A 144,179-nucleotide genomic window follows, 5' to 3' on the forward strand; every position below is an offset into this window, starting at 1 on the left:
GAATTAATTTCGTTATTGGTATGAGCTGATACAGTATACTTTTTTATTTTTACTATCTCACAAATTGCAAATGTTGTTCCCTGTCCCTAGGCTTAAAAGGGTGCAAAGTTCAATGATGTTTAGCTCATTAAATAAAAAGGCACAAAAACAATAAAAGAATTTTGTTTACAATTAAACAAACATTGTTTTTGCTATTAACTTTTTCCAAAAGAAATTAGATAATGTTTGAAAAAATTCTAGCCCTTTGGAATTAATGTATTTTTCAACACACAAGTATTTCACACTTAAGAATAAATATATTATTACTTGGATCAGACACCATACTATCATCTACTCTAATAAACTGAATCTTGTAGCTTGCTAAAATAACAATCAACATCCACCCACTTTATCCCACACCTCCCTTACAATAATGATGGTCAGTTCACCAATAAAGATGTAAATTTTAGCAACCCAAATTGCCTACAAATTTGTCCCCTGTCATAATATACACCTATATTCTATATCCATCCAAATTATCTAGCCATTGAGAAGCACACGTAAAAATAAATTAACACAGAAAGATATAATTATACATAGCAATCCCTAAGCCTAACTTTAATTGTACCGTATTTTAGTTTATCATTCTATTTGGTAGAACTATTTGTCTTATCCAATTTAAAACGAAGGAAATGTTGCTTCAATTTAAAAAGAAACATGCTTCAGCAAATTAAAACATTTTGTAAAATCTGAAGTAAAAAAAAACATTAAAAACTAAAAAAATTCTGTTATATATCTATTCAGAAGACTTACTTTGTGGCAGAAAAAAATACATTTAAATTTAGCGGACATACTAGGTATGCCCTTTGCAAGTTAATGAGTTGAGACCGCGAATACTCTGTTTCTACGGACTAAGACTTTGTTCCACGGCCCCAACTGTAAATAAAAAAATAATACATGAATTTTAACATGTTAATAATACATACATAGTTTTACTAGTGGTTTAGAATTTTTTCACAAGGACATCGACTTAGGTTATGGAAAACAAATGTACACTTAACTGGAGATATTTTTTGTCCTCAGTTATTTATAACGCAAAGAGACACGACCGTTTAATGTAAAGTAGTAAGGATTTTGTTTGTTTGTCAAGATCTCGGTTACCATTGAACTGATTGAGTTCGCCTTTATAGAGAATATTAGTCCTAAGATGATTTCAGGCTGGTTTTTTATTTGAGTCAAGGGATGGTTTTACGCTATTTTCTGCAAGATAACAAACATAACATGCGAACCCATATCCCCTTACCTAGGCACCCAAATAATTTTTGTAAATTATATTTTACCCCAAAAAGTTTTGATTGACGAGAGTTTTATCCATCCGAATCCTTTAAAGCCCCACGTTAAATGCCCTATGTTTATAAATTTATAAAAATAAGGTAGGTAGATTTTTGACATTTTACTTCAAAAATGTGGGTTTTTCATAACCCCTTCATAGATTTTACTCTGGGGTAAAGAAGCATTGGGGGGGAAGGATACTTGAATAATCCCTCCCCCTTTTTGAGATTTAGTCTCCTCCTCCCGCCAAAAAAAGCTTGGGCGTCTTATCTATTTAATCATTTGGGTTAGATAAGGTTAAAAATTTAAGGACGACCAAAAACTATCATTTAAATCTAGTAAGTTAGGCCATATGCACTAAATTAATATCATCCTAATACATAAAACCCCATTAAAAACACTAAATCGTCCTTTGTGCTTTAACCGTTACTATATACATTATAAGTATTGTTTTCCTAAAGCTAAGTCCATGTCCCTGTATATACAAATAAAACATGTTAATACATATTTACAAAAAAATTACCAGTTATCACAACAGTCATACATATAAACAAAGTATAGGATCGCTACGACACTTTTCAAATATTTGTGAATCGTGTATCTTTTGATCAAAAAAGAAAATTATTAAAGGGGACTATGCACGAATTAGAGTATCTTATGCACCTTTTAGCAGTCAAGTCGAGCTTTTTTTGTTGAATAATAATATACGAATAAACCAAGTTATGAAGGCGTCCAAGGAGTGGGGGGTAAAAGGGTTAATACCCTCTTACAAATAAATGTTTGGAGAGAGTTTTACCGCTTATGATTTATTTTTTTTTTTTTTTTGAGGGGGGGTGGGGTTAATTGGTTTCTCGTTCATCCAACTAATCAGCAGAAATCTAGTTTATTCAATTAATCACTTGATCTTCTTTTCCGAGAATAGTCCCCATTTAGTTTTATAATGCAAATTGTACATTTGGAGGTAAGCTTTTTTTACAGAGTCAAAGATCTACAAATTTTGAAAAAGCATAACGATCATATACAACTAATATGGCAGTTTTAAAAATAAGAAATGGCAACTTTTTACGGCCATTTTTTACTGCCTTTTAAAGACTAAAATTCTGACATTTAAGGTTAATTTTAGGGCTAAGTTATAGTTATTAACACATTTATTAAATATTTGATTATAAAATATTTTTTTATATCAAAATTGACATTTTTGTGCCTTATTGTGAAAATGTTTTATTTGGAATGTAAAACGCTGTAAACAAATTTTGATTAATTAGAATATTTCAAAATTTTACAAAGATTTGTTCGTTTTCAACATTTATAAAACTGATAAAAAATATTTATACAACATCCATCAGACTATTCATTCTATTGTTTTTATTCCATTGATAAAGTTGTGCTTAGGAACAAAATATTTGCAAAATTTAGTTTTCCTGAAATACATTTTGGCTTTATTAACCTTTTAGCAAGCAGCTACTCAATTTTAAGGTTATGTATCTTTTCATCTACCAAGAATTTGATATCCCTAATTTTGTCTTATTTTAAAACTTAACAAGAACATAAATTTAAAAAATAAATAAGCAAGCGCCTATGTTAAAATTAAATAAACTTGCTAGTTAAAACTGAGCTACTTTTGGGCATAATTGTCCCTGTTTTATTTTTATATTTTTAATAATATAATTTTCAAATTTATTTGATTTAAGTAAATATCTGATATAAAAATGTTATTAACTTTCATTTGATTAATAAAAATTTAGAAATTTTCCAATGTAAATTCATCACACATAAAAAAGCTCTTAATTGTAGATAAACATTAAAGGACGCCTGCAAGAAATAACACGCTTTAACTGCTGAAAGACTGCCACAAGAAGACCTAATACCCCAAATTTAAAGCCTTCAGCTTCAATAACAAAAAAGTTCTAGGCATTTCAAAATAGCATTTTATGTACAATGGAATTTTTGAAAGATTTCCAATGCTCATAAAAGAAAAAACAATATTAAATTACGTCGCCTAGACACAAAATTATAACCTTATCTTTGTCAGAAACTTAGATTGCCTGTAACTGATTACATTTTTACAATAAAAACACCACATTTCATTGTCAAAATCTATGAAAAAAATTCGATTTAGATTGCATTTTAAAACGAAAATCATAGCGGAAACAAAGGGGTAAACTAATACAAGCTTAGCTGTGATTGGTTGTTAAGCTGATTCAGCCTTCTGATTGGCTACAGTACATTCGGTACAACGCAATTAAAACTTAATTTTTTTAATGATTTTGACTATAAAAATGGGTATTTTTATTGTAAAAATATAATTAGTTACTGGAAACCTAAATTTATGACAAAAATAAGCTTATAATTTTGTTTCTAGGCCACGTAGTTTAATTTCAAAGTTTTCAACATGAGCATTGCAATTCTTTCAAAATTTTTATGTACATAAAATGTCATTTTAAAATGCCTAAAACTTTTTTGTTATAGAAGCTGAAGGCTTCAAATTTGGGGTATTTGGTCTACTTGTGGCAGTCTTTCAGCAGTTAAAGCGTGGTATTTCTTGCAGGCTTCCTTTAAGTTTAAATACATCAAATAGTACAAGTTTTTTCACATCACATTTTCTTTAGGTAGTTATTATCGACTAAATTAAAGTAATTAAATCCAGGATTGAATGTTTTATCAACAGAAAACAAATTTGCCTCTAATTTTTCGTAGGGTCAAAATATAATGTATTGTGTAAATACTGTGCAATAAGCAAAAAGCAATAAGCCTGAGGAAAAAAAATTGAAAAAGAATCATTAATTCCATAGCCCCGGAAGTTGGAGACAAAATAGTTTAAATATATGAGATTGCTTTATCAAGAATATGTGTCAGCTATCGTAGATGTAAATTTCCTCAAAATTGTGTATTATAGTTTATAAATGTATCTTAATGAAAAAAGCTCACCTACCTAGTATATAAAAATATACAGAGTTATTTGTTAGTGTTAATTCAAAAAATATATATTTCAAATCCTAATTACCTTTACTGAAAAGTATAATATTCCCCTAAAAACTATGTTGGTACAAATTTGTTAAATCTAGCAGTATGAAATGTTAAATATTGGTAGCATACCTTCGTGTAATTATGAATATTATACAGGAAAATAGGGTAAAATAACAGAGAGAAAAAGGGATATATCACCAGACGAAAAAAACTATTTGCCTCTAACTTTTCCAGCAGTCCAATAAAATACCTACTGTAAACTGAATTTTCTTTGCTGGTAACAAACATATAAATATGATATTGTTTGTTGATATGCAGTAAAAAAAAAACTGAATGTATCTCATTATTTATGACTGGCAGAAAGTTGGCGAAAAAATACCTATTATTTTCACGTTAAAAATTCCCTCTGAGAAAAAACAGTAACAATCCATTTGAAAATTGCTTTGTGCTTTTAGTTTAATTAATGCTTTACAATGTTAAATATTGCGTCTATATATTTCTATGTATTAGTCAAATAATCTTCATACAAAATGTTGTGGTAATAATATTAGTAAAGCTTTTAAGTTGGGTTATGGTATTTTAAATAACTTATTTTTTAAGGCAAAAGTATTTAAAAGATTTTAGAGTACCTGTGTTCTTTTATTTTCAGAAAGTTTAATACTTTATGTTCAAAATACTTATATTAATAGCAGCAAATATGTTTTTTTTTTTAACTTCAGAAAGATTTGATTTACTTACAAATATTTAGCTACCTATCTAAAATAAATAGAAATAACGAAAATATTATTTCACTCCATCTAGAAAAACTGAACTAAAGCGTCCATATTAGCGTAGACCTCAAAAATTTTAACAGCAAAACTATACCTAGTTTATCCTATTCTAATAAAAAATTGCTGAAAACTAAGATATAGAGTATCTACGCTACTAAATAAAATAATAAACTTTTTTTACTAAAACATATTCTGACAAATTGATAATAACAGATTTAACTAGAAAAAAAAGCACAGGGATCCAACTAATTAAACTCTTCACTGTAAAGGAAAGAGATATTAATTCTGAAAAATAGATAAAAAAAGATTTCAGAATAAATATCCCCGCCTATTTTCACTTCTAGACGATAACATATAGGTAAAATATTATAATATATACTAGAATTAGTTATTTTGTGTGTTAATAAAGCGTTATTTTGTGACTGTGTAGAATAGAATAGAATTCAAATACGAGACTTTTGTTAGAAGCAAGTTTAACTTAATTTTGTATTGATTTGCCTTTATAGTTTTCCTAGAAAACTAGAGAAAAAATCGACAAATACTTTCCTCTATTAACAAGCCTATAATCTTTATTCCTATAATGGGTTTTTGATGGATCTTAAAATTTTCTGTAACATAGAATCACAGCAAGATTTTAACCATGCTAAATCTGCTGTAACACTACTGGGGGATTGATTGTCTCTGGGAACCAGATTAAATGAGATTACAACAGTTGAACTGATTTTGTTTCTTGTGCTTGCCAGCCAACTCTTTCTGAAAAATATATTACATTATAGTTAAAATCATTAATCATATCATGCTAAATTGTATAACCCAGTAAAAAATATGAAGTTTAATATAGTCCATAGCCAAAAAAGAATCATTTGTAAGTAAACCCAAGCCTCTTGAAAAGTATAACTTTAGAAGTGATAAAAATCAAGGATTTGACAGAGAAATATAAATCAATGTGTTTCCCAATATTGAAACTAATATGATACGAATCTTGAATTTCTTGGGGTAGATTGACTTATTATCTATTTTCTTTTCTTTCCCTGTATAAAACCCAAAGCAATATTTAAAAAGTGCTATCTTAAAAGTGGTGATGTAAAAAGCAAGTTTTATTTGAATATTGTTGAAACCAAAATTAGATGTTTAACAAGACATTGTTCATATTAATAATTTTGAGAAAAAAATTTAAAACTTTTAGTAGAACTAGAGACCTCTGATTAATAATAGATAATATTACAGTATTCTGTTAATGATAGTATTCTGTTAATGATGGTATTATAGTTAACAGCGTTGTGGAGCCGAAGCCGTCACATATTGCTGGAGCCGTAATTTTCGTTAAAAAACGGCTCCGGCTCCAGGTTAGCTAAATGAAGAGTTTTTTTAATAATTATAATTTTAAGTTTTTCAAGTCCATTTTTAATCAAAATTGGACTTTAAAACCTTTAAAAGTCAAAAATAGACGTGGGGGAAAAAATATATTGAGTTTTTCTTGATTTTAGGTCGGAGCCGGAGCCGGAGCTGGAGCCGCCATCTTCACAGACGGCTTCGCGGAGCCGGAGCCGCACCAAAATCAAACGGCTCCGCAACGCTGATAGTTAACTTTATTTTGGTTATATAATGTTAAATTAGTGCAGGCAGATTAATACTTTAAAATTCAAACATCATGCAAAAAGTTTTAAAAACTGATAAACTTGATAGTATAATATATGCCAATTAGATATTTGTATAAACTGTATACCTAAAATTTATTTATCGCATCGGATTATACACTAGTTTCCGCGGATAGAAAAATGAAAAATCATAAAATTAATTTCAGTTTTACAAGCCCCCAGGCGCCGAAGACCCAGGCGAACAAAACTAATGTTAATTTCATGATTTATAATATTATTCGAAAAAAGTTGTCTATAATACGATACGACACATGATTTTTCAGTATGGACCACAACCAGTTGTAATCCAGCGATAATTATATATTTCGAAGCCATACTGGAAACATCAATTATGATATTATTCCTGTAAGAAACGTAGCCCCAATCAAATGTTGCTGTTAAGTAAAATGAAAATAAAGTGCAGTGTTAAACGGAAAGCTTTGTTTACATTTTTCAGCGAAAAGTTTTCGCCATACTCCAAAGGTTAAACTCCAAGCAAAGATGTAGCAAATATTTTAAAATTGAGTTAAAGAAGCATTGAAAAATGCAAGAAGAATATTAGTACAGGGTGCGGCAAACCAAATAAAAACCTTTTTTTAATTTTCATTGTATGGCACATTTCTTTTTCTTCTTTGTAACCTTTTTTCCTTTTTCTCTCTGGAAATGAAATTAATATTTGAAATTAAACTAATTTAAAAGAAATCAGCGGATGTGCCACTTTTTGAGACCCAATATTAAAAACATAGGTAACATTTTTAAAAATTATAATGTACTAGGAATGCTTTAGTAGGGTAAACTCTGAACAAAAACGCCAAATTTAAATAAATATTTTATTTCAATTCCGCGTCGCTAATCATTCTATCAAAAATTCGTTTTTTTCCTACAGTAATAACTTGTATAAGAATCTTAGCGTTGTAATTTATTGTATAGCCGAGTATTTATTGGGTTTAAAAAGTGACAAATGGGCCTTCATATAATAAATACTTAAAAGTATGCATAACTGAATATTCAAAACAGTTTGTTTTCTTGATAAATAAAAAGTGAAAAGAATATTTTTAAAAATACTTACATATTTTCTTATTTCTCTGACTAATGAGTAAAAAGCATCATCAACTCCCATTCTCGTTTTAGCTGAGGTCTCAACTAAAGGTACTCCATAATTCCTGACAACAAAAATATTTTACAGGATTGACAAAGATTATTTGTGGAATATTATTTTAATACCTAATATGATTATACCCTAACAAAAGGTGAACTAATAAAGGAACAGAATATTAAAATTAATAATAGTTACAAAGGTAAGGAGGGGACAATTGGCGATTAATAAATCTTCTGCTAAATAATCCTCAGCAGCCGAAGATTGAAAAACATCTTTAAAGAATTGAGGAAAAGACATATCTTTAAACAGTTATAAATTTATCTCAACCATAACAAACAAATCATTAACTACTGCTGCTTCATAACGAAATATACTTCAATGATAAAAAAAAAATATTAATTATCAATCTTAATGAAGAGAATCAAGCAAATTAAGCTTGTCAGTTTACTTCTACTTATCCCCATAAATCCAGCTAATAAAGTTAATCTGATACCTCGCAACATCTTTAGCTTGCTGCATATCAATACTGCGTGTGGGAAGGTCACATTTGTTTCCAACTAAAACCATAGGAACTTCGTCCGCATCTTTTACTCGTTTGATTTGTTCTCTAAAATCATGGGTTAATTATTATTGGGTATTCGTTGAATAGGTAATTAACATGATCTTTTACGTCAGACTGGTATTATGCATATATTAAGGAGAGTAGCATTTCTTTTTCTAAAAAAAGACAAGTTGTCATAAAAAAATACTACTCATTTGGTTAATTTAGACGTGTTCTTTATAAGCATACATTATGATTTAAAATAAGCTACATATTTAAGATTCTTAAGATAAGAGTTGTACGAACTATTTAGCTAACATTCTGTCTGCCAAACAGCCATAATGAAAGATAACAAATACCCTAACCTGTAAGCATTAATTTCCTCGAATGAGGTGGCATTATTGACTGCAAACACAATTAGAAATCCTTCTCCCGTCCTCATATACTGGTCTCTCATAGCACAATACTCCTAAATAATAATAAAAATATCTTTAAAAACAATTAGACATTTGTTAAACTTAGGTACTATAGTTGGAAAGCTAACAAGTTGTAGAAGCCTTTAAAATGGTAATTACCATATAAAGATCGTTTTTTTCTTACAAAAAAGAAACATTGAAGGCTTTGAATACAAATTGCAAAAAAATACCGTGGATAAAAGTAAAAATGAGAATAGAGAAATGAAATATTATTTTAGATTTCTTAAGTAATTTATAACTGTCACCTCCTGTCCAGCAGTATCTAAAATATCTAACAAACACGTTTCTCCATCTATAACAACTTGCTTCCTAAAATGAAATACAATGAAGCACATTTAAAAGACAATTATTTATTTATTCTTTTCGTTAAAAATAAGAAAAAATGTAAACAGGGACATCAAAATCCTTTTCATTCTCCCAAACTTAAATCAATTCACTGTTTTCCTATTGTATGTCTGATTAATATTCAAAAGAACATTAAAAGTCATTCATCTTAGTTTTATTCTGTAAAAAAAATAAGGAAATGGTATTTAATAACTTTCAAGTAAAGATCCAAAGCCTGATCACTGTCTTAAAATGTTCAACTAACCTGTAACTGTCTTCTATAGTAGGGTCATATTCTGGTACAAAATGATTTTGGATAAGTTGAATTGTGAGTGCAGATTTTCCGACACCGCCAGCCCCCACAACCACTAACTTGTACTCGGTCATGATGACAGAAACACAAAACTATAAAAATTTAGAAATGGTTGTGGAATAAATTCATCTTAAACAGAAACGGAAAAATTTGTGGAATGTATTTGATCGAATAATACTATTAGTAAGTTTATTGAATGTACAAATATTTTATATAATAAATCTCGTAATCAGTGCACAAATGGTACTTGGAATCCGAATTATGTTATGAAACTTGGCATGAGTAATCCTTGGTAGGTCTATTTTCCCTAAATCGAACCAAAAGATGAAAAAGAGGTACCTGATATTTTATAATATTATATTTATTCTTAAAGCTCTCACAATTAATCAGTTGGTTTTTGCTAGATCTGGTAGACTAGGTAGACTATACACAGTATATCTTATTTATATTATCAAATTTAAATAAAACAGTGGTCTAAAAAAAAGCTATTTCATTTTAATTGTCATTTTGTGTTTATATTTACAAGTTCTGAAAAAAATATCTTATATTCGATTAAGTTTAGATGTATCAAAAAATGATAAATTATAAATCAACTTTAAAAAGCTGATTCATAATAGTTTTTAACCATAGATTTTATATTTTAACTAATTGTTAAGGCAGTTGTTTTCATATCATTTCTCTCTTTTTCATATGCACTTGCTCTTAAATAATTCTAGAATAAGGAGACAATGTAGCCATGGCAATTTTTTCTTGACATTTAAACATATTATATTAAACTTGAAATGCATTTACATAAAATAAATAGTATCAACGTATTACAATATAGGCTTTAAAATAATATTCTAGGCATTAAAAATGTTTTTGTACATGTAAATTAGAAGCAAGTTAATATAATTACAGGGAATATTGTGTGAAGAAGTATTTGCTACGCGATCTAAATAAAAATAAATTGGCGACCTTAAATATTTCCGCGGCATTTGCACAAAACTTCAGGGAATATATTATACAGACATTTTGGGAATTATGATAAGTGCATTTTTATAATGAAAATAAAAATAAAATGGGACTAAGATAAAGCTTTGGGGGAAATCTCAAGGAAATAGAAGAAGTTTACGCTGGATTTTTAATTTATCTCCCCGTTCGGACTTTTTCCAAAGGCTAAACTGATTGATTTTTCAATATTTTATTCTTCAATTTGTCTCTTTTAAAATAAATTTTATAAATAGGAAAACGAGAAGAAATCAACAACTCTTTATTAATTTTGTGCATTTGAAGGCAAAAACGAGTTCCATAAAAACTTTCATTTTTGACACCCTTTTCACATAAGACGACCTAGTAAAGAATTTCCATCACGGGGTGTTGATATTTTTTTCTGGTTTTGTAGATTTTAAACTTAAATTTATATTTTTTGTATCTTTATTAATAAAGGCAAATAACATGAAAAATTTATTCCTTATTTATAAAAAAAAATATTATAAAAACTTAACCACCCCGTTTTGAACATATGGAGACTTCCGTTGCGTGAAACTTTTGTGTTGTGTACACTAATCTTTCTTATATTTTCGGCAAATTCATTTTAATTATTAATTAAATCTAATTATTGAATAATTTAAGGTAATTTAGAATTATTTAGATTGGTATCATGAAAGTATGTTTTAATGTGTTTCAACCAAAACTTTTATTTGATCTCTGGTGATAACTTTTATATTGGTCATTGTTTAATTTTGCGCTTTTTGGCCATCTCGGTTGCCGGTAAATTTATATTTGTACTTTAAAATACGTACTATACATATAAATTAGTAAATTATCTACCTATGTTATTCAAGAAATTTTAATTATTTAATGACTGTATATTATAATTTAGTAATTTTAGGATCAATATTTAATTTGTTCTAGTTAATAGGTTAATGGTATTTCAATTAGTATGCTATTACATAAATTATTAGATAATAGCGATAGACTACGTTTCATTACCTAGTTGTTTTCTTGGGGACACTTTAATTTTACGAAGAATTAACTAAAATTAGAGTTGTTTTGGATTAAGGATTAAGGATGATAATAGGAGATTGCGTCTATTAGTAGTTATCAATTATTAGGTATCAGTAGGCGCTAGCTCTATAATCTAATAACTTTGTTTTTATTTCAGAGAATCCAACCAGGTCGCAATGTCTGAGCCCGAGGGAATACCTTACCTCGGCTCAAAGATTAGCTTGATCTCAAAGTCTGAAATTAGATATGAGGGAATTCTTTACACCATCGATACTCAAGAATCTACAGTAGCACTTGCTAAAGGTAATGCATAGTACAGTTTCTGTACTTCCAGTGTTATACTTAGGGTTGGTAATCTGTATCCGGAATCCGCCCATCTTTTGGCCAATTTTTGAATTCTGAATACGGAATCTGTTTTTTATAGTGGATTCGGATTCTTAATAGTTGGGCTAAAATTAGCGTCCTGAGTTTTTTTCTTTTAACTCCCCCTTATTGAAGGCAAAGATAACTACTCCCCCCCCCCCCCCATCTCTCCCCACCTTCACCAAGTGCAGCTAGATATCAGAAATAATGAAAAAAAGGCAGCTTTAGATTCTTTCCAGTACCCGTTATAATTTAATCCCTTAATTTATTTTTTAAATTAGCCTTTTAAAATATTGCTAGAATCCGGAATCCGCAGAGAACCTGTTTAATTTTTGGATAGATTCTTGTAACGTAAGAATCTGAATCTGGTCTTAAAATTAGACTGATTGCCAACCTTGATTATACTGTGACCTCTACTTTGTCTAAATAGGGGGGGGGGGGGGGGGGAGTTTTGACACATTTGCGTAAACCTGGAGTAAAGGCTTTATCTTTGGACTGAAAGGATAGTTTAAAGATAAAAGCATTTTTAGGTCTGGAACCTGGAGGCCTATCCAAAAAAAAAGTCTTAGAGTTGCGGTTATTTCATCATATAAGAATGATTTTATCTTTAATAACCTATCCTCAGTCCAAAGATAAAGCCTATACTCCAGGTTTAAGCAAATATGTAAAATTCCCCCCGGCCTCACCCCCCTTAAACTATGGTTACATACACAATAAAGCTTTTAAGTGTTAAAGTTAATCTTGTTGCATTTTTTCCCTGGCTTGTTTCTTTTAACTTTAATAGATGTTTCAAGGTAGTGTGTTTCCCTCAAGTGTGCATAACCCATTTTTTAATTAGTAGCTTATTGGTATATTTTAGTATATTATATAATTGCTCCTTATTAAATTAATAAGGTTAACTGATTTAATTTTTTTCAGTGAGATCGTTTGGTACAGAGAATCGTCCCACAGAAAGACCTGTCGCCCCTAGAGATGAGGTTTACGAATATATCATCTTCAAGGGTGCAGACATTAAGGTTAGTAATTTCTCTTGTAAGGTCGAAGAAGATTTTATTATAATTTAGTTTTGCAAAGTATCGCAATGAGTAAGGCTACATGTGAGATATTATTTAATCTTAGATTCCTATAAATAATTTCTCAGATTAATATGCTTAGGTAGGTACTCAAAAAATAAGTTCGAACATGTCCAGATTTGATAGATACACCAAAAGTTTTTAAGCAAAGGAAAGTGCTTAAATAACTTAACTTAGTGTCTGATTTATTTCTTATATTCTAACTATTAATATTTTAGGACATCAAAGTATGTGAACCTCCCAAGCCTATGCCAACTCTACAGGGTGGCCTTCCTAATGACCCCGCTATAATCCAGGTAATTTTTGGCTCCTAGCTATATTTTGGATAAAGTCACACTTTTACCTTTTCAATTGGTTAAAAAAAGTTACTACGCTCCGTCTTCATTTGTACCTACCAACTGTGAGCCTTTAAAAAACAATTTTTTCTAATTAATTTTTCTTATGTGTTTCAAATATTTTAGTCGTTCTTATGGCTTATGTCGTATAAAATGCCCTTTTTGTTAAAAGCATTGTTTCTTTAGACAAGGAAAATAAAGTTTAAATGTCTCTGTATTATTCAAGTAAAATCGTGCATTATCTGAATTCATATATAATCTTAATATTTTATTTTAAGCATTCCATGGCAAGTAATTCTCGTCCAGTTGGAAGCAAACCTAATCTTGGTCCTATTGGCAACAGAGGTTTCGGTTCAGGTAAGAGCCTTATTCATAGACTAGCCGCTCTACTTATTCTAATAATATAACTCAAGTTCATTAAACTTTTGTTTAATAAATTTAATTTATTGTCTTTATTCAATATTTTCTTTAATGCAATTCTGATTTTTTATTTACTTTAAAAATTTAGGGTCTCCAGTAGACCATCTAGAGGACAGATCACATTCTCAGAGGTCCACACCTATGGATCAACACAGAAGGATTTCACCAACTCATGACACTGGAGTACAAACTAGGGGTGGTAACAGGTATGTTTTATTGTCATTGAGATTCGAGATATGTATTTAAAATATATTTACATACTCTCAGGTATAAACTCAATTAACGTAGCTAGCACTAGATTTTGTTCCGGCTCCTATCTAAAATCAAGAAATATATTTTTTCTCAAGTCTATTTTTGCCTTTTTGAAGGTTTTAAAAGTTCAATTCGATAAAAATGGATAGAACACAACCGAGTTACCAAATTATATTTTATAAAAAATATATTTTTTCGGCTAACTCGGTGCTGGAGCCGTTTCTTAACGAAAACCACGGCACCGGCTCTAGCCAAATATGGCGGCTCCGCAACGCTGCTTAAAATCGATTGCGTGTATGGGGTTTGCTTGGGCAATATTTTGTCCGGTGTGTCTACCCCTTACTAAACATACTGAAAAGCTTTAACAAGCATTCTTTATTTGATTAATTTTAGAGCGGTAATTTTTGTTCACAATCTCCCCATCTCTCCCTCTTTTTGTAATTGCTAGGTTAACTGCAAATTATCCCTGTAATAAAACTCTATTTTTATAACCATAGATATGTTTGGTATTTCTTTAGAAATACTTTAATTACTTTATTATATAGATCCCGCCAAGACAGCCAATCCAACGTGCGGCCCGGTTCCGCAGGACGCGGTGGTAGCCACCACGGTGGCCAACACAACAACGGACCTCCCGCTGGACCCGTGGGCTTCCACAGAGGGGCTGGAAGGGGTGCATCATCTGGTGGTATGGGCCAGCAGAGAGGTGGTGGCAGAGGTAATATTTAAGTTTGTTTCCTGTTCTAATTAACCTCTTAATAATTTATTTTTATTCATGGTGGTTAGAGTTTACTTTATTTTGTCAGTGAAGCTTAATTAAAAGCATTTCAAACAGTGATACAAAATAAACTTTGTTTTAGATATCACTCTTCTGGCCTTAATTCATGTATGTTAATTTAAGTACGCTATTGTGAGAAGTTTCCTATTTCCACAAGTGAAAAATACAATTTATCATTTGAGAGAAAACTATTTAGTTAAATCTCGAGAGGATTTTCCTAATTAACAGAGTATTTGTACAGGAAGGGGAGGATTCCAACCTGGAAGATTCAACCAACCCAAGGAGAAATTGAAGTTTGATAGCGAGTATGACTTTGATAAGGCTAATGAAGAATTTAAAGAGGTAAGCGCCTTACTGAAACTTTATTTTTTTATGATAAATTAGTGGCTGCGCTCATAGTAATTAGGGGCTCTTTATTCAAAGTGTTATGGAAGGACAGAAAGATAGCCCAGGATCATCTCAGGAACTATAATAAGGTTAATGTTAAGAACAAAATCGGTTCTGCGGTCCGGTTAGCGAGATCCTTCGTCAAAGACAAATATAGCTTTCTTGTTATAGAATAGGATAATTTTGAAGGGGGCTGGGGGTTTTAAAATAATGTTTTATAGTGCGTTAGAAAATATATCGCACAGAACGTGTTAAAAATTAACTGTGGCATCTTACTGGTTTTTAATAAGTTTTTCTTACCTCTACAAAATTTTAATACTATTTAAAAGAGCTTAGATAAAACATTTATCTAATTGATACAAACTCTGTACACTCAAAGGCTAAAAGGTTGGGTCTATCAATCTTTCGATTGCACAGTCTCGTTAAAACCAAAGTAATTCGCTTTTATATATTTTTATATATTAGGTGTTAAATAAGCTGAACAAAACACGTCTGGATGATAGTAAAGTTGAGGTGACCAATGGTGAAGCTACTATCGAGGGAGAGGAGGAGACACAACCTGAGATTGAAGATGGAGAAATTGAGGTATTTGTTAGTTTATGCAAAACTCCCTTTGCAGCATAGTTCTGGTGTTTATATTCTCTGAATTTTACTTATCACCATTCGCAAGAGAAGATTTTCTTTCTGCAGAGGTTTTGTGTTAATTTTTCAGTTTTAAGGGGGGGGGGGGTTACTTACAAATCCTGTTTAAAGGTTTGTGTAGATATTTAAAACTCTTTGAAAGGTCAATATCAAATAGGCTAGAAATAGGAAGGTTAGTTGGATAAAAAAAAACTCACTTTTGGTCATATTTATAAATATCTATATAGTTTAAACTCAATATAATGTACTAACTTCTTTTTTTAACAAATGTGGTACAATTTACGAGATCTGTTACAACTCTTTATCTTAGGATGACGAGAAGCCCTTTTACAATAAGAAAACTTCATTCTTTGACAACATTTCCTGTGAAGCTCTGGAAAGGAGTAAAGGGTAAGTAAGGCTTACTAAGCATCTTTAGTATTGCTCTTCAATCCGAATTTGTTTACCTAATTTTCACATGAGAATTTTCTTGTTTTAAATGTTTAGTATCGCTGTGTCTTTCATTCATTAATACATCCTCAAATACTATGTTTTGAAACACTGAAATTTTGGTTTATTTATTAAGAGATATAAGTTTTCCGGAATTTTAATGTAGGGAGTAGATTTGAAATCTGCATCAAATGTTAAGGATTTTTTACAAAATTCGTTTTTTGTAAAATTCTTTATCTAAAAGCGGAAATACATTTTAAGTTAATTAATTTTTACCAATAGGATAGGTGGATTTTAAACTACCTGCGCTCTAATTGGTTGAATGATGTACGACATCCAATCAGAGCGCAGATTTTTTAAATCCACCAATCACGGATGCCAAAATTAATTAACTTAATTTGTATTTCCGCTTTTAGATAAAGAAGGGGGGGGGGGGGTTTTAATGCAACCATCTCGTAATCCGTGAGCAAATGGCACTTAGAATTCGAATTTCCATCTATAATTTTGCATGAGTAATAAGATATATAAGTTTTCCAGAATTTTAAAGTTAGGGGGAGATTTGAAATCTGCATCAAATTTTAAGGATTTTTTATAAAATTCGTTTTTTCTATAATTCTTTATCTAAAAGCGGAAATGCATTCTAAGTTAATTAATTTTGGCATCTGTGATTGGTGGATTTAAAAAATCTGCGCTCTGATTGGATGTCGTACATCATTCAACCAATTAGAGCGCAGGTAGTTTAAAATCCACCTATCCTATTGGTCAAAATTAATTAACTTAATTTGCATTTCCGCTCTTAGATAAAGAATTATAGAAAAAACGAATTTTATAAAAAAATCCTTAAAATTTGACGCAGATTTCAAATCTCCCCCTAACTTTAAAATTCCGGAAAACTTATATATCTTAATGAGTAATCCTTTGTAGATATATTTTCCCTAAATCGAACAAAAAGTTGGAAAAGTAACGGCTAACGGCTGGCGGCTCATCTGTTTTGCCATTTGTTTGATATCTATATTGCAAATTAGTCACGAAAACTCTCAACATAATACTCTTTTCTACTCCAAAACGCTATCAAACGGTTCTAGACGGTAGCTGTTGGTACTAGAAGTTTTAAAATTGGTTATTGCTATCATTTAACATGAATTAAACCAAAAATATGTTTTAAAAAGTTGATTCCTACGTAATTGATGATTGATTTACCCTGAAAATAGGCAAAAAAAACGGCTGAGCCGCTAGCCGTTACTTTTCCAACTTTTTGTTCGATTTAGTGAAAATAGACCTACCAAGGATTACTCATGCAAAAGTTCAGATCAAAATTCGAATTCTAAGTGTCATTTGCTCACTAATTACGAGATGGTTGCATTAAACCCCCCCCCCCCCCCCTTATACAAAAAACGAATTTTATAAAAAATCCTTAAAATTTGATTCAGATTTCAAATAGACTCCCTACATTACAATTCCGGAAAACTTATCTCTTATTATTTATACCTATATCTGTCGTCCATTCAATTTTTTTTCTTTTAAATATCTTTTATTTTTAGTAAAATGATCAAGAATGATTGGAGGGCGGAAAAGAAACTTAACAAGGAGACTTTCGGTGTGGCGGGCAATAGGCGGTATAACTATGCTGGCGGCAGAGGTTACTACCGCGGTGGACGTGGTGGTGGATACCGCGGGGGTTATGGCGGCGGCCAGGGTAACAGCGTCATGGATGGCGGTAATAGAGGATTCCGTGGCGCCGGAAATGGCGGCAACTTCGGCCGTGGAGGCGGAGGATACGGCGGTGGTGGCCATTTTGATGGCGGTAATCGCCATTTTGATGGCGGTAATCGTGGCGGGTATGGAGGAGGCCGTGGAGGGTATAACAACGGCGGTGGTTATAACAATGGCGGTGGCAGGGGAGGTTACAATAACGGCGGTGGCATGAGGGGCGGAAGTAGAGGCGGCTATGCTGGAGGAGTTAGAGGCGGAGGTCAGGGACAGCGCCGGCCGCAGTGGGTAGGTTGATCTGGTTCTTTAAGTTTGCCGGAACGAAGATAGGAAATATAAATATTTGTCAAGGTCAGAGGGCTTAAGTAGGTATTCACTGCCTACTTAATTTAATAGAATGTTATTGGACATTTATATAGTGTATTTTTTATTACACATTTTAAAGGTTTATTATGTTTAAGCATTCTTTAGATAAATTCAAATTTTAGTATCCATACTTTAATTCGGGTTTTACTATTGTTTTGTAACCGGACAACCTACTTACTACTTCTGGCTTGACATATATTTATTTTCTTAAAGCTACTCTATATTCTGTCTCTTTGAAAGATTATTTGCTGGTAACTTGCTTTAATGCAGCTGATTTTATATTACAAAGTTTACAGTATTTCCAATATCTAAAATGGAAAAATTTCAATTGAAATAAGTGTAAAAAACTTTGAAATAGATATTGTTTTTAATTTGGTTTTCTTAAGATTTTAATTGAATTAAATATTAATCCTTGCCTAGCTATGCTACATTTAAATAATTTTAAATCTAAGTAAATTAAATTTCTATAATTTCTTATATAAATTACAAAGCAGCCTTTGACCAAGGCTTTGGTCTAATAAAGTATTAATGTTTAAGGTGGGAGATAGAACCAACTAATCACTCTCCAGCTTACTGACAATTTATCCCCTCCTCACCACTACAAGCCACTACTACAACCACCATAAAGTACTTAAATCCATCGGCGAGCACCTCCAGTAATTGGACAAATTTCCCTGTGACTGAAATTTCCCCAATATTTCCAAACTTTCCCTGTTCCTATTTTCCCGCATAATTTTTTCGGATTGAAGGAAAGAAGTTTTACAGAATTGAAACCGTATGATAATGAGTATGATTGTATAATAATGCTAATATGAAGAAAAGTGAAAGAGGGACAATTATTAATTGTTAATATTTTTTTTTTAAATTGTACAAAAATTGCCTCTTTGTGGATTGAAGGAAAGATATTTGTAGACTTGTTTAACGGATTGATAAAGAAAGAAATTAATTTCTTGATTAAATGATAATAAAAGAAAAGCGCCGCGCGATGGTTCAAAATTTAATTTTAAACAAATGCCCGTGTTATAATAAACTAGTTGACTTAATGAAATTAATAAGACTTGTCTGCTAATTATTGCATTCAAATATAATAATAGATTAATTTTGTAAATATCTATTATTTTATCAAAAGCTGTCCCGATATGAACAAAAAAGATCTGCAATTTTAAATCTAATCCTAACCGTGCCGTTTTCATCTCCTCTCCATTTTATTGAAAAGTTCTTCCCGCATTTCTTAGAAAATTTGTTGCGGTTTTCTGAATTTTAAATATTGAAAAACTGGGACTAGCTGTAATTATTATTGTCGTGCTTATGTTATTGATAACCAGTGAAATGTGATCAGTCTCCTATGAGTTATTATATTATTGTATTTTCTTATTATATTTTAAATAAACGGCACGTATTTAATTTTGTGTTTAATTTAATCTCCTAGTATCAAAGCTACTCTATTTGACATTGTCTGTCCGTAACCGATTAGCCGTTTATAATACGATGCGAGAAATAACTATTAACCTACTTTTTAAAGGTATATCGAAATATACTCGGATACCTTTAGAATCGTAATGCAGAAATAGATTTCGCATTATATTATTTTGCTTTTTTTGAGAGGGGGAGAGAATTTTTCATTTGCTTTTTTTTTCTTTGGAGGATTGTGTTGCCCTCCGAAATAGTAACAAACAATCCTAAGACATGTGATAAGTTTCCATGTAAAGGAGAATATCTTCTGTTAGCGAGATCCTTCGGAATAGGCAGATTTACTGTTCACAATGATTTCGAAGGTGCTTTGACTTTAGTGTCAGAACCTAAATTAGGAAATAGTGCATTTCATTACCCTACGTTAGGTAACTTTATTTCACTTTTCAATAAAATTTAAAATGCAGCGGTTTTGGAGAAAATTAGATTTGAAAATTTTAAGTCAAATTTTCATCCCCTAGGAGTTATCGCATAATCATGACAAGAAAAGGAAAGATTATTTTTTTTTAATTTTTGAATATCTTTGCTTTTATAAAGTTCTTCGTAAAACCACTCCTGAAGGGAGTTAATTAATGGCCATTTTTATCAGTTGCTTTGCTAAGGTCACGGAAATTCAGCCTTAAATAAATCATGTATTAAGATGTTTTATGAAAAACTTTATAAAAGCAAAGTTGTTCAAAATTTTAAATCAATAATCTTTGATTTTCTTGTCATGATTATTCGATAACTCATAGGGGATGAAAATTTTAATTAACTTAAAATTTTCAAAACTAATTTTCTCTTAAACCGCTGCATTTTAGATTTTATTGAAAAGTGAAATGAAGTTACCTAACCTAGGGTAATAAAATGCACTATGTCCCAATTTAGGTTCTGACACAAAAATCAAAGCACCTTCAAAATCATTGTGTGTTACTTTATTAGAAGGAGTAGCGGATAGGTCATGGAATCTCTGAGGTCTGTATCCAAAGAAAAGTGGCCTTAAACCATCCAGAGACCTGTGTGAATTATAAAGCTTCACTAAAATGTATCAAAATCATTAGGTTCCGTAGATATTGAAATCTTAAGTCTCAGACCTAAACAAACTTGCTTCTTTATATAAGAGGATTTAAGGATTTCCTTAGAACACATATACAACTTAATTTTGATGGAAATCATTGGTAAATTGTTCTGGAACATAGTTTACTCGAGTGTTGAGTTACCCATATCTTGTTAAAGAAATATTTCCATTGAAAGTATAATTGGAGCAATTTATTTTCTTATCCCTTGAGATTCCCGAAAAAGTCAAATTATATATGGAACCAACAGATGTTGAATATACGTGGATATTATGACAGGACAAGAATTGCAAATTTAGGTTGCTATTTCCTCTATCATTTATTTGTCATTTCGTTCATCCAACAGGAGGGGATTCGGGAGATTGTTAATCTAGCTCACTATAAGTTTCACTTTTTTAGATCGAGTAAATGAAAATTTGGTGTATGATCCAAGTAATAATAAATCCAGGCGTTATCCTCTTAGAAATTTTTTTTTCAATTTTTTTCAATTTTGTACCCCCCCCCCCCGACTACCGACGAACAACTATTTTAGGTTAGGTTAGGTTTTAGGCTAGGGAGCCGAGCGCTGCGGCTAGGCAGGCAAGGGGGCCGAGCGCTGCGGCTAGGCAGGCTAGGGAGCCGAGCGCTGCGGCCAGAGTTCATAGTTCGCTGTCGGGGGGGGGGGGGGGGGGGTACTCAAATTTTCAATATTGAAAAAAATATTTCTAAGAGGATAATACCTAAATCCATTCTTGAGATCCCTAAAAATAAGGATGACAACATCCATGAAAGCGAATTTCTGAAATGGAAGGACAAACGAACATTGAGACTTAAAGTGTCAGAACTGAATAAGAAGGATATTAATCAGGGACAGATATTAATGCATGAGACTAAACAAAATTGTAAGTAAATTTGTTGCAAAACAACTTAAATATATGATACTTTTTTAGGACTTCGCTTATAAAACTGTACCTTGTTGTAATAGGAATCAGTATGTATACCAAAAAACAGACGAATCGGATAATTCTAAGATACAAAAAAAAATTTTGTCAAAAAAGTAAAACATCTTCATTTTAAATGGACGTGAGGACATTATGGTAACGATTATAGAGTTGCTACGCTTTCTAATCGTACTTAACTACTACAGGAATCACCATGCAAAGGTTAAATTCGATAAGACAATTCTAACATGCCTGAATTAACGGAAAGAGCTATACGTTACGTACAGACGGACCGACGCTATTTATAGAAAAGCTTAACTTTTAAAAACAAAATATTTATGTATGTTAACGCACAAAATGTAAAGCTTTAATGAGACTGCACCCATAAAACTTATGAGTTTAACGTCTTCATTTGACCTATTCTAAAAATGTCAAACATTTATAAGTTATGAACTTTAAATATTTTTACTAAAGGTAGCCACAGTTGTTTATTGCTTTGATTTAGAATACTTATAATAAAGCAACAGGATGTCTCTTTGTGTGTACCGAAGGATCTCGCTAAACCGATCGGGTACCACCATCCTCCAAAGAGAAATCACAAAAAAATCGAGAGAGAAAAATTTTGTCTAGAGACTTTAACGCAACATAAAGAGGTATCGTAAAGAATTGAACAAAATAAACATTTAAAATGCCACTAGGGGCATTTTGATTTGGGCGTTGATTTATCAAATCTATTTCAAATACGAAGTTTATTCAATATTTCTGCGGCTGTAGGCTGGCTCTTCATCTAAAACCGGTGTCGACCATTTTTAGGCACATTTGCAACCAAATAAAATGGGCAACTATCGAGCTATTATTAGAAGCGAAGCTTCTCTATAATTAGGGTCCATATGTACGTCCGTATCGGATACCTATTACCGTTAATTTAGGCATGTTAGAATTGTCCTATCGATTTCAAACCTGGCATGATTTCTGTAACGGGTAAGAAAGCGTTAATGCTGAACATGATTAGCTTTTTTGACAACATTTTTTACTCGAGCCTTTTTATTGAATTTTCAAAATATTGACTCCTAGTACAATAAGGCAAAATATTCGACGCAAAAAAATTCTATAAATAAGTATTTATATGTAGATATGTCTATATTGAGCATCCTATAAAAAGTAATTTTGGATATATATATACGGATAACAACCTCCCTCCCTTTTTCAATGACCTTTTCCGTCAAATACCAAACTGATTTCTGCCGCCACTTGGCTGTGTTAATTTAATCTGCATTATTTGTTGATTTTCAATGACCCAATTGAGAGTCGGCCCGATAGGGAGATACAGTTATTTAACCCTTTCTCCCTCTAATGTTTTAATCAAATGTTCAGATAACATTTCAATAAAAATTCTAATTATCATGTTGCCTTGAAATTCATTTTAAATTTCTTGAATAAATTTGTTGCTATTTATTTAAATTTCAAGAATGACAATCTATATCATATTAAAGCTATACAAAATCAATTTCAAACCTTATGATGACCTTATAATACTCTTACTGATTGTTTTAGTCACATGGAAGGTACCAAAGTACATGACCATGACCTGAGGTACAATCAAGACAAATCACAAAACTACAATCATAACAATCGTAATTCATAAGCTACTATTATAATAGGGTAAGAATATATGTTTTGTGGCGAAGCTACTCTACAATTTACCTTGTCTGTCCGTCTGTAACGATGTATGGGTAATGGATTTTTAGATATTTTTACACAAAGAAGCGTTTTACAGGTTTATTGACATTATAACAAAAGCGAAGATTCGCTATAAGCAAAACTTAAAACGTAAGTATGTATTTAAGCTAATTTTAAAAGAAGTTGGGTTTAGATTTTAAGATTATTATGTTTATTTGATTTTAAAAGCGCGTCTACTTTAAATTTGTGAATGTCTATCAGTCTGATATGTTTATCTCTGCTTTTTTAGATGCTTTTCTCCTTGTTATATACTATTTTATACCAATTTTTCAATAACATATTCATAAACAATAATAATAAAGACATGAATTAAAATTTTTAAATTTTTATTCTATTAGTTTTTAAAATAAATACATAAATAAATGTGGAAGGTGAATTTTTGGTTCTGTTTTGAGAAATCATTTAGGCGAGATAATATCTCCCAAATGATTGAAAATAATGCCGTTTCTATCTCTTGAATCTAAACACTAATCAGTAAAGATTAGCTGCTTAGGCGTGATAGGGGGCGGGGGCGTAGGCGGGTGCAGGGTGGTAAGGCTTAGCCTCGGGGTAGACAGGGACTCCCTCGTAAGACACATCGGCGATGTAACCATTGTAGTGATCGGCGGTGTACTTGACGTGCTGGGTCCTGCCGTCGGGGAGAGCAACAGAGTAACTGCCGGCAACGTTACCGGAGGCATCGGCGGTCTCGGCAGCGTTGAACTGGGCCTTGGAGTAGTCATCAGCAACACCGTACTCAAAGGCGTATGGGGCGGGCTCCTCCTTCTCAACGTAGGCGGCGGCGGGGTGGCCGTAGGCGGGAGCGTGGTGCACAACAGGGGCGGCGTGGGCAATCACGGGTGCGGCGTGCACGGCGTGAGCAACAACGGGGGCGTGGTAAGGGGCGGGGGCATGGTGGACAACGGGAGCAGCGTGGTAGGCGGCGGGAGCGTGGTGCACGACGGGAGCGGCGTGGTAGGCAGCAGGAGCGTGGTGCACAACGGGGGCGTGATAGGGAGCGGGGGCATGGTAGGCGGCGGGGGCGTGATAAGGAGCAGGGGCGTGGTAGGGAGCGGGGGCATAGCCGGGAACGGCAGCGGGAGCGTGGACAGCAGCAACGGGCTTCTCGTGGTATCCATAACCATGGACAGACTGAGGAGCGGCGTGGGGCTGGCTAGCTACGCTGGCGTGGGCAGCGCCATGGGGCTTGTGCACTGACACGGAGACGGAAGGAGCATTGCCGACCTTGATGATCTGGTGGTGAGATTGGTCAGCGGCGGCGAAAGCGGCCAAGAGAGTTGCGGCGCAGATGAAAGCCTAAAAATAAAGATAAGTTAAAGTATTTACAAAAGAATTAAAAATAACTATCTGTGACATTTATGCCAAAAAGGTATTGAAAATTATTTGGTAAAATAACAAATGAAAAGTTTCAATGAATTAAATTATAATTTCTTTGTGAAACAAATAAAAACAATATGTGCTTCAAATACTAATTAAATTTCAATATACAATAATGGTTAACAAACAAAAGGAAAATTTTTTTGAAAAAAACCAAGAATGATAATTTCCATTGTTGTCTGGCTTAATCACTGTGAATTTAAAGAGAAAATCACTGAATATTATTATTAATAATGTGAGTTATCACTGTAAAAATATAGAAATCACAACACTTGGATAATGTTATAGATTACTAAATAGATACACTGTATAAGACACTTTTTTGTGTGCTGTTTTAATAATTTAGTTTATTGTTGTATTGTGATAGTACCTTCATGTTGCTCTGTAAGTGGGGAATGATCGACTGATGCTCTACTCCTCTCAACAAAACTCTTTTATAGCAAAAATATTTTTTTCAAACCTCTCCCTTTTCCCGGGGTGACGGAAAAATGATCTTCCTCCCCTGCGCGACGCCCACGCCCCCTTTTTAGGGAAAAATTTGGTATTTGAAATGTGCCCCACCCCTTTTGTAGCTAGGCGCCGGCGTTTAACATATGATACACAGATAGATAGATAGGGTATAACTCTATACACATAATGTCCATTACAAAAAAGCTATAAACTTATATTTAATTATAGCAAACACACAGAACAGAAATAAAAAGGTCAAATTTATTGAAAATGGGTATTTTAAATATTTTTATTTTTCACAAGTCCTGAATGGATAAAACCTACTACAATATTTCCAAATTTTCTATGGTCAAAGTCATAAATCATGCTAAAATCCTAACCTATAGATTTTCAATTGGTAGATTTATTCTATAGTGGCAAATTTTTGATATATTTCTTGACTCAAACATTGATTATTAGCGAATTAGCGAAGCTACTTTATGGTTCATTTTGTCTGTCTGTCCCTTAGTTAATCCGTGATTTTCTCAGTTGCTATCTAAAGAGACGCCGTGTATAGTCCTTTCCACGGTATCCCTCCATAAGGAGCGATTCTTCGTATTTTTCACAGTAGTTTTTCTCCTATTTCTAGCCCCTGCGGGGGGCTCTAACCCTGCGGGGCCAATTACCTAACCCTGTGGGGCAATCACCTAACACAATATAACCTAACCTATAAAAAGCCATTTAAAAAATACGAAGAATCGCTCCTTATGGAGGGATGTCGTGGAAAGGACTATACCCAAAAATTGTTATAAATTATCAATAAATCTTCATATTTTTTAGTGAACGCTATTAATTTTCTATAGATTTTTTGTCAAATTTGATATAATGGTCGTTTTATTTATATTAAGATAATAGAAGCTTCACTGTTAAGCAGATTCAGCGGTTAGTGAGATCCATCAGTACACATAAGAGCAGACACACATCCTCTTACTTTTGTATAAGGACTTAAAATGATCATAGAAAAATTACGTATGTAGGCATAGAGAAATAAAATGAAACCTTTATTATTGGAGTAAAAAATGCGTCCATGATACATCTAAATCTAACCTAAAACCAATTCTCAGGACGCAATCCATAAAAGAAAAGCTCACTGATAATGTCCTATTCGTGTCATACACTATTGCTTTCAACATATGATTCTATTTTCCACAGGTTTATTATTATTTTAAAACATGCTATTTTTCTACAATTTATTTTGTCAGTTTTGCACTACATGCTATGTGGTAGCGTCACTCTAACACTATCTTTCTCTATCTTTTCTTAGTTAATATAATCACAAACAAAGGGATAACACTAAATATTAATCTTCCTCCCAATTCTGATAATAGTTAAGTTAAACCTTTATTTGCAGTTAATAATTGCAAGGGGAAAAAAGGGGAGTAGATTATTTTAAGTGAAAATTACCAGTCGCTCCCTGTAAAATAGTACGTACATATATATATTATTTCTCTTTCTTCTCTGAAATCTTAAAGGTTAAACTGGCTAAATAGGGTATATAGAAACAAGCACACAGCACATGCTATTATATAGGGGAGGCACAGTGCACTTTCCATGGCAATTTCAAATTGTATATTGAAAAGTTGTTTTGGCGTAATATGTTGAAATTTGGGATTTTTTTTTAACGGATGATTTAAAAGTAACAGAAGGTCTCTCTGTCTGGTGTGTTTCTCAAATATCCTGGGCGGGTTTTTAAACTAGTTTTGGGGAGTGTACCACCACCCGCTAGAGAGAAATCGCCAGAAGAAGAAATGACCCCCTCCCCCCAAAAATTATATCTTATTTTTTTCTTTTTTAAAACTAATATTGAAAGTGGGGAAGATTCGACTACCTTCTTCCTCCCAAGAGAACTCTAGGGTCATAGCATCTATTCTAATATATTTTGGAAGATTATTAAGTTTTTTTATGACTTTTACGATAAATACATTATATTTTAAAGATATAAAAATGAGCCAACAGTAACTTTTTAGAAAAAATTCAAATAAAAAAAGCTATAGTGAATAAAAATATAGGGATGGAAGTGAAAGCAATTCGGTCGCCTTGGTTTAAGATTTGACATTACAGTTTTAGAGAGAGAGAGAGAGATAAAGAGAGGGTGCGCTTATATTTCTACTACAAACTTTTTTTTAAAACAGCAAATATTTTCTACACTTGTGCATATAAGCTTTCCAGTATTGCTTCGAAAACCATCAAAATATATTAGAACTAGTATGAAAAATCATGTATCTTATCGTATTATGGACAATTTTTCACAAACAATAAAAAAATAATATCATAATTTAATAACTGTGTTTTTATATGTAATGTTCTTTTTTCCTTTGTATTCATTTGTTAAGTTCTGCATCAAGTTATGGAATATGGCATTCTTGTTTACTTTATAGACAATTTAATTTTTGTGATAAAATTATAATTTTTCTTTTCAGAAAATCATTTAGATGTTGATTTAAAACATAAATAAATGAGCTTTTAATTTAAGATAATTATAAGACAAAGAGAAAATCAAGCAAAGAACACAATATCCATAAGTAAATGAAACATTTTATAGAAATATTAATAAAATTCGAATAAAAAAGCACAATGTAGAATAGATGCTGAAAGTCAAAAAATATATTTCTCCACAGAAATGATGCCACTTTTACGTACATGTGAACAAAGCTTGTTATAGAGCCAAATCTCATAAGTTAGAATATTCGTTACAGGAAATATCAGCAATGATAATCAAATTTTCCCAACAATTATCAAAAGTGATATACAGTGTGCTCCTGAATCTCCTGCAATGGGCTAAAATAATCTTGAACAATAATAAACCGTAATATACCCATCCTAACATAACCTTAACTTTCTAATCACTATAAAGGCCCTTTTTTTATGGAAAGGTTGGATATACTGCATATGTGCAATTCTATATTTATCCGTATATAAGTATTTTTATATGGTACTTTTTTCACAATTAATCAGAGGGGTTGACCTATTCCCCACTAAATAGCCTAAAACTTGCCCTAGATCAGTTGTTTATGAGATCGTACTGAACATTCTACACCCATTCATCCACTTAGGTTTATTTGATTCTGAAACAAAAATGTGAAAATTTTACTTTTGCACAAAAATTGATTTGCTTAATCGCGGAAATGCCAGCAAATGTGTCATTCAACTATAAGAACTTTTTTGACCATGGAAAATGGGAGGCAGAGAAAAAACATGTTTGGTGGAAAAAATACATTTTTTCACTTTGTCATCGCAAATCAAGAACGCATTTTGTTGATAAATGTTTCAACCTAAAGGTCAAGTGGTATTAATTGATTGTTTTTATGCTTTAAAAGTCAAATTATTGATTTTATCTAATTTGAAAAACTAAACAATGTATTAAATTAAAAGTTAATTTATATTTAACCGTGTTATCCATTAAAAGTCATCCTATACTTCTAACATAAGTTGTAATTGACTACTGGCTTTGTCTTTAGCCTCCAGGGGATTTCTGACGGGGTAATATATATGCTTAAACAACCCATATATAAACCCTATTGTTTTAAAACCTTGCATGAGGATTAATATGACAATAAAGTATAATCCTAAAAGATCTGCCACACTGCAAACATTACCATAAAGTCACAAACCAATTTTGAACATGTTTATTTAAATTAAAATAAAATATCATATTTACTTCATTTTGGTAATTCGTGTTATGATTAATGCATTTACGAAGCATCTCTATAATTATACAGTGCAAATATGTAAAGCATACCCTTTTACCGAAAATTTAAATTTGATTTTTATAAAAGCTTTTATCAGATTTTTTAGGTAGGTATTCATGTTCTGTTTCCTAAATACCTACCTTTTTTATAATCTAATTTTCGACTGTTTTTGTGGATTTTGTTAGATTAATTTCTTGCCATTTCATTCTGAAATATGAAAATGAAACGTACTAACGTTACAAATACGAAAAAGAAGCAATGCTTTTGTCTTAATATAAAAAGTCACTGGATCATTAACGAACCCATTAAAGTGGTAGTCAGCAAGCCCCCAAAAATTAATTTCATAGTTTAAAAAAAGCTTATACTAAACAAATATGAAAAAATGCAATCAATTCTCTATAGCCAAGCCCACCGTTTTAATCTAAAATACTGTAATATTTTTTTTGATACAAAATATACATTTCCTTCTGAAATAAGATTAAAATGTTATTTTGGGATATTTTTAAGCTTAAAATAGTCCAATAGATAACCACTATGTTCAAAATGATATTATCAAGGTTATTTTCATGTTTTAATATTTGAAAATATAATAATGTTGCATGAAAATCCTAATGGGAGATAGAACGTATGAGAATTGATATGAAAATGATATTTTTGAAAGATAAAACAACATTTTATTTTATTTTATTTTTGTCTTGAACTCATGCCTTTTTTGTCCATATATTTGGAAGATATTCCAGCCAAATGAACATGAGATCTCTTTGATTGCATTTTTGTGACCGTATAAACCGTACCAAATGTGGATTTAAAAGATACATAAATTTAAAACCTTACAATGCAATAGTTTAAAAAATATTGCCCTTAAAGTATTTTTATTATGAATTTTTGTAAATTATGTCTTTGTAGCATTATTTTTATTAGACGATTGCAAATTGGAAAAAGATATAAATAATGACTTTATTGTCTTAAAAATAATGTGTTGAAATTTGGAAGATGAAAGAAAAATATTTTGATCACAAGGACGCCCAAGCATTTTTTTTTTTGGGGGGGGGGGGAGGCGAGGGTGGAAGGGATAGAGAATCTTAATAGCAATTACCAACCACAAATATTTTGGAGGGCCTGAGACTCCCCCAAAGTGAAGGTAAAGTTTTTTTTTTTTAAAGATAGGAGGGGGGTCAGTCATCTAATATATATAAAATTTTGGTTGTGCCTTAAGAAAACAATTGAAATAATTATCTCAACATTTTAATACATATGTATATCAGCTTGCTATTTTCACCCATTTTTTAAAGTTATGCTATCAATTTCATAGCAACCCCATTAGATACGTATATTTAAGCCAAATCAGCTTTATGATTGAGCTTTAAAAATGACCTATCAAAACTAATATCATATGAATACTTCATTAACCTAATCTAATTTTTAAAAGAACCATATAAGATTTTCTATGGCAATGCGTCAAAAGACTAGTATCTTCTTTTACCACTCCCCCTTTTTGAATCTCCAAATCTTGCGTCTAAATGCGTAAAGTAAATTTGTATGTTAGAATTCCTAATCCCCCTTGAATGAGGCTATATTGCATTTGAATGAACTTTTAAATTATTTATTGATATCTCTATCTATCATTTATCTTACAATGGGTGTCCAACAAAAGGTTATGGTATTAAAGTCTTTTCCTTAACTGAAAATAAATTTTAAGTTATATATTAAGTTTAAGTTATATATACATTAGTTTGTCACAAAAATAAAAAAATAAACGCGTTTAAAAACTATTTCATATACATCGATTGTAATTTTTGATGAAAAGAAAACGCTAAAATAATGATTTTTAGATAAAATTATTTTACAAGTCACCCTGTAAGTTTTCGTAATATCAACCAGTTTTAATTTATTGTGCTTTGTTATTTTTAAGGGGTTATGTATGTATATTAAAAACAATTTAAATTATTTTTGAACAATGACAAAAATACCAATTTTAAAAACCCCCTTTTTAATAGCAAAGCTACTCTCTAATTATTTTTGTCGGTTAGACCGTCAGTACATAACAAAATAAAGAGAATGCGATTTTTAGTGAAGATTACCTGTGCTAATAAGTATTCATATTTGATTTTCTTGGTCCTTTATTTATGCCATACTTCAAAAGACATAAATGCATATTTTTCTATATACCATGGATATTATCTCTCTTTCCTTTTATATGACAACTGAACATCTGCTCTATAGATAACTTTTCATGATTTTATTGTGAATTGTTATCATCTTTGTTTCTACCCTATTAATCTGAATCAACATCTGTGTATGTAAAATAAATAGATTATATGTATAATGTATATATGCATATAACACTTTACGGCAGTTATCTAAAGGGATAGGACAATGGCCGCTGAATTGATGTACATCCCTATTAATGATACACAGAATCAGAACCTCTGTAGATTATAATTTGTCGTCGAAACGTTTGGACACTTAACTATTTGAACCAACCAATAACAATTCAATAAAAGTCCCCAAAGTTGTTAAACCAACGAATAAGAAAGACTTTGGGGACTAAGGTTATTAACAGCCAAATATTCCACTTCTTCCCTGACTGTACGGTGTCGTCATGACATTAACCATGCACCCAAAGCCCCCCACGCTAACATGTCTTAGCCCCCCTCACTAAAAGAGATTTTTATGATGTAACCAAAATATATTAATATTTTCCACGATAAGTTAGCTCCTCACCTCATGTATTCTGCAGAGGATAGTGAATTCAAACATTTTTTTTATAGATTTTATAAAATATAATATAGCAATATTGAATAAATATAAGAAATGCTACAAGTTAGTTTTGAATTAAGTTTATTAGTCGATGATTGCAAAATTTCTAATTACTATACGCCTTAAAGATAATTATCATGAAAATTTGTTATTGCTTATTTGTGATTAAAAGTAAATTATTCTATAATTATTGCATTGATTGTGTGGATATATTTTTCTAGCTGAATTGTCTAAACACCAAGTTTTATACTGCGCCCATTCTTAAATTCATCCTAATAATTGAATAAATAAGTGGAGCCAAAAATAGATGATTTAACAAATATTTGATCATGTATAGTTTGGTTTTTTATCATATTTAAAAATTGGTAAAATTTTGAAATGATTTATGATTGATTGATTATCTAGGCATAACAGAGTTTGCAGTATGGAAACCGATTAATATGTGCTGGATTAGAACCAATTCTCAGTCACACAAAAAAATCATGTATAGCATTATATTTCAGACAATTTTCCACTCGGTCAATCGGGTTCAACAAAACTTTTTTTTATCTTATAATTTTTTTTTTAATATACATGCCAAAAAATATTCTTGAATACTTTAGTTTTTATCAAGAAATATTTATTTTAAAAGTACCAAACTTATTAAGCCATCTTCGGGGACCAGTATAATTTGAAGTCGAATGTTCCCTCCTTCCTTTACAAGATAGATTATATTCATGACTTTTGCTGTAAAGGGTAAAAATTAAAATAAAATCATTATTTTACTTATCACTTGATACCTACATATGGTAAACAAGTCTAATATGCTCTGGCTGTTTATGTGCCATTCAGTTAATCTCGCACAACAACCAGTTTTTGTTGAATAAACTTTTTTCAAAAGCCATCAGAAATGCATTACTTTGATGCCAAACAATTGAAAATAGCAACAAAAAAAGACGCAATATCCTTCCTATAATATAAAATCATAAGTTTTCTTTGCTTGAAGCTTAAGATCTCAATATCTCCTGGACTGATTAACTTTTCAGTTTTAGCGAAGCTTCACTTAGGTCCCAGGATGGTTTTAGGCTGTTTTATTTCTAGATTTTATTCTTTGGATGGTTTTAGGCTATTTTTCTGTCAACTCTATACCCCATTCAATACAAATACCCTAGGTAATAGGGACGCAGCCGCTGGTAAAGCATAAAGTATTAATAGAAAAGTAAAACACCTTTACACTTCTGATTTTTGTGCTCATGAAATATTATTTTTAATGCGATACTTGCAGAAGAAACTATTTACAATACTATTAACCTCTGCTATATTGTAGGCAAACTCTATCTGTTGTTGAAAGGTCATACACAAATAAATTATATTTTAAAACCATTTTTATATCTTACTCTTATCATTAACAGTTTTTGGGAGACGTGCAGCCACTCTATAATTAAAGATTTTTGGTCCACATGCAAAATTAATTAGTGTTTTCCTTGCCTATTGGCGGATATCATAAAACCAAAAAATGAATAGTGAAAACTCATTGACTTATATGACAATATTCAATGATTTGTTGATATTACCTGATAAAACTTTATTTTCAGTCAATATTTTCTAATCGATTATACATTATTTGATATGTAATGAGTAACTATTCTAGTAATGATAAAGTGATACTCGCAGCTGGATAAAATAATGATCCCCCTTACCATCCTACTAGATGAACGAACTGACCAATAAGAGAGGTCAATATTAGCAAGCAAAATTGATGACAAATTTTCCCTTGTCAATATATCCATGTATATCTTAAATCTTTTTTTTTATCAATGACGATTTTTCAATTCTCATTTTCCTTCCAATTTGACAGAGAGACATCTTTGATGACTGTACGTAAATATGTTATTTGTAGAGTAGCTACGCTTCTTTAAAAACGTGTGGAATGGATGAGCATATTTGAATACAATGGGTTGAGTCTGACAACAATTTTTGATTTGTTAGACCATTGTCCCAATGCTCTTAGTACACGAATAATACGTGAAAAGCAATGGAATGTCATTCTGTATGCATTTGCTGCGTTGAGGTCATTACCAAATTATCTTAAATTAACAGAAAAATCAGATTTATATTTCAATGGAACTAATATATCAAAGTTGGCTCAAACAGACGCAAGGGCAGATTTTATAGTAAAAAAGTAGCCACGATACTAACAATAAACAAAGAAAAAGTATTTGACAATCAAAATCTCTGAGCTAATTTAATCATCACTTTATGAACGGTGGGGAGGGGAGGCTGAAAAATAAATCCATTAATTGCACTGCCTGTATCAATTGTTTTCAATAGCTAAAAAGTTTTATTTTAATTTAACCCTCTTATCCATAAAGATATATTAATGATTAATTTCTGTTAAGAGTAAGTGGGTTAAACTAGACAATGATTTTTTATTAGAAAAGCTATTCTTTAAGTATTTGTGTATGTGCTTTCATTTTTCACTTTTATTTTTAACCATTTTAACAATATGTATCTTTTTTTCTTTCTCTAGCTCTCAATGGTTGACCGTAAATTTCAATTATAAAAATTATATTTTCTTTGCAGATAATTTAGTTCAACCTTTTACAACTATGGTTTTTATATGCAACTATCCAAATCAAATATTTGACTTAACTACAATCCCATAAGTGCCATAAATAAGATTTAAAATTGAGTGCTATATATAAAACCTTTTTCTTTTTGACTACAAATCCCCCCCCCCCCCCAATTAATTAATTAAACCAACAAAAATATTTTTGTCTCTATTGAAGGCTAAAATACTGCAAGGCCTTATCCATATTGTTTACCTTTTCTGCGGGGCTCTTCTAATCACCACTTTACTTAACCTAACCTAAAATAAGCATAACAATAAGTTTTTTTTTTAAATTTTATTTGTGGTCTATATGTGATATGAAGGAAACTGCCTAAAATTGTCTTTGAATAAAAAAGACTTAAATACGAGTAACACATGTGGAAAATGCATTTACTTAAAATGAGCACAAAACATGAATAGAAATACACCATAAGTAGCGCAGTAACAACAAAAAGTAATAAACTATAATTAAATGAAAATGTTTTGTCTTTATTTTCGTTTAAACGACAACATGTAAATGTGCAGTCCATAAAATATGCCGCAAGCTATGAGTGTGTACTGTGGTAGACTGCGTAGAAACTGTACCATAAACAATCATAATGACACTGAAACATACAAAATTAAGAGAATAATAAAGACAATAGTAGTTATTGATCGCATCGTATTACAGGCAGCTTTCCGAGATTATTAAAATGAAAAAACTATAAGCCTAAATTCAGCTTTGTTAACCCCGAGGGGCCGTAGGCTCGTCCCCACACAAATTGTCTGTAATTCGATGGTATAAATGATTTTTTTCAATATGGCTAAGAACCGGTTCTAATCCAGCGGATATTATCAGTTTCAAAGCCATACTGAAAATAAAGATTATTAATTCTATGAATATCTATTTCTGTTTCTAAAACGAGTAGGAGGAATTTTGGCTTTAAACCTAGATTTATCGACTATTAGTTTTATTAAAAACATAAAATCCAGGAATAAAGGATTTCTTACAAAACAATTGTGCTAAACAAAATTAACAATCTAAAGTTTGAAATAAATAATAATATATTGAATAAAAGATGCTCAAAATAGACTACTTACAATTTCAAGACTAGATTATAGAGATGCTTCGCCAGTAACATTATTACTAATCGCGCGGAATTACAACAAAATTAGAATAGGTTGATACATAATTATTTTGTGTAAAAATAGACATAAAAACTTCCCGATATTGATAGGGTTACTTTTCTATGAAAATCGTGTCTAAAAGTGTCTAAAAAAATCAGCCATGTGACGTCATAAAAATAATGGATTATCCATCTCTCTTTTTAAGGTTTTCTTTCCCACTTCTCCAACCATCCTACATTTTTATGACGTCACATGGCTAATTTTTGTAATTTGACATTTGTAAAGTCACAGTTTATTTTTACAGAAATTCTCTTGCAAGACTTTGAAATCGCGACAGGGTGAATCTAACATGCTTAAATTAATGACAGATCTATAAATTGTATATGGTATGGATGCACAGACCTTTAGTGTATAAATAATTAAATAGTATTAGCTATCCCTTTATCTAGAGAAAAATATATTTACATATGTATTGAATCTTAAAGCCTTTTTTAGAAGCGTACTATCCTATAGTTAAGCCATGACCTTCAGTTTGCCTGTAATCTAAATTTATTATAACTTTGTTGTTTGTTGAAATAATTATATTATTGTTTCTAAAGTTTAAAGAAAAATGTGTCAGTTTGATTCTGTTGACAATCGGGCCAAATCTGAATTTGTTTATTGGTAAAATACTTTATGAGATAACTAGTAGCTGCGCTCCTAGCATCTAGGGGCTCTATATTCGAAGGGATACGGAAGAAAAATTGCCTAAAACTAAACCTAGACGTATTTCTAAAATATTATAGGCTAACTTCATCTTAAGACCTATAAGAAGCTTCAATGTAAGGGAGAACCAGCTGTTAGCGAGATCCTTCGCAAAGAAAAAAATGTAATACATTATATAATAGGATTGTTATTGTTAAAAACTTATTATTCTACAACAAATAAAAAAAAATTTGAAGGTCTAAATAAAATATTGATTTAACATGCAGTGGTGTTCTAACTTACAATTTACATATATTGTAATCAAACAGGTTGTTTTTGAAATTATTTAAAAAATAAGCAGCTTCCTAGGTATTGTCATTCGATAGCCTCTAAATATAAAATAAATTTAGGAATTTAAGTTCAACTGACAGACTAAGGGAGCATTCAAGTTATAAAATAGTTTCGCTGAAAAATGTTAATAATTTTTAAGGGGAATACAGAAATGATATAAAGGCCTTAAGTTTTGACTTAACAAGTGAAGTGTTTGAAAATTATATTTACCTACTTACAGACAGACTAACAGAGTACTCTAATTATAGAACAGCTGCGCTGCAAAATGTTAATAATTTAAGGGGAATACAGAAATGATATAAAGGCCTTAAGTTTTGACTCAACAAGTGAAGTGCCATTGGTTTAGAAATTATATTTACCTTCTTACAGACAGACTAACAGAGTACTCTAATTATAGAACAGCTGCGCTGCAAAATGTTATTAATTTTTAAGGGGAATACAGAAATAATATAAAGGCCTTAAGTTTTGACCCAACAAGTGAAGTGCCATTGGTTTAGAAATTAGATTTACCTTCTTACAGACAGACTAACAGAGTACTCTAATTATAGAACAGCTGCGCTGCAAAATGTTAATAATTTTTAAGGGGAATACAGAAATGATATAAAGGCCTTAAGTTTTGACTCAACAAGTGAAGTGCTATTGGTTTGAAAATTATATTCCCCTAAAAATGTTCCCGAACATTTTTATATCCCTTCATATTGACTAAACTTACCCTGGGGTTTCCACACAAAGCTACAAATAACAAGAATGTAAGAAAATAGCGTTTAAAAGTAAATTTTTATTGTGCAAATTAAGATCTCGAGAGGGCTAAACAAATCTTTAAAAAGCTTTGTGCTTGTCAAAAATCCTGAATCAAGTCTCATAAATCTTATATAACTTTTAATAAGGAATTTAATCCATGTGAAACCATATCATTATCCATGTAGGGCTTTCTTAATCTTTGCTAAACCTTACCTATCCTAAAATATTTTGTGCGAATTCGATTGAAATGGAATTTTTAATTTGTATTTGACAAGATTTAGGCTGTTTTGAGAAAAGGAGTCAAACCATCCTCTACTGTGTAAAAGGCCTAATACATAATTGAAATTACTGATATTTTCTTAACTGTTATTAGTGAAAGGAAATTAAGTTTTGTGCTACTCTAAAAAAAATTTCTGTAAAGCGGGACCAACTTTTGTTTGATAGTAAGTATTAAGTATGTTAGTGTTATACTTCCTTTGGTTAATAATAAGTAAAAGTAAATTTAGTTTCCTAGATCATCTTTGACAAGCTGTTCAATAAACCTTTACATAAAACTATCTTGTTATACAAATTATGATTTTTTTGGATTATTTAATGTTTGTTTTATTGGATGATAGAGGCTACGCCCCTAGAGGTCTCTAGCTGCACTAATTTTTTGGGGGTATAAAATGTTGTATGCCAATAGCGGTCTCTAGTGTCTTCTTAAAAGGGGCGATTTGACCAACCCCAAATTGGTTAGATTTGCATGATATTTTTATAAATTGCTCCATATTTCTGTGCTTTATTGCTAATGGAGGTTGTCAACCTTGGTTTGTCAGCACTTCGGTGTTTAAACTAAGCTTAGTTATCAAATATATTTTTTTTCTTTTTTGGCTCTAACTCTCTCGTTATCCAAAACATGAGATAATTCGGACAAAATCTATTATTATTCAACATGTTTGTGGACAATATTATTCTGTAATTGTGATCAACATTTTAAAGTTTTTTTTTTTTACTATTTTTACTATTGAAAAAAGTGAGTGCAAAACTTCCTTGCTAACAGAATATCATCTAGAATGTTTTTAAGATAACAAGAACACTACAATGACAGAGGCAGAGAACAACGCAGCCACCGAGTTTTCACACGCAGAGTGGAATGCGGCCAACTTGGATAAGTTTAATAATGCGGATAAGTCAAGGTATACAATGTAATTATAAATGTGGTATTCGGCAACCGTGAGCCATGTCTATGGCACCCCTGATCTGGGGTTCGGTGGAGGGTCAATGGCCCTCCCCCGAGTCCTGGGGAAGGGGTCTAGTGACCCCCTCCCTACGCTTAGAATTAATGATTGAATCTGTCATGTTTATTATGGTTAACTGTATTCTTAATTCTCCCCCACCCTTTCCAGGGATGGGGGAATCATTATTGCCCAAACTGACCATTGTATATGTATTATTTATGCTTTTATGTTATGATTATTTATTCCTATCCATGTAATTATTGTTTGTTGTATATAGCTTCAGTATCTCTTAACCCTTCAATAAAGTGACAACTGAAAATAGATGTTGATCATTATCTAGTGAAAGCTAGAGAAGCGTAGCTTCTCTATAGTAAGGTGTCCACGTCTGTCTCACTGCCGTAATCTAATTGAACTCCGGTGTCTGCCATTTATCCTCGGCGGATACCACAACTTTGGTGACAGCTGTGTGAGATTACGGCGAACCACAAGTGTAGAGCAGACGCGCATCTGAGGCTAAGGTACTCCCAGCAGTGAATCTGGCAAAACTGACGCAAGCAACCTGAATTACCCACCCTGGACAGCAAAGTTTAACTCTGCATCCGGCAGTTGTGGAAGCGAGACAGCGAAATCTGACGAATAACCGCGAGCAGCGCTGATATCTAACGGAGAATTGAGCGCCAAAAGGGCTGAAACAGGCCTGCGGACCGGCTGAAACAAGCCAAATAAGTGTAAACGGCTGAAAATAGGCCAACTTTACTGCAAGAAATAGCAGGATCCGAACCAGTGGCGCTAGCAGGACGGGACATTCCCTGCCGCCATCAGCCGGATTTGGATCAGCGGCGCTAGCAGGACGGGACATTCCCTGCCGCCGATAGGCTGAAACATGCCACATAGCTGCAAGCTGCGAGCTAACATACGAGTGTAGTGCACCAGAACAGAGAAAAACTACGTCAACCCCGAATATCCTGAGAAGCTACAACGCAGCCACCCATCTAGAAAACAGATATTATATCACATTTGCAGGGATTACCACCCTAGTGTGATGGCCAAACAATAGATTTATGAGCAAAGCTTGGCAAACAAATTGTTGTGTTGTGATAAATCTAAGAATAGAACAGGCTTGGATTACTGTGTATTGTGATAACAGCTAAAAATAGAACAGAGTTGGTAAACAAATCTGTTATGCAATTGTGATAAGGACAAAAATAGAAGCTAGATGTAATATAAATCAAAACAATCTCAAGCCCACAGCACAACAACAATACACCCCTTATTCCAAGGGAAGGGGAGGGGCTCCTCTCCATTGAAGGCAAATACAATCAGGGTGATATAATAGATAAGCCTAAGATTAAGAAGAAAAGGCCCTATTACACCAGCACACAGTTACCCCCCTCCCTCACAGGGGGAACGGACGGAGTTACCCCCGTCCCCTCACGCGCTTCCCCCTTCCTACCCACACTAGACTAAGTCCGTCTGTAGTGTGGAGCTAGCGATCGGATACACAGAGCGCCATTCACAGGTAGCGCAACAGAGTGCGGAAAATATCATAAATCCAACGGACGAAGCGGACCAATGAGAGAGCGAGTTAAGGGGTGAGAGCGCGTTTTCCCCGTGTGCGCGGATTTGACGGCGCGAACGCGCGTTACAAGGACAGGAGATTCCACGCACACACACACACACTCACACCAGAGCGGAGCTACTCCATAGCATTTAACAGGGGTATTTTTAGCAAATAAAGAATTGCAAGTTTCTTTCCTTCTAGCTCTAGTGTGATAAGGGAAAACCCAATCAGTTCCTGACAGCAGTTCAGACCCTCAACATCTATCTACCTCTACCAGCCTACCCTACAACCTCAACACCTAACTAGTGATAAGTACAGCTAAGTTATATCTTTGTAACTAAACGCCCAACCTAGTGATACAAACAGTGTTGGCTGTTAGGCTAGGAAGCCTCAAGTGACAAACCATTCAATTTTAGTACTGTATAACTTTGTGCCCGCCGTTTCACCGTCGACCCAATGGACCAGCATCAAGCCCCAGGAGGTGACCAAGCCCCAGGATGGCTCCAGGATGACCCTCAGCCGGCCCCAGCCGAGTACCGCAAGCTGATGCTGAGCAATCTGCCGGAGTTTAGAGGGCCGCCCAAGCAATCCTGGTCGGCACATATCCGCAGACTTGAGATGTCATGGGCGGCTTACCGCGTACCACCTCATGATTCCCTCAACCGCCGCAACGCCCTACTACTGTCACTGGTAGGGCAAGCGGCGGAAATGGCGTCCCATCTGTTTGGCGAGGCAGGCCAAGCCTTGACCTACGAACAGGTCAAGACCGAGTGTGAGTTGCTATTTCGCCCTGCTTTTGAGTCCCAAACGCTTAAACAAGCGTTTAGGGATTACAAGCAACACTCGACAGAACCTATACAAGCGTACATATCAACTAAGTGCGCCTTGTATAGGGACGCCTACAACCATGAGGATCTTGAGTTGTTGGTGGACGAATTAAATCGTGGAATTCGTAACGCCAACGTAAAACGCCTCATGATGAACCATGAAATTACGAGTGTACCTGAGTACACTCGTAAGGCCATGTTCACCGTGACCATGGTTACTAAGCAGCTGAAGGAAGGTGTGTGCTTAGTGGACTCGACCGACGGGCTGACTGGATCTGCCTGCATCCAGTTGCCCCAATATGACGAGTCGGAGCCAATGGAGATTGGCTCCTTGGCTCCGGGTCTCCACCAGATGGGGAAGGTCGCTCCAGATGACAAGGTTCCAGGCCGCTGCTACCGCTGCCAGGGGAGAGGCCACCGAGCTCGAGACTGCCCAACGCCTGTGGAAGTTAGCCTAGAGGAGAGACGCACCCAGCCACGCCGTGACCGTTCTGCCAAGTGTGAGCGTTGCCACTATGACGGTCACACGGCGGCCGATTGTAGAGCCGACTGGGCCCAGGTAGCCAGCCGCAGGCGCACCGCCGACAAGGGTGCCCCTCCAGGGAAGCCCAGCAGAGTGGCCCATATGGAAGGGAGCGCGCCCCCAGCACCACCACAGCAAGCAGCCGCCCCCAGAGCTGCGGACCGAGCCGATGGGATGCCGCAGTTTGGGACTGTCCCAGCTAGGATCAACGTACTGGGCGGCGCGGCTGAACCCAACCGGGTTGGCCTAGGCTTCAGTCTTAACCATCTGGGGCCAGAGCTGATACAGCCCAACAACATAGCCGAGCCAGAGGTGCTGAGGCCCCAGCCTTTTAGCCTCAACATGATGGAACCTGCCCGACTGAGCCTACCCAGCAAGAGTGGAGGGGCGCTGCCCAGCGTCCCTGAGACGGTGTATGGGGAGGCCCTGGCAGCCGCTGAACGAGAGAGGCAGGAGGTGCTAGCCAGCACCTCTGCATCGATGTATGGGACGCCACCCGGCGTCGCCACCTGGGATGATGGGGGGGTGCTATCCAGCGCCTCCCACCTGGTGCCTGGGGCGACAACCGTCGCCGCCACCGAGATACCTGGATCCTGGAACGAGCCAGCCTCCAACCTGATGTCTGGGGCGACAACCGTCGCCGCCACCGAGAGACCTGAGTCCTGGAACGAGCCAGCGGTCCCAGAGGAAGGGGTGACACCCGTCACCCCCAGTCAGCCAGCGCCCCCAGCCTGCAGGGAGAGCCCAGCTACATGCCAGCCAGCGCCACCAGCCTGCAGGGAGAGTCCAGCTACATGCCATCCAGAGCCCCCTGCCAGCCAAGGGAACCCAGCTGCTCAACATCAGGATAAGTTGAATTTGTTAAATGTGTTGTATCCAAAATATTGTAAACACCCAGCCTTGCCTGTGCCCCCTGCACCTGAGGCTGGGGAGATTGAAATTTGGGAAAATAAGGACTTGCCTGTGCCACATGCACCTGAGTTCCTAGGGCAGGGGAGGGCAGTGAGTAAGGGCGAGCCTGTGCCACATGCACTTCAGCCCCATGCCACTGGGCATGCCTTGGACAAGGGAAGGGAGCACTTAGGGCTAGGGGAGCCGACACCCAGGCAAGTGCCAGTCGCTTGCCAGTCTGTCATTGGGGAGGGTATCGGGGTGCCTCGGCCGCATACAGATAACGCTCAATGGAAATTTGTATCTAGCCAGGAGCAGCCCAGCCGTGTCCAGCCCCAAGAAGTAGCCGTGACCAGAGCTGAAGATCCCCAGCCGCGTGTACGAGGAAGATGGTTACCTGGAAGCCTCTCCCATTGGTGGATGGTCCTGTGGGGCCTCCTGCTGGCAGCCGTGTGGCCTACAACCAGCTACGTCCTGGTGGGGTGGGACTGTGCCAACCCCACCCATGTCACGTCTTACAATAAAGAAAAGATGTGTGACACGGAGCCCCTACACCAGGAGGTGCCCCTGGGCCATGAAGTACACGTCCTGCAGCAAGTCAAGGTGAGGGAAACCACTGGGTTCAGCTGTCAGCTCACTGTGTCCCAGTGGACATTCAGGTGTGGGGTATGGGGTCACCTCAAGGTGACCTCGGTCCCCACCCTCATGAGGCCAACCAAGATAGACCCAGAAGCGTGCCGAGACCTGGCCAGGAACCGAGTATACACGTTGCCAGGCAAGACCCAGCCACTGACGTTCCAGCTGAACCACCCCCTGTTCTTCACCATCGACATGGTGGGCGCCCTCGTCAACAGCCCCGAGGGGGTGGGTTGCGAGGGGGAGGACGTCCACTTTGAGGGCCAGCTATATCGCAACGAATTAGTGCTCCAGGAGCGGCGGCTGCTGGTCAAGGAGGAGACCTATGTGGTGGAGGATGGACGGGTGGAGTCCCAGTCTGACCACCTGACCCTAGAGTGTCCCCATTCTGAGCTGTCCTGCATCACTGGGGAAGCAACCTACGTGTGGGACCACCTGGGAAGAGATTGCCCCTTGAGGCTGATCCGCAGCCTCCAGCCCAGCCTGGTGATGGATGCATATCTGGTTGACCATCAGGCCCAGTTTTTCATCAACATGACCAACCCCACCTCGATTGTGAACTGCGACTTCGAGGCCCATGCCACCAACCATCCAGCGTTGTTCGTGGCAGCTGACCCAGCCGCGGCTGCGCTGCCCAGAGTGTCGGCCAGGGATGTTGACATTCCCCTTCAAGCACAGATCAAAGCAGGTTATATTGGGTTTACCCTGGAAACGCGCATGAAAAGCACTGCAGCAGAAGAAGTAGCGGCCAACTGCTGGAAGCTCCAGCAACTAGATCCGGCCCACCCGGTGCGTGTCCAGGGGAGCACGTTCTCGGTACTGAGGGGAGACATCCTGCTGCAGCTGACCTGCCAAAGGCACAAGTATGTTGTCCGCGAACACAAGGAGTGTTGGGACAAAGTGCCAGTAGAGCCCACAGGTTTTGTAGACGCTGTGACACGGGTATACAGTGAGCACGCCACCAAGATTCCCTGCTCCTCCACCTACCCCCTGACTGTGCACGCGGAGGAAGGCTGGATAGAGTTAACCCCTGCTCCCAAGAAGAGGCCACCCCCGCTGGATACGCCTAAGCAGTTGTTGACAGAACCCTTAGATGACTTCAGTTCAGGTGGTTTGTATTCGCAGGCTGAGTTGAACGACTGGCAACAACTGCTGGCGTTCCCAGCATACAAGAGTGCCATGCTGACCGGCCTATCCTATGGCTCCTGCGTTCAGCAAGGCAGCTGTTCGGCCACAGGAGACCATGGGATAGTGTCCTACAACATTGACCGACTGGCGGAGGAAGGAGAGGCAGCCCTGGATGTCTGGGCAGGATTTAGACAAGCCATCCACGAGTGGGGAGATGGCGCAGCCATACTGTGCTTGCTGTTGTTGATCCTCAAACTGCTGGGGGACCTAACCATCATTTCTCTGGCAGCAGCACAGGGAGGAGTCCGGGCAGCCCTGAATGCGATATCACAAGTGTTCCTGTACCATCCAGCTTTATATAGGAAAGCGCTGGCTAGAGCCAGGCTCAACCATGCCAAGTCCCGGGACTTTTCAGTGGACTGGGATGCCATTCCCATCGGCAGGGAAGCAGCCGAGGAAATGGTGTCTATGAAATCAACTGACAGCGGGCATGACCGCCCAGGTAGGCCAGGACCGCCCTCTGGCAGACCCCGCGGCCCCTCAGGAGGACAGGCCGCTGTTCAGACAATCAACCTGGCAGCCAGTGCCCCAGCCGCTGCCAACAACAACCAGCAGGCCCCACTGCTGACCGTTCCAGCAACAACTGTGCCACCAGCAAACCTGATACCTGCCGGCGCTGACCAACGCATCCAACCCAAGTCAGCCTCTGCCTTCTATCCCACGTTGGGAGCCCATCAACCCTAAGAAGATACTCACCACTAGGATTCCATTGAATCATTATCGTTTGTATATATTTTAGCCCTAAGGAGCGGGCCGAAGGCCTCAACCACTGTCGGAAGTCTGGTAGGGAAACCACCTCCCAACCTTCCGAGGGGAGAGTTGTGGTATTCGGCAACCGTGAGCCATGTCTATGGCACCCCTGATCTGGGGTTCGGTGGAGGGTCAATGGCCCTCCCCCGAGTCCTGGGGAAGGGGTCTAGTGACCCCCTCCCTACGCTTAGAATTAATGATTGAATCTGTCATGTTTATTATGGTTAACTGTATTCTTAATTCTCCCCCACCCTTTCCAGGGATGGGGGAATCATTATTGCCCAAACTGACCATTGTATATGTATTATTTATGCTTTTATGTTATGATTATTTATTCCTATCCATGTAATTATTGTTTGTTGTATATAGCTTCAGTATCTCTTAACCCTTCAATAAAGTGACAACTGAAAATAGATGTTGATCATTATCTAGTGAAAGCTAGAGAAGCGTAGCTTCTCTATAGTAAGGTGTCCACGTCTGTCTCACTGCCGTAATCTAATTGAACTCCGGTGTCTGCCATTTATCCTCGGCGGATACCACATAAAATCAACATGTTAAGCAGTGTGCTAATGCATATAAACACGTTCTTCCATATGTATAAATCTTTGAGTGTCCAGGGTGATTTTGATTGGTTTGAACTTTTTATAAATAATAATCTTTTTTCTACATGGTGGGTAATATTGGATTGTAAATAGATTTTTCGTCCATTGCCTCATACCTTTTAGGTTTTCTGAAATAAATAGTAAATACTTTTAACAATTTTAATTCTTTGAAAGGTTTGGCGATTTTAACATCTTTGAATAAATCAAATCAGTCCTTTTAAAGGTCACTTTGAAATGTGATCATCTCTAAAATTGTTCCTATCTATCTCTTGTACTCTAATGCAAAATAATTCTCATTCAGTCATAATCTTTATGGGTAAAAGTTTTATTTGCTACTTTTTAAAGAACAATCGGTAGCCTGAAACCAACCCATAACCTATATGAAGCTTTCTTGAAAAGTAGAATATCTAGCCTTTAGTGCGACCTTTTGAAACATACAGATAGACATCTTATCAATTCAATATTAGGATTATTCAAAATCATCCATTTAACTTTTTCTTTTTTGTATCTTGAAGTTAGAGGTTCGAGATCAGCAAAATAACTAATTAATTATTATTTTTATTTATAAGAGGAGAGAGTGAAAGAGTGAGAAACAGAGCAATGCTTCTTATAAATGAAACAACTGGAAAGACTAACAGGTATAACAATTATTTAATAGCGTGGCTACTCTGTAACTATGATATATATGTCCAAACGTGTGAACGCCCTTTACTAATAATTATATATTCATCATATTATAAAGAAGGTGGTCTAACTTTTTTTTCTTAATAGCTAGTCGGTGTTTTTAGTAAGTAGTAGATTTAAAATGATCCATAGAATTTAGATATGCAATTATTTTTTTTGTACACCTCTTATTTTTGAAGTAATTTAAGCTTTTTTATTAAGTTTTTTTTTAGGTATTAAAACGAAACTTTTACTTTATTTTTTCATTGAGATAAAAATGTTTAATTCATTTCACTGAGCTACATTGTACTTATAAACAAGATTTTAAAAAAATTGATGCAAATTCAGCCTTTCATTTTCTAAAATTTAGATATTGTTTTTAACTTTATAATTTTTCTAGGAATCAAGATGATATAAACTTTATGCTGAGAGAACGACAAAGATTAGTTCAGGTATAAAATCTTTTAAATACTAGTTGCTTCGCCCTTAGCTTAGATATATATAAAACAACCAATTTGAACCAATTATTTTCAAGAACATAGAAGGGCCCTGAGAGGCCAAAAATTGAATTTTTCACCAGTTTTAAAGTTTTTATCTAAATATAGACATATTTATAATTTTAGCGGTTTAGACGTAAAACTTTAATCATCCGCTAGTTTTCCAAATCATGTATTTACATTGAGTCATAATGAAGATGTTAACAGTAGACTTAAAAGAATTATTAATGGAGCAAAGGGAAGGGATAAAAAACAAGAAATTTAATTCTTAAATAAGTACTAAATACATTCTGTTTTTGTTTAAGTTGTATATAACATTTAGTCCCCCCCACCCCCCCCCCCCCCCTCCAATAAAAAAGCTTTATTTTAGTCGTGGAGATGTGAACTTCAAGAGGAGCTAAACTCCAATGTCAGAGAAACTGCTTGCCTAGAGGTATCATAACAATTTTAAAAGTGGAGTTACTCAAATATTATTAGTGTTTGTCCGTATGCAATTTTCTCAGTAGGTCTTTCAGAGAAATAGACAATTCTATAAAGATCTGGAATATTTTAAAATCATATCTATAAAGTCAAAACTGTCGTCACATTAAAAGATATAGATATATATATTTCTCAAACAATGTTGTACCTCTCTAGGATATTCTAGGTTATCTAGGTGGTTTGGTGATTTTTTTGATATTCTATTAATATTAGTTTTCCAGGCAAAATAGCCTATTAGTTCAAATTCTGAATTTTTAAGAATAAAGGATATTTATCTATAATACAAAGTAGCTTGATGTCTGTCCGTCTGACCGTCTGTCCGTCTGTCTGTCCGTCTGTCTGTCTGTCTGTCCCTTAAGATCTCGGTAACCACTGAACCGATCGGATTCTACTCTTCAGGGAATATACCTACTGGTCCTGTGGTGGTTTTAGGCTATTTTCTTGGGGGGGTGGGACACCCCCAACCCCCCCCCAAAAAATAAAAAAACCCAACCCCCCAAAATTTTTTTTTACATTTTTTGTAAAATCTCAGTAACTGCTGATCAAATTGAGCCTTAACCTTAAATTGAGCCTTAACCACTGAACCGATCGGATTCTACTCTTCAGGGAATATACCTACTGGTCCTCTGGTGGTTTTAAGCTATTTTCTTGGGGGGTGGGACACCCCAACCCCCCAAAAATAAAAAATCCCCACTTCCAAAATTTTAATTTTTTAAAATTTTTGTAAACAAAAACCAGTAATTGGGGTGGGGGAACCCCACTGCAACATGGGGCAAACCCCATGAATCCCCCCCCCCCGAAAAAAAAATAAAAATATATTTTTTAATTTAAATTTTTGTGTATGCGAACAACCTAGGTTTAATTTTTACGAATTGAAATTGTGTATACGGCAAACAAATTAGGTAAAATTTGTACAAATCAAAATTTTTGTGCATAAAGCGCACAACCTGGGTTTAATTTTACCACAGAGTAATTAAACAAAGAATATTTTTTTTGAATATTTCTATTAAGAAGGGTTGACTTCCCATGACTATATAGGGCGAAGCCCCTAGAGGCTAGGGGCGAAGCCGCTAGTAATACAAAAAGTAGAATGATGTCTGTCCGTCCGTCCATCTGTCTGTCCGTCTGTCCCTTAAGATCTCGGTAACCACTGAACCGATCGGATTCTACTCTTCAGGGAATATGTGGTGGTTTTAGGCTTTTTTCTTGGGGGGTGGGACACCTCAACCACCCCAAAAAACCAAAAAATCCCCCCTATTTTTTACAACAAATTTTTACAAATTTAAACTTTTTACGACTTTAAATGAAATTTACGAATTTTTACGAATTTTGCGAATTCGCCATTTATTTGCGAAAATTTGCGATCCATTTACATTTTTTTCGGCTGGGTAGGTAATAGAAGATGTAATTATACAAACCCCCCAGAGGCTAGGGGCGAAGCCGCTAGTATTTTACAAAACAAAAGGAATTTAAACACAATTTTTTATTTCTTTTAGGAGAAGCTTCGCCAGCTAGAACATGCTTTGAAGCAGACTGAACGCCCTTTAAGAGTAGCTACGGATTGTCTTCAATACAGGTTAGAAGTTTAATCAAGCTAAGGGTTATTTTTTTCTCAGTAAGTCTCCGATCCAATTTAATTTTCTTAGCCAAACTGAAAAACATATTATAAAAATTGGAGTTCTAGATTATTAAATTAAAAAATTTTAATTTACATTTTTTTCTTCATATTTTTCAGGTCTAGCAGACAAGGAATTGATCTTGTAAAGGATGAGGTAAAAAATAGTTATTTTGTTTACAATTTAATAATGTCGGCACTAAAATGTACATTAATTGTGTAAAATATTACTATTTCAGGTAGAGATGGCTTTGGATGCTGAAGTTGCTTGTATAAGGTAAACATATTTGAAAATATAAATAAAATTTTTGAAATAATTAAATGCACATTTGTATGCAGATTCAACTATAAAAAAGGACATTTACAGTTATGGCCTTAATACCATACAATTTTATGTAAGAACTAAAATCATATACATCCTACATTTCTCTAGTTTAGTTCTTCTCTGTAGTTGATGGTGTCATCCTTGTCCAAGATGTTTCAGGGGGGGGGGGTGTTATATTTTTCCCCAAACAAATCTAAACTAATCCCACCCCTTAAAAACAAATTTATTTTATTACTCGGCTCGTCTATAAATTCTCTGAAACCCACAATAAAATGTTACCTCTCTACAACAGATTTTCTCACTCCATCCTCCCTAAATAAAAAGCTTAGATGTCCTTGATCATTGTTTTATATTGAAGGGATTATCAAGAGAAGATGAGAGAGGCTGTAGACTTGGCCTCGTCACAAATTGATTCTAATAAAAGGAAACAGGTAATTTAGAAGCGCAGCTACATAATCATTGCGTGACTTTCCATAACTGATACCTCTGATCTTATTTTATGCATGTTAGCATGTTAGATTTGCCCTTCTTGGCATTTTTTTGTAGTCACACTCCTACGGTGTCCAAAATTGTAATCAAGTTGTAAAAATTTTCAGGTGCGCTTCGCGAATTTTCCTGACAAAACCCTAAACACGTCACTGAATATTAGATAAAGAACTTATTTCATTGATTCAATATTGAACGTTGATAACTACGATGATTGAGAAAGATTTTATAAGAATAATAAAATCTGTAACACTGCCAAAATTATACTCTCTGGTGTTTGTTTGTCTCTGATTTCTTAAGATTTGATATTTTGAAAGTGTACATTCTTATCGATATCATTTACATAAATCTACATAAAGAATTAAAAAATCTCCTAAAGACTCAAATGACCTATTTTATTTTTTTTTCAGTCGCAACTGCAAGAAGACTTGGACAATAAGGTATAGCTTATTTCATTTTAAATTTGATAGAAATTTTAATTTATTGCAAAGGTTTTGTGATTTTCGTGCCAGGACTAAGATACGGAATGTTTTGGGTTGTCTATTCTATATATCTTCTATTTTATTTTCAATCTTCATAAAGGGTGAGCAAAAAAAATGCGTAGATTTTTAAAATTCAAATTGCGCGGCTTGTGTTAATAGTAGAAAAATGTTACGCATATCATTAGAACCGATAAGAAGTCTATTTTTTGGAAATATAAGAACGATTTCTCTGCTACGTATAGTAAGGGAGCTACATGTTAAAATGTCCCAACTGACTTAAAACTTGACTTGCAAGTAAATTTTGGGACATTTTACCTATTTGGGACATTTCTAATGGTATGCGTAACATTTTTCTACTATTAACACAAGCCGCGGAATTTGAATTTTAGAAATCTACGCATTTTTTTTTGCTCATCCTTTATATGCATTGCATATCTTATTTTTCTGTTAGGTCAGAGCAATGAATATAAAAACAGAATGGTTGGGTCTATTTATCTATCTTTTCTGTGTACTTATCTAATAATCTATATGTCTACCTTATTTTCTGACATAAAGAACTGAATATAAATGCAAAATGTTTAAGGATTTTCAATCTATCCATTTTTCTGTCAACATATTGATCTAATTCTGTTACGACAACGCGCTGATTATAGATACAGGTAGTTTGGGGGTGACTTTCTATCTTTTCTATGTACTTATCTATATGTCTACCTTGTCTTCTAATAGGACAAATCAAGGAATGTACATACAGTATGTTTGAGACTATCAATATATCTCTTACTTTACATAGATACAGAATGTATCTATCAGTCTGCCTTATTTTTCTGTTAGGACAAAGCACATATACAGAATGTTTTTGGGCTATCTATCTATCTTATTGTCTAAATAGTTATAAGTTTTTAACATTTTACCAGGACAAAGCGCTGAATATAGATACAGAATGCTTGGGATTGAAGAATACGTCCAAAAACATAAATCTGCAAGCTGGCGTGGAACAGGTATTTATTAATAAATAATTGGTCCAATATTTTTTATCAACCTTCTATTGAATCATGTTATGAACGACCCTAGTTTATAAATTTCCGTTTGGGGTGTTAACTACCAACCCTTTCCACCCAATGAGAGGTAAAGTTATATCATAGAGACACTTTTATGCACCCTCCCTCCCTATAAGATGGGTGTATTAACTTTCTCAGTCTCTATTTGCTTTGGATAAAGTTATTATTATTTCAACTAGGTTTTGTGATTTTTTATTTTATGTTAAAATATTATTTAGATTGAGGCCTCGGGTTCAGAGCCAGAATCATGGAGGAAGCACAGCTTAAAGAACAGGTTAGTGTTTGTATTTTTAGTACATTTAGTGACATTGAATTAATGGATTTAAAGAATTTTTAGAAATTTTTGAAATAAAGACTTTTTAAAATTTTACTTTATTTTGTTATTAATAGAACAAGCTTGACCAAATTGAGGCGATTTATCAAAATTTTAATTGATGAATTTGATTTATTTCCAACCATTAATTTTGCTATATTCTTTTTTTCAATGTATAAAAGGATACAAATGCTATGCTGAAGTCAAAAATACAAATACTGTCTAACCGTTTCACACCTTACTGTGAATAAAATAATCTTTATATTGTAGAGAAGAATCGCATGCAACTAGAGGAACATCAGCTCAAGGTATCATTTAGTTTTAAATAAAATACAGTGTGTTTTTTTATGAGAACTTTTTTGAAAGCAATTTTACCCCACTTATAGTTATCAGAATTTAATGATTAATGGCTTATTTTCTTTGTTTTTTAATGCAATTAATAGAACACCAAAAAAATATTTCAGTTTTTATTTTAAAAGTATACAGTAAAATCTAAAATTTACAAGTGGGGTAAAATTGCTTTCAAAAAGGTTCTCATAAAAAACACACTGTAGATGGCTTTATAGACAGGTTTATCTGAAAAGTAAATTTCTTGTCAAAACGATTAGGTTATCAGGAAAAGAAGTACCTGCCTCAAATTTAAGCCCGTTTGGTAGCTTTCATTTAAAAAAAAGATTGATTGCCATGTAGGGTAAGTTTTAGACTTTTAAAATGATGAAAGGATTATTTCCCTGACGCTGCCGAACCCTGTAATAATACATGCATCACTTTGATTGCACCATCTTTGTTGTGAATTTGAGTTCAAAATTTGAGTTCTATTTTTAACTAATCATTCTAATTGGCAAAGTAGAAGAATGTGTTACTTTTTCCATCTTTGATATTTCCCGGTTTGAGATTGTACAGAATTACAGAAAATCTTGTAAATTACTTGAGTATGTCTTTTTGTCTGACAAAGTAGGTAAAAGAAATGTTACTTGTCCATTGACATTTTAAAGCCGAAAGCCTAATTAATTTTATTTTAATTATTCTTGTTTTTTTTATTTAGTTCGCAATGACATAGAAAATCTACTAAACACTGCCTGCAGTGATCTGGTGGCCCACTGGAATAGGACAAATCAGGTACATCTCCAGGTTAGGTTAGGTTAAGTGAAGTAAGAAGCCCCGTAGGATAATTACGACAAGCAGAAATAAACTTGGGAAAACTAAAAAACGTAATAATATTGATATCATAAATTTAACGAATCTTAAGAATAAAGTTTACGAAATTTTTACAAATTTTAATAATTTTTTTACAGGCTTTTAAGCAGAGAATCAATGAGTGTCAAGATGCACATACTCAACTAACTGGAAAGGTAAGATCTCAGAGACGGAGGATTCGTCTACAACAAAGGTTTTGTTTTTGCTTGAGTAAAATATACTATCTGTATGTTCTATATATGTACATACATATGTGTAAAAAAGGTATAAATTTATATTATGTTTTCCTATCTTAGAAGACAGATAAACCTGAATGTTATGAGATAATATAATTTTTATTTCAATTACTTGATGTAATTTATTTCTTTAAAATTTCTAAGGAATGGGGGTAGTCGACCCTCCACTTATAATTTTAGTTTTGAGCAGGAAGAGGATAAAAATGTGAAGTTTTTTTTGCGGGGGGGGAGATAATTTTTCTAGGTGAGATTTTTTTTGGTAAGGTTGAGATAACCTTCTCCAAAATAGAAATAAACCTTTCCTGAACCTATAAGAAGCTCCACTCTAAAAGAAAACCATATCAGTTCAGCAGCTAGCAAGCTCTTTCGCTACAGACAAATAAGCTTAAAATTCATTATATGATAGTATTTAAACATTTACAGATGATTGCTGATTATTTTTATTTTGTTATTATTTAGTTGAATATGATACAAAAAGAAATCCGAGAACAAGATACTTTCATCAAGAAAATTAAACAAGCCATTCTTGGAAAGGTAAGCAAGTTTAGAGTAAAAAAATCCCCTAATTCGTAGGTGGGGGCCATCAATAAGTTAAGGAGTGTTAAATGGGCTAAAAAAGAGGATTTTCGAAAATAAAAATCAGAAAATATAAAAACTTTGGATATTATTTCTAGAAAATTTCTTTATTGTTAATTTTTTATTAAAAACTTCAGGGAGGCCCAATGAAAGTTTCTCAAACTCGGCTTGAAAAAAGAAGTCACAGGTAAAATAATGTATTTAGTAAATATCGATGCTTTCTCTCAAAGTGCCTGGAGAACACATAAACCTTTTCTCTTTCTTTATACCTAAGCCCTGTAGGGCTTATAACTGCGGAACCTAATCTTGCGGGTCTAGTCTTTATTCAATTGTAACCAAAGTGTAAGCTGACATGAAATGAAACAGCAACACATAACAAAATACATCCCCCTTTTTTACGATTAATTTTAAAATAAGGGGGTTGGGGTTCTGTACTCGACTAGGCACCTTGAGGTAAATCCCTTTGAAGATTTTACATAACATCCAGAAACTCTTTCAATTTGGTTACCTCAAATTTACAGTGTTTGATCTTTAAAACTTTGTAGTAGATCTGTATATAAAAGTAACAAGATGACTATGAGTCTACCTGTCTTTGTGTACCAAATGATCTCGCTTACCGCCAGACCGATATTTTTCTCCCTTAACGTGAAGCTTCTCATAGGTCCTAAGAAGGTTTATAACTGTAAGAAGGGTTTTAGTGCTTAACAAGGCATTTTGAGAGAAAACGCTGATCTTTGTTTAACTGTTTATTAATTCAAAAAGAATTTGCAGATGACGTCTTGAAACCCTTTATTTTCAGGCCAGATGTAGAGAGCTGTAATGATGCGCCTCATATTGGTCTTGTTTCAGAAATTAATGCTATCCAACAAAATGTTGACGAGTTAAACGAGGTAAAAATTAACAAGAATGACAACATCAGTAAGTAGCGAAGCAAAAAAAATCATGGAAGGGACAAATGGGCAAAGTGAGTTAAAGGGCAGTATCAAGTTTTCATATCAAGGGGTAAAAAGAGAGAATATGCAAACAATCAAAGACAATCACGAAACATTTTTAAAAACAAGGTCTATGTCTTTTGAATGACCGATGAAGAGACGGGCAAACAATTTATAAATTAGATGCTAATATGTAATAGGAATCATTAAAAATTTTAGTTGTCTAGAGTCAAAATAAACAAATAAAACCTTAGGAAATGGTCTAAAAATCTATCATAAAAGCTACTTTGTAATAAAATTAGCGGTTTTCCCCTTGAATCCTGGTGCTTTGTATTCAAAGTGACAGAAAGAAAGTGCTAGAAATATAACCCAAAACCTTCCCAAGTCTTAAATCTGAAAATGAAAGGGCATAAAACCAACACAGGAATAATTTAGAGAACCAAATCGATTCAGTATTCATTGCAACATTCAGCTTCAGGCAAAAAAAACCTTACTACTTTATATTATCGGATTTCTTGTAAAATATTTGATTTGTAGATGTTAAAATCTGCTACGGATGCCAGAGTGGATCTACTCAATAATAAGATTGTTCTAGAGAGAGATATTGAGATCAAAACAGCCAGTCTCAGGTATATTTTTTTTTACTTTTGTGATCACGCAACCTCTATTGATATAGACACAAAACCTTTCAAAATATATTTTTTTGTATTTCAAAATTGCATAAAAACGTGACATACTATCTCTATTTATAATATCCAGGAAGGGAGACGACATTCGCGTATTAATCAAACTACAACCCTTCTTCCCCTCATTATTTACCAGATACCAAAGGCTAAATACCCGCGACCGTGGCTCAACACGTAGCGCATCCGCTCGTCGTCGGGAAGGTGATAGGTTCGAATCTCGGTCCGACACCGCGTCATAACTAAAGACGTTAAAATTGGTTCCTACTGCTGCTATGTCAGGTGCGCGACTAAAATAGTTAGAGTAGAGGGAATGCCTTGGCCCAAAACAGGCGCAACTCACTACCATGCACAGTTAGGACTTCTCAGACAAAGGTCGTGCAATCAAAGGGTTGGTTGTCTGATGGGCAAATGGACGCTTTACACCGCAATCATAGGGCTTAGGGCTGACAACCCTATCCCATATCCATAAAAAAGCCACATTGTTACAGAAACACTGACAAATTGTCAGCGGCCTATGCTCCCCTCTGTGGAGTGAAAAGGGCTTGTTACTGTTAAAGGCTAAAGATGCTGTGAGTATTGGTGCAAAAAATATGACGTAACAAAAAAAATTTGCCAATGAGAGGCCGTTATTGACCAAAATGGTAAAATTTATAGTGGCCTCTCATTGGCTAATTTTTTTTTTACGTCATATTTTTTTGCACCAATACTCACAGCATCAAGGCTAAATACCCCTAAAAATTGGAAGATGGTTAATTTCTCGCCCAGTGTTCTTTCCCTGTATCCCTGACATTATCTTATTTCAGAATTGACAAGAATAAGTGCATGGCTTTAAGGTAAATACTTATTTTTTTAAAAGGATTAATTACTCAAAGTTGGGGAAATATAGACAGAATTCAATTATTTCTCAGAGCCCATTTTTCCAAGTGTATTGCAGCTGAAAGCAATCAAAAAGTGATTTGAACAGCCTACAAACTTATGCTCTTGCCTAAAAATTATTATTATTTGTTTGTGGGGGGATTGGAAGGAATCCTATTTCTCTTCCAGAGGGGGTGGAGGAGAAATTTTATACACCTAAAAAATAGATAATAAAAACCTTCTTTGGACCTATAGAGGCTTTACTGAAAAAGTCCAGCAGTTTATTAGATCTTCAGGTATATACGAATTCATGTTAGAAAATATTAGCCAAACAAAGAAATGTATAATTATTGAAAATTTCATTTTAAAAGAAATGAGTAACATAACCTTCTCATCATTTTTGTGATACTCTTTACAATCACCATTTATGCTGGTGAAATAAGTTTTAAATAATTTAGGATAGGTTTATATTTTAAATTCAAACTGGATAATTTTTCTTCTGGGTTAATTAAAAATAATTACTGAAACTTTTTTGAATGTTTGCTTCAAGTGTTTGAGTTAACAATGTAAACATTATTATCTTTTAAGCAAAACAAATAAATAAATAAAAAATGCAGAAAACGGTGTTAACTTGATGTTAGGGCCGGAGTAAAGCTCTCTACAGAAAAACTTTAAGAAGTAGGAGCATTATAATTTTTGTGATTTCCTTCTCAACCATTATTTTGAGATGAAATAAAAAAATAAGGGGTTAGTTTTTTCCTATGCCTAGCCCATCTGGGGGGGGGGGGGAACTAACCCCAGAAAGCATCCCATGCCCTCTTCCTGCAGTGATACCTATAACAAAATATAATCTAACCTAACCTAAACAAACGAAAATTTACCCTCCTTTGGATTTCTGTGGTCGACTATAAAATTTAAGGAAACTGACAAATTTTCTTAATTGAAATACAAAAGACCAACAAAAGTCTATTGGTAATACAGTTGAGGGTTTCTGATTTAATGCTGAGCTGGATCTTTAAATCACAGCGATGCCACTACTGAAGCCTCTAGTGAGCCGATTTTTGAGTTGCTCACCTTATAGCGATCTATTAATTTAATCCTGCATTGGTGAGCTTAGAAACACTCTTACACCACTTAGTGGCAGTAATCATTTTGCGATGCCAGTGAGCCGGTGGGTGTTTGCAAAGTGTTTCCTGGCTCGCCACTGCCATTTTGATCTAAAGATCTATAATTTATTGACAGCACTGGGAGTGGCAGTGGCATTAGCAGCTGTCAGTACTAAATGTTCTCTGTTCAAACACTCAATAAGTTTTAAAATCTTCCTTTTTAAGAAACTAGGGGCAACGCCCCCTAGAGCCTCTAGGGACACTTGAGGTCGGAGGGGGAAAAGTCGACCTCATCCTATTTTAAATTTGAGTTTCAAAAGAGTAAAAAAAATATTTTTGGGGGGAAGGGGGGTGAAGACACCCTCCCCAAAAATAGCTTAAACCCTTCCCAGGACCTATAAGAAGCTTCACTGTAAAGGAGAACAATATCGGTTCAGCGGTTAGCGAGATCCTTCGGGACAGACAAAAAACGCTTACTACTTTTTATAATAGGATAAAGACAAAGAATAAATCTACTCACGTTGAACAATCCTTGGAAGACAATATACAGGGTAGGGCAAATAAGACCGGACAAATTCTAACTTCTAAACAAATGATCATAAAATCGTCAATTTTAAAGATTTCATTGAATTTTAAAAACTGGCAAGCAAAATAGGTATATGACTATTAGATTATTCAATAAAATCGCTGCCAGCCTTAATCACCGCCTCTACCCGCCTCCTTAACCGCCGGCAGGTCCAGGTCAAAATGTACCTGTCCAAGCTGGCGTAGTTCTCCTTGATAGTGGCAATGAGGGAGGTCTTTGTGGTATGGGCACGTCTATTGGTGCATGCTTCAAAGTAGCCCCAGGCCCAAAAGTCCATTGAATTAAGATCGGGCTGCTGGGAGGCCACATTTCCTTAGGAACGTGAGTAACCGCAGGATCCAAATTCACCCAACTTTCAAGCTTTCCTTAGACACGGAGGCTCTTATTTGGACCACAGTTGAGCTAGAACGACGTTCTTTACCTTTTTAGAAATGGCATAAAGTTTCAGCTAGGGTTAGGTCATTACCTAAGCTTTTAATAGTGTGGTCAAACGTCCTGATTGGTCAAGTAGTTTTGGCGCTATGGCCGTTTAAAGTTTGTCCGGTCTTATTTGCCCCACCCTGTATATTATTATTAATCTAATGTTTGATTATTTTAGGTGCACCTTCCCCTATCAGACGAAGTGTGACATAGCCTCTAAGAATCCAGTCTTCTATTATGTCTACTATAATATTGTTTAATTTCATCTAAAGTAGCTAAGCTGCTTCTTAATTAAGGTATACTAGTAAGTGTGCTTGCATATGGGATTTTATATAATCAGGAAAACAACTTTCTTTTACGCTGATTTATTGACAATTCCTGCCAAAACTTGGGCATGCAGATGGGGATAGGGGCATTTCCGGGTAGTGTACACTAACTTAGTAATTCAATTAATCCTATTCTGGATGACACCTTCCACATGATTAGAAAATCAATCGAAACTCTCTCTTAGTAATATTCTGATCACTATTCTGCTGCAAAATAATTAAAAATTTTGCTGCGCCACTTGCGGACATAATTGTTCCTTGTTTCAAAGCCTCTTACGTGAAAAAATTTGGAATAAATGTTTTGTGAAATATTTAATACGTTTTGTGTTACTACTGTTTGTACATATTTGAAATAAAAGTCAATCGTTAAATTGATTTTATTACTTCATTCTAATGCAGTATCCCTTAATATGAATATAAACCACAAAAGAAAATTTTAAGAAAAAACGTATTTTGTATGCTTAAAATAGAAAGCTACGTTTTCACAATAAAAAAGATGCTTTAAAAATATACTTATTTCAATATACTGCCTTCCTCCTTTTTCACTCCCTCAAGGTTTGACACCACCCTTTGCACGCCACTGATCACCCTTAAAAAGGTAGGGAAGGGTTTAGAAATAAGGGAAGGACTTTATATAGAGGCTTCGCCTGTTTAAGCCAATTCGGTGCAGACACGTTAGGACAAGCATAAATCATATATTTAAGGCTAACATAAGTATATTTAAACATAACTAACTCAAGTAAACCTAACATTGCAAAGGGTATTATTTTTAACAGCAAGACATAGGTAACGGAATTAGAAGATGCAAATTAATGTCAAATATATGTGAGCACTGAGTATTATAGATAGCCAGACTAGCTGTGGTTAATTATAAAGTATCTTTTCCAACAAGAAGTTTAATTGATTTTCAGTCTTTATTTTTGGTTTTATTATACAAAATAACAATTTAACAAAATTTGTATTTATTGCCAAATTTATAAATTCAAATCATCCATTGCTTGCCAGAATAATTCATTACCTTAAGCTGAAATGTAAACATATATAAATAAAGATCATTAATCAATTATATGAGCAGGGATATTAAACAGGAGAAAAATCATTCTTTTACTATACTTGATTTATTACTTAACTCTAAAATTTTAAGAATAGTTATTTCTCGTATCGTATTATAAACGGCTTTCCGCGGATATAGAATGTACAATTATAAGATTAAAACTAGTTTTAATCTTATGATTGTACATTTCTATATTCGTAGAACACTGGATATAATACGATGCTAGACATAGTTTTTTCGTATGGATGAGAACCGGTTCCTATCCACCGGATTCGAATGAATACGAGAAAAGGTATTCTACTCTTTTTACACATATGCTGTCCCCCTTCTTACCCTTTTCCTTACATTTTTCTTCATAATTTTGCATTCTTGTTTTGATCTTGATGCTATTTGTTGTACAAGTTACAAATGAAAGATTCTTCACCTGGATAAGTAGATCCAATTTCACCAATTCTGATCTTGGAGAAGACAACCTTGGAGTTGCCATAGTTGTTCTCTAAATCAGCTGGGTCACCTGTAATAGAATTTTTCACTATAATGTACAACTGATAATTGGTAATGACCAGAAACTTTTTAGTAAATCTAATCAGATGCAAGTTGTTCAGTAAGCTTGGATCCAAATCTTGGACAAAGTCTTGTTAACTTAGATGTAACTAATGGTTTCTACATTTGCTAAGTCGAAGACATATTGTTAAATTAAAAGTAAAGGGAAGGTTTTGGCCCATAATCAGGCACAAATAAATGCACTGTTGGGACTTCAAAGCAAAGGCAATGCAATCATAGTGTTGGTTATCTGCAGCTGTTAAGCACCTTATAAAACCTTTTCGCTGGAGGGCAACATTGAATTTTCCTCCTATTTACCTGAGCTGGTAGGGCAGGGTCCTCTGGACACTCCTGGCTCACTTGGATCCTAAATAACAATAATAGCAACAACAGATTTTTTATTATTATTTTATTTTACTTTCAAGTCAATTTTAAAAGATTAATATGATTATCTTTTACTTTTAAGTTATTTATTTTCTATAATACAATCATCTATGACCCTCATTCATCATAAAAACAAAAATATAGCTTACACTTACAAAAAAAAACTACAAAACCGATATGTGCTTTTCAGATGTCATTGAGAACTTATTAGAACTGACGTCCTTTTTATCTGCCCCAAACATTATTTTATGTTTATTTCGCTGGTTGTTTATACCTTATTCCTGACAAAAATTACTTATCAAGGCAAAAGAATAAACTAAAAACTTACCCTGTCAAGAGGAAAGTCACTGTCCAGCCACAGCATATTAGACTCATGATCATCCCACAAAGACAGAACAAGAACTTGGCCTCTGGCCATGGAGTCTCCCATTTTCTTGAATCAAAAATTTGTTAATAGAAATATACAATTATTTCAGCTAAGTTAATGATATATGAAATAATTTTCGACGAAGCCCATTTTGTTTCGAATTTGTATCTCTTTTGAAAAGTGCGACTCCAGTTACGTCATATTTTTCTTTCCCGAAAAAGGGAAGGGGGAAAGAAAAAAAAGGGAAGGGGGGAAGAAAAAAGAGATGAGAGAAAAGGGGGTTTTCCCCATCTCTTTCGAAGAGATTTTCTTCCCCCCTTCCCTTTTTCGGGAAAGAAAAATATGACGTAACTGGAGTTGCACTTTTCAAAAGTGATACAAATTCGGAACAAAAAGGGCTTCTTCATAATTTTCCAGTATGCCTCAAAAACTGATTAATATATACTGTATTATAACTGATTCTGAAAATCGTGTATCTTATTGTATTATAGAAAATTTTCTACAAATAATAAAATGAAAAATCATAATATTAATAGCAGTTATGTTATTCTGGGCCTTTGGCAACACTGGAATCAATCTTATAATTTTTCAATTACTATCCCTGAAAAGCTGTCTGTATTACATTACGATAAATAACAACTATTTACCTTCATGCCTCCCTTCTTGGAGAAGTCGTCGATATCATTGAAAGCACTCTTTGATTGTCTGCACATATTATCAGTAATACTGTCAACACTGTCAACTCCTAAAACGTTTGAGGGTTGAAAAAAATAGCTTTAGTTAATAAAACTCTACAAACTAGCTAAGGAAAGAAAATAAAACACAAGACCAAAAAATATTATTTGTCGGGTACATTGCTTACCATTGACATCAGAAAATGAGTTCTGGACAACCTTTCCATCCTGGACATACAGTCTTCTCATCTCCACAAGGTCACCATTGTCTGTTCCATCTGAGGTGATGAACTGTGTCACAACTGTCATGGGCTTGGTGGTGTCAATCTAAATATTTCTTATTTTCTCAATTCTCATGGGATTATAGTACAAATAATTACAATATATTAAAGTTATTGCAATTAAAAATATAGTTTCAGAAGTATGATTCTATCGTATAATGTGCTTTTTATTACCTGGAAGTTTCCACCCTCTCCGTAAAAGTTCCTGTTTCCAAGTCTCCAGGTGTGGAAGTCACAACCATCCTTATCACAAACTCCCTTGTATCTATAAAAATTATCATAATAATTTCTATAAAGATTTCAATGAATATTAAGATTCTACTTTATGACTGATATTGTCTGATTGTTCAAAAATTTTTACTATCCACTGTAATTATGATATTACATTGTTTATCCACATAAAATAATATGGTACATATTATTACCTGTCATCAGATTTGTTATCCCCACATTGTACACCTTCACATCTCTGTAAAAATAGTCATCAATAAGTAAGTTGTCAATAATAGGACTTGTGACAATTACAAATATATAAATCAATTTAAATAGTATTTTTTTTTCATGGAAAGGTACTTTAAAAAGTATCAAGGTCAACAAAAAGACGGTTCCATTGGAATTCAGTCCACACGGGATTCAACCCACGGGATTCAGCCCACGCAGAATTCAGCCCACACGGGACTCAACCCACGGAATTCAGTCCATACGGGACTCAACCCACGGAATTCAGTCCATACGGGATTCAACCCACGGAATTCAGTCCATACGAGACTCAACCCACGGAATTCAGTCCATGCGGGACTCAACCCATGGAATTCAGTCCACACGGGATTCAACCCGTAAAATTACAAGTTTTTAAAAATATCTTTTTTTAAATTTGAGAACTAAATTTTTAGAAAATTAAAAAGTATTTTTTAATTTCTACAATAAAAAAATATACATAAACTTTTTTCAAAACTTTTTAAAAAAAATTTTCTAAAAATTTAGTTCTCAAATAAAAAAAAAATATTTTTTTTCAAACTGGTAATTTTACATATATAATGGTTGAATCCCATGTGGACTGAATTCCGTGGGTTGAGTCCTGTATGGACTGAATTCCGTGGGTTGAGTCCCGTATGGACTGAATTCCGTGGGTTGAGTCCCGTATGGACTGAATTCCGTGGGTTGAGTCCCGTATGGACTGAATACCGTGGAGTTGAATACCGTGTGGGCTGAATACCGTGGGTTGAATCCTGTGTGGGCTGAATACCGTTGGGTTGAATCCCGCTGGGCTGAATTCTGTGGGTTGAATCCCGTTTGGGCTGAATTCCAATGGAACCCAAAAAGACATTTAAGTATGAATTATTATAAGGAATAAGGAACCTGAACATGGTAGTTGAGACTATTAAATGTAATACTAATAGGGAAATACATGCTGTTTGAACCTGTAAAGATAATATCAAAGTGTCTGCTTACCATGAATCCTTCAACATCACAGGGATGAACAGTGAAAGCAGTAGCGGCAGCATTGGCCTCCCAGATATCCAGTTCCTGGCAACAGGCTCCATAGTGGCCAAATCCAGCATTTTGATCATTTGGGCTGGAAAGTAACAAAAAGCTTTGACAATTAGATAAAAAGATTATAAATATAGAACAATTTTGATTAAAAATAGCTCACAATATGTTTTCAGTATCATATAAGAAAATGATTGAAATTATAACTATTCATTTTTTTCTTCAAATTTTGAGAATATCCGTATCTACAAAAATGCTACCTGGGTTCCCAATCAATGACATTAGCCTCTCCATTAATGAACTTGATATCATGAGGACACTGGGCATCACAGTAACCTGTTCCAAACTCGGCTCCAGCTTTGTTTCCAGGGTTAGCAGACATACCTAAGAATTGGTTTAAGAGTTTTTAGAATGTAACACTTTTCTTTTGAAACTTTTGTATAAATAAATTAAAGGGGCTTTTTTTCCTTACCTAAACAAGAAAAAGAACATTTGTTATTGGTCTTTTTCAAATTTGGGGTAAATTGCCATTTTTTGATCTTTTGATGCAAAATAAAGATTATCCCTACCTCCATCTTCCTGCATCTCAACAAAGTAGAGAGCACCATTGAGACCACAGGGCAGCTGGCTAACATCAACATCAAAAGTAAACTCTTTGTTCAACAGCTTGAACATGTAGTACTTGTCACCTGAGAATAAAAAAAACAGATAGTGATAATGTTTAAGTTCAACGAAAGAAAGAAAAAGAATGAATATAGGACATTATGATGAATTTGTTTTATTCATAACAACTATTATAAAAAAAACAGGAAGTTAATAGTCTAAAGTTTAGGCCCAAACCATTTGTACCAGTAGATAAATGTTTTATTCCTGCAGTTTTGTAAGACATATGACACTAATAGAATAAGTTTGGAAAATATCTTGTTTAATCAAGAGGTACAACTCATTACTATGCATACATATTTAAGACTCCCGGACAAAGATCATGGTAGAGTTGTATAATTAAAAGGTTAACAGAGCAAGAAGAGTCAGTTTTATAGGACAAGCCCAAGGACTGTTTATTATAGTACTAGAGTTGGCTCAATATAACTATATCGCTATTGGCTAGTTTTCTATAAGTACATATCTATTTATCTATTTCTCAAAAAATCAATTTTCCTCCCCCGCCATTACTATCTAAAAGAAAAAAGTAAATATTTATTAATTTAAATGATTTTAAAAAGATTTTTTCAATTATATTTTTTTCACATTTCCATCACCAAAGGGTTAATATGATTAAAAGTTTTGTTTTAATATTTTAACACAAAGGAAGTGTCGCGACAATCGAATTCTTTTAAAATAGAGTTTTTTTAGATTTACTCTATTATGAACGTATATTTTTTATTTATGAAATAAGGATTAAATACTTCAATGTAATTCAAATATCTACATGAAGTGAAAAACTTAATTCATTCCATAAACAAATAGAATAAAGGTCTTATCGCTTTAGTCAATGAGAGTTTATTATGGATTATTGGAGCACTATGAGTTTTAAACACTTTACCATTGGAAGACTCGAGCTCATTTATAGACGTTTATTTCCTATATAGATCTGTCATGGATCTTGATGCAATAAAGCAGGCCATTTTGTAAATGTTAAAAATTGGAAGATTTCATTAAATAAAAGTAATCGCAAATATACTTAGTAAATAATCTTAAAGTAATTAGGTTTATGGGTTAGCTACAAATATGAATAAATTTTGAGCTGTCTTTTTACCTGAAGGATCAAGCAGGTAGACTCTGGATCCAATATTTGTAGAGTACTGTCCTTTTGTGACAAACTGGAGGGAAAGTTTGTCTCCACTAACATCCACACCATAGGTACCTTTCCAGTCATTGGAATCAACACCCTCTAGACATATAGATTTATGTAAACAAATTTCTTTAAAATATGGGCTTTTAAAATTTGTTATAGAAATGAAACATTTTAATTAATGAGGATAGATCAAAGAACAATTGCAGTCATCTAGTCATTCAAAATTAAATGAAAATAGTAAAAATTGTTAATCGTTTAAACAGTTGTCTTAGATTGGACTGAAAAATATCATGCTTTTCATCCTAATATTTTGATTTGGTATTATGTTAAAAATATAACACATTACATGATCATAAGTTTTTTTTAGCTGCAAGGCTACTCTGTAATAGCAGTCTGTTTGTCTATCAGTTATACAAATGTTTTTTAAAAAGATGTTCCTATATATTTAAGCGCATCCAGTTTCTTGGCCACTTGACTGTTATCAGAATTTGACAAGTGAGTTCTTGTCAAGTTTTTAATGACCATATGGTCATTGCTGAACATTAACAATTCACCTTATATCCCTGTCTATAAATTACTATTTGCTATACCAAATTGTTATAAAGCATATCTACTTGTGTATGTTGTCATCCTTGTGAATTTTCCAACTTACCAATTTCACAGTTTTCAATACACTGGTTAGGATCAGAACACTCACTGCTCCACCTGTTTCCTAAATATTAATTTTAATACACAGTGCAGTGGCACAAAGATAGACCAAAAATTGGTTTTGCAGGTTGCCGCTCTTGGGGATTGTTCTACCAAGTTATGACTATGCTAAAAAATTCAGAATATGAGCTTTTTAACATTTTTAAAATTTATTTCATCTTTTTCTTTTACGCATACGTAACTCAGTTAGGTTTGTAAAAACTTTATAAAAAAATGTATCAAAACAGAAATTTGCTTTATTGAAGATAAAAAAATCTATAGAGAAAATTAATAGAGAACACAAAAAACATGTAAGAACACATATCAGATCTTACAGCATTACAGCCAGACGAAACAACACTGGTGATTTGTAGAGTAGCTTTGAAGCTAAAATAAATACTGACCATCATAGCAGTTAGTATATCCACCCTTGGTGTGGAACCATCTCCAGTTTGAGTCCATTGTAACCTTGGTTCCAACTAAATTTATTGTTAGAATAATTTTTTTATGTATATCTATAATACAAAGTAGCTTGATGTCTGACCGTCCGTCTGTCTGTCCGTCGGTCCGTCCCACTGAACCGATTAGGGACTATACTTACTGGTCTTGTGATGGTTTTAGGCTATTTTCTTAGGGGGTGGGACACCCCCAACCCACCAAAAACAAAAAATCACCCATCCCATTTTTAAATTTTTTTTAGGTAGGCTGTAGCAGTATGTAGCCTGTAGCAGAGCCTATTTTTAAAAAAAAATCTATATAAGAGGGTTGACTTCCCCTTACCTCATAGGGCAAAGCCCCTAGAGGTTAGGGGCCAATCCGCTAGTGTATGGATAAAGTTGTCACTGTTCAATAATATTTTAAAGCGATTTGGGAAATGACAATAAATCAAATTGAATTATACATTTAAAAAAAAAGATTCCATCAAAACTTATTTCTTTGAAAGAGTATGGGTAAACATTTTTAGGCGGCCTAGTCTGTTTCAGCAAAGGTAATTTTTGATTATTGTAATTAATATAATATAATCATACATACACTTATTGTATGTTAAAAGAATTATTATAATCATTGAACTTCGATTAACTTGCATATCTAACCCAACAAAAGTATTATAATTATAATGTTCTTTAAAAAAACGATAAAGAAATCAGCGCTTTACCCCAAAGTCCCTTATAACAATGCAACCCTCCCTCTCTTATTCTTAAAATAAAGTGAAAATAAGAGGTTGGGGGGGGGGGGGGTTTCCTTTAGCTAACCTCTTTGGGAGATTTAATCCTGCGGGGCCTGTACTGACGGTGAGATAACCCTTTGAGGCTATCCAGTACCCAGATTCTAAACTAATAAACAAACAAAACGAAAAATTACCCCCCAACTTTATTTTCAATTCATTAAAAAAGAGGGATGGGTTTCTGTGCTCAAAATGGCACTTCAAGGAATCTTGTATGAATTATCATACCTTGCTGGCATTGTTGGTTGCCAGTGCAGATCTCCATAGGCAGGGCAGGATTCAGATTAACCTTCTCATCTCCAGGGTTCTGGGCGTTGGCAACACCAATTGCCAACACAATTGCCACTGCTATTCTCATCCTGGAAATCATTAGGTTTTCAAATTAAAAAAAATGATAAAATAAAATTCAGAACATTTAGATTGTATAAAGATTATATTCAAGTTTGAATTTCAATTTTATTATCAGAAAAGAAGAAACATATCCTCAAAAAAGAGTTTTTGTGTTAAAAAATAGCATTCAACAATAAGACATTCATATTTGGCTTCAAATATGAGCATCCATTGGATTATAACTGGCTCTGAGCCATACTGAAAAATTATGTATCTTAAACTATTAAAGACCTTTTTTCACAAATGATGATATATGAATCATAAATTTTAGTCAATACTAGTTTTGTTGGCGCGGGCCTTTGGCTACCCGAGGCCAACAATGAAATAAATCTTGTATTTTTTCATTTTACTATCCCCGGAAAGTTGTCTTTTCAAATGAATAAAATAGTTGTACCTGTGTTACTAGTCTTGACCAGTCTTAATGTCTTAATTAATTTAAACTTTTTACAAACTTTATATAGACTAATTTCTAGTGATAACATTTTCATTTTTTTGTACACAATATTAGATGCGTTGAAACTCTACATTTGAGGTACTCCTAATGAAAATTTTTTTTAGATTATAAGTAAAGCTTTGTATAAGTTCATTTTCATTATAGAGACATCTAGATTCATTAAAATCAAAGCTCTTAAAAATCAAATCTCTAACTTAAAAATCAGAATTATTTTCTTTTCATATCTAAATGGATAAATTTAATCTTGTTGTATTTACAGTATATTTTATCCTATTTTGTTTACAAATAAAAAATATTAATTTAGATAAGTTTGTTTGTAAGAAACATGATTTTTTATCACCAGAAAATAAAACAAGGAATATTATCCAAGGACCTCAAAGCTTTTATAATTTTTGGGGGTGGAAGTAATATACATCTCCCCCCCCCCCAAAAAAAAACAACTTTTGGTGGTATTTATTAGAATTTTTTTCTTATAGGGGGTGAGGGGTGTTTCAAATCAAGATATTTTTTTCAAAAATTTTATAGCTTTCTAGATTATTTCTAAATGTAATAAAAACTTTATCTGATGTCTAATCATTTCCTTTTCTCCCATTTGTGATAAAATGAGCATATGGATGTCACAAGAAGTTTGAGAAATTACAGAGTATCCTTACTTTTTCAAAGATAATAAGTGGGATTTCTTTATCCTGAACTATTATTAGATCTTTCTAGAAACGCTGAGGCAACTCAATAACATGCAATGGCTTTAGGCAAAAGGTTTTGCTGGGAGAGTAGAAGCTTGAGGGGTGAAGAGAGTGAAGGTGGGTCAATCAAATTTTAAATTGGGGTGTGAAACCAAATTAATGGGCATTGGGGAACTTGGATAACCTCTTACAAACCTCCCTCCTTACAACCTAACGGCATAACAATGAAGGTTGCGTGATCAGTTTACCCATCCTCCGCCGTTTTCCAACCGATCGCCGGTGGCGGTAGCAAGAGGCTTATTAAATTAACTTAGTCGAGAGCTGAACGGGAGTGCGTTTGTTAAAGATTATTAAAATCAGGTACAATTAAATGAAATTGTTCTTTTTACAACAAGAACAACTTCATACATTAGCAGTGTAACATGGAGTCTAATAAAATGTATAGTTTTTTACAATGTTTTTGAAAAGTGATCACTTTGAAACGTCATAAAACGACACACAAACAACATTGAACGATGTGCAACGAAAAAGATAAGCGTTTGTTACTTTTTATTTATCAAAATAAACTACATTATAGGATAGATATGTAACAGTGTCTACTTCTAAGGCACTGACCCCCCCCCCCCCCCCCCGCCTGCCCTTCCTTATTTTTAAATATATTGAAAATACAAGGAGAGGATAGTTTTGTGTTTGTTTGTTTATTACTTTAGGTAAGTCTATACATTTGGTACTGGGTAACCCGTATGTTTAGGGCACCGCAGGTTTAGGGCTCCACAATATTAGGGATCAACGCATATAAAAATGGTTTTAGCGCATTAATCTTATGCTCAAATCTTAGTAAATTTGAGGGAGTAATTTGGGTGGCCAGTACTCCCTCCTTGGTTGAGACATGGCTTTCAAACTTTAAAATGTTCTAGTACATGTCACTAATAGTATCTGTATCAATTTTTATTTCTATATCTCAACTTTGAATCGTTTTGCAGCCATTCTTGCAAAGGGTAGGATATTTGATCATAAGAAAAATGCGCTAAAACCATTTTAAGATGTTGACACCTAGGTTTAGAAATTTTGAATTTACTGTACTTTTTAAATAAAAACTGAAATATTTTTTTGCTTTTCTATTATTGGTTATAAAAAACGAAGAGAATAAGCCAGCCATTAATCATTAAATTTTGATAACTATAAGTGGGTAAAATTGCTGTCAAAAAAGTTCTCATAAAAAAAACACACTGTATAAAGAAGCCGTCTATAATACGATACGATACATTATTTTCAATATGGCTCAGAACTGGTTCCAATCCAGCAGATTTTAATCTGTATCAAAGTCATACTAGAAATAATTTATTTCTTTTATGAACAGTTATTACATTCATAAGAAATTTGAGCAAAAAAAGAGTTGGTTGTCTGTAACAGAAGGACTAAAAAATTTATTAGAACCTATTGCTAAATAGGCATAGACCTGAATTATGATTTTAAAAATATTACTTTTTAAGGTTTTACTATTCTTTTTAATAACTAACTATGTATATTTACACTACTTATGGATAATGGACTTACTCTTGTTCAGATGTCTTTTCATAAGGTAAGTTTATTACAAACTAAGTATAAATCCGTGGTGGGATGGGACATTGGCATAAATAATTATTAAAAAATATAAACTTCAAAAACTTTTTAATCAAAAAAGCATAATATCAAATAATATAAGGTGAAAAATAATCATTATAATATAAAATTGAAAAAAAATTATTTTAAACTTTTATTTGGATTAGAACAACAGCACTGATATATCCCAAAGTAAATATTTCTAATGTAAATTTTTTTTGCAATTTATTTATTTATTGTAAAAAAACGATTTACAGCTGATAAACTTTTGGACTGTATAATAATTCATAATACATTAATAGGGATTTTTTTATTACAAAAAAACTTTTGCCAATCTTTTATGATGGCAAGATGAAAAATCTCTTACAAAATTTATTTTTACTCTATGATTCCACTAGTTGCTTTTCTCCTAGCTAAAAACCACCCAAAGGCATTTATAAAGCTTCCGAGAAAAGTACAATTAATTCGGACTAAGATTTTCCAAAAATTTTATTTCCAGAAAAAAAAATTAAAACTTTATATAATATATCTGTAGATTTGATTAAATTGGATTCTTACCTTTTTCAGGGGTGAGTTCTATTTCCAAAATTAGCTATGGCTTAACTGTAAGGTTATCATATTGGCTGGAACGTTAGCGGGATCTCAAGCTACAGACAGATAGATTCCCAGACAAATAGAAAGAAAGACATCCTGTTACTTTATCCAAGGATATTTCAAATGCGATATAATGAGGTCTACCAACATAAAATTAAATTATGATATTTATGCAGAAGAAGAAGGAAGGCATAAAAAAGTAATTAAAACGCCTATATTTAATCTTAAATTCACATTAAAACTGAAATAAAAGCATAAAGTAATTATTTTTTTTTGTACATATTTATAAATTATGAACATGTTTTTTTTGTATATTTATTACCTCAAAACTGCAATTTGAAAGGACATTCTTTAATTGTTTTTTTGTTCATTACATAACATTACAAAAAATTACTGATTATGACCTAGCCGTATCAAAGATCAAGAATATATTAACAGTCAGTTAGTATCTTAGTAGTATAAATTCTGAATGTGCTACTTTAGATATATAAAACGGCTGAAACAATGTGAAATATTTAGGATAGCTTCGTATAGATTAAGGCCAAGTTCTAGCCTATTTTCTAACAAGTCAACAAGTTGAAAGGAAAATGAGATCCTGTTACAATTGTTAAAAAAGTCTAGCTCTGAATTCTCTCTCAAAAGTTTTAAATTTTTAATATTAAATTAATTAAATTTCTGCCTCTTATTTAACAATTGAATGTTTACTTTTAACAAAACAATAATATTCAAAAATAGTGGAGTTTCCCTTTAAAGATATAAACCACCCATTAAACACATTAAACACTATCAAAGCATAAAACTAACATCAACAAAAAAATACATTTTCTGTAGAAAAAAAAAGATCTTTCGGAAATAGAGGAATCGGTAAAAAGGCCTCGCCTAAAGTTAAAGAATATAGAAAATGTTATTGAAACAAAAACAATTATATCCAATTTTTGTTTATTTTTTGTTTTTTAACGTTCTACCTCCCTGATTGATTTATTTCAACACTTTTTAATGGTTTCTATTTTCCTTGAGAAAACGGTATGTGTCATGTGTGACGTCATAAAAATACGTCTATTATTTACCTCTTTTGTAGGGGTTTCCTTTACCACTTCCTTTTTCGACGTGTTTGTATGACGTCACACTTGACACTTTCCGCTGTCCCATTTTCCTTCCACTTTGTTGTTGCTTGATCCCAGAAGTATTTGAATCATTATAATCACGATAAAACAATAAACTCAGATATTATCTAGCAGCCCTCTCCTAGAGGTGTTCGTGTGTTACTGAATTACAATTGAACTAGTAATTTCAGCGTAAAATAAAATGCGTATGCAACATCATCTAAGCGACAAATCAATAGACTTTCATAAAACTGCAGCTATGTCAGGTGTGTGTTCCAAGACATTGATCGTATTGCTGTGCTAAAAATGTACAAAAAATTCCTTGTTTTAATCTGTTCAATAAAAGACAAATTAAAAATTTTGCATTATTTACCTTGTCGTAAATTAGGTAACTAGCATATTCACCCATAGACTATTGTGAAATCATCCCAAGAATCTAGGGGTAAAGCAAGAATTGAGTGATCCTTTTCTCTCAGAACTCAATCTGTTCTTGGTTAGGGAGATCTTAAGGGACAAACAAACAGAAAACTTTCTACTTTATATATTGGGTTTATACCTTGAATACATATCCTAGAGATATTTTTTTATTGGCTAATATAATTTTTAAAAATATTTAATAAACACAAACTCATACTTATGGGAGGCCTAAGACATCACAATAGATCAGGAATTTAGAATGTCTGTGTGTGTCTGTACCGAAGGATCTCGCTAACCGCTGAACCGATCGGGTTCTCCTTAACAGGGTAGCTTCTTATAAGTCCCGGAAAGGTTTATAACTATTTTCTTGGGGGATGGGACACCCATAACCCCCCAAAAAATGAAAAATACCCCCCCCCAACAAATTTTTTTTTACATTTTTAAACTAAAATTAACTAAAAAAAATTTCCACGCCCCCAAAATATTTTTTTACTTTTTCTTTTAAAATATAAAATAAGAAATTGGGTTATCAAATTCGACTCCTATACTTTTCAAATGTTATATATTTATTTGAATATAATTAAATAGTTTTTTATTAGAAATGCTAAGAAATTAGGAATTTCGTTGATTGGTCTGTCATTAATGATTTTATACTGCAATTTTAATAATAATAGTATTTAAATATAAATAGTGCAAAAGAGAAGAGTTATTTCACGCAGCGTATAATAGACAGCATTCCGCGGATATTAAAAGGAAAAATTATAAGATTAAAAACTTTGTTAGCCCCCTGGGGCCGAAGGCCCGGGCCAACAAAACTGGTATTAGTTTTATGATTTGTTGTATGCAATACTATGCTATACATGATTTTTCAGTATTGCTTAATTCTATCGGTTTCGAAACCATACTGGAAATTATTTTAAAGGGAAGGGGACATGTAAAAAGTATCTTAATACATTGTATGATAAAACACACATAGCTTGTAAAAAACACAATTGAAAGTAAATTTATTAAATTCTACGACAGGTTTAATGTTATTTGGTGTGGTAGGTGAACCCTTTTTGAGATTTAGCAAAAGTAAAAATTAACCCCTTGCTCAATTTTTCATTGTAATTATAAAATAGGGGCTTGGTGTCGCTTTAGGTTCTAAACCTCTCCACGCACCTTAAAATTTATTTCAGTGTAAAGCGTCCATTCGCTTGATAGACAACCAACCCTTTGTTTGCACGACCTTCGTCCAAAAGTCCTGACTGGTTACTGTATTCAATTGCGCCTGTTTAAGGGCCAAGGCATTTCAAGTACTCTTATTATTGATTTCAAGCACCTTGCATAGCTGCAGTAGGTACCATTTAATGTCTCTAGTAGACTAGTTTCTGGAGTCAACCCCTTGAGACAAAGCCATTGGTAATTATAATTTACTTAATCTTAATCCATTTATTCTTGAAATCACTCTTTACACTATCTCCGTATTTTAATACATTTTCGTGAACCTTTTTTACTCTCATATAAGCATATATGCTTTATAGGATGGGAAGTTAATTTAGATTCGACTTTTGTACATTACATGCCAGTTTTTCTAAAGTTAATTTTACAAATATTTTTGAAAGGTCTCTATACTAAAATGAAACCACATAATAAAAAAACTTTTAGAAGCAGTATATCAGTATTTTCTTTTGTACATTTCAATATGCGTTGATTTTCGGTGTACTGGGTGTCTGCCATAGCTTTATAGATATTCTATATGTATTTATGGAAAGAGTTGTACCTTACAAGGATATATAATAAAATGAAGACAAATTTTATAGTAAAAAAGTAAAACACTCTGTCTATTAATCTTTTTTAGAATTATTCTTATTGTTTCAATATTGATTTTGGGTCATGTGAAGGAAACGCATGTTTCGTCGTACTTTCACAGTAGCTTTTGAAAGGTTATTTTAGGTTAAGTTAGGTTAGATGATTGCCCTGCAGGGTTAGAGCCCCCTGCAGGGGCTAGAATTAGGAGAAAAGCTACTGTCAAAATATGACGAAACCCGCAACTTCATTTCAATCTCATGACCCTTGATTTTTTATCTCTAAACCCCATGAAAAAAGTGGACTTTAGATATAAATAAATAATTTAAAACTCATATAATTTATTATTTTTACAACTTAAAGTAATTTCTTTAAATGTTAAAAATTACAGGTCTCGATGGACTAAAAACCACAAAACCTTTGGTACAGAATAAAAACTTATAGATTCACGAAACCTTTCAATATTTGAAAATCATCTTATTGTCAAAATTAGTTTTGTTGTGAATTGTTCTTCTTATAACTCTTATAGATTGCAATAATCATAGAGTTTGCTTTATTCTATATATTTATTTTAGTTTTATAAATAATTATGTTATTTGTAATTAATGAAAATTTACAGAGGTGTGTGTGTGTATAAATCATTAGGGGATGAAAATTGGGAAGAGAATGCAAATGCCAATGATGAAAATTGTTAAAATTTTGAAAATATTTAGAAAAATTTAGAATAAAATAAACATAAACAGTAAATTTAAATCCAACTCAAGATAATCTAACCGCTATTTAAAAGCCTAATATTATTTTAATGTTGTATAGCTATTAAATTTATAATGGTATGTTCTAATGAATTATATTATTAAATAAATTTCTTTATTCGTGTTGTATATTATCATTTTTAAAAATGGTGAAACAATCTATTCTTTTTAATTCCAAATAGCATAAAAGTTTGTTAACTAAAATATAGATAAAAATGAAGCTTAAGATCTCAATAATCCTTAACTCATTTGGTTCTCTATTCTAGTTAAGCTTCACATAGGTCCCGTGATGGTTTTAGACCATTTAATTTTAAGATTTAAGTCTTGGGATGGTTTTAATGGGCTAGTTCTATCTATAATGTATCTGTGTTACTAATAGAGTTTCATCCTATATAAAAGTAGAAAGGTAATTTTGACTGTAGCTTAAGATTTCAATAACTACTGAAACGATTGTGTTCTCCATTTTAGCTTAGCATAGGTCCCGGGATGGTTTAAGGCTATGTTACATGATTTAAGTCTTAAAATGGTTTTAAGCAATATTTCTGCCCTTTAAACACAGTACCCTTGATGCTAGGGGAGCAACCGCTAGTACATAAATAAACTAGTCTAGTGCAGGATAAAAATAGAGCTAATAGTTATGAGTGCAATTCTGATATAAATACTTATATTATAAAATATGTACAAATAGAGCTAAGAGCTATGAGTGCAATTCTGATATAAATACTTATATTATAAAATAGGTACAAATAGAGCTAAGAGCTATGAGTGCAATTCTGATATAAATACTTATATTATAAAATAGGTACAAATAGAGCTAAGAGTGCAATTCTGATATAAATACTTATATTATAAAATAGGTACAAATAGAGCTAAGAGCTATGAGTGCAATTCTGATATAAATACTTATATTATAAAATAGGTACAAATAGAGCTAAGAGTGCAATTCTGATATAAATACTTATATGATAAAATAGGTACAAATAGAGCTAAGAGTGCAATTCTGATATAAATACTTATATTATAAAATAGGTACAAATAGAGCTAAGAGTTATGAGTGCAATTCTGATATAAATACTTATATTATAAAATAGGTACAAATTGTGCCTTGATTAATAGTCCTTAAAGTGTCCACGTAAAACAAAATAATGTAAAATCTGTAATTTTAGTAAAGATTTAGCTGTCCTTTTCAATTAACCTGTTGAATGAAATAAAGATACATTAACTTTTCAAAACTATCTCTTCTGTAGATAACATTTAGTGGTTGAAACGTATGGACACTCAATTTACTAAACCAACCAGTCAAAATGTATTAAACGTCCTCAAAGTTGTTAAGTAAACGAATAAGAAAAAGTTATTATAAAACTTTGTGGACTTGTGTAATTAACAGCCTCTCTCTCTCTCTCTCTCTCTCTCTCTGAGAACCATGGCGAAAATTTATTGGTTCGAGAAGTTTTGCTGTTATGTTGAAACATCAACTCGCTTGATTGTCATTGTAATAAAATGATTTTAAAATCATAAATCATTATATGAAAAGATGGTCTATTAGTTAGAGTGTAGCTACTTTTTAATAATCATATTAAGTTAGTTTCTATAATAATAGTGGCTACACCCCTAGAGGCTCTAGTGGCACTTTATTAGTTATAGAATGGCTACTCTACATATTAGCTTAGCTAATTAGATATAGAGTATCTTCTCCATTTTGATAGTTTACTTTCAATTATATCTACTATATTACAAACCATTTGAATTATTTTTGCTGTCATTCTATGGAAAATATTATCCTTAAAATTTTAAATAATAATGAACTTGGGTGCTAGACAGGAGTGGAACCACACGTACTTCTATCATATAAATTAGTAAGGTTTTTAATTGTCTGTAGCTCAAGATTTTAAAATCAAACAATCCATGGTTTTTAGGCTATTTTTACCCTTCCCTACCGCGTTGAAAACAGAGCTCCTAGATGCTAGGAGCGTTGCCGTTAGAGACAATAATCATTATTCTTTTCAATATGAAATACATGAAAAAATGAATTTGGCTTCTTTCAATGAAATCTTTTTTTTGCTATTAATATATAGAAATATATATTTAGCTTTAATCATTTTTGGATCAAGCCTACTTTAACTAAGGCACAAGTAAATATAATTGGTTTGAACTTTAAATGGGACCATATCTAATAATTCTATAATCATTAATGATGGCATAAACTATGGAGTAACATCCCATCAGTTTTTAATTCACCTCTTTTATTTCTATCATCATTTTGGTATGTTCGATAGGATATCACTAGTTACTGAACCGATTGTGTTTTCCATTTTAAAGAAGCTTAATATAGGTCCTGGGTCGGTTCTAGGCTGTTTGTTTTGAAACCTTTGTTCGCTTTTGAAATCAGAGTTCCTAGATGCCAGGATCCACCACTAATATTTATTTAATTAAAGGTCAATTTTGACTAATTTTACGAAAATATTGTTCGACATTATTTTGTGCGAGATGATATACATAAGTTGGGGGTCAAATTTAAATCATAACATAAATTGTTATAATAATGTACATATTAATAGATCCTAACACAATTATATTAGTTAATAACACTTTATAACGGGAGAAGAAAAATAGCTTGAGCAACTTCTCAAAAATCATATCACTTTTATTCCACGTATGACTGGTGTTTCTTGTGCCCCAGCGACTTGAGAGTTTATTAGCTCTATTAATTTGTTGCGGTATAAACCTCGCAAAAGACTCAAATGCGTTTCAACAGTTTTTGGACTAAGGCATTCTCTATTGGGATATATGCAATCTTATCGTCTTTACGCATTATTTTTAACGTTTTTTTAATTACCTAAAACTATTTTATTATATTAGCATCGAATAAAATTTTATCCACATAACCTTGGTAGCTCAAACCATTGTTTTCATATCATTAATTTTAAATAACATGGATAATTATGTTAGTAAGTAGCACAGCAATAACAGGCTTAAAAATAACAAAATAATAGAAAACTGTTATTAAGTTGAATGATATATGTAGGTTTTACAGAAATATAATGTCAAGGTAATCGATGTTACATGTTCCTCTTCTCAAAGAACTGTAAATTGGATAATTCTAAAACTATAGAAAAGCTGCGCTTAAAATCATAATTATGGATACAAGGATGGGTAAATAGATAGAAGTAAGTTATTTAATAGTTAATTTGTCGCATCGTATCATAGACAGCTTCCGCAGATATTAAAATGAAATCTATAAGATTAAAACCAGTTTTGTTAGCCCCTAAGGGGCCGAAGGCCTGCTCTAAAAAACTGGTATTATTTCTATATTTTTCATTTAAATTTTTGTGGAAAATTGTCTATAATACGATGCTATACGTCATTTTTTTAGTATAGCTGAGGACCGGTTCTAATCCAGTTGATATTAATCGGTTTCATAGCCATACTGGAAAGGAATGGTACGGTAAAGCTTAATTCTGTGCAAGTCAAAAATAATCAATTAATAGATAAAATGTTGTAAGCCATTGGCAACTTTTATTAAATAACATAATTTCTTCAAAAACAAATTATATGATTCACTATTGTTATTATCTCTCTGTATGTAAGCGTCCTTGTTTTCCAAAACCTTTCTCTTTATCCTTGGGATTATGTAATTAGTCAAAGCATTCTTTTATAATACAATTAATAAAGCAATTACACTGAAAAACATTTTATTTCATCTCAAAAGAATAATTTGTCTTAGAAATATGTTATATCAGGCATAGTGGAATTGGGACACTTCCAAAATAAGCGCAGTATATATAACATGAAATAAACGTGTATGTTTTATTGGTATGTACGGAAGAAAGCTTGCGTTGTGTTCTTTATGTCCTATTTCATAAAGTAGTAGGTTTTTTTGTCTGTAGAATGAGATTTTGATTATTACTGAACCAATTTAGTTTTCCGTTTTATTGGAGTGGATACAAAACCGCGACAAACAAAACCGCGACAGTTACAAAACTGCCCCATAACAAAACCGCGACAGTTACAAAACCGCGACAATAACAAAAATATAACTATGTAGAAATTTTTTAGAATTCAACATTCAAAAAGTCTTAATGCTAGAAGGTCATGGCCGCGGGCGCTCGGCCCCCTGGCCTTCCTAGCCGCGGGCGCTCGGCCCCCTTGCCTATAACCTAACCTAACCTTAACTAAATATTGTAAAAAAATATTAAAAATTTGAAAAAAATCTACCAACCACTTTTTGTAAAATTCACGAAATTCTAAACTATAAATAAGTTAATGTACATTAAATTTTTGATATTTTTTTACAATATTTAGGTAAGGTTAGGTTAGGTTATAGGCAAGGGGGCCGAGCGCCCGCGGCTAGGCAGGCCAGGGGGCCGAGCTTTGCGGCCATGACCTTCTAGCATTAAGACTTTTTGAATGTTGGTCTTTTGTTATTGTCGCGGTTTTGTTACTGTCGCGGTTTTGTTATGGGGCGGTTTTGTAACTGTCGCGGTTTTGTTTGTCGCGGTTTTGTATCCACTCCGTTTTATTGAACCTTCTATAGATTTAAGCCTTGGGATGGTTTTAAGCTACTTTTTCACTTTTGCTACCCTTTTTATATGCAGAGCTCCTAGGTGCTAGAGGAGCAGCCGCTGGTTCATTCATATTTTATGACTTACCCTGACGTCGTTCGGCCGTCGCAAGAACAAGAGCAAATTTTCTACATATTTTTTATTCTTTTTCCAAATCCATATATGTCTGTATGTTTTATAACTAATTATGGCCTAAAATTGTCCATTAAATCATTAATTGTTCATATTTTAATTTTTAAAATTAACTGTTCATATTTTATGTTTCATTTCATATAATAATAAATATAAGAACCTTTGTATAGCAAATCCTTAGATAAAAGTAACAGGATGTCTATCTATCTAAATTTGAGTTCCAGCAGGTTCTCGCCAACCGCTGAACCATTATGATTATCCTTTACATTGTAGCTTCTCCTAGGTTCTGAAAAGATTTATAACTACATATTTTGGCGGGGGGTACCATTATCCTCCCAAGATAAATCAGCCATAGTAAAAATACAAATTTTTCTTTTTAAACCAAAATAGAAAATAATACAAGGTCGATTCCCCCCACCACCACCCAATTGATACGGGGGCGTACTAGCTAGTACATACATAAAAATATTCGTTTAAGGAGATTTTCTGATACTTGACTGACAAGGACTTCAACATTACATTTACTAAAAATAAAACAAGTCAGTATGCCGTTTGCGAAACTAATCTTAAGTAATATATTCAAGTAATATTATTACTTGGATCTTACACCATATTATAATGTACTATTATAAAGTGAAACTTGTAGCTGGCTAAAATAACGATTCACCCCCTTTACCCCATCCACTCCTTCTTTTACTGGATGAACGAACTGACCTATGAATAGCAGAAAAAAATTAGCAACCTAAATTAACGTTTATTTTACCCCTGGCATAATATCCACGTATATTCTACATCCAATTACATAATATTTTTGTGGAAATAAGCCATTTTTAAGGTAGATTCTACTGTTTTAACTCCCATATTTTTTGATTATTTAACAATGATTACTATTATTTTACAAGGTATATTATAAAAGTTTATATTGAATGTTTTAGATATTATAAAGATAAATAAAACTGCAGCTAAGATTTATACCCAAGCTATTTAGTAATGTTGTAAAAGTATATTCAAAAGGGTTTAAAAGATCGGTAATATAAATGATAATTATGGTGCATTATTTGCCAAATGTACCACTTTTCTGCACTACCTCTCCGATTTTGTTAATACTCTATATTTTGGTCCGTTGGGTCATTCAAGGATGCTGGATGGCCAAAAAAAAGTTTCAGAGTCCCTGGATGTCTAGATATCTAGCTATCTATGAAGGTAGGTAACAAAAATGTAAAAAACACCCATTTTTTCACAATTTTAAAAATTAATTTTTTCATCAATCTTACATCCAATCTATACATTTTATACACCAAAATGATCGTTTATTCATGTAAAAAGCGCACATAATGCTATTTTGGCCAAAACTCTAATTTTACAGGGTGTCCAACAAAAAGTGTATTTTGGATATCTAGCGTAATACCCAAAATACCTGTCCGAAAAAAATCATTTTTTTTGGCTTAAATCCTGTGTTTTATCTGTGTGCATATGTGGTATATAACGGTTTGGACCACCCGGGACTATAAGGTTGTCAAATTTCACTTTGGGACACCCTGTAAATGTGATTTTTGCGTCTGTAGAGCTAAAACTTGGTCCAAATTGGCTATTTTTTTCAAATTACTCTAATATGAGTCTTAGTATGTTTGGCCATAGTGTTTTCTGACCAGATCAATATTTTCATATTTTTTGGACACCCTGTATTTTCAAAAAAAGAGAAAAATTTTTTTTGTTTTTTTTTAAATTTTTTTTCTATTTTTAAGTTACTTAAAACTGTCATATAGATACAGATTTTGACTAATAACAATAATATTTGCCTATTTTACAATTTTTTACACTTTTGGGACACCCTGTGCATGTTTTTGAAAAATGATGGTTTTTGCCCATTTTTGGGGGGAAGGAGTCGTTTTAGGGCCATAGACTATTTCTTCATTTTTGTAGAACTTTTCAAGACACATCATTTTTTATTTATGCAAAAACCGCAAAAACCGAACCGTTTTGCCGTTATTCAACGCTAAAGGCGGAATTTTTTTACGTTTTTGCCGTTCCGGAGGTTGTAATGGGCATTTGTGGTAAGAAAACGTTGATTTATCAAAATCCCTTTTAAATACTTTTATTTAGGTAATTTAATTTTCTAAATTTCATATTAAGTAAAATTTTTTGTGCAGCTAACCGTTTTTCGTCAAGATGGATTTCAATTGTTAAAACAAGAAAATTAAGTGAATATAACATAAATAATTGCTATAACATAAGTGATTAAAGAAACATAAATCATGTGCATTTGAAATTCCTTTTGACAAATATCGGTTGGATGTACAAAAAAATTTACTTCACATGAAATTTTGTAAATTAAAATGCCTAAATAAAAGTATTTCACAGTTATCTTGATAAATCAACGTCTTCTTACCACAAATGCCCATTACAACCTCGGGAACGGCAAAAAACGTAAAAAATTCTGCCTTTGGCGGTGAATAACGGCAAAACGGTTCGGTTTTTGCGGTTTTTGCATAAATAACAAATGATGTGTCTTGAAAAGTTCTACAAAAATGAAGAAATAGTCTATGGCCCTAAAACGACTCCTTCACCCCAAAAATGGGCAAAAACCATCATTTTTCAAAAACATGCACAGGGTGTCCCAAAAGTGTAAAAAATTGTAAAATAGGCAAATATTATTGTTATTAGTCAAAATCTGTATCTATATGACAGTTTTAAGTAACTTAAAAATAGAAAAAAAATTTAAAAAAAACAAAAAATTTTTTTCTCTTTTTTTGAAAATACAGGGTGTCCAAAAAATATGAAAATATTGATCTGGTCAGAAAACACTATGGCCAAACATACTAAGACTCATATTAGAGTAATTTGAAAAAAATAGCCAATTTGGACCAAGTTTTAGCTCTACAGACGCAAAAATCACATTTATAGGGTGTCCCAAAGTGAAATTTGACAACCTTATAGTCCCGGGTGGTCCGAACCGTTATATACCACATATGCACACAGATAAAACACAGGATTTAAGCCAAAAAAAATGATTTTTTTCGGACAGGTATTTTGGGTATTACGCTAGATATCCAAAATACACTTTTTGTTGGACACCCTGTAAAATTAGAGTTTTGGCCAAAATAGCATTATGTGCGAGTTTTACATGAATAAACGATCATTTTGGTGTATAAAATGTATAGATTGGATGTAAGATTGATGAAAAAATTAATTTTTAAAATTGTGAAAAAATGGGTGTTTTTTACATTTTTGTTACCTACCTTCATAGATAGCTAGATATCTAGACATCCAGGGACTCTGAAACTTTTTTTTGGCCATCCAGCATCCTTGAATGACCCAACGGACCAAAATATAGAGTATTAACAAAATCGGAGAGGTAGTGCAGAAAAGTGGTACATTTGGCAAATAATGCACCTTATGTATTCAAAGGCTACTCTCTGTATAGGTTCAGCTCCGTCGTTACTTCTGAACTACAACGGATAAAGTAAGTTTTAGAGCATATGTTCTGTGGAGAGAGGAAAAAATTAAAATCATACAATTATAAAAAACATGAACCTTTAAATATAAAAAATAAAAGTCTTTTTGTTTGTAGCTTGAACGACAAAAGGACGGACCAACTAAGATGTTTACTATATGCTCTTTGGTAAGGGATATCGGACGACAAACAAGGTGGATTATAAAATAGCTTCACTACTAGAAAATATTACCCTTTTTTCCTGATAACCCAAAAAATGTTGAGCAAAATGTTTGATAACGAGCCACGTTTTTCTATGCAATGTATATTTTATAAGGGTATTTATTTACGATGTATGCAGGCATCTTTATATAATCTTTCATATCACAGAAAGGGATAAGTATAGATAATTACAATTAAACAAGAATGACAATATGCATAGATATAAAGTTTAACGAAATTAAAAAATCGGACGTATTTGCAAGCAATAACTACCAAAGAGTGACACTTGAGAAAGGCGCAAATTAATCTGAACAAAATCAATATAAATCTGTTGCAAAGTTACCTTAGCTCATAATGACCTGAATATAGAGATGCTTCGCTTATATTATTACTTGAAGAAGTTAGGACAATTTCAATATCTAAAATACTAAAAACAAAATCAATTTGTTTAAAATGAACATACTAACTTTCTAGTAAAGATTATATAGTTGCTTTGCTTTTTAAATCATACCTACTGTTTTTGCAAAGTTTTAAACCAATAGGACGATTTTAAATTAGAGATTAAAGTTTTTCAATTTGGACTGCAGTACACTTTATATTTAAAAAAGCTGCATTTTTAAATTAAAAAGAAAATGTATTTGAAAAATGCAATTCTTATCTCTGTGACCCAAGCCTTTTACATTGTCTTGAATGTTTAGTTACTTAATTACCTCTTTTGTAAGCAAATAACAAATTGGTAGAATCCTTTTATTTCACCAGAGGACCGTCTACACACACCAATTTATTACTTACTTTTTCTAGGGTGTGGGGAGGGGGCAACTTAAAGGCATCTAGAAGCGTAGCTGCATTTTTCAAGCCCCTTAGTATACAGAGCAACTAGATATTAGGCGTAGCCGAGAGTATACAAACAAATTCCAAAATACATAAATTACTTTTCCCTTATCAAAATGCAAATTGTTTATAGTAGTGTGTTGTTGACACCCTCCTACACACTTCTCTTGCACGCCCTTTGGTGCATTATTAATAGACTTACAAACCAACCAATAAATAAATTAAAACAAAAAACGGTTCAACGATGTTTTTCTATGTATCGTACATTTGTTTATTTAAAAAAACCTGTTTTTCACTTGTTAAATCTTTTTTGAATTAAACTTATTAAAAAATCTTTAAATAGAGAAAATAAATTAATTATTGTACAACATTGTACAATATTTTGCTAAAATTAAAACAAAGAAACTTGCAAAATTGATTGAACAGCTTATTGAAAAGCCTGGGGTAAATTGACTAGTATTAGAATTGATTTCTTGATATACATCAATCTTAATATATACCCTAAAGTTAATATTCAGTAATATAGGGATATATTATAATATATATTTATAATAAGCCATAAAATTGATTTTGGAAACAAGTATTACTCGCTGGCTGTATAAATTATTGTTAAATAAATAATTGATTTTTATTACAATTAATATATTCTTTCAACGCTTCCCCTAAATTTATTTTATATCCTTTGGGAATAATTCCTTTCATGGCAACGCCCCTGAAGGGGCGATTCTTCGTATTTTTAAAATAGCTTTTGATAGGTTATTTTAGGTTAGGTTAGTTTATATTGGGTTAGGTGATTGCCCCACAGGGTTAGGCAATTGACCCTGCAGGGTTAGAGCCCCCGCCAGGGCTAGAAATAGGAGAAAAGCTACTGTGAAAAAAAATGAAGAATCGCCCCTTAAGAAGCTTTGCCACTAAATTGACTATACCCTATCATTTAATTCATTGTTATGAAGGGGGGGGGGGGGTTATGCCACAATACAATGGACGATAAGATGATGTAAACCTAAAATTACAATAATAATTTTTTCCAATTATGTAAAATTAAAAAAATGACAAATAAATTTGTGTAACAGATTAAAGTGACGTCTGTTTTAAAAAATGACGTCTGTTTCAAATTTTTAAACTTCTAGCTTATAATGACCAATCATGATTTAATTAAAGACTTTGGGACCCAGTATAATTTATATTTTATTGTCCATCCCTAACAGAAATAAATCTATACCTCATTCTTTTATTGTTATCGTACGGGTATTATTATTATTTGATGTAATATTAATCTTCAACTCCCTGAAAATTCCATACATTAATTAAGCAACACCAATACCCAAATACACACACACACAGACAGAGACACACACACACACACAATTTTACACCAAAAATTTACAAATTTTGAGCATTATATGATAAAATAAAATTTATTAAGGTTTCTTATTTAAATATAAAAAAAAGTTGCTGATCCAAATTGGTTGTACTTTTCAGGGAAGTGCTAAAAATGTCTTAAAGTGGTTTTAGTCTATTTTCCTGACATCCTCGGCCATTCCTGAAAGTCTAGGGCCGAAACAAGTTATCTAACTATTATCAAAATGTAAAAATATCTTTAACAGCCCTCTTGCTGCCATAGAGGTGTTAGAAGGCACTCAGTTAAATGGCTGGTTGTATGTCAGATGTGAGATTACCAAATACCTCGGAGGTTATAGTGTTTGGCAGGGTGAGGGGGAAGGCACACTGGGCTGTAAATTTTACTTGTACCCAATGGCTTCGAATAATTGTGACCTTTAGTAAATATAGATTGATTTAAACTTGCAGTGACCAGCTTATTGACAAATACTTTTAATTTACAGAAAGAGTAATTTTCTTTATCCTATTTGTCTGATCAGATACTTGCAGAGAAGTTGTATATGCTTTTACTTATTTATTTAGAAAAATATCCCCAAGGGCTTGATATCAGAAGTTACGAAGCTTTCAAAAGCCTTATTAACATGCGATTATTATATGCACAAAGAAGATTATTGTAAAGAAGCTTTGCTGCAAAGTATAATGCAAATAGTTGTAAACGATATTGAATAATGCTCTATGCATTGTAGTGAAGTGTATTAACAATCCATCTACAAAATAAAGAGATAGACAAATATTTCTAAAAACTTTTGAGTTCGTAACATTTAAAGGAGGTTAGGGTTTTCCAAAGTTTGATATTTATGTTTTGGTTAAATAGCAAAAACTTAATCTGAATCTTAATTTGAATCTTAATATTCAAAAGAATATTAAGATTTGTCATAGCTTATGAAACGTAGTATTTATTAATGAAAAAAGTAGATCGTTTGCTTATTATATCTTGAAAATATAAAACAAGGCCTTACCTAATTTTCTTGCCTCTAAACTAAAAATTTGTATTAAGAGAGAATTTTTTTTAGTCGATTTAACATAACATAACTCTCTTGTATTTCTATTTGAATGGGTTTTAATGTGTCTATAGGCTGTTCCAACGTTTATTTATTATGTAATGTAGCAGTATATTTTCTACTCTTAAAACAATTTAAGACTGATGTTATAGCACATACAAAAGCAACTCCAAAACCATTTTATGTTTAGTCTATTTAGTTCCATTTTTGGTTATGTAATGATACCCTTAATGTGTTAATCTGCCTTATATATACTCAATATATGGAAGGAGAGGTTATATACTTAATAGGGATTCAAAATATTAAGTTTTCTGCTTATTTCCTTGTTTAAAGAATAGAAAAGTTAGCCTACACTATTCAATTTGTACTGGGTTCAGAATAGTAACGGGGATAGGGGATAATAGCAGTTCAATTAATTTACATTCCCTACCCCCCAAAATATTACATCATACAAAAAATGTTTAAAATTTGGATCCATCCATCCATCCATCCAGGTAGCTACTGGAACCGCCTAAGGATACAGAAAGGATACTAGGCCAACTTTTTTTTATCTGAGGTACCAGGTACCTAGACCAAAGGTTCTTGCCACTTCTTTTCTTAAACTTTCAGTCTATGCTGTCTATTACACTAGTCCCCAAAGTTTTTAAATATCTTTTGAGACTTTCATTAAATTTTGATTTGTTGGTTCATTAATTTGAGTGTCCAAACGTTTCAACCACTAATTGTAATGTACAGAAGGGGTAATTTTGTGCATCATCATTGGGGATGTACATCAATTTATCGGTAATTGTCTTATCCCTTTAGATTTCATACAGCCGATAGTTTTTTTTTGTATATTTTGTAAGACCCAAAAGCAGAATAATAGACTTCCCAAATTTTTGCTTTAAATTTACAATTTTGAAGCCAAAATTTTGAGGTTAACAGAAATGTTTAGTTTATTGAGATACATGGAAAAAAGAACAAGTAAAATAACCCAATATACTCTGAGGGTAGGTGCATCATAGACATATCAAGCTGAACCTGATAGTCTGTTAGCTTAAAGATAATTATACAAGGATGCCAACATCCATAAATAGCAGAATAATAAAAGTTACCAACGAATTTCTACATAGATTTGCGTAAATACATTTTTAGGACTTTGTTATATGAATGCTTCGCTTAGAACATTGTACCTTGTTGTCATCATTCCAAAAATCAGATGAAAAGAATAATCAAACGATTGTTTTAAATAAAAGTATGTAATTTCTGGTTATGGAGTTGCTACGCTTTTTAAATAGTACCAAACTATTACAGTAATCATCATGTTCGAAATCGATAAGACAATACTTACATGTATAAGGGTCTAATAAGAGTAAATACCAAGTTACCAAGTTAAAAAATGTTTGTTAGAATGTGTGTTTAATACATTTTGAGGGATTCTTATTATGCATGTCAGAAGCAAATAAATATGAATACTAGAGATAAATATATGCATTTTAATGTAATTAAATAATCTAAAAAACAAACACGAGTAAAGCATTATTTTCTTCTTGTTTTTTTTTAGAAAGAAATTGCGGTTAGATGTATGAGATCCAACTTTAACTAATCTCATTTGTTTAAGTGGGTTTGTATTGATAACAACACAATCTTTACAAAGAATATCATATGAAATACAAAAATTTAAATATCATACTTCAAGTTCAAAGTCAAAATTTGAATATATTTTCAAAAAAAGTACAATATACCTACTGAAAATATTTTGTTAACAAAAAGCCAAAATATCGATTTCATAGATTTAAAAAAATAAATATAAAGTATTTAATTCCATAGGGTAGGTAAAATACGCATACGTGCGTACATCAAAATTTAAAGAAGTTAGGTACGGTTATTTTTAATCAAGTGATTATTTACTTTTACTTATTTGTACCCCATTATATATTTAAACCATTAAAAATTAATGCTTTGAAAAGCTGAATAATTTTTATTTGTAGCGATATATTTCACTTTGTCTGTCAGTCTGACAGTCAGTCACTGATTTTTTGGTGCAGGTACTATTTCTAAAAGAACATCCACTTTCTCGGTCTGTCAATCTGTTGTAATGCTACAAAGGACATAATAATTTGAAAAGGTTTCCTGCTTATCCTCTTTTTATCGCACAATTCTTTCTATTTATCTTTATCTTGCTTCGTTACTTATAAATGTTTAAATCTTAAAACCAAAGAATTAATTGATTTTATTTGGCGTTTTGAGGTCATAAGTAACAATAATTAACACACATACCTTCAATTTTAAATTGATTTACTTGTACAAATGAGAAAAGTTATTTTATGAAAATCTTATACAGTATATTATAATATATCGAGGGCCTTCTAAAGTTACCAAATCCATAAAATTCCCTTAAATCTGATAACTATGTACATGTATGTTTAAATGTATGGATGTATGTAGGTTTAGGATAAAGCAATAAATATATGCTTTAGAAATTTAATTTGTCAGAAATGCTAGTTTATTTGTATGTATATAATGTTTATTGACATTTTTGAAATTCTTGTAGTATTTCTATTTGTAACTGTCTATAGTGCTCTAGCAAAATGGGATATTTGTCACTGCTTTTGGCCTATCTATTCTATTGACGTCAGGAAATGCCCTATATCTCATCTCTTTTCTAGGGAGGCTTCTCTTCCTCTTCCATTTCTCTTTTTATCTACTATGACGTCAATAGAATAGGTAGGCCAAAGGCGATGACATTTATCCACATTTTCCTAGGGCACTAAACACAGGTAATTTCTATTTTTAGCGTTTAAAAAACTTGCACTTTATTTATCACTAGCAGGTGCGCCCAAAAAACTAGTGGCTCCATTTTCAACGAGGTAAAAAAACCTTAGTACTTTATATAATAGGACTAGCGGCTTCGCCCCTAGCCTCTAGGGGCTTTGCCCCAAGAGGTTATAAAAAAAATTAAGGTGAAATTCGTAAAAGGACCAATGAAATCTCCTACAAAAAAAAAAAAAAAAAAAAAAAAAAAGGGGGGGGATTTTTTTGTTTTGGGGGGGTTGGGGTTGTCCCACCCCCCAAGAAAATATCTTAAAACCACCACAGGACCAGTAGGTATATTTCCTGAAGAGTAGAGCCCATTCGGTTCAGTGGTTACCGAGATCTTAAGCTTCAGACGGACAGACAGACGGACAGACGGACAGACAGACAGACAGACGGACAGACATCGTTCTACTTTGTATTATAGATATACATTTATTGATTCAATGACGTTAGAGTCATTAATCTATATCAAAAATGTTATCATATCTAATATAATAAAGGTAATTTTTATTGTTTATGTTTTGCATATCCTTTTCCCCCTAATGGTTTTCGCTGGCTGGGTTTAGATTTTTGATAGAATATTTGAAATACCCACCCGCAAATATCACGACCATAGAGTAATGCAACTAAGAGGAAGCCTCAGTGTATTTTGATAGAATATTTGAAATACCCACCCGCAAATATCACGACCATAGAGTAATACAACTAAGAGGAATCCTCAGTGTATTTTGATAGAATATTTGAAATACCCACACGCAAATATCACGACCATAGAGTAATGCAACTAAGAGGAAGCCATTTAGTACTTTGTTGGTTTATTTGGAATGCTCCACCATAGATATCATACTTTACTCATAGAGTAACTGAATTCTTTTAATACTTATTTTTTCATGATTATTTTTTAGAAAATAAACTGATGGCCAAATAGGATGTCTGCTATGTAGAATTACATTTTCTTAATGTAACGTAAGGAAAACTATTGAAACGATAAAAAATCGAAACTATATAAATCGATTATGCCCAATAAGAAGTCATATTTAAATTATCAGAAGAAGAATGGTGGAAAAAACTTAAAACTTAAAATAAGAAAAGTGTGTCGTTTATTCTAATAAAATAAAAAAATCTAGGATTATTCAGCATAATACTCTATGCATTATTGTCCTAGGTTGAGTTCTAGGTTGGTATAATATTTCATTCAAATAGTCCTTGTATTCAAGGATATATATTCTCAAAAATCATTGTTGTTTTTTAACCTATCCTTATCCACTTACTTTTTTATTACATGATTCTTGCCCATGGAAATAAATTTCGAAAAATAATTAAAAACAAGAAAATCACTGTTATGCCTTATTACATGGCCATTTTTAATATGAATCATAGGTCAAACTGAATGCTATACATACAATCGTTGAATTTATATAAATTTATACTACAAAAGGATATTTTAGTATTTTGTCCTCTGAAAAAATATTTGTCAAAAAATATTTTTAGTCTTTACCTGGATCACCATGACAGGTTTGTTGGCATCCTATTCCCGCCTGGATGGAAATATTCAGAACATTTTAACTCTCAGTTAGTCTGTTGGTTACAGCTCTAAATCGTACACACAAAAATGAAATAATAAAAACCGGAGTGGCTGGGGTTGTTCATCCCCTCCCTCCCCCAACCGTTAAGATGGTTGAATAGAATCAGAATAGTAGTTAAGGACAAGAAGTAAAGAAAATTCCATTTGACCCTCACTCATTTTTACTGTAGAATCATAATCCTCTTCTTTGATAAATAACCCAGATTGAGATCTTATTGGACAGTAATTTTGCAATAATCTGTCAAAATGGAGGACAAAAGCATATCATAAAAAGCCAAAAGCATAGACAAAAATATGAAATAGGTGAAAAAAGTTCCTGATGCAAAAATGATTTAAATTTTAATAGTTAGAAGTACAAAAAGTGTGTTCATGTTGGATGTGTTGGAGGGAGCAAAAAATATCCCATTTTTTTATGTATCTGCCTATTCCAGCCTATCTTTAAACTGTTGTTCTTTTAGCTTGTTATTTCTGCGCTAATCTCTTTGTACTTGTTTTATAATATTTATTCGTGTCCCAGGATAAAAGTAGTTTATGTTTGCTATTTGTCAAAGGTCGCCCAGTTTACAAAATTTGATTTAGGTTTTTTTACTCATGCCACCAGCCAACTGCTCATAACCCTCTTTTATTTTCATATCTTGTTACCCAACCATCTAGGAGAAAAAGCCTAAAACCATCCGAAATGTGAAATTTAAAGATAAAATTGAACAAAGCCAATTTGGGACTTGTCTACAGCTTCCCTGTATAAAGTGAAAACTAAATGGATGAATGGATAGCGAGCTTTTAACGAAAAAAAGATTACTTTACTACTTTGTATTTGAATAATTTAAATTTAAATTAAAGGGGGGAAAGGGGATTTCATTTACGATTTAAGGAAATTTGCCATTAGTATTATTATTTATCATATTTTATGAGTGAAACAAATGTTTATGAATTTTATAATAGTTGAATTATGCACTTAAAGGGAATCTACAATACTTTACTTTTTTTTTTATAAAAACTAGCTTTCATTGATAGGTTTCATTATTTATAAAAAAATATACGTAGACTGTAAATTAAACTAATTATCACGTGAGTTGAGTAAGCGAAATCTTTTCTATAAATTGTCCAACCTGCGACCTGTTCCAATGACAGGGAGGTTCGAATCCTATGTAATGTTTAATCCTTGCAGGCCTACTTAACCATATGCACCAACATAACGTTATTATGGCATTAATAAATCCTATGAATCACAAAGTTTTAAGCTAGGTCCTGGCCTGGCACAAACCATGTCATAACTAAGGACGTTAAAATTCTACTTCATGCCTGTGGTATCAGATAAGCGAAATTAATAATCAATTTATAATTAAATTTAATGAAATAGATATTTCATTTTTTTTGGACCGTGACATATCCCTTAAATGCTTGAGCAAATTGCACCTGTGCATGTAGATAAGGTAGTTATTAGTTATGTGTCATCAATTACAAGTATAATCTTGTCCATTAACATTGCAGCTAGTATATCTCATAGGAATCACAAATAATAATAATAACAATTGCTTTATAAGTACCAAAGTAAACTCGATCTACACACAAAGTCAATACTTAAAGACAATAAGAAAATTGTTGATTACATTAAAAAAGTGATAATTACATTTTAAAAGAACGTAGTTAAAGTGTAACTTTACTAAAAATAAAAGGTAAAAATGCTAGGGAAAAAAAAGTTTGCTTTAGTGAAAGTAAGAAAGCATACTTTTATCCTAACTTTATGCATAAGTTTCTTTTCAAAATAACCCACCCAAAATAAATATTTTTAATATTAAACTCAAGAGGCTTTTGAATAATTCATCTTGATGTCAAATTAAGTGGCTCATATCTTGTATCATATAGGCATAAACGTTATAGATATTGAAATGCAATATTTCTTTTTAATGGCAAAACATTTAAACAAAAGATGACAAAAGTTGTGGCGGTTTCCCGAAAATCGCCTATTCGATCACAGAACCCCAATTTGTTTTAAAATGAATTGAAATTAGGCTTAGTTAGGTTAGGATATATTGGGTAGAGGGTAGCCCCTAAGGGTAAGGGCACCGCAGGTATTACAGTCCTATTTATAGAAGGTAATACCTAAATCATTTTATAGAGGCCTTTTTCATAATTAAAATCTAGGTAGATGCTAACCTAAGTTTGTGTTTAACATAAAGAAATAAAACAATCTATTACTAGTAGCTCTAAGTTATTAGATTAATAGTATGTAGATAGATTGAATATTATCTTTCATTGTATTCAGATCTTGTATATCTAAAGCTCTAAGAATCATATGATTTATATTGGCTCTGGGGGGGTTGATAATTTAACCACCATCATTATTACAACTTTAGTAATTCTTTTATGAAGTTTTGTCACTTTGATAGACACTAAAGGATATTTTATTCCTGAAGTAGCACTTTTGTCAGACAGAAAAATTGACAGTTAACTTGGTAGGTTCCTTTTAGGGTAAATGTAACAAAAGAAGAAACGGAGTTCTTTTGTTGATTGCCTTTTTGACAGTATCAAACTTTAAAATGAATATGGTTGAATAATATATTGTGGATGAAGGTTAAGCATGATAAGCAATTTTGTTGAACTCATGGCAGTTGTATTTTTGTCTTTTATTCAAAATAACAGTAGGTCATTTTCTATGGCAATATTTAATACCTTAAACTAAAATTTTACTTATGTCAGTTGTCTTTTAGCCTGTTATATATTTTTTAGTTGTTGACTTGCCTTGGTGCCTCACTGTTGGATGTATGTGATAATATGGAGTAATGTTCCCTGCATAATCAATTTGTGGCAAGATATATATTAGCAACCAATATGCACACTCAAAACTCATCCAAAAACACAGACAAATTTTATTAAGAATTATCCAACCCGAGGGGATATATTTTAATACTAGCTGCGCGTAAAATGATTTTCTTAAAACTATGTTAATATCAGCTGTTTACCAAAAAATATCTAAACGGCTGCTTTTTTTTGGCGATTTCTCATGAGAAGCTACTCTATAAAGGAGAACCGTAACGGTTCAGCAGTTAGCGTGATCCTTAGGTACAAACATGCATACAGAATACACACAGAGATCATGTTACTTTATTATTACTATTTTTAATTGTAATTTTTTTTTTAAATTATGTTTTCATGCTATAAACCATTGACATGAAGTTGGTTAAGAACATAAAGATTTACTTCAAGTAACCTCTATCTACCATGGCATACAATTTTGATGCTATTTTTCGTAGAAAACTGTCTGTAATATGATGCGCTACACAACTAATAATATTTACTATTCATTCTTAACGGCTTACTGAAAAGTTATATTATAGAATATCTTGACTTTTTTATTATCTGTCATAAACGCATAAGTTACATCTATGAAAACATTTAGTTATGCCAAAATAAATAGTATATCTATAATTCATAAAAAGATAATGATTTTTGGATAAATGAACATGAAAAATATATATACAAAAATAAAAAATCACCTTAGGCTTAGTTTCTTTTTATTTTTGAACAGTTGAGAGCCTTTGCCCCTCTAGTTTAGAACCGGTTTGATTCCAGTGGAAAAGTAAAAATATTTCCATTTAAATATTTGGAAATTAAAAACAATTATTTATAGCATTGTTTAATAGACAGCTTTCCGCGGATAGTAAAGTTAAAAATTTTGAAATTAGTTCCAGTTTTGATAGCCCCGAGGAGCCTAGGGACTTTGAGACAAATGTGAAGGAATCATACGTTTAAGCAAGGTAACTATAAATATTTTTCTTTAGAATGCTTATCATTCGATACTTGGTATGAAAAAAGATTACATTTATAAATCGCAATGTATCAAAACTAATGTGATTTCAAACCAATAAAACTAATGCAATGCAATTAATATTGCAAACATTTTTTCTAGGTTTTTCTTCATGTTGTATTTGTCTGTCTGTCTATTTGTTGGCAATATTCCTTATACATATAAGTATTAGTACTTTAATTTGAAACTTTAAAAGAAAATTTTTTGAACGATAATCAATTAAACTGGATAGAAAATTGTTAAGAATGTTTATTAGCCTGTCCCGGATTTGAAAAATTTTGTTAAAATTTTTGCCCCCAGCTATAATATAGTTGATTTATGCAAAATATTGACCCATGCAAAATATTTTTTCTGTAATGCAAAAATTGCGATGGTACAAGCACTGCAAAGTTTTTAAAATTTGCAAAAAGACCTGTTTTTAAAGCTCTTGTACCTCTCAATTTTAAAGATTTTTACAAAATTTCAATTCTAGTGTGTCTATATAAACCTGAAATTTACCAAAAAAAAGGGGGCAGTCTCAATTCTAACATATAATGGAAGAAGGTGTAACAAGTAATTTTCCAAAGTAAAAATTGCCAGATTTCATACATAAATAATGGGGTTGGGCTGGAATCGATAGATACAGATATCCGGCTGATTCATAATTCTGGATATCAAGTATTTAGGGTTATATTGACACACTAGAATTGAAATTTCGTAAAAATCTTTAAAATTGAGATGGTACAAACTTTTTAAAATCTGCAAAAAGACCGTTTTTAAAGCTTTTGTTTCATCTCAATTTTAAAAAAACATAAAACATAAAAAACATTTATTCAGTGACAGATTACGCCCCGTCTTACGAAGCAGTACATACAATAGTACACCAAGCTACTGCTTAGTACCAGGTGTACTTTACAATTTTTCATAATATTTATAAATTTAAATTGCATGACTAACACTAGATGTTATGTGTGGCACTGATTAGGCTTCCCTAAAAGTAGGAATATGCGTATCCGAGATGTTTGCATTGCCTTTTTTAGGTTGGCATTAAGTTAATAAGAAAAATAAGAAATAATAATGTCAAAATAAATGTAGGTAAAATTAAATGGACAGGGGAAAAAGAGAAGGAAAGAAGGGTTACAACAAATTTTAAGGCTAGTTTTTCTTAAATTTTAAAACCATTTCTGTAATTAATAATGTAAGGTTTTTAATAAATCCAGGCAAATCAATATATTTTAAGTACATTCATTACATTCTTCAATATTACATATAGATTTAAAAAGTTCATCTTTAAGATTTAATGCAAATGTTTTTTTAGGAATATTCTCATTTAAAAGATCTTTTTCATGACAAAAATTATTCCATAGTCTTTGAAATGAAAATAATGGAAACCTTTCAATTTTTTAAATTTGGCTATTGGAATATAAAACTCACTAGAATTTCTTAGTTGTCTCTGATTTCTTAGATTATTTCTAATCCATACACCATCAAAAGAATTTGGTAGCCTCCAGCGAATAAAATCATAAAAAAATAGTAGTTTTGTATAAATAGATAGCTCCTTAATAGGCAAAACATTAATTTTCCTAAACAAAGGTGGCGTATGGCTGTTATAAGCGGATTTGTGTATAATTCTAATAGCTTTTTTTTGTAGAACTACTAAAGGCTTAATAGATGATTCTAAGCCACAGCTCCATGCTGGCAAGCAATACAATAAATGGCTATTTATAAAAGAGTGGAATAGTGTTACTAAGGATTTTTCACATAATATATGCTTAACTCTATTGATTAAAAACAAACTTCTAGATATTTTTTTCCTTAAATATTCAATATGGTATTTAAAGTTAAGTTGAGAATCAATAAACACACCCAAAAATTTAATTGCAGGAATTTCACTCTGTTGGTTGATATAACCCAAATATCTAATTTTATCTGTATCATTCTCATTTTCATTATTAAAATCTAATTTAATTTTAATTTGTTCCCAAGTTATGGAATCCTCCCTTTTATTAAAGATCATAAATTTAGTTTTAGTTGGATTAAGAGACATTTCATTGCAACGAAACCAATCACAGATATTTTTAAGTTCAATGTTGAGTATTTTAATTATCTCATTCAAATCTTTTCCTGATATCAAGAAATTACTGTCATCTGCAAAGAGTAGTGTCATTAAGCTAGTACAATTTTTAATAGATTTTTATGAAATTTCAATTCTAGTGTGTCAATATAAACCTAAATACTTGATATCCAGAATTATAGATCAGCCGGATATCTGTATCCATCCAATCCGGCCTAACCCTATTATTTGTGTATGAAATCTGGCAATTTTTACTTTGAAAGATTACTTGCTACACCTTTGTCCTTCATATGTTAGAATTGAGACTGCCCCCGTTTTTTTTGGTAAATTTCAGGTTTATTTTGACACACTAGAATTGAAATTTTTTAAAAATCTTTAAAATTGAGATGGTACAAGAGATTTAAAAACAGGTCTTTTTGCAAATTTTATAAATTTTGCAGTGCTTGTACCATCGCAATTTTTGCATTACAGAAAAAATATTTTGCATGGGTCATTATTTTGCATAAATCAACCATATTATGGCTGGGGGCAAAAATTTTAACAAAATTTTTCTAAAACGGGACAGGGTAATGTTTATCTTGAAGTTATTTTGTTCGTTTTATTTTCTGATCTGCTGATATTGGATATTTTCATCCTTGTTTTCATATATCTAGAATACAATCCTCTTGTAACAAAAGGATGTATAATAATATCTTAAATAACAGTTTCTTTTGAGCTATACTTTTCAGACGAGCTTTAAATAAGACCCTCTAATGCTTGTTTAAGGTATAATAAGTAAAGAGAATCTTCTCATAATAGTCAGAAGCTAGAAGTCAATTTTATATGAAACTTCCCTCAGAAGTTCAACCTGCGAAGCAACGTTAAGGATGGATAGAAGGACAAAGTAATATAGAACATGTTTTTGGTTACTGAAATCTTAACAAAATATTTAATTTAAGATATCACAAATAGCAACCAAGTAAATCGCCCTATAATTACGCAGGACGTAGAGATATTATGAAATATAGAGAAGCTTCTCTACTTTTGGGGAAGAAAAGTAAAATAATTTAGAGTGACATATTAGAAAATTAGATAAAAACTCTCGGTGAATAATAATGCATAAAATATCCTAGGCTCGGCAGCCGTAATAAAGCTATGACCAAGCCGCTAATATACAGTTGTTAGGTAGTATAATATATTACTGACATATTTAGACAGACATCCAGCTGAATTATAAATCTATTGAAGCTTGTACGCGGCTGCCGAGCCCTAGAAAGCTCCTACTTGGAAAGGAATTCAATGAGAAAGATAGATATTTAGATATACATACACATACACACACATACACACACAGTAACATTATAACATGAAGATATATTGATATATAAGTAAAGTGCAAATATATTCAGACAGTCAACACTTTTCTATTTGATTTATGATTGTTTAGTCCCAAGCAGTAAACATTTTAGTTTTTTCCCCCTCCCTTCCCCTAACCCGCAAAATATTCTTAAACTTTAACTAGAAAAATAAAAAGCTTCATGAACAACAATTTACGAAATTTTTATAAATACATAAATCCACTTTATTTACTGCTGAGATTTGTAATTTAGATAAAGTGCTCTACCTTTAATTTCAAAAGAGATTTCAACGAAAGTATAAGGCAACATCGCTTTACTCTGAGCAAAATTGTATATTGTTTTAATGAGAAAATTTTATGTTTTAACTGTCCTGAGATACCAATACACTAAGAAGGTGTGTTTTTAAAACAGCAAAAGATGGTATTAGTAAAATAAAGAACAAAATGTGATAAAATATTATTTTTTTATTTAGTTTTTTCCTATTATTCGATTATTTAAACGGAAATTAACCCTTTGGTAAAATACAATTATTAAGTTTCTGCTAATTTGTACCAACCAATAAGATATAATAAAAAGTTTTCATTCCAACTTAATCCCTGTACTATATATACTGTACTATAGTACTGCGGGAATTTCCTTCCATATTTTTTCAGTTTTCTATGTAAACTTTTAAAGGGTCAATTTATATATTTTTCTGATCGGAGATAAGAAAAGTTTTCTGAAAACTAATTATGTCAAAACATATTTTCAAAAATTTCATTATGAAATAATACAGCTTAGAAAATAAATAAGTTTTATGATTTTTAAAAATCCAACTTTCAGTAAAATCATCATTTCCCCCTCTAAAGTCTATTTATTTAAAAATTACAGATTTTTTCCATAATTGCAATTAAGATAAACTTAATTGTGCATTAATTTTAGAAAACCCTTTCTACTCTTTAACGTTATTATAATAATGACATGAAGAATCAAAAGCTGATAAAATATCAAAAAAATTTTCTTAAAACATTTCCATGTATAAAATTATAATAATATACAGGTTGGTGATTTATTTGTGTTGTCCCACAGGATGTCAAGCTGGGATATTTAAATTTAAATGAATATATCAATGTTTTTAACCTTTGTCTCTCATTTTTCTCAGGACTCTGTTGAAAAGTAGCGGATTCGCCCCTGAAGGGGGTAAAGAAATACCCCTACCGCATCCAATGTGTTCAAGCTTTTTTTTGACCTAGATTTTTTCTATAAGGGAGGGTGGGGAATCTTTGTACCCCATTTATTGAAAAAGAAATAAGAGTTGAGGTAAAATTTCTTTTCCTGTTGTTGGGTTGCAATATGTTTCTTTAGAAATAAAACCTACCCAGCATCTAGAATTACATCTTAAAATGAGAATCAATTGGGTTCAGTGGTTACTGATAGAAACATAAAGGCAAATGAAAATAAAAGCATAGGATATGTAGCATCTATCTAGGAAATTGAATCCATTTTTATAGAAGCAGAAATATAATCTATGATTACGTTTTTTACCCTCTAAAAAACGTAATGTATGATTGATTCCAGTTTTCACAAGATACGGTTTTCAATAGAGGCGAAACTGTACTAATTTGTCTATTTAAAACAGGAAATCAATGTTTATGAATACGCTGATATGTAAACTTGAATGTACTATTCCGAATCGCCTTTATTGAAAGTGGAATGGTACATTACAAATACAACATTGGCCAGGTTGATATCATTACCAAGAGAAGGGAAAAAATAATCATACCAATTTTTAGATGGATAAAACCTTAATCATTATATATAAAAATGATTTCACTCTCCTAACTGTATTAGTTTGATCTCTTCCAAAATTCTTAAATAATCATTACTTTATGAAAATTGTGTTTTTTTAGGAGAGCAGATATTCTATAATTAGGAACCAACAAAGGGCACAAAGCTTTATATAAATATGGACGTTTCGAGGGAAAATTTGGCATGATAGGGGTTGTACTTATCGCAAAAAACAATTCCTATCTTTTTTTTGATAAAAAAATAGTACTTTGTGTTAGAAACTATAGGTGAAGTATCTTTTGTTTTGTAATAATTTAAGATTTGACCCTATCGTACAATCAAAAACTATGCAATCGATTTTGAAAGACAAGATTTTGTAATTGTTATCAACTTCTGAATCTACTTGAATTTTACATTGATCAAGGCATGAGACAAATATTAGTAAAAACAAATAAATCATATCGTAGTGATATTGGAGGAAATCCCATTTGTATGTATGTTTGTGTGTGTGTGTGTGTCCAGTAAGATCCCATCTGAATGATATCTGAATGACTGGTTGGTTTAGGTTATGCTTTTCACAGAAGCTTAGTACAGGGTGGTTTTAGGCTATTGACAAATGATTAGGCAATCAAAGCGCAGCCGTTAATGAATCCTAAAGTAGCTAATGATGGTTCTACATCTGGTTTTAAAGTTATTCAAGTAGGTGGACCAATCTTCTTAAGAGATTAGACGTACCTATAAAAATGACGTGCTGCAATACAAATTACCAATGATAGTCCAGTATACACAGCAATTAATCAATGGAAAATGTATACTGGCATATCATTGGTTATTTGTAATGTATGAATTCATTTTTAAGGCACATAAGATGCTTTGATTTGTTCCCAGAAAAAAACATCAATTTTCTTTAAATATCAGTCTAAGGGTCGGGTAAAATAAATACTATATTATGAATCTCTACGCATAATTTGTCATTACAGAGATGCATTTTTTATTGTTTAATTCACTTATTTCAATGATATATATTTTTTAGAGTAAAAATCTCTGCCCATGAAAATACCAGGGATATTTTGAGCCCAGCGGGGCGTCTACTTACACACAGAATCAATCATACAAAGAATTTAGGTTTCCCTAGTTTTATATCATTCATTCCTTTGTTTAATAGAAACCAGCAATGGAAAGGGCAATAGAGATTAAAATGAAGCAGACACTTTATTCTCCTAGATAATTGTAAGCTATGTAAGGCAGAATTTTACGCAAAATAATTGTAGGACGTATTATTTTTAGGTAGTTTCATAAAGCTTTACAAAATAGACAATTAGAAAAAAGAGCATAAACAAAATAGATGTTCTTATGTTGTAAAAATAATCATTTTTTGTAAACTGGACTTACTTGCAATGTAAATTAAAGCCCTTCAGGATCGAACCCCACATGGGTAGAGCTCCTATAAACTGTTATGGTATTATAATGGTTAATTGTACAATAAATTGTAACAACTTTTTGTTGTTTTGTTCTAGATGTTTTTCTGAAGACATCACACACAAAATCACAGTAACTTACAGAAATGCACGCTTACACATACACACACACGGGCACGAGCACACACACACACCTTCAACCACCCTCACACACACCCCCCCCCCACACACACAAATAATTGGTAAACAAATTGATCAATTTCAATGAGAATATGATAATGGGGTTGCATTTAAATAACTGCGGGGGGAAATTTAGCACCGCCTCCTGCAATTCATTATTATATGTATCACATGCACTTCCAGTTAATTCATTCAGGATTAACTTAAAGTTTGCTCTTTTAAAGTGCGCAACGTTGGCATAACTAGAATGATCAGGAATAAGGTATAGCCAATAATCGAAATAGAACTAAAATAATATTTTTGGCAAATAAAAAGTTTGTCTTTTTTACGAAGCTATACTCCCTAAGGTTGTGGAAAATCACCTGAAATTACCAGATATTTAATTTTAAAGTGTGTGGAAAAAAAAATGCGGACATCTTTAAAATTAAAATTGCGCGGCTTGTGTTAATAGTAGAAAAATGTTACGCATATCGTTAGAACCGCTAGGAAGTCTATTTTTTGGAAATATATGAACGATTTCTCTGCTTTGTATAGTTTAGGAGCTATGTGGTAAAATGTCCCAACTGGCTTAAAACTTGACTTGCGAGTAAATCATTAAAGATTAAATTAAAGGGTATGCAAATAAAAATATGCACATTTTTAAAAATCTAATTGCTCTGCTTGTGTTTATGGTAGAAAAATGTTTTGCATACCTAGGGAATCGCTATAAACTCCATTTTTTGGAAATATAAGAACCATTCATGTGCTACGTATAATTTATGAGCTATGTGGTAGAATGTCTAACTGACCTAAAACTCAAAAAAAAAATTTCCACCTTCTCAAATTTATCAATACAGCTCCTAAACTAAAAAAACACAGAAATCGTACCTATATCTACAAAAAATAGAGCTTATGACGGTTCTAACGATATAGATAGCATTTTTCTACTATTTACACAAGCCGAGCAGTTTGAATTTTAAAAATTTCCGCATTTTTGCAAACCCTTTTTTTTATCTTTAATGATTTACTCACAAGTCAAGTTTTAAGTCAGTTGGGACATTCTACAACGTAGCTCCTAAACTATAAGTAGCACAGTAATGGTTCTTATATTTCCATAAAATAGACTTTATAGCGGTTCTAATGGTATACATAACGTTGTTCTACTATTAACACAAGCCGTGCAATTTGAATTTTAAAAAGGTACATATTTTTTTATATACTTTAATCTATAATGATTTACTCGAAAGTCAAGTTTTAAGGCAGTTGGGACATTTTACCACATCGCTCCTAAACTATACGTAGCAGAGGAATTGTTTTTATATTTCCCAAAAGTAGACTTCCTAATGGTTCTAACGATATGCGTAACATTTTTCTACTATTAACACAAGCCGTGCAATCTAAATTTTAAAAATGTCCGCATTTTTTTGCACACCCTTTATTATCTTGAGGATTTAAATAAACATCGCGCCTAAAAACTCGGATCGCATTATATAGCAGACATTATAATTATATATATATATACAAGTTATTTTTTTTTAACATTTTATTAATGGAAGACAATTGTTACACTGCTAAATAGATCATCAGTTCCAATCAAGATGTATAAAATGAGTTTTTTTTGTCTGTAGAGAAGAATCTTTTTGACCGCTGAACTGATAAGTCTTTCCTTTACAGTGAAGCTTATTATATGTCCTAAGATGGGTTTAGACTATTTTAATCTAATGAATAAGTCTGGGTTTGGTTTTCGGCTATTTTCTTCTCTTCCACATTCGAATATAGAGCCCCATTGATGATAAGGGCGCAGCCACTAGTAGTTTTATAAAAAAAATTCAATGCCTGTATTGTCGTACAAAGGTCCAATTTTCCTTTAAGTAAACTCAAGAGCCAATTCAATATGTACAAAAAATGAGTCTAACCTTCTGAATGAACGTGCGTGCAAAATTATTCAATTCAGACATTCCTATGCAGATTTCAAGTTATATCCCAGGGATACAGGATTGGGCAACACAAAAGAATATCTCTCCGACTCTCTAGATGTCTTCAGAAAAAGGTCTTAGTATTTATGAGAGTCTAATTCGCAAGGGCAAAGGTCGACCTATTGCAACTGTAGGTCAATTTTCGATTTTTTAAAGGTTTGTTTGGTTAAAAATCCGTCAACGTCTAAGAGTCTTTTTGGAACTAGACTTTCATTAAATTGGTGGTTTTTTTTATCTATCAAGTGGCCTTCTTCACAGAGTTAGCTGAAGGAACCTAAAAGAATATGTAAAATTGAAATTCCTTGTTAATCTTAAGGTTTGTAATTATTTACTAGTTTTTAGGTACAGCGTAGTCTATTAATTTTGTCATCCTTGTTAAGAATTTCTCCTAATTAATATGCCAAGAAGTTTTAATAAGATTAGTATAATTTATTTACTTTTAATCAAAGATACAAAACAGAAAAATAAATTTTATCTATGACTAAAAGATACAAATTTTAAATAAAAAAATATTTCTTCCCTAATTTGATTTCAGTCAAAAACAAACATTATTTCTAGTGTACAAAAATAGTTTAAATTTGATTTAATATATTAAGATAAAAGATCTTCATTTGACCAACGAAAATATTGAATATTGCATAATTGGTCCGTTAGTGTTTCTGAAGAGAGATTTTTTTTCTCAGCTGCTATCAAAGGCAGAAAACTAAAATTCTTTTTTCTTTGTATTATCTGGATAATTTTGTGTAACTTATTTTTATATCTATGCTTCGCTACTTATGGATGTTGTCATGATTGTTTTAATTATTATCCCTGAAGAAATCTTTGTTTGAATGATTAGATTAGATTAGATTTATTATTCTTGGGTGTACATACATAGAAAAAAAAACTACAATAATAAATGAATTAAATGAATATTATATACATTTATATATACAGAAAAATTTTATTGATATGGTTAATTTATAAAAATATTTTCTTCCCAAATGGCAGTTTCCTAAAAAATAGGAGTATGCAGTAATGTGTATTCACACATTGTTTTCATACAGGCCATATAAATAAGACAAAAAAAAAGATAATAAGCAATAAATGAAATCATATTGGAGAGGAAAGAATGATAATAGGAAGGATTGATTAGGGCATACAAGTCTCACACCATTATTGCAATAATAGAAATTTTAAAAAAATTTAAACAAATAAATTTTGATTAATTTATCAGATTTCAAACAATATTGAAAAGAAATATAAATTTATCTACATTCTTGACATAATGGGTTGTTACACACTAGAATTAAGCTTGATAACAAAGATTCTTTTAGATTTTTAATAAATTTTTTTCTTGGTTGATTGTGGGTTAATAAATCATTATTACAATGGTTATTCCATAATTCTTGAAAATGATACTTAGGAAATCTTTCAATAGATTTAAACTTCGGCTTTTTAACATCAAACATATTTGAGTTTCTAAGATTTCTGGTATGTAATTGGTTACGGCGAAGCCATGTACCTTGAAAGGAACTTGGTAGCTTACTGTTTATAAAATCATACATAAATAATAATTTCAAATAATTAGCTGATTCATGTAAAGGAAGGACATTCATTTTTTTAAATAAAGGCATTGTGTGTGAGATGTGTTTCTTACTAAAAACAATTCTTATTGCCTTTTTTTGCAATTTAATTAATGGTTCCATAGTAGATTTAAGACCACAACTCCAGGCAGGTAAACAGTAAAGTAAATGACTATTTATAAGGGAATGAAAAAGCATTTTTTTGCTATCTAAATTCAGTATATGTTTAGCTCTATTTATAAGAAATAAGGAACTAGAAATTTTTTTACGTAAATGTTCTACATGATATTTAAAATTTAAAGAAGGATCTATAAATACACCTAGGAATTTAATTGCAGGAATATTGCTACTTGAATTGACATAATTTAAGATTTTTATTTTCTCAGGATCAAACTCATTTTCATTGTTAAAGTTTAGCTTAATATTAAGAGCATTCCAATCAATAGTATTTTCGTTTTTATTAAATATCATAATTTTAGTTTTATCAGGATTTAAGCTCATTTGATTACTCCTAAACCAATCAGATATCTTTTTAAGTTCATTGTTTAATTTCAGTTTTATCTCTGTAAAGTTTTTACCAGAAATTAAAAAATTACTGTCATCAGCAAATAATAGGGTAAATAAATCAGTACAGTTTTTAAGATCATTTATGTAGATTAAAAATAGAATTGGTCCTAAAATAGAGCCCTGTGGGACGCCTCTATCTATTTTCAGCTTTGTTGAGTCAGTGTTGTTTACATGTACAAATTGCTGTCTATTACTTAAATAATTTTTAAACCATTCAAGTTCAATGCCATTAATGCCAATTTTTGACAACTTTTTAATTAAAATATGGTGTGGAATTGTATCAAAACATTTTGCAAGATCACAGAAGACTCCAATTACAGTTTTATTATCGTTTTTTGCTTCGGCTATGTAATTTAAGAGGTGTACCACAGGGTGTATTGTAGACTTTTTTGATTGAAATCCATACTGATGTTCAAAAATGATATTATTACTAATCAAATAACAAGAAAGTTGTTGATAAATGACTTTTTCTAAAACTTTTGAGAAAATAGCTAATAAACTTATTGGCCTATAGTTTGATGGATCAGCTTTTTCATTAGAATTATTCCCTTTTAACTTAAAAATAGGTATAACTTTTGCGATTTTTAATTCAGAAGGTATTTTTCCAGTTAAAATAGTTTGGTTAATGACATGAGAGAGAGGAAGAGCAATAACAGAAATAATTTTCTTTAAAAAAGAATTTGACAGGCCAAAAATGTCCATACTTTGTTTATTTCCCATTTTTTTAACAATATCTATAACTATATTTGGGTTTATTGTATGCATTTTAAAACTGGAATTATAATTAGGTATATAGCTACACGGATCAATGCTAGAAGGATTTATTTTAGATGATATCTTGCTTGCTACAGAAGTGAAGTGTTCATTCAATTTCTCAGAAATTTCTGCATTATCCAAATATATAGAATCATTAAACTTCAATTCATTGATACATGTTGCTTTATCTTTTGTTTTTCGGATTGCATCTCTAATAATATCCCAAGTTTTCCTCAAGTCAGATTTACATTTTTTTAGCTCATTACAATAATACAATTTTTTAGCTGTTTTTATTGCACGATTATAGACATTTCTATATCTATTATATAACCTAATATTTTCAGCAGTTGGTTCATTAATACTTAACGTTGACAATTCAAATTTTTTATCTCTACATCTCATTAAACCATCAGTCATAAATTTTTCAATTTTATGTATGTTCTTATTAATTTTTATCTTTTGTAAAGGAAAAGAAAGTTCATAAAATTCATTAAAAAGCTCATAAAATTTATTAAAGCAATGTTGGGGTGTTTCGGTATGTTTTTCTTGTATTCCCTGGCAAGTTCGAACCCATTAATCCCTGTTTCCTTACACCAAATTTCCTAGAGAATGAGTGTGTTACGCGGCATTCCTAACTATCTCCGCCCGGCGCGTGGCTTGTAAACGGACAAAAGAAACGCGCACTTATCCTTTGATTAGTCCCACGTGAAGAGCTACGTGATTGAAAATAATGTATTGCTTGAATATACATGTGCTCTGATGTGTGGAATATCTCAAATAAGCCTTCTGCTTAGTTTGACATCATAATGTGGTAAGAATTTATCTTTAATTCTTAATAATAAGTGTAGTATGGTATATTTTTACGAAGAAATTTAAAACATTAATTTTTCAACAAATAGACCATTTAACTGCTAACTTTTGACATACGAATATTTTCCTTAATTTTATTGATCATTTGAATCCAAAATTATCAATTTCTGATGCTATTTAATATGTTTCGTGCCAATTTAAAGTTTTTTAGAAATTTTATATTTTTAATTAAATTGAAATCACGCAACCTCGATCTACAAAAATAATAAACCATTAATATTATGTAATTAATTTTTATATTTTTGTTTTAGATTCACTGTTTTCATGGTAATAAATACACATTTGTAAACTTCACATGTTGGTCATTCGGAGGGCTTGAGATTAAGATTTCGTGTACGGCAAGGCATGCGTACCGAAACAATGAAAACAAGACAGAACAGATGCAGCTAAGAACATTCTGTGAAGTTTTGTGAATGTGTTGGTTGTGATACCTTACCACACATTATTATTATAGTCATAATCAGTACAGTTAACTTTAGTGACAATTATGGGTCCTAAAAAGAATAAAGGTGAACAATTGAGTAAGCGGCTGCGTCCAGCCGTTGATGCCCTAACCAGTGAGCTAAATAGAGTGATGAAGTTGGTCAGTGATACTTCAGAACTTAATGTTAGACATCTCACTAAGGAATCAATCCTTGTCCATGACAAGTTCGAGACATTTGACAGCATCATGGTCGGTTTTAGCAAGCTTGGTTTGAGAATCCAAGAGCTTGATGAGTTTAGTGACATTTATTCTGATATAGTTACTGTACAAAAAGACTATAGTTCTTTGAAAGATGCTCTTGATGCTATAGAAGAGCTTAGTGACATTCAAAGTGTTGTTGATGTTGTTGGTGATAATTTGCCTAACCATCAGGCTGAACTTTATGATCGATGTTTGAAGATTGTGAAAGTTATTAAAGGGCCATACTTTCCCTTGCCTGATGCAATTATAAACACTTTGTCTGCTTTGATGAAACGTCTGGCTGAGGTTAAGCTTGAACCTGTGAAGCCACCCACGACGACGGCGGGTGCCTCGACAGCATCGCCATTTGTGTCACCGTTTGGCACACCACAGTTCGTCGCCGGTTCTATGTTCACGCCAGGATATATGAATCGTGTCGACGAACGTCTTCTTCCATCTTTCGACGGCCTGGAAGCTTCCTATGTAAGTTTTAAAGACACTTTTAAAAAGCTTACTGTAGGACAAGACCCGTCGTATTTACAGTTATTGTTAAGTAGTGAAAAGGTCTGTAAAAATAAAGAGCTGAGACTCCAGTTAATTCAGATTCAATCGCATGAATCTCAGTGGGCCTACCTTGACGCACGTTTTAAGTCCAAAACACGTCAGATGCTCTGCCTTTTCAACCAATGGGAGAAGAAGTCTAAACCGTCGGACTCCAACCAGATTGTGACTGTGTTAGCAGAGTTTGGCGGAGCAGTTAGCCAGCTGGAGCAGCTGACTAAAGATGATGAAGATGATGAGGTCACCACCAGCCAGTGGTTGACCGTGATACTTCTTGAGATGTTATCCAAGAAGTTGCCACGTGATTTTCAAGATAAGCTCAATTTATCATTGGGCTCGATGGATGTCCCAAACGTCCCAAAGCTGTTAAAGATTATTGAAGAACAGCGTGGCGCCATTTTAATGAGGTGTTCGACTGATATGGACACCCCCTCTAAGAAGAAAGGTAACCCTGCGACAGCCGCTACCGCCGTAGGTAAACCTGGTAAATCTAAGATGAAGCAGTCATGTTTTGTTAATGGCTGTGATGACATGCACTTACTTTACAAGTGCCCAAAATTTCATGACCTGTCAGTGTCAGACAGGAAGAGTATTGTGGAGAGTGCTGGATGCTGTTGGATTTGTTTGCAAAAAGGGCATAAATCTGTGGATTGCCCGAAGGCAGATGTAATAGGCGGCTGCAAAGTGGACAATTGTGGTCAGGCCCATAACAACCTTTTGCATGAGAGTGTTGATATGGCTGCCGCCGTCTATGAAGTACACACTTCCCCTGAGGCGAACCTAATGTTAATGTTACAACAATTAGACGTTGTTGACATTAATCGCCAGAAGGTCCCAGTGAACGCCATGTGGGACACTGGTTTAACTACTTCAATGGTAACCCAGTCACTTGTTAATAAACTTCAGTTACCTTTTACTGGACGTTCAGCAAGAATTTCTCTAGCTGACGGTGAAGTTAAATGTTTCCCGACGGTCAAGCTATGTTTAGTTGATCGACACAAGAATTATCACATGTTAGAACCTGTGGTAGTGCCTCTCATTGGTCCCGAAGAGGCGATCTGCTCCATAAATCCTGTGGAGGCAGCTGTTTTGTTTGATATGAAACCTGAAGATTTTACTTTGGTTAATGGGCAGGTTGATTTGCTCGTAGGGCACCTGCACCCATCGATGTTTCCCTACTCTGAACGTTCAGTAGGAGAAACCATGCTTTACTCCAGCCTGTTTGGATCTGGATATTTTGCTGTTAGTGCTAATGGTTTAGCAAAGAGTAGGTATGTTGTCTGCTCAGATGTTCAGCCGCAGCCGACTGTTGGTGCTGCTTGTGATGCTATTATTGAACCTGTTGGTTCTGCTTTTAACGCGGCTGATGAACCTTTTGGTTCTGCTAGTGCCGCAGCCGTTGACAACATGGCTACGGCGGGTGTTGATGTGGCTAATATTGATAATGATGTTAGTTGTGCTGCAGTTATTCCTGATGATATTGGTAACGATACTGTAGTTGTTGATAACTTTGTTACGGCGGGTGTTGAGCCGCTGAATGATTCGGTTCCAGCCGGACAAGAGCCGACGGGAGTTTCGGTTCCGGCTGGACAAGAGCCGATCAGAGTTTTGGTTCCAGCTGGACAAGAGCCGACGGGAGTTTCGGTTCCAGCTGGGCAAGAGCCGATAAGAAATTCGGTCTCGGCCGGACAAGAGCCGACGGGAGTTTCGGTTCCGGCCGGACAAAAGCTAGTAGATGATTCTAAGTTTTATGACAGCCACACTTTTATTACGTGCCCTGGTGGTGTTATGAATCAAGAATCGACTTGGTTGCTGCCAAGCTGGCCGCCCGACGCAGGGTAAGAGGCCTGCAAATGGCGGTTGGAAATATGGAGTGTTGCCGCCAAAAAGTCATTGAAAATATTCAAACCACACATATCTAATCTACAACATAAACTATTATGTGAAAATGATCTTTAAAGAAAAAAAATATATCACAAGTTATATATTAGGCTTGTGAAGGGAACCAAATGGGTTCTGTAAAGAATAAGTATTCATTATTCAACTAATTTTATTGTTCATACCTAAGCACAAAAATTCTACAAAACTGTTTAGACTTTTAAAGCAGATTTTAAAAAGATTTTGTTTCTTTAAGTATGATTTAGAAAAAGCAAAAGTTCGTGAAATGATTTTTGCAGATTTTAAATTGAGAAAAATAGATTTTTTACAAATTATTTTTCTAGTTTTTTTATGGTTCACGTTTACTTAAAAAAAATGTTATTTCTCAGATTCTCATATGAAATAATGCATTAAAGTAAAGAACACAACATGTAATATTATTATGATAATGTTTAAGATATTCCTCATTATTATTTTAAAAGATTATCGCAAAAATCAAGATATTTGTTTAAATTTGTAAGCAAATCAAAGATTTTCTTTCATTCCGGAGGCAGAGATTCTTAACAATTCATGTACAAAAGTTTTTTTTTGTTCACTCCGGGAGCTGGGATTCCTATTAATCCACGTGTAAAGATTTTTTTTCTTCATTCCGAGAGCAGAGATTCGTAGTAATATACGTACCTAGCGATTTCGGACAATTTTAAACCTTGAGAAAATACTTTAGCAATTATTTTCCTAGGTATATATATTTTTCGTTCATGTTTAAGCATTTATAATAATGAACACGATGTATGGTATTATTAAAATATTGATTATTATTTTATCTGAATGTCACAGAATTAATTTAAGATAAACTATGCATATTTTTAAATTAACTCTACCTTCATTTTTATCGCATTTATTAAAATTGAAGTAGTATTTTTAAAAGAAATGGGTAACATTTCTTAAGATTTATAAGTAACGCAAATTTTGATACAATTTCGTTTAAACTTTCAAATCGATGCAAGATTTTTTTTCATTTGAAATGCAAACTTAAGTTTTTTATACATTTACGCAAGTTCTTTCAATGATTTAAGTCTTTCCGGGACCAGGGATTTTTTCGCGGAAAATTTCCTAGGTACCTGCACAGATATAAACATTTTTATCCTTGTTGGATTGAAATTTGATATGATAAGAAATTAACAAAATGAGAGTTTTACATCATTTAAATATTTCTTTATGATTTATTATAATCACATAAATAATTTAATATAACATGCATATTAAAATTATTACTATTTACCTTTGAACTGATGTACCTAAAGAGAAATTGCAGATACAGCATTTTAAAGTTCTTTTCTTATATTGAGCTTTTGTTTTATTTTGGTAATTTAATTTGCATATTTCAATTGCAATTTTATTTTACGCAATTTTGATTCACGAAGATTTAAAATTATGAAATTTTAATTTTCCGATGTTTGATGATTTTTATAGTCATATTTTATTTAGATTTAAGTATCTATTTTATTAAACATGTTAGATTTAAGGATCTTACCTATCTTATCTTAAAAATGTTTAGATGTAAGCCCGAGTATTTTTCCGCTGGAAAATGCTAATTATTGAGAAGTTTTTTATGAAATTTTACTTTTCTTTTCTAGCAAAAAGATTTAGTAGAAAAAATGTCATTATTTAATCTTTCTTTCTTTTGATTTAAAAGTTTGAGTTGATTATTTAATTATTGATGCGATTTTAGTATAAAAATCATTTACCTGTTTTATTATGTAGGTGCCTAATTGAAGTTTAGGTACTATTGATTATTAATTCATGTATTCGCAATTACATGGTCTGTAATTCTAATTTTATTGAGGTTATGAGGCCATGATATAATGAGATGTGTGAGTGGTAAATGTGCAATTCATGTATATTGAATGCTTTTCCCATTCCTTATTCCTATCCTTATGTGGTAGTGGACTCGGTTTGAGTTATTGTGGTATTCGCGAGTTACCCTAATTAATTTTAGGCCTTATGGCCATAACATTTTAAACTCTTGTGGTTTATGTGTTGTGAGATTGTGATTTTGTGGACACTGTCTGCACGCATATTGCAAAGATGAGGTATTGTGTTCGATTCCCAGTGAATAGACGGGTGTGTTTCGGTATGTTTTTCTTGTATTCCCTGGCAAGTTCGAACCCATTAATCCCTGTTTCCTTACACCAAATTTCCTAGAGAATGAGTGTGTTACGCGGCATTCCTAACTATCTCCGCCCGGCGCGTGGCTTGTAAACGGACAAAAGAAACGCGCACTTATCCTTTGATTAGTCCCACGTGAAGAGCTACGTGATTGAAAATAATGTATTGCTTGAATATACATGTGCTCTGATGTGTGGAATATCTCAAATAAGCCTTCTGCTTAGTTTGACATCATAATGTGGTAAGAATTTATCTTTAATTCTTAATAATAAGTGTAGTATGGTATATTTTTACGAAGAAATTTAAAACATTAATTTTTCAACAAATAGACCATTTAACTGCTAACTTTTGACATACGAATATTTTCCTTAATTTTATTGATCATTTGAATCCAAAATTATCAATTTCTGATGCTATTTAATATGTTTCGTGCCAATTTAAAGTTTTTTAGAAATTTTATATTTTTAATTAAATTGAAATCACGCAACCTCGATCTACAAAAATAATAAACCATTAATATTATGTAATTAATTTTTATATTTTTGTTTTAGATTCACTGTTTTCATGGTAATAAATACACATTTGTAAACTTCACATGTTGGTCATTCGGAGGGCTTGAGATTAAGATTTCGTGTACGGCAAGGCATGCGTACCGAAACATGGGGTTTCATACTGTTAGTTACATTTTCCCAATTAACATTTCTTAATAGATTGATAAACTCAGTAATTTAATGATGCAGCCTAAAGCAAGTTTAGGGATTAGGGATACGAGGATTATACAATAACAACCAATTATTTCCCTCTGCCCATTTTTATAAAAATTTTGAATAGCTAGTTTGGGGGAGGAAATCATTATCATGTGATTTTCGTCCTTCCTATTGGAAAACTAATCAAGAAAGAAACACCTAATTGTGAAAGGCCTTTTTTATTTGGAGGAAAAGCTTCTAATAACTTCATTAAAACACTATTGATCTAAATAGAAAAATAAGATTTTTATAATTTTCACTTAAGAGTTTAAAAAAGCCATCAGTTTAAATGAAATTAGAATCCTTTTAAACAAATTTTTTTTGTTTTGTTATTAAACTAGAAGAAAACCCAATTTTAGCAACCCAAGTAACGCAGCAACATTATAGGTTTGAAAAGTGTAGGAAAATGCTAAACAGAAGTGGTATATGTAACCAGTGATATTAACTGTTCAGACTTTGTTATACAATCCTACATTCACTTTTATATAGATAGAAACTTATAACAAGTAATTTATAAATGTTTCGGCGTTCTTAAAAGTAAGTTCATTTTAGTTTAAGCCCTCTATAAAGAATCTCTGAATATTGTTATCCTTGTTTATTAATTAATCTGTAAATGCATCAAATGTAATTTTTTGTTGTATTTGGCTGAGACCAGAATTTTTACACCATAATAAATATAAAACCTAGAGAGCTAATCTAAGTAAGGAATGGTTACAATTTTAAATGTCCCGATAGATTTTGTAAATTTTAAAAGAGTGGACCCTTCAAACCCTTATTTAACTTGTTCAAAATAAAAGTGCATTTCTTTTCCTTTAAGTGGTTCTGTTTTAGTTAGGGGAAAAATACCTTTTATAATTTGAAGAATCCAACGTGAACGAGAGCTTTTTAAAATGTTTTAAATTTATTTAAATACTAGTTCCCTATCCTTGCAAACTCGGCGGGGTTCTCCATAACTTTACCCTACCTAACCTAACCCTAAAAATAATATAATTATATTAGACTAGCGTCCTGGTAGTTATTGATTCAACAGAAGAACCAATTCTTCAAATCATTAAGTATGTTTCAAGTCAATTTTGTTAATCTTTATCTAATTTAGATTGTCTTTTAACAGAACTATATATTAATATATTTGAAAAATCCGTTGGAAAAGTTATTTAATAGTTTGTAGCCAATTTGTAGGACTGTACAATATTTTTTTTTTAAAGATATAAGTTTACCTCAAAATTCATAAAATATGTTGTTGAGATAAAGCTAAAACTAAAAAAAAAACAAGTAAAAATGTATTCTAAAATAGTTTGTTGTGTGTCTTGCATTGTAGAGTTGTAGTAGAAACAAAGTTTTTAGGGAAGCTTTCTATAATCCTGAGCATTTATAGGCTTTGCAGTGGGTTTGAATCCCCCTCTTAACCAATATATAAAAAAAGATATTTTCTGCCCCTACACTACTGAATCATTTGTTAATCCTCATCATCCTCATTTTAAAAGTCCTTCTAAACAGAGTAATAAATCCAAGTTAATTATCCAATAAAGCCCATTGTTCTTGTAGAAATTTTATTGTAAAATGAAAACATGCTGCCCTTCTGTACATATTTCTGATTCTACACCCAACAAGATATAAATTAATATTAAATTTAAAACAGGATGTGTCTCAGCTCAAATACAGCACACTGTGTTTTATTCTGGAATCGAATATTAAATTTAAAATCTACAGTCCTTTTGCTTAGAGCTCTGGATCCATGTTGGTTGTCAAATTAAGCACGCTTTGCATGCAGATATTCAAATATGAATTGCCCATTGTTGCTATACACAAACAGGGATTAGTTTTAAAAATAATTTCAAGATGTGGAAAAAGGAAACGAAAAAGATGTACAAACGCTTACCAAACTGCTGCTATGTCAGGCGCAACTAGTTAGAACTTCCAAATAAGGGTAATAAATTACAGAGATGACTCTTTTGCAATATTTTGGATGTTGTGTTATAGTATAAATACTTCAAAAAGGTTTGGATCTAAGTTGTGAAGAATAATATCTAAGGTATTAATATGATCTTTAGCTCTAAGACAGCATGTCGACAATTTGTCACTTTTGACCACTTTTGTTTTATCCAATAGGGTCGTCATACTCATAAGCAATTATTTTGTAGTATCATAGTACTTGTCAAATTATATAATAGGCTAGAAATCAGAAACAGAAGAATTGATAAATAATCTAAAAATATAAAAAAAAATCACTATTTTATCTTTCTAGAAAGTATTTGTCTACTCTATTTAGAAAGAAAGTGTATTGTAGGTGATCTATTGAAATACATTTTCTTATTGTCCACTTCAGAATATATGTACATTGTACAATATTAATGCTTTAATTATTATTATGAAGAAAACTAATAAAATCCATAATACACCAATTTTTTAAAAATGATGTACAATCTAACACAAATTGGCTTTTCTTTGAACGAAAATATCTTTAAATAAATTTGAATTTCAGCAATTTTACATATGTCTTTATCTGTGACAAGAAATCTATTGAAATCATGTGTTCGTCAATGAATTAGGTATTATCTAATAAATTTAATGTATTTGCTATCTCTCTATCTATCATTGGCAAGTTTACTATCTATCTATATCATATATTCATACTAGCGACTACGGCCCTAGCATCTAGAGTCTAGAGACTTTGTATTTGAAAGTGTGGAAAATAGCCTAATACCACCCAAAGACTTAAATCGAAAAATAAAAATACCTAAAACCACCCCGGGACCTATGTGAAGATTCTCTTAAATTGAGAACCCAATCGGTTCAGTGGTTAGTTAGATCCTTCGCTAAAGACAAAAAAAGGCTTACTACTCTATATATTTGGATATTCATCGACGAATTAGGTATTATCTAATAATTTAATGTATTTGCTATCTAGGGGGGATTTAAATTTCAATTATAATCTTAGAAATGATGATAATCTAACTATAACCAGCTTTTCGCATTTCTCTAGTTGAAAGACTATCTATTTATACTTTATAATAATGTATTCGTCAATGATTTAGGTATTATCTAATAATATAATGTATCTACTATCTATCTATTTTTGGTAAGTTTACTATCTATCTATAAATTATAATCATATCTTTGTCAACGAATTAGGTATTATCTAATAATTTAATGTATTTTACTATTTATCAGGGAGGAAGGGGACATTAAGTTGTAAATTACATTGGTATCTAAGTTTTAAAACATGTTATCTGTTAGTTAAAAAAGTTTTCATGAATCCATCTTTCTCAACCTATCAATCTATCTTTTTTGCATCTGCTTATTGATTCTATCCTCATATAAAAGTAACAGGATCTGTGTCTGTCTCAAATCAAATTCAAATATTTATTGGGACAAAACAAAATATACATTTAATATCAAAATTTATAAATGATAATTGCATTGCATTAAAATTTATTAATAAACTATTTTAGTAAATAATGAATGCTATAGGTTTAATACAATATAATTCAAGCATCCAAGTACTGAAAAACGCCTGGGGGCGGTGTCTGTACCGAAGGATCACCATGGGCGTTTCCACTAGTGTTACATAATTAATCAAATCCAGCCTTTTTTTTGCTTGTTGTTGCTTACTGTTCGGTCAAATAGACAGAGATTTATACAATTCAATTATAGAGTAGCTGCGCTACTAATAAATAACTCCATCTGCTATGTCCTGTTTGATGGGAAAATTTTACTTTATCAGATAGTAAGATTTTATTTTTGATAGTTAGGTATCATGATATCATACAAGGTATTTGTGTGTATGTGTGTTGTATATTAGATTAAACTTAGAGTTCAGTTTTTGAAAGCGTGGTGTTTCTGTATTTAGATTGTACCTGTTAGAATTCGCCACTCGAGTCCAAGTCTTAAAGGATGATTCCTGTAACAATAAGGTGTCATTTAGAAGCTTAGCAACTCTATAATCATTAAAAAAGGCTTTAAATTAATTTAAATAAATATCAATTTTTAGTTATTTGAATATTATATTTTAATGCTAACAACTTGGAAATTTAAGTGAAGATTCTATTCATGATGTTTTTAATCACTCTATTTATACTGATTAGTCTATAACTACAATTTTTATCTACAAATCTATGTATGAATGTTTGTTATGTATATGTGGTAGTATTTCTCAGGAAGGGTAAGGACAATTATAAATAAATTTACTCTAATTTATTACCCAATTATTTTCAAGCTAATAGGTTATATCTTGCAGTATTTCCCTGGGAAGGGTAGAATTAATTTATTGACCATTGTCATATACCCGTATTCCTTGATATTTGTATCAGATTCAACTAATTTGTTCCCTCTAATAAACACAAACTAACAAATCTGATAACAATACATCTTGTCAAAATTGTCAAAATTTCTAATTTTCTATTTTGTAAGAAAACAAACAATTGAATAAGAAAATTATATTCTATGCTGTAAAGGTTTATAAAGTTGTCTTGATAAGTGACCGATAATATCTCATTAATTGCTAGACATGTACAGAATAATTTTCAGAATAGATTAGTATTATTCCTGAACATTTTAGATCTATTTGTGGGATATATGCGGGAAGGAATACGCCAACCCTAAATCATAAAATATCGCCCTTGGGTAAAAATGTACTCCTCCTAATTTTTTAAAGCAAAGCTATTTATATAATTATGGTCTGTCCGTACGTCTGGAACGGATAACTTTTTTCGTTAATTTAGGCATGTTAGAATTGTCCTATCGATTTCAAACTTTGCATGGTGATTCCTTTAGTAGTTAGGTACGATTTAGAAACTCGATAATCATTTCCAGAATGATTTTTGGTATATTGATTCCTGGGACAACAAAGTATAATTTTATAAGCGAAGCAACTGCATGTAATATAAATTATAAATTTTTATAAAATTGTAATCTTATTAAATGTAGATTCGAAAGTATATATTCATTCATTCAACTCTATAATCAAGTGCTAAAAATGCAAGTATGTCCATATCCTGTTTCAACAAATTTACTTACAATTTTGCTTCGACTCCTATATATTCTGTTTATTCAGTTCTGACACTATACAAGTGTTAATGTCTGTTTGTCCTACCGTTTCAGTGCTTTGCTTTTATGGATGTTGTCATCCTTGTTTCCATTGAAGATTATTATGGAGGGCACCAACAAACCACGCCTAAGAGCTACGCCCCTAGAAAACACGAAAGAGTAGATAATTCATTGATCTAATAACAGGCACAACTCTTTTCCAAACATAATTAAAACTTTGAGACAAACATCAAATGAACAAAGGCTTGTTTGTCTGTAATTGTCAGTCTGGAGAAAAGATACTTTTTTTGATTGCATTTTTTTGTGCTAAAAATGGTATCCAATAAAATTTTTTTATAAGATTGAAATTTTAAATCTTACTTTATCTTTGTTTTTTGGGGTTATATAAGTGTTTCGGTACAACGGCATTTGGCTGGCCGTTTACCAGATCTTTGCGTACAGACGTACGAAACCTGCTACTTCCCACAAGAGACAAAACCAGCATAGTTACTAATACAATTTATTGTATGAAAACGGTCATGCTGAAATAGAAAATAACAAAATTAATAATCAAATATTAAAATGTTAAATACATGATAAAATAAATCTTGTAAAAGAGAATAATCTTTTCTTATTTGGAACAATCGTCTTTTTAAATAAAGTAAATATTCATTATGAGAGGTTGCGTGCATTCGAAATTATATTTTAAAATATATAAAATACTAGGGTTACTTTTTGTGCTTAAAATTAATCAAAAATTAAATACGAGTTTGAAATTCATAAACAAAATCATTATAGACTACGATTAAAATATTCTGATACAAAAATAAATTAATTACTTGGTCTAGTTTAAGTAAAAATGAAAGATTAGTTTGCCGTCTTTTAAAATTCATTCCATTCCATTAAAAATGCTTAAAGAAAGAATTCTTACCGAAGTTTTTGTTCCTGTAAAGCCGGGAAGCAATCAAAGGTATTTTTCAGTACGGACAACACCACAATTCTGATTATACATGGTTTTTCATCACGCATATAATCCGCACATTTTGAAAGAAAGATCAAAGATGGCTACGCTCGCTTTGTTTATGGTCCATGCGCAAGCATTGTTTTGAATGCCGCGTTCAATTATGAACATTTGAATTTCACCGCTTTCCAAACTGACATTAATGATAAGGAAAACAAAAGGATAAAGGTTCGAGTTCACAAACGCATCACACTATTATACTTCCGATACACACCCGCCTGAAAGTTGGGAATCGAACACCACACTATTCAACTTTTCAACTTTGTGTGCAGACAATGTCCACAAAAGTCACAATTCAAAACCACATAAATTACAAGAGTTTTAAATTTTGGCCCTTTGGCCTCAAGTTTGTTAGTAGTAATATTCACGAATACTCGCACTAACACAAAATGACACAATTCCACAAAAATGTAGGAATAAAGGAATAGGAAATAAAACATTCTTCATTGAAAGCTTACACATTCACTACTCACTCATAACACTTATTCTCATGGCCTCACAATTTTTCGAAATGAACAAATGGTTATTTGAATTTGTTAGACCATGTAATGCAATACATAATAATAATTTAAATAAGTACCCAAACTTTAATTAGGTACCTAATCAATAATAATGATAATAATAATATTCTTAATATTAAATAAACTTAATGCTAAACATATTCTGCATTAATCATCAAATAATTCATTCATACTTTTTTAATAAAAGAAGAATAATTACTTTAAAACTTCTTTTCAAACAAATATTTTTTGTTAAAGAAAAGTGAAAATGCATACGTAAATCTTTCTTTGATCAAATCTTTATGTAAAAGATAGATAAGAAACAATCCTTAAATCTAGATAAACAGAATAATCAAATAAAGTAAAATTATCCTTAATCTAAACATATCATCAAAATAAAATATCCTTATATCTAAGAACATATAAAAGAACTGTATTAATTCATCAATAAAACATCAAAATGAAAGTAAAATTGCATTTTTGCATATGCGAATTTTAAATTAAGCTCAAAATAAAAGAAAAGTCTCAAAAAGTGTTTATTTGGCAATTTCTCTTTGGCTGAATAGATAATAAGCTTTTCCGTGTACTTATTTATACAGTCTTCTTAAAATTAAGAGCAATTGGGGCCTCAGTTTAACCTGAACCTCGAAAGCTAGCAGATCAAACCGACGCACTACAATTATAATAATGCCACGTGCGACGAGTCCTGTTAATGGTTATGTTTTGTTTCTTTTTTGTGTAACCGTGAACAGGATTCCTGGCGCGGGGCTCAATTCACGAACATTTCTGAAAATAATAGAATGAAAAATGTTCCCAAGTTAAAGTTTTCAAATAAAGAAGGAATCAAAGAAACTACGAAAGAATCTTTTTAAATCATCAGATATTTTTTAAGCTTTAGTTTCCATGCGATCTAGGTTGTTCGGCCGAGGAAACAGAGCTGGGACACCCTGGATCGCATGACTATTGGGCTTTATCCTTCGAATTGATCAAACGAATCAAAGTGCATCTGCTATGTTCATAAAATTACTGCTTTTTTGTTTTTAGGTAATCTTCGGAACGAAATAAATATAATAATCTTAATATATAGTTAATATTAAATTATTTTGTAATGCATGTAATATAAAAAGATATTTTTAAAATGATCAAATGTGTTTCATTTATATTCTTATCTGTATATATCATATTTCACGTCTGTTAAACAAGAAACGACAATAATGCTTCGCATCAAAAATTAAAAAAAATACATACCTAAGATTTTTTACGCGAAAAAATCCCAGGTCCCGATCAAATAAATCCGTAAAGAAAACTTATGTATTCGAATAGAAAACTTTAGTTTTATGCGTTGGAAATAAATTCTGAGCTCATTTATAATTTTAAACGAATTTGTAAGGAAATTTGCGTCAATTATAAATTAAAAAAAATATGCAATTTGTTGAAAGTTTAAAAAAAATACGCGATAAGAACGATACTAATAAAAATACTTAATCGTCTTGGGAATCATCTTGGGGTAGGTTTACTTTCAACAATCGTCTTGAAGAAATCTCGTTATCCGTGGCTTCAACATCATCGGACAATTTGAAACGGGCTACAACTGTACGGCCACCGCCTCGTACGTCTTGAACTCTGCCGAGGCGAAACTTCTTAACCAAGTTGGTGCACCCGTCGACAAGAACAACATCTCCAACGCTCAGCGGAACTTGATTGCGCCTCCACTTTACCGTGCGCAATAGCTCAGGCAGCAGCTGCTGCTTGTATACTTCATGGAACTGTCTAGTCAGCTCCTCCAGATGGCTTAAACGGCGTGTAATACGATCTCTGCAACCGGTCTCGAACGAGCAAATCCCGTCGTTAGCTCTGCCACCCAACAAATCAGCAGGAGAAATGATTCTCCATGTATTAACATCATTCCCTTGTGTAGCATTGCTCAAGGGTTTAGAGTTTAAAACTCTAGCAGTTTCAGCAGTCAGCAGCAACAACTCGTTGTGATTGACAACAGCTCCACACAACTTCTTATTGAGGACACGCTTGACCATGGCGACCTGGCGCTCAACACTTCCTACATACGAATGAGCGCCAGTCGGTACAAGGTGCCACTCAAAACTCACATCAGATTTCTTCATAACTTCATCAAGTATTCTTTTCGAGCCAAGAAAGTTGGTGCCGCGATCAGTAGTCACGACTCTGGGCATGTTATAGAATGCTTGAAGCTTTCTGAGGCCAATAATGACAGCCTCAGTACTGTAATCCAACAGAACATCAATAAACACTGCTTGTGTAAAACGACAACAAACAATTAGCAACCAAACCTTGTACTTGGCTGGACTCTTTCTGGTGCGGACCCCAGGCCTTGTAACTTCCATCGGGCCAGCAAGGTCCAGATGGACATGAAAGAAGGGAACTGAAGATTGTAACCTGTCAGGCAGGACCTCTGCCATAGTTGGGGCTGAACGACGTGCATACTCTAAACAACAACTGGAACATGACTTGACAACCTTCATAGCTTCCTGGCGGCCACGTGATATCCAAGCATACCTGCGACTCTGTACCAAAGTCTTTCTATGACCGGCATGGCCAAGTTCATCGTGGGCCTGCTGTAGGAACAGTCTGGCCAAGTTGTTGTGACGATCAATCAAAATAAGGCCAGGGGAATCCTTGAACAGCTTTCTCTTCCCCTCGGCTGCTGCCTCCAAGGCCTCATCTCCACGGGAACGCATCTTGAGGACTCTGAATTTACGAACAGGATAATAGCCATTATTACCAACGATAGGCCAGTACACCTCAGTCTCGTGATAATAAGGTTGAAGACTATCATATCTACCTTCAGCCTCCATAACCATCTCCTTCTCCTGGTTGTATGATGCCAGGAATAAATCACACACCACATCTAGGTAGGTAATTGAAAAAGTGTGATTGCTATAAAACTTGGAATCAACTAGCGGCTCTTGTCCAGCTGGAACTGAAACTCCCGTCGGCTCTTGTCCAGCTGGAACCGCAACATTCATCGGCTCTTGCCTGGCCGGAACTCGTTTCTTAACAAGCAACAACTTAAAACAGTTGGCAGCTCTGATCACCGCCTGCATAGTTTTACGTGCCTGCCTGTAGGTACGTCGTGCTAAAGTTCTCCAGAAATCAGTATCAACTACCTGGACGGCCATACATTTCAATCGGACCATACGCTGATTCATCTCAGCCTCTGGGATGGGGTGGTTTACTTCACCCGCCGTCTTTACAGGCCACTGGTCCTGCTCCAGGCGCAGCCATTCAGGCCCATCCTGATACCTGGATCCTGGTGAAACATCTTGAATGGTACAGGCACCTCTGGTGGCAAGATCTGCAATGTTCTGGTCAGTAGGAAGCCAGCGCCAATCCTCTGGGCTGGTCAGCTGTTGGATCTCACTCACACGATGACTGTTAAATATGTTTAACATCACTGATTCAGACACAATTTGCGATATAGCGCAAGTGCTGTCGCTAAAAAACATCTTGCCTGCTACTGCAAAGGGCAGGGCTCGGACAATTGCATCCGCCAATCTTGCCATTAATAGACATGACAATAACTCAAGTCTTGGAATAGACTCAATCTTAACAGGAGCCACACGACTCTTGCCACTACATAAAATCACTTCGAAGCCTCTGGCCGTTGGCCAACGTAGGTAAATGATGGCTGCGTAGGCTGAACTTGAAGCATCAGAAAATCCAATGATGGTTGGGAGCCCCAGTGGCTCATCAGGAACTAAAGAACGTTGAAATGGCACTTCTGCAAGCTTAGCCCTGTCGGCCAAACTGTCAACAAAATCATCTCTCAGCTTGGCAGGCACATGCTCGTCCCATGATACGCCACTAATGCAAACCTCCCGAAGTATAAGCTTGGACTTCAGGAGTAGTGGGCACAGGAGGCCAAGGGGGTCATATAATTGCTGTACAACCCGCCAAATCTCTCTCTTCGTTACACATTCTGGCATGGCTCTCCATAAATCTAACAGATCAAGGTCCTCCAGCAATTTTCGGCCCTTTATCTTGGCGCCATGATTCACCCGAGCAGGTAAAGTAAGAACATCTTCTCTGGGGGCCCATTGTATGCCCAGTACCTTAACAGGATCAACATCATCTCCAGAATAAATAACTGATTTAAAGCTGAAGTTGCCAGGTTCAATCATTTCCTTCAGCTCTTCGATCATTTTGACAGCTTCTGGCTTGCTATTATGACCGCCGGTATGGTCATCAATGTAGGTACACTGCTCCAGCTTGATAGCTGGAGCATCCTGATGCAGTACAAACTTGGAACTGGTAGGTTGTTGCTCACTTCTCCACAGGTCCTGCTTCGCAACTACCTCTGCTCCCTTGACGTATTCAGATCCATAAACTTCATGAACATCTTGGCGGCTGCGCCCTCCAAAAATCTGTGCTGTCAATCTCAGGGCTGTGACGGCGAAATCGCCTGCCAATTTCTCCCCAAAGTTAACTTTTTTGGTCAAGTAAACTTCGGGGTTGGCATGTTCATCCTCTGCAAACCACACTCTCTTCAGCTGCGAATCTTCATACGTGGCCGCCAAAGAATTGTAAAATTTACAGACATCACACACGCAGGCACACTTGTAACTTCTGAACCGAATAAGATTGTGAAACAAAGTGTAGGTAGGTGGTGGGCCGTCCATCATAATATGGTTTAAACTTGTGCCATTGCAGGTCAAGCTAGAATTTGCGCAGATTCTCAAGGGGGTAGAAATACTATCCTTGAAGGCCGTCACTAATGAATTAAAGTATATTGGCCCTTCATATGCTAAGTCTTGTGGCGTGGCTTTGACGTACACCCCACGGGACACCGCCTCCTTGAACACCTTCACGAACACGTCATAATCACCATTTTTTAACATGCGCCGGCGATCACGAAGCGCTATATTATACGCCTGCCGCGAATTGTTCGGCAGCGTATGTGTTGGCAGCCGATATGGATAAGCTGCCGTCCACTCTTTCTTCACAAGATCCAATGTTAAACCTTCTTTTATCAGATCCTGTTTTCGCTGATCAACGGCTGACTTGCCTGACGCAATGCCTGCAGCCCGTGCATCCACTGCACAGCCGCGGCGGCTGCACGCCTAAGGCCTCCGACGATAGGAAGTCCATAGCTGCAACTTCCAACTTAGTAACTTTGCAAACAACTGGTTTGCTAACAGGCTTTCCATCGGCTGAAACAACAAGGAAACCTGTACCAAAAATGCTGCGGTATAATCTTGAATCGCTGATGAGTTTATCCGCTGCTGGGAACGTCGTGGGCGTGACATGCCCGAGGAGAATATCAAGTGGTCCATTGACCAATGAAAAATCTTGTGGCCTCATATCAAACAGAGCAGCTGCGGCGACTGGGTCCATGCTGCGCAGCCCATCTGTATGTCCAATTGTGTGCACAACAGCTGCTTCCATAACATGCTTGTTCTTGTTACGGTCAACCAGGCAGAGTTTAACTGTTGGGCATGACTGAACTTTGCCATCAGCCATTGAAATAGTAGCTACACGTCCAGTAGAGGGCAACTGCAACTTCTTGGCAATAGACTGTGTAACCATGGTGAGGTTGGCACCTGTGTCCCACATCCCAGACACAGGCACCTTCCTCTTGTAGACATCCAGGGCATCCAACTTCTGGAGCATCAACATGTAATTATTCTCACCCAAAAACAGCGCTTCATACACAGCTGAAACCTGGGCGACGGACTCATGGAGGAGGGAGTTGTGTTTCTGTCCACAATTGTTGATCCTGCAGCCTCCAAGCTTCTCAGCACGCGGACACTCTGAGGCGCGGTGCCCTTTATTAAGACATAAAAGGCACCCGCCGATTTTCATCACAAAATCTTTCCGTTCTGGAACAGACATGGTTGTAAACTTCGAACATTTAAACAAAAAATGATCTCCACTGCAGCCGTCTGACGGACAGGACTGCTTCTTCTTGAACTTGCTAGGTGTACCAGGTTTACCTACGGCGGCCCCGACCTTTCCTCTTGGACGGCGTGTCCAAGCCGTGACTGGTACGCATCAATAATGCTCCACGCTGCTGTTCTAGTATATCCAGCAGCTTAGGCACGTCGGGAACGTCCATTGACCCGAGTGCAAGGTCGAGCTTATCCTGAAACTCTTTTGGCAGTTTCTTGGATAACATCTCCAACAATAAAACTGTGAGCCATTGGCTTGTAGAAACTGCATCTTTACCATCAGCCTTGGTCATCTGCTCGAGCTGGTTGATGGCACCTGAGAACTCAGCAAGAGCGCTAACAATCTGGCCGCTCTCGGACAATTTACCTTTCTTGTCCCAGCTGTTGAATATACACAACATCTGTCTGGTTCTGGATTTGAATAACTGGTCCAGATATGTCCATTGTGCTGCGTGCGTGGCAATCTGTTGCAACTGCAGCCTCAACGGTTTATCCTTCATAACTCGTTCACAACTTAACACCATCTGCAGGTAGCTGGGCTCATATCCAGTAGTAAGCTTCTGGAAATTCTCCTTAAATTGCGCATAAGAAGATTCTTGCCCATCAAAGCTGGGAAGGAGTTTTTCGTCAAGGCGTGGCATGTACCCATGAGACGAAAACATCGGACTGGCAGCAAACGATTGGGCGCCAAATGACGGCAGCATAGGATCTACCGAGGCACCTGAGACTGGCGTGACAGGCTCTTGCTTAGCCTTTGCCAGCGTCTCCATCAGTTTAGTCATATCACTAATAATTTTAGTTGGTAGAGGTATATAATCACCTTTAATGACTTTCACTATTTGCATGCAACGTTGCTGCAAACTGTTTTTGTGAGCTGCAAGATCATCACCAAGAACTAAGACCTCATTGTTTATCGCTCTTAGCTCATCTATGGCACTTAATGTAAGTTTTAACTCGCTATAGTTCTTTCGTGCCATGATAACGTCACTATAAAAATCCTTTAGGTTAATATCATCTTGGATTAACACATCCAGCTGTTGAAGACCGCTCATGGTACGTTCCAGATTTAGGTTCGCATCATGGACAAGGATGCATTCCTTGGTGAGATTAACATTAATGTCTGCAGTGTCTGAAACTACCTGCATCACTCTGGCTAACTCTGCGGTTATCACTTCAACTGCCATCGGCAATCTGCCCGACAATAATTCATACCTAGTCTTTTTAGGTGCCATTTTCACTTTTGTTAACACTGATTACAACTATAGTCACGTGTAGAATTTTATTCACATTCAACACATACGGTAACTGTCACTGGCTTTGACTGGCTGACTGGACTTCTTACCGTTTTCATTGTTTCGGTACAACGGCATTTGGCTGGCCGTTTACCAGATCTTTGCGTACAGACGTACGAAACCTGCTACTTCCCACAAGAGACAAAACCAGCATAGTTACTAATACAATTTATTGTATGTGTGTTGGAATGATTTTTCTTGTATTCCCTGGTAAGTTCGAACCCATTAATTCCCTTTTCCTTACACCAGAGAATGAGTGTGTTACGCGGCATTCCTAACTATCTCCGCGCTTCGCTTGTAAACAAACAAAGAGGCGCACATTTTTTCCTTGATGATTCCCATGTGAAGAGCTACGTGAATAAAAATAATGTATTGGTTGGATATACATGCGCTCTAATCCGTGGAAGATCTCAAATAAGCCTTCCTGCTTAGTTTGACATCATAATGTGGTAAGAATTTATCTTAATTCTTAATAATAAGTGTAGTATGGTATATTTTCACGAAGAAATTTAAAACATTAATTTTTCAACAAATAGACCATTTAACTGCTAACTTTTGACATACGAATATTTTCCTTAATTTTATTGATCATTTGAATCTAAAATTATCAATTTCTGATGCTATTTAATATGTTTCGTGCCAATTTAAAGTTTTTTAGAAATTTTATATTTTTAATTAAATTGAAATCACGCAACCTCGATATACAAAAATAATAAACCATTAATACTATGTAATTAATTTTTATATTTTTGTTTTAGATTCACCGTTTTCATGGTAATAAATACACATTTGTAAACATTCACATGTTGGTCATTCGGAGGGCTTGGAGATTAAGAATTCGTGAACGGCAAGGAATGCGTTCCGAAACAATGAAAACGAGACAGAACAGATGCGGCTAAGAAAATATCTGTGAAGTTTTGTGAATGTGTTGGTTGTGATACCTTACCACACACTATTATAATCGTAATCAGTACAGTTGATTATTGTGACAATCATGGGTCCTAAAAAGAATAAAGGCGCTCAACTGGGACTACGGCTGCGCCCAGCCGTCGAGGCCCTAACCAGTGAACTAAATAAAGTGATGAAGTTGGTCAGTGAATCTTCAGAGCTTGATGTTAGACATTTCACTAAGGAGTCAATCCTTGTCCATGACAAGTTCGAGACATTCGATAGCATTATGGTCGGTTTTAGCAAGCTTGGAGTGAGAATCCAAGAGCTTGAGGAGTTTAGTGACATTTATTCTAATATAATTACTGTGCAAAAAGATTATAACGCTCTGAAAGATGCTCTAGATGCTATGGAGGAGCTTAGTGACATTCAAAGTGTTGTTGATTTAGTTGGTGATAATTTGCCTGACCATAAGGCTGAACTATATGATCGTTGCTTAAAGATTGTGAAGGTTATTAAAGGGTCATACTTTCCCTTACCAGAACCAATTATAAACACTTTGTCTGCTTTGATGAAACGGCTGGCCGAGGTTAAGCTTGAACCTGTGAAGCCGCCTACAACGACGGCGGGTGCTTCGACAGCATCGCCATTTGTGTCGCCGTTTGGCACACCACAGTTCGGCACCGGTTCTATATTCACGCCAGGATATATGAATCGTGTCGACGAACGCCTTCTTCCAAGCTTTGACGGCTCAGAGTCAGCCTACGTAAGTTTCAAGGACAACTTTAAAAAGCTTACCGTAGGACAGGACCCGTCATATTTACAGTTATTGTTGAGCAGTGAAAAGGTCTGCAAAAATAAAGAGTTGAGACTTCAGTTAATTCAGATTCAATCGCATGAATCTCAATGGGCTTACCTCGACGCACGTTTTAAGTCCAAAACACGTCAGATGCTCTGCCTTTTCAACCAATGGGAGAAGAAGCCTAAACCGTCGGACTCCAACCAGATTGTGACAGTCTTAGCAGAGTTTGGTGGTGCAGTTAGCCAGCTCGAGCAGCTGACTAAAAATGATGATGATGAGGAAGTCACCACAAGCCAGTGGTTGACCATTATTCTTTTGGAAATGTTATCCAAGAAGTTGCCACGTGATTTCCAGGACAAGCTCAACCTGGCGTTGGGCTCGATGGATACCCCAAATATTCCTAAGCTGTTGAAGATTATAGAGGAACAGCGTGGCGCCATTTTGATGAGGTGTTCAATCGATGTAGACACCCCCTCCAAGAAGAAAGGTAATCCTGCGGCCGCAGCTACAGCCGTTGGTAAACCTGGGTCTCCAGCTAAGACGAAGAAGAAACAGCCTTGCCCGTCGGAAGGTTGTAACTCTGATCACCTGTTGTTTAAGTGCTCCAAGTTTAGGGATATGTCTGTTCCTGAACGCAAAGTCTTCATCAAGAAGATAGGCGCCTGTTTGCTCTGCTTACAAAAAGGGCATCGGGTGGCCGATTGTCCCAGAGCCGATAAACTTGGCAGCTGTACCATTGACAGTTGCAACCAGCCTCATAATTCATTATTACATGAATCAGTTGCTAGTGGACAAGTTGCGGCAGTGTATGAATCACAATTGTTTAGCAAGAACAATTTTATGCTGATGTTGCAGCAGGTCCCGGCGTTGGCGGCTGACAAACGTCAAGTCACCGTCAATGCCATGTGGGACAGTGGAGCAAATTTGACGTTGATTTCTAGAAGTATTGCCAAGAAGTTAGAGTTGCCATCAACTGGTCGCACAGCTACTATTTCTCTGGCAGATGGAAAGAGCCAAGCATGTCCTACAGTCAAGATTTGTTTGGTTGACCGCAACCGGAATTCACATATTCTGGAGGCGGCGGTAGTGCCCAGCATTGGTACTGAAGAAGGGTTGCGTTCTATTGATCCTACAGCCGCCGCCGACATTTTCAACATGAAGCCTGATAATTTTTCTATGGTCGATGGCAAGATTGATGTTTTAATCGGCCATTTAACACCAGCTATGTTCCCGTGTGCAGATAAAATGGTTGGTGATTCTAGACTGTACAGAAGCTTATTTGGTACAGGCTATTTAGTTGTGTCTGCAGATGGCAGGACTGTTGCTAATCCTGTCGCCTGTAAAGCTGTGAAGTTGGAGGTCAGCAAGATGGAGTTCCTGAGTACTGAGAGTTTGGGAATACAGCCGCCATCAATGTGCAGCGGTTGTAAGAACTGCCGTCATTGCGCCGCCATAGCTGCCGGGCAGTCCGCCTTGGATGTGCGTAAGCGACAGCTGATTGAAGAAGGTCTGACATTAGATCTTGAGAACCATATTTGGACGGCCTCATATCCCTACAAGCAGCCGCCAAGTGTGTTATTTGATAATTCAGAGCAGGCTTATAAGATCTGCTTACGTGACCGGCAGAGAATGATTAAAAAAGGTGAATACAGCACCTTCTGCCAAGTGTTCCAAGAAGCTGTGTCTCGTGGAGTGTATCAGAAAGCTTCGCCAGAAGATCTAGCTTATACTAAGCCCGTGTATTATTCGAGCCTAGTCTGCGCATATAAAGAGTCTATTTCCACGCCGTTGAGGATATGCGCCAATTCCAGCCTCTGCTGCAAGGGGCTAAGCCTCAATAGTATTATGATGGACGGCCCAGTTCCATTATATACTCTGATGCACAATCTTATCCGGTTCAGAAGTTATAAGTGTGCATTCGTGGCTGATATTCAGAAGTTCTATAATTCATTATTAGCTACCTATGAAGATTCTCAGCTGAAACGTGTTTTTTTCGCTGATACAGTTGATGGAGAGCCAGAGGTCTACCTTACCAAAACCATCAACTTTGGTGAGGCCTTGGCTGGAGATATGGCCGTGACCGCCCTCAGACTCACTGGTCGTATTTTTGGTGGACGTTCCCAGCAGGATGTTCAAGATGTTTATGGATCTGAGAAGATTAGAGGTTGTGACGTTGTAGCCCAGCAGGATGTGTGGAGAGATGTTCAGCAACCACTCAGTTCTGAATTTATTTTGTATCAAGATCCTCCATCGGTCAAATTGGAGACTTGTACTTACGTGGATGACTGTTTGAGCGGTCATAACAGTAAACCTGAAGCTGTCCAGCTGGTCCAAGAGCTGGAGGATATGATTGCACCTGGCAATTTCAAGTTTAAATCTGTTGTTTATTCTGGAGATGATGTTGACAGTGTAAAAGTTCTGGGCCTTGTATGGGACCCTAAACAGGATAAGTTGTTCCTACCTGTCAGAGCCAACCACGGCGAGAAGATTAAGGGTAGAAAGTTACTGGAGGATCTGGATCTGGAGGACCTCTGGAGAAGTCTACCTGAGTTGATAACTAAACGTGAAGTTTGGAGAATTGTGCAACAACTTTATGACCCAATGGGTCTAGCAGCGCCATTGCTGCTTAAATCCAAGCTTTGTCTGCGCTCAGTTTGCATACATGGATGCAACTGGGATGATGTTATACCTGGAGAGTTGAGGTCGGAGCTCGTGTCCAGCCTCCAGGACCGTTCGGCACTTGGAAATGTGTCGTTCAGACGTTCGATGGTTCCTGATAAGCCGTTGGGGCTTCCAATGCTTGTTGGTTTCTGCGATGCATCTAACCAGGCCTATGCAGCCATCACCTACCTGAGATGGCCAGTTCCTGGAGGATATGATGTAGTTTTGTGTTGCGCCAAGTCACGTGTCGCACCAGTGAAGATTGAGTCTATACCAAGGTTAGAAATGCTTAGTTGTCTAATTTTGGCAAGGCTTGTGGATACTGTTGCCAGAGCCCTACCTTTCAACATTTCTGGCAAAGTGTTTTTTAGTGATAGCAGCTGCGCCCTAGCTCAGCTATCCAGTGACAGTGTTATGTTAAATGTTTTTAACAGTCATCGTGTTTCCGAGATACAACAGTTGACGAGCCCTGAAGATTGGAGATGGGTTCCAACCCAGCACAACATTGCCGATCTGGCAACGCGTGGTTTGTGTACGATTGAGGATGTACAACCTGGATCTACATACCAGGAAGGTCCAAGCTGGTTGCGCCTGGAACAGGACCAGTGGCCCGTTAAGACGGCGGGTGAGGTAAATGCATCCATTCCCGAGAGCGAGCTAAATCCCAAGATGGCGAAGCTCAAGGTAATGTTCACACAGGTAGTGGACAATGATTTTTGGAGGTCTCTGGCAAGAAGGACCTACAGGCAGGCAAGGAGGACTGTGGCCGCAGTTCTTAAGGCTGCCAACTGCTTTAAAACGCTGCTTATCAAGAAACGTGGCGTTGCAGCAAATGAGGATGGTGTTAGCAACAATGATAGTTCTAAGTATTATGAGAACTATACTTTCACAAATACATACATGGATTCTGTTTGTGACCTGTTTTTGACTTCCTTCAACCAAGAAAAGGAGATGACCATGGACGCCGAGGGGAAATTCGACTCCCTTCAACCGTATCATCACAAGGTCCAGGTTTGTTGGCCCATTGTGGGTCATGATGGATGTTATCCTCTTAGGACATTTACAATATTGAAAATGTCCGGGAGAGGAGATGAGGCTCTTGAGGCCGCTGCTGGAGGCCCCAGGAAGATTATGAAGGACAGCCCAGGTGTTGTCTTGCTCAGCCGCCACAACAGGCGGGCGCGGCTCATCCTTCAACAGTCCCACGATGAATTGGGGCATGGAGGCCATCGTAAGACGTTGGCGCAAAGCCGCAGGTATGCATGGATCACACATGGCCGCATGGAGGCTATGAAAGTGGTCAAGAGTTGTGCTGCATGTTCCATTGAATATGCCAAGCGTTCGAGTCCCGCAATTGCTAATATTCTGCCAGATCGTGTCGAGCCCTCTGTGCCCTTCAAGGAGGTGCATATGGACCTTGCGGGGCCGATCGAAGTTACGAAGCCTGGCGTTGGCACCAGGAGTTCCAAGACCAAGTACAAAGTTTGGTTGTTGATTGTGGCCTGTAGATTTACACAGGCTGTGTTTGTTGATGTGTTGACTGATTATTCAACTGAAGCCGTGCTGGTCGGCTTGAGAAAACTTCAGGCGTTTTACAATATGCCTAGAAGGGTTACCACAGACAGAGGCACCAATATGGCCGGTGCCAAGCGAATTATGGATGAACTTTTGAAGGATACCCGAATGCATTTTGAATGGCATCTGGTGCCCACCGCAGCACACTCGTTCGTGGGTACTGTGGAGAGGCAGGTTGGGCTGGTCAAGCGTGTGTTGAACAAGAAGTTGGCTGGTGCTACTGTAACCTTCAATGATTTATTGGTGTTGTGTGCTGAGACTGCAAGAGTCTTGAATTCTAAGCCATTGACCTATGCCACCCAAGGAGATGACGTCAATTGCTGGAGAATAATTTCACCTGCTGATCTGTTAGGCGGCAGGACCAACGATGCAATCTGCACCTTTGAGACAGGTTGTAAAGAGCCCATCACCAGGAGGCTGGAGAACTTGGAGGAGTTGACCCGTCAGTTCCATCAGGTGTACAAGGAGCAGCTCATGCCTGAGCTACTCAAGTCCGTCAAGTGGCGCAGCAACAAGGTGCTGCTCGAGCCGGGAGACGTGGTGCTGATCGACGATAGCACAAATTTGATGAAGAAGTTCAGATTGGGGCGTGTGGAAGAAGTGCGCCCAGGTGGGAGGACCGTGGTTTGCAAGTTCAAATTATCAGATGACGCAGCCGCCACGAGTAACGAGACTTCCGCAAGACGTCTGCTCAAGATCAATCTACCCAAAGTTTAGTATAAGTATCGTTCTTGTTTAACTTTGAATTTTATTTTTACGGTAGATTTATCAGATATTTTTTTCGAAAGACAAAAAACGCAAATTTTGACGCAATTTCGTTTAAACTTTCAAATCGACGCAAGATTTTTTTCATTTGAAATGCAAACTTAAGTTATTTATACGTTTACGCAAGTTTTTTCAATGATTTAAGTCTTTCCGGGACCAGGGATTTTTTCGCGGAAATTTTCCTAGGTACCTACGCAAATACGAACATTTTTATCCTTGTTTAATTGAAATTCGATATGATAAAAAGTAACACAATGAGATTTTTACATCATACAAATCAGACATATGTCTACTAGAAATCTATTCAATAGATCTTAGACGATGGAAATTTGAAACTGTCGGGTCAATATTTCTTTAATATTCCCCCTATTTTCTAACTGTCCAAAGACGTTTATAACAATTAGGGAAAGGGTTGAATTTGGACAGGAAACCTAAATATTAAAATCTTTTCTAAATTTATACGATCCTGAAAGTTAATATTTACTGATATTTTCCAATAAATTTTTTCGTTTCGTCAAAATTTGGAAAAATAGCCAATATGGCTGTCTAGAAAAAACACGAAACCTCTACACCTAATATTTTCTCAGTGTTTTTTTTTACTTTTTATACAATTTTTTTTAAAAATTAAATATTGATGAGTTTTTTATTTTTATAGAATGAATTATAAAAAAAATAATATTGGTTGATTGGTTTTTGCGATATCAGAACTCAGAACAATATCAGTTTTACTTTTAAACAATTCAATAAATATGAAAACTTTAAAAATTAAATATTGATGAGTTTTTTTTATTTTTTTAGAATGAATTATAAAAAAATAATATTGGTTGATTGGTTTTTGCGATATCAGAACCATATCAGTTTTACTTGTAAACAATTCAATAAATATGAAAACTTAGATATAAAATTTGTATAATAGATAAGACTTTTAAATAATTTATTCTCCCCTTTCTTTATTCCAAAAATCTCGATTTTTCTTTCATTGTCATATCCTAGTATTTATTATGTGTATTTGTATTGTCGTGTGAGTATGTGAGAGGGTTGTAAAGGATAGATAAATTACCACCCCCCCCCCCCTCTCCCTCACATAGCTGTTAAGACTTAAGATTTTTTGTTTCAGGCTTTCAGCGTATCTACTCTATAATAATCCACCTTCCAAAGATCCAACACCCTACATTATCCAACCCTCCACCCTGCTTACTGTCTTCTACATTTCAACTCAACCATATATCAAACTTGCTAATATCATAAAGTGAAAGAAAAGTTAAAAAATAAACCACCAATAACCATTAAATAATGTATTAATCATTCTAACTCAAGTAATATGTACTAATTTATTATTTAACCTAACATACTAACTAAACAATAATCATAACTTTTTTTACTTTAATGAAATAAATAATCTAAATAAATAAATAAACTATGTTGACTTAAATAAAATGAAAATAAATATTTTTATTTTATTTGGATTGGAGTTAGTTAGTTTTGTAAATTGTAACGATTTGTCCTTGTTCTCTAAGGTCTCATATTTCCTGTATCATGAGTTGACCCTTAGCTTTATGCGGTCATAAATGTTCCCCCCCCCCCAAAAAAAAAACGCTTTTATCAATATACCTTGTATATTGGGGAATATTAACAAGGATTAAAACATCCATAAAAACTAGTACTGAAACTTTATGACAAACGGATACAGGAAGCAAATGCCTACATTACCAGAAATGAAAAAAGCTATCCGCTTTCTTACGGAGATTGACCAGCCCTAATTATAAAAAAGCTATTGTTCTGTAAGATTAAAACGATTTCTGAAACTGTATAACAAACGGATAATAACACAAACACTTAAATAGTTCAGAATAGTCGACAAATAGTCGACGGACAAACTGACCCTAATTATAGAAAATTATTGTTCTGTATGAAGATCTCATATTTCTCATGTGAGTTCAGTTAAGTTGACCCTTCCAGTTTCCCTTCCTTAATCAGGTGACATAAATTTTTCCTCCCCGCCCCCCCCCCCAAAAATAAATATTGTACAGCGATTAAGGCGCGAAGATATGTTAATTTTATTTACCATAAAAACGAGTACTTTTATTATCAAACTGACATTATTCTTTTATTTTAGTAATTATGGGAAAATTGAAACAAATTTAAAATGCACGGAAAAATGTCTATAAAAATTTTTAAAAACTTAATTATGAAATAGCTTCGCTCCAAAAAAAATAAAATACTGAAGGGAAACAAACTAATCTAAAATCTTAAATATATATGAACATAGCTTTGTAAGTATGTCTGTCCAGGCGATAAATTTAATTCAAAAAATAGATATTTATCAAATTATCACATCGTATTATAAGCGTATGACCGGAAAGTAAAAACGATTTCTTTCAACTGAAGTCCAAAAAAACCGTATATAGTTATTCCGAATTTTACGATTTGTATTTAATAAAAGATAGACAGACAAAAAGAAAGAACTAAAATTATTAAAGTGATTATCTAAATTTGGTTACTATCATCATATCTTTGTATAATTGGTCAAAAAGCCTTCATAAAACTCCTAGGAAAGTACAGACGATATTTTTATTTACCATAAAAACGAGTACTTAAGTCAAGTTTTTATTTCTTTGTATGTAGATTTCTAGAATGATATCTATTTTTTTTAATAAAAAATTAAATCGACTTATATCGACAAATTACGGCTTTGTGAAAAAAAAAACTAAAGATATATTTTAAAAATTAAAATCCACGGAAAATGTCTATAATATGTTAAAAGTAAAAGTACTATAGAACCTATTTTTTGAAGCGAAGCTATTTCTGATTTATTTACATAAATAAAAACGAAAATGTCTATAATATGTTAAAAGTAAAACTATAGAAACTAACTTTTGAAGCGAAGCTATTTCTGATTTATTTACATAAATAAAAACGAAAATGTCTATAATATGTTAAAAGTAAACCTATAGAAACTAACTTTTGAAGCGAAGCTATTTCTGATTTATTTACATAAATAAAAACGAAAATGTCTATAATATGTTAAAAGTAAAACTATAGAAACTAACTTTTGAAGCGAAGCTATTTCTGATTTATTTACATAAATAAAAACGAAAATGTCTATAATATGTCTATGTCTATAATACGATGCGATAAATATCTATTTTCTGAAGCAACATAAAAGATAGACAGACAAAAATCAAAATGTATTTCCGTGAGAAATTAAATCTTGTTGTTTATCTCCCTCCCCCACCCCTCCTTCTAACTAACCATTACTACCAATCTAATGAAATTCTCCCCTCTTTTTATAAGGTTTTAATTTAAGTTTTTAACACCTGCATTTATAATATGTGTATGACCGGAAAGTAAAAACGATTTCTTACAGATTTTTCTTTCTCATAAATTTAAATGATTTCTATTTCAAATATTATTTTTTCAAGATTATATTAAAATAGTATTAAACACAATTTTACGGATATAGGATGTATGTACAATTATAATTTCTACTAAGAGTAAGAGTTATCAAATATAGTAAATTTAAATGATTTCTATTTCAATCAAATATTATTTTTTCAAGATTATATTAAAATAGTATTAAACACAATTTTACGGATATAGGATGTATGTACAATTATAATTTCTACTAAGAGTAAGAGTTATCAAAAATATAGTAAAGACTTATTTAAGCTTTAAGTGTATGACCGGAAAGTACTTAAAATCTTAAAACCACGTTAAAACCATCGCAAATACGTCGTATGATGACCGGAAGAAAAGGCCAAAGGGGGCGGAGATTTAGTATAAATATCTGAGTTCTGTTCAAATACAACTTAGTTTAATAAAATATAAGAAGCATTCAAGACCAAGGTCAACCAGTCAACAACACCAGTCATCTTATACAGTTTTCCACAGTCATCCCTATCAGTATCATCTTATTCTTATCATCATATTCCATCGCCATCGTCCTGTTCACCATCGCCATCGTCCTGTTCACCATCGCCATCATATTTATCATCAATTATTATTAAATATTATCTGATTCTGTTAATAATGCCTTCAGTAACCAGGAGTATGGTACGTGCGGGGGTTGCGGCCCTTGAACCGGCTGTCCAGCCTGCCCGTGTCCAGCGTGCCCGTGTCCAGCGTGCCCCTGTCCAGCCCCAGCGTGCCCCTGTCCAGCGCGCCCATGTACGTGGTGCACCACGGCAGGCGGGAAATATAGGGCAAAACCTGATCATCATTGGTGATCAGGTTTTTAATGCTCCTGGAGTTGGACCTGCTGGTGTAGTACCACCGCCGCCAGTTGACCAGCCTGCCCCTGGTGCTCCTGCTCCTGGTGCTCCTGCTCCTGGTCCTGCTCCTGGTCCTGCTCCTGGACCTCAAGGTCCTCAAGGACCTCAAGGTCCTCAAGGTCCCAGGGGCCCTAGGGGCGCCGATGGCCCCCCTGGAGTGGGGAATAGGGTCAACAATACTTTCACCATTAATAATAATAATTATTATAATTATATTATTAATGGTGTAAGAGTCCCTATTCCTGTTCCTGAGCATCCTGGCCAACAGAACCAGATAAATATTCACATTCACCAGCACTATCATTAACCATCATCAATCAACTTGTCATAATCAGTTACCTGTTCACCATCGCCATCTGTATATATATTAATAATCCATCGCCATCTATTATTACCTGTTCACCATCGCCATCATATATTCATCTAATATTAACTAATTATTTAACTATTTGTTTTGTATGTATTGTAAATAGATAGAAACTTAAATAACTATATTGAAATTGAATTGTAAATATTATAAAAATAACTTTTGCGTGATATTGTAAAAAATAAATGTGATAGAAACTCAAAATAATACACTTTTTATATTCATTTTTGGTGGATAGTCTTTAGATTTAATTTTATTAGACACTAACACTTTCAAAACGATTCTGGTAACGATTAATTTAATTATAGAGTTGCATGTCAAAAAAAAATCAGTTAATACTTGTGTTTGGATTAGGAACTTCGGATAATTATATCGCATTATTGGATTTACGGCCTAAACTAACCGGCTGCTTATTATATACACTTTTTATATTGGTGGATAGCTTTTAGATTTAATTTAAAAGTTTAAAAATGATTCTGGTAAAAAAGAGAAAAGATAGAGATTTATCGCATCATATTATAGACAGCTTTCCGCTTTATTTAAATAAATCTGTTTTTATGTAAATAAATCAGAAATAGCTTCGCTTCAAAAAATAGTTTCTATAGTTTTAATTTTAACTTAATTATTAAAACCAGATTTTTTAGCCCCGAGGAGCCGTTTAACTATGAAAGAAATAGCTATCTGTCTTAAAGAACGAACGAATTAAAAATTAAAAACTTTGTATATTTGTTTTACATAGAAAGATTCAGATTTCAATTTGAGATCCTTGGTAGAGAGATATTAACAGACATCCTATTATTTTATTTTTTGGTTTTCAATGATAACTATGACATATATAGAGTAGACAGAACAGAAAAAGAGTAGTTTTTATTGCAAATCAAATATAATTTTTTTCATTTGTTTTTTATCCGTGGAGATTAACAGACATCCTATTATTTTATTCTTTGGTTTTCAATGATAACTATGATATATAGACAGAACAGAAATGTACAATCGTTTGATTATTAAAACCAGTTTTTTTAGCCCCGAGGAGCCGTTTAACTATGAAAGAAATAGCTATCTGTCTTAAAGAACGAACGAATTAAAAAGTAAAAACTTTGTATATTTGTTTTATTCAAAAAGAGTAGGTTTTATTGCAATTAGAGTCTTCCAACTAATTCACTTACAATTTTGCTTCATATCCGTGTCATGTTATTTAGTTGACCCTTTTTAAAAAAATTTAAATTTCCCTTCCTTGCGAAAGAATGTTTTTAAAACTTAAAACATATGAAATGATATTATCACAGATATTATCATCAATCTATAATATAATTGGCCAAAAAGCCTTCATAAAGTGTTATAAAGCATATAGAGAAGATATCTATATTCCAACTTTCAATATGTAACTTTGAAGCAATTTTGTTTGTTTTCTACATTACCGAATACTTTGTGAAATCAATTCGTCTCAAATGTAACTTTTCTTAAAAATAGGTTTCTAAAACTTGAAATATAATTTTTAACTTTTCTCACCAATGAATGATGAAAGTATAAATTTAAGAACAATTTGAAATATTTACCCTCTAACGGCTAATTTATTTACTATAATTTCATCGTATTAAATCCAAATTTAATCTTGTTTCTCCCCCCCCCCCCACCCCAATTATTACCATACCATTACCAGGTTGGTTACGATATTATATATTTGTTTTTTATCCGTGGACCGTGTGACATGAAAGATTAAGCATCAAATCCTCCCCCCCTCCTCAAAGGGGAAATTAGCAGAATTCTTACATGTCTACCTAATAATTATAAAACATACATAAGTAGCGAAGCTCTAAAATTATGAATAATAAATAGACCATTTGGAACAATGTATGGTTGTCTTTTGAAGCATTAAGCTAATAGAAAAACGTTAAAACTTAAACAATTGAATTTACAATTACATAATCCTAAATTTGCCTAAACTTAAAATTGTTTATTAATTATTTCTTATCAGTTCAGCATTTTGATTTTTGATTATTATTTATTATTGTCAACTGTCCTATCCCCTCCTAATATTTATGTTTTTCCCCCTTTTTTTTTGGGGGGGGGGGGAGCTAAACAGATATCCTATTACCTCCTAATATTTATTACATACAACACCAACCCCAATTTTAGGGGGTTACATGGGGGGGGGGGGGGGCGCGCATTACCACTCCGCCCATATTCATAATGAGCGGTGAAAATGGACAAAAAAATTAGCGAAGCTTTTCTATAATTTGTGTTGGTTATAAACGTCAGTTAGTATTACTATTTTATATAATTTATAGACAGAATACTTACTTTATAATTATACTTATGCATTTATGTTAATGTTCCCCCCCCCCCCAAGAAACAAAACAAAACAAAACATATGGAAAACTCAAAATACTAGGAATTAGCGAAGCTTTTCTATAATTTGTGTTGGTTATAGACGTCAGTATGTTAGTATTTATATAATTTATACTTATAGACAGAATACTTACTTATAATTTTGATTATACTAATGCATTTATGTTAATGTTTTGCTTTAATGGATATTGTCATCCTTGTTAAAAATATTTATATTTGAAGATATATAGAATATTATAAATCTTAATAATTTCTTGGAAACCAACAACAAAGAAAAATTTGTAGGGGGTAATTAATGATTCCTTGAAATTTCATTTGCTTACAGACCTTTGAAGTGACAACATTTGAACATTTGTTTTATTTTTGCTATCGTTATTATGGCGGAACAAGGACAGAGAGTCAGAGTTGGGCGCAGGCGCAAGCTGGTAGCGATGGATGACTTGGTTCCTTACTTCCCCCGTACACTTACCTGCACAGATCCAGAACCAAGTTTATACCCCGACCTGATGCCTGGATGGTACGCCCATTATCAGGTCCTTCACAGATCTTTTAAAGATATATCTAACCTGCTTTACAGGTCGGGGTTTCAGAGTGTTCGGAATATGCAGGCGATCAGACTATTTAGTGAAGGAATTGGTATATACCAATTCCTTCACCAAGCCCTTCCATCTTCTCAGCGTACACGCGAACAAAATGAACTTGTTCTGCAGCAAATGGAAGCAAAATGCAACGGTTACCGTGACGACGCCTGTGAACAGGTATAAGTTTAAAATTAATTCTTAGAAATTTAGAATGACCACAAATACCTAAATGATAATTTGATTAATTACTTATGTTTAGATGCCTAAACCCGATGCTTCCGGCCGCAGCATCTACGAATATTTCGAAGAACTGTTGAAAAGGTTTGGGCTTGAGCATTATCAACTTCTCAGCTCCACATCCGACTCGGCTGCCAACTGTGTAAAGGTAATGAAAAATTATAAATTATAATTATAAAATCATAACTATTTAATAGTTTTTTCTCGCATCGTATTTTAAATGGCTTTCCGCGGATGTAAAATGTACAATTGTAAGATAAAACCAGTTTTTTTAGATGAATATTTGAATGAATACGAGAATTAATATTATAAAACAATACCATTAGAAAGTAAATCATTAATTTATTTTTCATTCTTTAGTCCGTCAAGATACTCAATGAAGAGCACGGGAAAACCCCCACAGAGTATACAAGTTTCATGAACCATGAGGATGAAGATGAGGGAGTCAGTGATGATGATGATGATAGTGATAAGGAAGACACACCTGAGGCTGATAGTGAAGATGAAATCCCGTTGGATATGTTCATAACAGATTTAGATGAGGTTGAGGATGGTGTTGTAGAAGCCGAAGGTGAGGGTCAGGATGGAGATGAAGAAACCCTGGCAGGAACAAGACAAGGCGATGGCGGCATATCAAGTGCGATTTTCTACAGGTCCATCGCCATCAAAGATCCACAACAAAGAGAGGGTAAGTAAAGTTAAATTAAATTCATTCCCAAAAAATTCAATGAATTACATTTAATGATTTACAGGGGTAGTTTCACGAAATGCATTTAACTAAATTATATTAATTTATTAAATTATTTCTTTTCAGCAATCACAAATTTCGGGAAACTAATAGAAGAGAACATCCAGAAAACAATGGTTTGTGATGAGCAGAAATGTGGACTTATAGTGGGAGGTGTTTGCCTCAACCACCAAGTGGAGTTGGCGTTGAAGCAGGCTGCCAAAGTTGTAAGTAAATTAATTAAATGATTAATAGAACAAACTAAATAACTTATACAGTAACTTAAAAAGTTAAATAATAAATTATACAAAAACGTGAAAATTAACAAATATTATATTTTTTTAGAAAGGGAAGGGGTACAACAGAACCATAATTAACCTGGCAAAGCTGGTCAGTAAAATTATGAATAACAAGAAGCTGCGTCGCATTTTGGTAGAGAGTGGACAACGTATGCTTACCAGATACGTGGAGACGAGATGGAGCTCCAGAATGAACATGATAAAGCGGTTCTTAGAGTTGTTTGACAACAAACAACTACTTCAGAAGGTGAAAAAATCCGTGCAGGATCAGAAAGGTAAACCCAAAAAAGTTAATTATAATTTAAACAACAATTTAAAACTAACAAAATTACCAACTTAAATTTCTCTCTGTCCCTTAATTAAACAAAAGAGAAAGGTAACAAATAGAAGTTTATTAAAATTTAAACTAAATAAATTATTTCTTCTCTCGTTCCCTTAATTAAAAATTAGAACTGTATATATCAATAGAATTAATTTTTAATTTTTAATTTTTATTTTAGTCAACAAGAAGTTTGACAATCTGTGGCCAACACCTGACCAGGTTCTTGCCCTCAGAGAAGTCCTGGAAGTGTTGGAGTGTGTGGATACCATGCTGACAATTCCTGCACAAGCCCATGAGGCCACAATCGTCCAGATGTTCACCATGCTGGATACGGTGTTCTTTACCCTACGGACAAGTATGCCTGGCAACTTATTCGCTAGACGTGTATTCAAGTTCCTTCACCTGAGAGTTAACAAGATTGTCCGTACTAATGCAGGCTGGCAAGTCTGTCTCTACCTACACCCCCTGTCACGCAGTCATTTGGAAATGATTGCGAGTGGCACACAAAGCTTTACGGTGACACAGGATGAAGCAAAAACAATTTTACAACAAGCACCCAAAAATTGTAGGTTGTTGGGTGAACGGCTACACCGAATCTCACTGAGAGCCAACCTAAGTCCTGAAGAAAAGGCAGATGAAGAGGCCGACCTGCGTAGAGCTAATGCGGATGCCGACAATGAGGATTCCGAAGCTGACGAGTACGAATCTCCAGAAACTGCACCTCCCACAGGTAAAGATATACAATATTAATTAAAATAGATAATAATAATAACATTAGTTAAATAATTCAATTATCATTTTTATTAATTATATTTATGTATTACAGGCATGATGACACCCATCCAAAAGATGTTTTGGAACAAACAACAAGAGTTCAAAGAAATTCAGGCTCAAGCAGCAGCCAAGAAGAAAAAGAAAGAACAACGTGACAAACAGAAGGATCCCCTGGACGTCATGAAGAAACACCTGAAAGCTGGGCTGAAGGATTGGAATAACATAGAAGAATCCAAGTTGCATGCCTTGACATACGGTTACCAACGTGAAGTCGCTAAGATAAAGGAGGAAATTGCGAAAGTCAAAAATCTAAGTCCAAGGATTTCGATGTTGAAGAACGCCAGAAACTGTACAAACAAGGAGCAATGACCGCAACCCACAGGATGCTTACTGCCAGGTATGAACATGTTGCAGAGAAGATATGTTATCCACCTGGACTTGTCAGTTTGATGACCAACTTCAACAACTTACCTGTTTCTAATGCGAGGTGTGAGAGAATTTTCTCACACCTCAAATTAGTTTACTCATCGAGGCGGTATAACCTAGAGAAAGAAACCATCCACGCCATCATGTTCTTGAAGATGAACAAGCTAGTCCCCAAGAAGTCCCAAGCATTTTGGGATAGGCAGGTAAAAGTTACCAAGAAGACAGCAACCAAGGAACTGGAAAAGTGAAATAATTTTTGTAAATATGTTTATCATATTAATTATGTTGGAAAGAAATAAAGTAGAAGTAAAGTAAAACAAATAATTTAATGAAATAATTTTGTGTTTTTTAAATATCTGTATCATTACCATTATAAAATAAATGTTGTAATAAAACCCAAAAAACTGTTTATTGATATATTTATTTTTTTTGCAGTATTGTTATTTAATTTAACAAGGATGAATAATCAATAAGTAGCGAAGCCAAAAACATTACTCAAATCATACTTGTCTTGTGTCTTTATGCGTGGATGGTCTCTTGCTCGAGGTTCTAGAGTAAATAAGTTGGACATCAAATGAAAGTAAATACTAAATATCCAAAAATAAATTTGAATTTCAATTAAAGGGTGATGGAAAAAAAT

General features: G+C 33.6%; 8 protein-coding genes and 1 long non-coding RNA gene across 13 annotated transcripts; 4 read left to right on the forward strand and 5 right to left on the reverse strand.

Moving 5' to 3' along the window:
* Positions 1 to 762: 762 nt before the first annotated feature.
* Positions 763 to 3,379, reverse strand: LOC145314631 (uncharacterized). The gene is made up of 2 exons (XR_013877829.1): positions 2,265 to 3,379; positions 763 to 1,912 (listed from the first exon to the last, which is right to left on the reverse strand). It is a non-coding gene; the product is annotated as an uncharacterized LOC145314631 (long non-coding RNA).
* A 429-nt stretch (positions 3,380 to 3,808) lies between these two features.
* LOC145314615 (GTPase KRas-like) lies at positions 3,809 to 9,953 on the reverse strand. Of its 2 annotated transcripts, XM_080154614.1 has the most exons (8): positions 9,778 to 9,953; positions 9,391 to 9,530; positions 9,047 to 9,110; positions 8,691 to 8,794; positions 8,278 to 8,391; positions 7,755 to 7,848; positions 7,276 to 7,342; positions 3,809 to 5,801 (listed from the first exon to the last, which is right to left on the reverse strand). In XM_080154614.1, the coding sequence occupies exons 2-7, from the start codon at positions 9,510 to 9,512 to the stop codon at positions 7,289 to 7,291; spliced, it is 552 nt and encodes a 183-aa protein (XP_080010740.1). In that variant the 5' UTR covers positions 9,513 to 9,530; positions 9,778 to 9,953; the 3' UTR covers positions 3,809 to 5,801; positions 7,276 to 7,288. The 2 variants fall into 2 exon arrangements, with proteins under 2 accessions (XP_080010740.1, XP_080010736.1); XM_080154610.1 differs by lacking the exon at positions 7,276 to 7,342 and having other exon boundaries at positions 3,828 to 5,801; positions 9,778 to 9,947.
* A 1,079-nt stretch (positions 9,954 to 11,032) lies between these two features.
* Positions 11,033 to 19,586, forward strand: LOC145314638 (protein LSM14 homolog car-1-like). Of its 4 annotated transcripts, none has more exons than XM_080154632.1 (11): positions 11,033 to 11,730; positions 12,709 to 12,806; positions 13,082 to 13,159; positions 13,477 to 13,555; positions 13,707 to 13,824; positions 14,416 to 14,588; positions 14,890 to 14,990; positions 15,501 to 15,620; positions 15,988 to 16,067; positions 17,648 to 18,104; positions 18,720 to 19,586. In XM_080154632.1, exons 1-11 carry the CDS (start codon positions 11,604 to 11,606, stop codon positions 18,738 to 18,740), a joined length of 1,452 nt encoding a protein of 483 aa, XP_080010758.1. In that variant the 5' UTR covers positions 11,033 to 11,603; the 3' UTR covers positions 18,741 to 19,586. The 4 variants fall into 4 exon arrangements, with proteins under 4 accessions (XP_080010758.1, XP_080010776.1, XP_080010767.1 ...); XM_080154650.1 differs by having other exon boundaries at positions 11,548 to 11,730; positions 18,706 to 19,586; XM_080154641.1 differs by having other exon boundaries at positions 11,548 to 11,730; positions 17,648 to 18,078; positions 18,706 to 19,586.
* Positions 19,587 to 23,676: 4,090 nt separating this feature from the next.
* LOC145314568 (uncharacterized) lies at positions 23,677 to 25,251 on the reverse strand. Its single transcript, XM_080154544.1, has 2 exons — positions 25,115 to 25,251; positions 23,677 to 24,663 (listed from the first exon to the last, which is right to left on the reverse strand). The coding sequence occupies exons 1-2, from the start codon at positions 25,118 to 25,120 to the stop codon at positions 23,857 to 23,859; spliced, it is 813 nt and encodes a 270-aa protein (XP_080010670.1). The 5' UTR covers positions 25,121 to 25,251; the 3' UTR covers positions 23,677 to 23,856.
* Positions 25,252 to 38,213: 12,962 nt separating this feature from the next.
* On the forward strand, positions 38,214 to 58,563 carry LOC145314575 (tektin-3-like). Its single transcript, XM_080154557.1, has 20 exons — positions 38,214 to 38,333; positions 45,923 to 45,991; positions 46,417 to 46,468; positions 46,884 to 46,946; positions 48,490 to 48,569; positions 48,729 to 48,765; positions 48,848 to 48,885; positions 49,292 to 49,364; positions 49,830 to 49,859; positions 50,816 to 50,899; positions 51,178 to 51,233; positions 51,543 to 51,580; positions 52,318 to 52,391; positions 52,568 to 52,624; positions 53,165 to 53,239; positions 53,419 to 53,468; positions 54,081 to 54,171; positions 54,751 to 54,842; positions 55,703 to 55,732; positions 58,045 to 58,563. Exons 1-20 carry the CDS (start codon positions 38,239 to 38,241, stop codon positions 58,124 to 58,126), a joined length of 1,266 nt encoding a protein of 421 aa, XP_080010683.1. The 5' UTR covers positions 38,214 to 38,238; the 3' UTR covers positions 58,127 to 58,563.
* Positions 58,564 to 59,105: 542 nt separating this feature from the next.
* LOC145314585 (uncharacterized) lies at positions 59,106 to 67,547 on the reverse strand. The gene is made up of 16 exons (XM_080154569.1): positions 67,478 to 67,547; positions 66,922 to 67,052; positions 65,873 to 65,947; positions 65,434 to 65,493; positions 64,743 to 64,877; positions 63,556 to 63,675; positions 63,247 to 63,370; positions 62,948 to 63,071; positions 61,921 to 61,964; positions 61,670 to 61,760; positions 61,403 to 61,541; positions 61,188 to 61,285; positions 60,502 to 60,606; positions 60,108 to 60,156; positions 59,671 to 59,760; positions 59,106 to 59,216 (listed from the first exon to the last, which is right to left on the reverse strand). Exons 2-16 carry the CDS (start codon positions 67,049 to 67,051, stop codon positions 59,212 to 59,214), a joined length of 1,389 nt encoding a protein of 462 aa, XP_080010695.1. The 5' UTR covers position 67,052; positions 67,478 to 67,547; the 3' UTR covers positions 59,106 to 59,211.
* A 53,213-nt stretch (positions 67,548 to 120,760) lies between these two features.
* On the reverse strand, positions 120,761 to 124,153 carry LOC145326810 (uncharacterized). The gene is made up of 2 exons (XM_080170238.1): positions 122,368 to 124,153; positions 120,761 to 122,163 (listed from the first exon to the last, which is right to left on the reverse strand). The coding sequence occupies exons 1-2, from the start codon at positions 124,151 to 124,153 to the stop codon at positions 120,761 to 120,763; spliced, it is 3,189 nt and encodes a 1,062-aa protein (XP_080026364.1).
* A 2,562-nt stretch (positions 124,154 to 126,715) lies between these two features.
* On the forward strand, positions 126,716 to 133,416 carry LOC145314670 (uncharacterized). Its single transcript, XM_080154677.1, has 2 exons — positions 126,716 to 126,944; positions 127,254 to 133,416. Exon 2 carries the CDS (start codon positions 127,490 to 127,492, stop codon positions 133,136 to 133,138), a length of 5,649 nt encoding a protein of 1,882 aa, XP_080010803.1. The 5' UTR covers positions 126,716 to 126,944; positions 127,254 to 127,489; the 3' UTR covers positions 133,139 to 133,416.
* An 8,676-nt stretch (positions 133,417 to 142,092) lies between these two features.
* LOC145314659 (uncharacterized) lies at positions 142,093 to 144,044 on the forward strand. Its single transcript, XM_080154666.1, has 3 exons — positions 142,093 to 142,292; positions 142,518 to 143,069; positions 143,166 to 144,044. The coding sequence occupies exons 1-3, from the start codon at positions 142,121 to 142,123 to the stop codon at positions 143,480 to 143,482; spliced, it is 1,041 nt and encodes a 346-aa protein (XP_080010792.1). The 5' UTR covers positions 142,093 to 142,120; the 3' UTR covers positions 143,483 to 144,044.
* The last annotated feature ends 135 nt before the right edge of the window (positions 144,045 to 144,179 follow it).

This window comes from Acartia tonsa, chromosome 1, assembly GCF_053477335.1.
Source record: "Acartia tonsa isolate MP-2025a chromosome 1, ASM5347733v1, whole genome shotgun sequence".
In the NCBI taxonomy this organism is placed as follows: domain Eukaryota; kingdom Metazoa; phylum Arthropoda; class Copepoda; order Calanoida; family Acartiidae; genus Acartia; species Acartia tonsa.

What these genes read in the sequence shown, in the direction of transcription:
- LOC145314575 (XM_080154557.1), top strand. Translation starts at nt 38,239, where the DNA reads ATGACAGAGGCAGAGAACAACGCAGCCACCGAGTTTTCACACGCAGAG. An exon ending in AAGCACAGCTTAAAGAACAG is followed by an intron (nt 51,234 to 51,542) that starts GTTAGTGTTTGT and finishes TTTATATTGTAG; the next exon opens with AGAAGAATCGCATGCAACTA. An exon ending in AACAAGCCATTCTTGGAAAG is followed by an intron (nt 53,240 to 53,418) that starts GTAAGCAAGTTT and finishes TAAAAACTTCAG; the next exon opens with GGAGGCCCAATGAAAGTTTC.
- LOC145314659 (XM_080154666.1), top strand. Translation starts at nt 142,121, where the DNA reads ATGAATAACAAGAAGCTGCGTCGCATTTTGGTAGAGAGTGGACAACGT. An exon ending in ATCCGTGCAGGATCAGAAAG is followed by an intron (nt 142,293 to 142,517) that starts GTAAACCCAAAA and finishes TTTTTATTTTAG; the next exon opens with TCAACAAGAAGTTTGACAAT. An exon ending in AGAAACTGCACCTCCCACAG is followed by an intron (nt 143,070 to 143,165) that starts GTAAAGATATAC and finishes TATGTATTACAG; the next exon opens with GCATGATGACACCCATCCAA.
- LOC145326810 (XM_080170238.1), bottom strand. Translation starts at nt 124,153, where the DNA reads ATGTTAAAAAATGGTGATTATGACGTGTTCGTGAAGGTGTTCAAGGAG. An exon ending in ACGTACCTACAGGCAGGCAC is followed by an intron (nt 122,164 to 122,367) that starts GTAAAACTATGC and finishes TTACCTACCTAG; the next exon opens with ATGTGGTGTGTGATTTATTC.
- LOC145314585 (XM_080154569.1), bottom strand. Translation starts at nt 67,051, where the DNA reads ATGAGAATAGCAGTGGCAATTGTGTTGGCAATTGGTGTTGCCAACGCC. An exon ending in ATATACTAACTGCTATGATG is followed by an intron (nt 65,494 to 65,872) that starts GTCAGTATTTAT and finishes ATTAATATTTAG; the next exon opens with GAAACAGGTGGAGCAGTGAG. An exon ending in TGAGATGCAGGAAGATGGAG is followed by an intron (nt 63,371 to 63,555) that starts GTAGGGATAATC and finishes ACCAATTCTTAG; the next exon opens with GTATGTCTGCTAACCCTGGA.
- LOC145314670 (XM_080154677.1), top strand. Translation starts at nt 127,490, where the DNA reads ATGGGTCCTAAAAAGAATAAAGGCGCTCAACTGGGACTACGGCTGCGC.
- LOC145314615 (XM_080154610.1), bottom strand. Translation starts at nt 9,512, where the DNA reads ATGACCGAGTACAAGTTAGTGGTTGTGGGGGCTGGCGGTGTCGGAAAA. An exon ending in ACTATAGAAGACAGTTACAG is followed by an intron (nt 9,111 to 9,390) that starts GTTAGTTGAACA and finishes ATTTCATTTTAG; the next exon opens with GAAGCAAGTTGTTATAGATG. An exon ending in TCAGAGAAATAAGAAAATAT is followed by an intron (nt 5,802 to 7,754) that starts GTAAGTATTTTT and finishes TATATTTTTCAG; the next exon opens with AAAGAGTTGGCTGGCAAGCA.
- LOC145314638 (XM_080154632.1), top strand. Translation starts at nt 11,604, where the DNA reads ATGTCTGAGCCCGAGGGAATACCTTACCTCGGCTCAAAGATTAGCTTG. An exon ending in TACAGTAGCACTTGCTAAAG is followed by an intron (nt 11,731 to 12,708) that starts GTAATGCATAGT and finishes AATTTTTTTCAG; the next exon opens with TGAGATCGTTTGGTACAGAG. An exon ending in GACAGCGCCGGCCGCAGTGG is followed by an intron (nt 18,105 to 18,719) that starts GTAGGTTGATCT and finishes TTAATGTTTAAG; the next exon opens with GTGGGAGATAGAACCAACTA.